Here is a 143,855-nt window from a genome sequence, read left to right on the forward strand (position 1 = left end):
TATGAGCAATAGCGTTAGTCCCATTCTCTTGAAGCAAGTTCTTGGAACTGTGCTAACCATGGACTCAGTACTGCTCAAAATGGAGCGGCTGATGCCATGGCTGTAGTCTGGGCATCATGCTATTAGGTTTTTTCCTCTGGTGGTAGTTTCAGTGTTTGTAAAATAACTCATAAATGTGCATCAAAAACTGTCTGTGACTCTACTGTTCTCATTAACTTTTCGGTTTTGCACTCGAGAGTGGGGGTCGTGGGCAGTGCCCTGCAGGATTCTGCTCAGTTCCATCTGTATTATCAGGACTTAAAGTCTGACATACATGTGTCCCTAAAGTAAGATCATGGCATCTGGTTCCATCACTTCATGGCAAATAGATGGAGAAAAAATGGAAAATAAAAAGTGGCAGTTTTTATTTTCTTGAACTCCAAATTCACTGCTGATGGTGGCTGAAGCCGTGAAATTAACAGATGCTTGCTCCTTGGAAGAAAAGCCATGACAAATCCAGAGTGCATATTAACAAGCAGAGACATCATTTTGCCAACAAAAGTCTGTATAGTCAACCTATGATTTTTCCAGTAGTCATGTATGGATGTGAGAGTTGGGCCGTAAAGAAGGCTGAGCACCAAAGAATTGATGCTTTTGACTTGTGGTGCTGGAGAAGACTTTTGAGAGTCTCTTGGACAGCAAGGATATCAAACTAGTCAATCCTAAAGGAAATTAACCCTGAATATTCATTGAAAGGACAGATGTTGAAGCTGAAGCTCCAATACTTTGACCACTTGATGTGAAGAGCTGACTCATTGGAAAAGACCCTGATGCTGGGAAAGAATGAGGGCAGAAGGAGAAGGGGGGGACAGAAAGAGATGGTTGGATGACATCACTGACTCAGTGGACATGAGTTTGAGCAAGCTCCAGGAAATAAAGGTTAGGGAAGCTTGGCATACTACAGTCCATGGGATTGGAAAGAATTGGACATGACTTAGCAACTGAATGAACAAAAGATTTACCTTATTGATTATATTGTTTGTCTCCATTTTCTTACTTATTTTTTTGTTTACATAACTTACACACAGAATGAGGTCCTCATCAACACCCCATGTGTTTCCAACTAAACATTAGCTGTGTTTTTCTCTCTTTCTGTACCATCTGTATGTTAGGTTTAGTAAAGTAGAATAGCTTTGCCTAGCCCAGGTGGCGCTAGTGGTAAAGAACCCACCTGTCAATGCAGGAGACATAACTGATACCAGTTAGATCCCTGGGCCGGGAAGATCCCCTGGAGGAAGGCATGACACCCACTCCAGTATTCTTGCTTAGAGAATCCCATAAACAGAGGAGTGTGGCAGGCTACAGTCCATGGGGTTGCAAAGAGTGGGACATGACTGAAGCAGCTTAGCATGCAGCCCATTCCTGGTACAAAGATATTTATAACTATTACACCTTTATTGTGCATAGTGGCTTATAAAGTGTCCCTCTTCATCGTGTGTAAGTGATTTGTCCTGAGTCCTGTTTTGTTTGATGTCAAGACACCTCCCCTGTTTAGTGTTCCATCAATTAAATCACTTTTGATCATTAGTGTTTTAAAGTTTATATTTTTAGCAATACATTGACTAATTTTTCATCACAATGACTACTGGTTATATGCTGAAAACAAAGGAATACTGATCAAATACAGAAAAGTAATGAGGATAACAATCATAAAAGTAGTGATATTGAAAATTCATCTTCAGATTTTCAGTGGAAAAGTTATTTGATGAATCAGTTAAAAAATCTTATGCATGCATGTATGCTGAGTTGCTTTAGTCATGTCCGACTCTTTTTGACGCTATGGATTATAGCCCACCAGGCTCCTCTTTCCATGGTATTTCCCAGGCAAGAATACTGGAGTAGGTTGAGATTTCCTTCTCCAAGGGGAATTCCCCACCCAGGGATCAAAACTGTGTCTCATATTTCCTGAATTGGCAGTTAGTTTCTTTACCACTAGCATCACTTTAGAAGCTCCTAAAAAAATCTCTTCTTGAAATCACACACAAAAAAAGTTGCAATAACTTTGTATGATGTAGGATAAACTGAATTGGTCTAAAAATATTTTATTTTCGATGATCCCTTAAAAATGCAATCATTTATATTATGATCCTATTTATTTCTATAAGATTTTTATAGAGAACATCAATGTTTTCCAGGAAATAAAAACAAGTTTAAGAAGAAATAAACAGGACCATAGTATCAGTTCAGTTCAGTCGCTCAGTCATGTCTGACTCTTTGCAACCCCATGGACTGCAGCACGCCAGGACTCCCTGACCATCATAAACTCCCAGAGCTTAACTCATGTCCATTGAGTCGGTGATGCCATCCAACCATTTCAACCTCTGTCGTCCCCTTCTCCTCCTGCCTTCAATCTTTCCCAGCATCAGGGTCTTTTCAAATGAGTCAGTTCTTCGCATCAGGTGGCCAAAGTATTGGAGTTTCAGCTTCAGCATCAGACCTTCCAATGAATATTCAAGACTGATTTCCTTTAGGATGGACTGGTTGGATCTCTTTGCAGTCCAAGGGACTCTTAAGAGCCTTCTCCAACACCACAGTTCAAAACCATCAATTCTTCAGTGCTCAGGTTTCTTTATAGTCCAACTCTCACATCCATACATGACTACTGGAAAAACCATAGCCTTGACTAGACGGAACTTTGTTGGCAAAGTAATGTCTCTGCTTTTTAATATGCTGTCTAGGTTGGTCATAACTTTTCTTCCAAGCAGCAAGCATCTTTTAATTTCATGGCTGCAGTCACCATCTGCAGTGATTTTGGAGCCCAAATATGCTACTGGAGATCAGTGGAGAAATAACTCCAGAAAGAATGAAGAGATGAAGCCAAAGCAAAAGCAACACCCAGTTGTGATTGTGACTGGTGATGGAAGTAAAGTCCGATGTTGCATAGGAACCTGGAATGTTAGGTCCATGAATCAAGGCAAATTGCAAGTGGTCAAACAGGAGATGGCAAGAGTGAACATCGATATTTTAGGAATCAGCAAACTAAAATGGACTGGAACAGGTGAATTTAACACAGATGACCATTATATATACTACTGTGGGCAAGAATCCCTTAGAAGAAATGGAGTAGCCATCAAAGTCAAAAAAAGAGTCCGAAATGCAGTACTTGGATGCAATCTCAAAAACGACAGAAGGATCTCTGTTCGTTTCCAAGGCAAACCATTCAATATCATGGTAATCCAAGTCTATGCCCCGACCAGTAATGCTGAAGAAGCTGAAGTTGAATGGTTCTATGAAGACCTACAAGACCTTCTAGAACTAACACCCAAAAAAGATGTCTTTTTCACCTGGAATGCAAAAGTAGGAAGTCAAAAAACACCTGGAGTAACAGGCAAATTTGGCTTTGGAGTACAGAATGAAGCAGGGCAAAGGTTAATAGAGTTTTGCCAAGAGAATGTGCTGGTCATAGCAAACACCCTCTTCCAACAACACAGGAGAAGACTCTATATACGGACATCACCAGATGGTCAATACCAAAATCAGATTGATTATATTCTTTGCAGCCAAAGATGGAGAAGCTGTATACAGTCAGCAAAAACAAGACTGGGAGCTGACTGTGGCTCAGATCATGGACTTCTTATTGCCAAATTCAGACTTAAATTGAAGAAAGTAGGAAAAACCATTAGACCATTCAGTTATGACCTAAATCAAATCCCTTACGATTATATAGTAGAAGTGACAAATAGATTCAAGGGATTAGACCTGATAGACAGAGAGCCTGAAGAACTATGGATGGAGGTTCATGACATTGTACAGGAGGCAGGGATCAAGACCATCCCCAAGAAAAAGAAATGCAAAAAGGCCAAATGGTTGTCTGAGGAGGCCTTACAAATAGCTGAGAAAAAAAGAGAAGTGAAAGGCAAGGGAGAAAAGGACCATAATATAAATGATTGCATTTTTAAGGAAACATTGAGAAGGAAATATTTTTATATCAGTTCACTTTATCCTGCATCATTCAAAGTTACTACAACTTTTTAAAATTATTTTTGTAATTTCTAGAAAAAGAGTTTGGAGATTTTTCCTTTTCATAGTGAAAATTGCAGAGTGAAAAGGGGTGGGAAGCCTGGACCCATGCCTGCTTCCATAGTCCTTATCACTCTGAGCCTCAGAATCAGCCCACCAGTTATGTATGAGTTTAAGAATCTCTGAATTTTTCTGCTTTATGGCCACACTGTTCTGCAGCATGTATCTTGGCACAATGAGCATATTGAATCAGGGTCCAAATGGTCTTCATTAAGGCAAACAAACCAGCGCAGAGATCCTGCCTGTCTGCTTTGTTTGCTTCACTAGAGTCTATAAACATGGGATGATAAGCAAGGGCCCAGCTGATGGGTTTCCAATCTTTTAACGGCCTGTGGGCACTGGCCGGAGCCTTGCAGTCTGCTGGATGGCTGACTGCCGGCCTCAGAGTGTAGCCCTGGGTTACAGGGCTCCTCACCCATGAGCTCCAGCCAGGTCTCCTCCTTGCTTCTCCTCCCTTACCAGTCCCACTTCCACACTCTCTTACTGGGGGTACTTCCGTCCCCTGCAACTGGGGTGCCAGGGGACTGAGCAGACAGCAGCTTCCAGCTCAGGGTGAAGAGCTGGCAGGACAGGAGGTGCCAAGGACTGGGCAGCTGCTCTGGGCATGAAACCCAGAGTGAGACCCAGCCCGGGAGGCCAAGTCGAGCTGCAATGAGTCATGATGGATGGATGGGGATGTTTACAGAGTCCGCACCTCCAGGGCACCACAATGTAATGGAGCAGTCGCTGAGCACAGGTGACCTGTAATGATGTCAGCACCACCCTGTGGCCCGCACTGGGGTGGTGCTTTGCCTGTTAGGTGGCCCTGACATCACTGCTCCAGCCTCGCACCGTCCTCGGGAGAGATCACAGTTGCCCATCAGGAAACCATGGCTCAAGAGTTTGAGGACACCCACCAAAGCTTCAGTCAAGTCTTCTGTCTTGAGACCCCACAGGACCATCCTCTCTCAGCCTTCCTGCTTGATAAACATGATGTCATGAGGAGTCCAGGTCACCATGCTGTGCTCTGCCCTTGAGCTGCTGCTGCCTGGACCCAAGCGTGGGGACCTTTCTGCCCAGGGCAGTGCAGGGTCTCTCCCACCATGGATGCTCTAGTGTCAGGACTGTCCCATTCTGCCCTGATGCTCTGGAGAGAGGCGTGTTCTAGCTACATCTTCATCTTCCTCTTCCTCACATTTCGGACAACACACCCCACTGCCTCCTACCTGGCAGAGCTTGACTCAGGATCTCTTGTATCTTTTGTATTTCCTCTGTTCAGTTACATTTAGTCATGTCCGACTCTTTGTGACCCCATGGACTGCAGCACGCCAGGCTTCCCTGTCCATCACCAATTCCTGGAGCTTCCTCAAACTTATGTCCATTGAGTCAGTGATGCCATCCAACCATCTCATCCTCTGTGGTCCCCTTCTCCTCCTGCCTTCAATCTTTCCCAACATCAGAGTCTTTTCCAATGAGTCAGTTCCTCTGTTTGGAAGAGTGATGTGTGGACGATAGGGCCTCAACACCTCTGCTTTCCCTCCCACATGGCTGCCTTTGTGTTTTGAATTTGTTTAATTACGTATTTATTTATTTTTGGCTGCGCTGGGTCTTTGCTGCCATGCACGGGCCTGCTCTTCGTGTGGCACACGGGCTTCTGATTGCAGTAGCTTCTCTTGTTGTGGAGCACAGCCTCAAGAGCCCACAGGCTTCAGTCATTGTGGCTCAGGGGTTCTAAAGCGCAGCCTCAATAGTTGCGGTGCTCAGGCTTAGTTGTTCCGCATCATGTAGGATCTTCCCAGACCAGGGATCAAACCCAAGTCCCCTACACTGTCAGGCTGATTCTTATGCCCTGGACCACCAGGGAAGTCCTGAATTTATTTTTGAAGTCAGCATATTCACCCACTCAGTCCTTTCTAACATAAAGAATATGGAAAATAATGCACATATATGTATAACTGAATCACTTTGCTGTATAGTAGAAAATAACACAACCTTGTAGATCAACTATGTACTTCAATAAAATAATTATTTTAAAAAATGAGTTTGGGGAATGATAACAGCTTCCACATACGCAAATCAATGTTGGATTAATTTAATTATTGACAAAAGTCTAGGTGTTATTCACCTTTATTCAGATGCAATTAAAAGGAATGCATTTAATAGAAAACAAAGCACAAAGTTGTCTGTAGACCATCTTCGATTAATTTCAGGAGGAAAAAATTCTAGGGTGAAATTAAACCTCGAGACAATGTTACAGCATTTCAATACACATGACCATGTGAAGAAAGTGAAAGTGTTAGTTGCTCAGTCATGTCTGACTCTTTGCGACCCCACAGACTGTAGCTCACCAGGCTCCTCTGTCCTTGGAATTCTCCAGGCAAGAATGCTGGAATGGGTAGCCATCCCTTCTCCAGGAGGTCTTCCCTACCCAGGGACTGAACCCAGGTCTCCTGCATTGCAGGCAGATTTTTTACCATCTGAGCCACCACAGAAGCCCTGAGTAAAAGTAAAGAAATATGGACTATGGTAAAACAAATAAACTGTTGTATTGTGTGTACTTTTAAAGATATAAGCTATTTGGCGTTGCGTGGAGTTTTTCATGTCCTGTTAACCATTTACTTAATAGCAGACCCCCCACCCCAAATTCTAACAATAAAGTTCCTTCCTAATGCTTGGCTCCACTGGAGGGCAGCAGCTACAGCAGAAGGGACACAGTGGATTCCGCAGGGAGGTGTCTGGGTTGATGTCATTCTGCTCCCTTCACGACCACAGCTTCCTTATCAACTGCGACCGTATCATCTTCCTCCTTTGGAGCCTCCCACAATATATGGGCTAAAGGCTGTGCACACAATGGATGCTTAGTAAATATTGACCGATTATTCTTTGTTCAGTAACATATCAGTGTGTGGGACTTGAACAAATATTAACATTTTGGTAAAACTCCTCAAGACAGTCAAACATAAGCTATCATGTGAGTGCTATGGATTATGAATCATCTATTAACGAACCTTGGTTTTAGCTTCTTTCCATTTAATATGTGAAACAGGTCTATTTTGGGTCTTGAGAACTTGTGAGCCCCTTTATAACTGAGAGCTACATGTAGAGAGGCATTGGCTGTTGAGGTCAGTTCTGACCTGTTGACATTGCCATTCTTGGTGGTCTCACAGAGCTTTAAATTTCCTGGTGGACTGAATTCTTAATGAGGTGAACATATTAGAGCAGGGGGAAAGCGGTTTTTGAAGCTCTGGAATGATGGTGAGTATGGAAGATCAACCTGAGATAAGCTTGCTTCAAACCCAGCAAATGTCCAAATGGCACCTTAGCACAAACCAGTTAGAATCCCTATGAGCAACAGCCCTGGAGAGGTACCAACTGTGAGGACTTCTCCTCCCCACAGAGAAAGCTCCTTTCCCCTGTGTAGACAGCTTCAAGGCAGATTCTAATCTGTGTAATCGATATGTTCTCTTTGAAGTTTTGATAGTCCAGTATGGTCTTGCTTTTGGCAACAGGTATCTTACGGGATGGATTTGCTTTCAATGTTTTCTGAATTTCCTAAAAACTATTCTCTACTTAGTTGAGTTGACAATTGTCGGGGATGTGGTGGAAAGAACCAGGAGTGAGATGTGGCTGCATTTTTGTGAGATGTAAGGTAACTTGGGGCTTCCCTGATAGCTCAGTTGGTAAAGAATCCACCTCCAATGCAGGAGACACCAGTTTGATTCCTGGTCGGGAAGATCCCCTGGAGAAGGGATAGGCTACCCACTACAATTGTCTTGGGCTTCCTTTGTGGCTCAGCTGGTAAAGAATCCCCCTTCAAAGCGGGAGACCTGGGTTTGATCCCTGGGTTGGGAAGATTCCCTTGGAGAAGGGAAAGGCTACCCACTTCAGTATTGTGGCCTAGAGAATTCCATGGACTGTATAGTCCATTGGATCACAAAGAGTCGGACATGACTGAGTGACTTTCGCTTTTACAAAGTACCTTCAATTGGGACCATTTTTATCCTGCATTGTAGTGAAAAATCTAACAGGACATTTGTTCGCCTCTGCTGGCACCACACACTCTTGAACAAATTAGTGGGTCATTCCTATGAAGTAGGAAACATTACCTTTAGCTTATTTTCACTGATGTACTTTGAGATAAAGGATGAGATAGTACATGATGGTGGTGGTGGTGGGGTGTCACACTGAGAGCACTTTTGATCCAAGGATTCATCATACACTACATGGTCACTTACTAGTCACTTCCCCACGGGGAGGCCAAGTCACGTCCGTTCCCACACAGCGACACAGCCAGGTCTTCATACTTCGTGATTTTGGCAAATCTACTAGTAGAGAAAGTTGGGATTCCACTGCAGAAGGCCAAGGACCTAGGAATTCAAGTAAGTAAACTCGAAGTGACTTGAGACTTTTATTTACTCTTAAACTGGATGCTGGATGTGATTTCATTGGTCCCCTTCCTCATCCCTGTACAGATAAACCTCTTTGATCTTGACTGAGCATCTAGAATGAAATGTTCAAATGACTCCACAAGCTTGGTCCCCAGGATTCTGACCTCAAGCCTTGGTGCTGGTTTCTCCCAAGTCTGCTCACTCTTATTCCCTCCTCCCCCTGCTTCCTGGACCACTCTATTTATTTGGATATTTTTATTTTTATTTATTTATTTACTTTTTAATTTGGATATTTTTAATGAAAAACTTAAGCTGCCGTATTTCAAGCCCCTTTGCTTAGATAAACAGTATGTAAGGTTATGGTTATATATATGTGTGTGCCACCCAGATTTATCCACCTTCAACTTTGCTCCTATTTGCCTTGTTACCTTCCTTTTATAAAAAGAAATAAAACAATAAAGGTGCCCTCTCTTTCCATCCTTTCCCCTTTCTCCCCAGAGCAGACTGCGGTTCTAAAGTCAGTGTATTCATTGGAAGGGTTGATGCTGAAGCTGAAGCTCCAATACTTTGGCCACCTGATTTGAAGAACCAACTCATTGGGAAAGACCCTGATGCTGGGAAAGATTGAAGGCAAAAGCAGAAGAAGGTGGCAGAGGATGAGATGGTTAGATAGCATCAGTGACTCAATGGACATGAATTTGAGCAAACTCCAGGAGACAGTGAAGGACAGGGAAGCCTGGCATGCTGTAGTCCACAGAGTTGCAAAGAGTCAGACACAACTTAATGACTAAACAACGGCAACAACATTACTCTCATCATGTCCATAAGTAATATATAGTTTTCGTTGTCTTCAAAACAATCAGAAATGGGACCAAAATAGGCAGTTTTTCATCTTATATTCTGCAGCTAACTTATGAAATGTATTTATATTGAAAATATGTCTGGTTCATTTAACATAGAATGCCTTCCCCTACTGATAGGCAATTAGGTATGTTATTCTCAGTTCCTTCCTGTTGAGACAACACCGAGTCGCTCAGTTTCCTAGGTATTGCCCAAATGCTTGCCAAGGTGAATGTGTCAGTAATGCCTGCACCAACTTTAAGCAAGACTTTTTAATTCTCTACACTCTTATCAACATTTGGTGATATGTTATTCTAATGTTAGTTTATTTTGTCTTGTGAGTCAGGTGGAGCCTTTTTCCACATCCTTATTGACTACTTAGGTTTCCCTTACTGTAAATTTCCTATTTATGTATTCTAAAAACCATGCTGACTTTTTTGCCTTAGTTCATAGGAGTTCTTCTGTATCATTTATAGCCATCCTTCGTCAATTATGTAGATTCCAAATATCTTCTCTGAGTTAAAGGCTTGACTTTTTGCTCATCTATGGCATCTTAATAAACATTTAGTCTTGATTTTGAGTCGGATTTGTCAACAGTTCAGTTCAGTCGCTCAATCGTGTCCAACTCTTTGCGACCCCATGAACCACAGCATGCCAGGCCTCCCTGTCCATCAGCAACTCCCAGAGTCCACACAAACCCATGTCCATCGAGTCGGTGATGGACAAACATCTCATCCTCTGTCGTCCCCTTCTCCTCCCACCTTCAATCTTTCCCAGCATCAGGGTCTTTTCAAATGAGTCAGCTCTTCACATCAGGTGGCCAAAGTACCGGAGTTTCAGCTTCAACATCAGTCCTTCCAATGAACATCCAGGATTGATCTCCTTTAGGATGGACTGGCTGGATCTCCTTGCAGTCCAAGGGACTCTCAAGAGTCTTTTCCAACACTACAGTTCAAAAGCATCAATTCTTCAGTGCTCAGCTTTCTTTATGGTCCAACTCTCACATCCATACATGACCACTGGAAAAACGATAGCCTTGACTAGACAGACCTTTGTTGGCAAAGTAATGTCTCTGCTTTTTAATATGCTATCTAGGTTGGTCATAACTTTCCTTCCAAGGAGTAAGCGTCTTTTAATTTCATGGCTGCAGTCACCATCTGCAGTGATTTGGAGCCCAAAAAAATAAAGTCTGACACTGTTTCCACTGTTTCCCCATCTATTTGCCAAGAAGTGATGGGACCGGATGCCATGATTTAGTTTTCTGAATGCTGAGTTTTAAGCCAACTTGTTCACTCTCCTCTTTCACTTTCATCAACAGGCTCTTTAGTTCTTCTTCACTTTCTGCCATAAGGGTAGTGTCATCTGCATATCTGAGGTTATTGATATTTCTCCCGGCAATCTTGATTCCAGCTTGTGCTTCCTCCAGCCCAGCATTTCTCATGATGTACTCTGCATATAAGATAAATAAGCAGAGTGACAATATACAGCCTCAACATACTCCTTTCCCTATTTGGAACCAGTCTGTTGTTCCATGTCCAGTTCTAACTGCTGCTTCCTGACCTGCATCCAGGTTTCTCAAGAGGCAGGTCAGGTGGTCTGGTATGCCCATCTCTTTTAGAATTTTCCACAGTTTATTGTTATCCACACAGTCAAAGGCTTTGGCGTAGTCAATAAAGCAGAAATAGATGTTTTTCTGGAACTCTCTTGCTTTTTCGATGATCCAGCGGACGTTGGCAATTTGATCTCTGGTTCGTCTGCCCTTTCTAAAACCAGCTTGAACATCTGGAAGTTCACAGTTCACGTATTGCTGAAGGCTGGCTTTCAGAATTTTAAGCATTACTTTACTAGTGTGTGAGATGAGTGCAATTGTGCAGTAGTTTGAGCGTTCTTTGCCATTGCCTTTCTTAGGGATTGGAATGAAAACTGACCTTTTCCAGTCCTGTGGCCACTGCTGAGTTTTCCAAATTTGCTGGCATACTGAGTGCAGCACTTTCACAGCATCATCCTTTAGGATTTGAAATAGCTCAACTGGAATTCCATCACCTCCATTAACTTTGTTTGTAATGATGCTTCCTAAGGCCCACTTGACTTCACATTCTAGGATGTCTAGCTCTAGGTGAGTAATCACATCATTGTGATTATCTGGGTTGTGAAGATAATTTTTGTATAGTTCTTCTGTGTATTCTTGCCACCTCTTCTTAATATCTTCTGCTTCTGTTAGGTCCATACCATTTCTGTCCTTTATTGAGCCCATCTTTGCATGAAATGTTCCCTTGGTATTTCTAATTTTCTTGAAAAGATCTCTAGTCTTTCCCATTCTATTGTTTTCCTCTATTTCTTTGCATTGATCCCTAAGGAAGGATTTCTTATCTCTCCTTGCTATTCTTTGTAACTCTGCATTCAAATGGGTATATCTTTCCTTTTCTCCTTTGCTTTTGGCTTCCCTTCTTTTCACAGCTATTTTAAGGCCTCCTGAGACAGCCATTTTGCTTTTTTGCATTTCTTTTTCTTGGGGATGGTCTTGATTCCTGTCTCCTGTACAATGTCACGAACCTCCATCCATAGTTCACCAGGCACTCTGTCTATCAGATCTAGTCCCTTAAATCTACCTACTTCTCACTTCCACTATATAGTCATAAGTGCCTTCATAATTTGTGCTATTTTAGAAAATCCTGAGAAATCTTGGCAACAACAAAGTTATGAGACAAAGTTAGTATAAAAAATCAATTAAGGTTTTATATATTAGACACAAACATTTGGAAATAAAGATCATCATCTGTGAATAAAGGCAACTCTAATTATTCTTTTGCAATTTCTATGATTTTTTCCCTTGCCTTATTACGTTTTCTAGAACCACCATCATAATATTAAATAGAAGTGGAGAGATTGAGAATTCTTTTCTTGGTCCCAATATTTGGGGGAGAACGTCCAGTATTTCACCATAAGGTATGATATTAGTTAAGGGATTTTTTTTGTAGACACCATTTATCAGCTTGAGAATGTTCCCTTCTATTTCCTCCTGGTTGCTGAGAATTTCTATCATGTTCAGGTGTGAATTTTGTTAAATGCCTTTTATGCATTTATTCAAATGATTGCATGATTTTATTTTCAGTTTTTGATTAAAGTGATAAATTATTTGAAGCTAAATCGACCTTGTTTTCCTTAGATAAATCCATCTGCATTCTGATATATTATTGTTTTTGTATCTTGCTGGATTCAGTTTACTAATATTCTGTTAGGCATTTTTGAATCTATGTTCATAATGATCTTTCATAATTCATAATTTATTTGTCAGGTTTGAGTATTAGGCTCATGGTGGCTCCATAAATGAGTTGAGAAGTATTTCCTCCTTATCATTTTCTTCCCTAAGTTTGCACAAGATTAGAGTTCTTTCTTTGATAGAATGCAGTAGTGAAACCACTGGAGCCTGAAACTTTCTTTGTATTAATAGGAAGATTTTGACAGTAATTCAGAAAGTCTAATAGGAACAGGGATATATTGATTTTCTATTTATTCTTGTGTTCATTTTGGTAAATTGTGTTTTTCACAGAATTTGTCCATTTCATCTGAGTTATCAAATTTGTTAGTTTTAATATTAATTAATATTATTCTGAACATTACCTATTTTTTCCTTTTAATGTCTATAGGACTATAGTAATAGCTCACTTCTTCTCTCTTTTTTTTTTCATCAACCTAGTTACAGGTTTATCTTCATCTTTTCAAAGGTTGTTAATTATTTTATCTTGCTCTTTTCTCTGTTTCATTTCTGTTAGATATTTTGATACTGCCCCACAGGTTCTGAAGCCTTTGGTATTTTTTAAACTTTCTTTCTTCTCTGTTCTTCAAATAGGATAAGTTACCTTGCTCTATCTTTGAGCTGACTGACTCATTCTTCTGTCATCTTCATTTTGCTCTTAAGATCATTCAATAAGTTTTGATTGCACATATTGGAGTTTTCAGTTCTAGAATTTTTGTCTTTTTTTTTTTTTTTTTACTGTATTCTTTCCTTCTTTCCTTCCTTTCTTTCTTCTACTGTTTTTCACTTTTCAAACATTCCTCAAGCATAATAGTGATTGCTATTTTAAAATCTTTATCTGATTGTTGCAACATCTGGGTCATCCCAATTTGACTGGTTTCTTTTCTTCAGAATGCACGACACATTTCTGTTTCTTTGTCTTTCAGTAGTTTTGTTGAAGCTCCAATACTTTGGCTACCTGATGCAAAGAACTAACTCATTGGAAAAGACCCTGATGCTGGGAAAGATTGAAGGCAGGAGTAGAAGGGGACAACAGAGGATGAAATGGTTGGATGGCATCATTGACTCAATGGACATGAGTTTGAGCAAGTTCCAGGAGGTGGTGATGGGCATGGAAGCCTGGCGTGCTGCAGTCCATGGGGTCGAGAAGAGTTGGACATGACTGAGCGATTGAATTGAACTGAATTTTGGATTATATGCAGAATAATATACTATTAAGTTGTGGAGAATCTAGATTCTGTTATATCCCTCTGAAAAGTGTTATGTTTGCTTGTTTGTGTGTTTGTTTCGATAAGCCGTCCGCTTGGCTGGCGTCAAACTTCAAACTCTTCCTCTTGGGTGGCACTCACACCTCAGTTCTTTTTATCTTTAGCTGGAGTGTGTCCTATGTACACACGGATCAATGAAAGTGAAAGTGAGAGTTGGTCAGTCGTGTCTGACTCTTTGTGATACTATGGACTGTAGCCCACCAGGTTCCTCTGTCCATGGAATTCTCCAGGCAAGATACTGGAGTGGGGAACTGTTGCCTTCTCCAGAGGATGTTCCCTTATACAGGGGATCTTCCCTTCTCCAGGGGATTGTGCCAACCCAGGGACTGAACCTAGGTCTCCCACATTGCAGGCATATTCTTTACCATCTGAGCCACAGGGAAACCCACATAGTTCAGAGGTCAGATCAAAATTTGAAAAGAGCTTTTAAACATATTGGAGTTTGGGGTTCTCCCTCTGCGATTCTCTTCTTTCTAGGATTTCTCCTTCCCTTCCCGGAAGCTGAGCTTGTCTTGCTCACTGTATGCTAGTTGTTTAGGCTAGAAAGACTGTAGGCTTTCTGTTGGGGTTTTAGCCACCACTATACAGGAGCAGCAGACTGGTTCCAAACAGGAAAAGGAGGACGTCGAGGCTGTATATTGTCACTCTGCTTATTTAACTTATATGCAGAGTACATCATGAGAAACGCTGGGCTGGAAGATGCACAAGCTGGAATCAAGATTGCCGGGAGAAATATCAATAACCTCAGATATGCAGATGACACCACCCTTATGGCAGAAAGTGAAGAGGAACTAAAAAGCCTCTTGATGAAAGTGAAAGAGGAGAGTGAAAAAGTTGGCTTAAAGCTCAACATTCAGAAAACTAAGATCCTGGCATCTGGTCCCATCACTTCATGGCAAATAGATGGGGAAACAGTGGAAACAGTGTCAGACTTTATTTTTCTGGGCTCCAAAATCACTGCAGATGGTGACTGCAGTCATGAAATTAAAAGACGCTTACTCCTTGGAAGGAAAGTTATGACCAACCTAGACAGCATATTAAAAAGCAGAGACATTACCTTGCCAACAAAGGTCTGTCTAGTCAAGGCTATGGTTTTACCAGTGGTCATGTATGGATGTGAGAGTTGGATTGTGAAGAAAGCTGAGCGCCGAAGAATTGATGCTTTTGAACTGTGGTGTTGGAGAAGACTCTTGAGAGTCCCTTGGACTGCAAGGAGATCCAACCAGTCCGTCTTAAAGGAGGTCAGTCCTGGGTGTTCATTGGAAGGACTGATGGTGAAGCTGAAACTGCAATACTTTGGCCACCTGATGTGAAGAGTTGACTCACTGGAAAAGACCCTGATGCTGGGAGGGATTGGGGGCAGGAGGAGAAGAGGATGACAGAGGATGAGATGGTTGGATGGCATCACTGACTCGATGGACATGAGTTTGAGTAAACTCTGGGAGTTGGTAATGGACAGGGAGGCCTGGCATGCTGCAATTCATGGGGTCACAAAGAGTCAGACACGACTGAGCAACTGAACTGAACTGAACTGAAGAGCCCCCAAAGCAGCCCCTGAGACAATGAGTTTGTTTTAAACATCTGATGGGTGCAAAAAGAGTGGAGGCCCTGAGAAAACTCAGTTCAGGAAGAACTTGCCTTAACCCATCTTTCTCTGCTCTGCCCTGCCCCACCCAGTTTTCCTACCCTTGTAGGAACAAGTCAGAAGAGGAGGGATTAACATTTTCATTCTGGCTAACTTCAAACATGTGTTAAAGTAAAGATGATAGTTTAATGAGGCCCCATGTGCCCGTCAGTTAAATTCAACAATGATCAATTTATAGCTAATGTTGTTTTATCTTTACCCACCCCATCTATTTCTCCCTCTTGGATTATTTTGAAGAAATGTACATACAGATACACACTCACAAACCTTTAATACAATTATCATGCTACCATTATTTCCTTTATAGCACTGAATGAAACTGAGTGCAGAATTATGATGATTGCATGGAGCCGGAAGCTTCACTTCCTGACAACTACATTTCATGACCTTAGGGACCGTGGGATCACCTGAGTTTTCATCTCAAAAGGAAAAGAAACTGTCCCCACTGAATGTGAGGTGAAAACAAGACACTTAATGAAATCCCACGAGCCCTGTTGTTCAGCCCACTGACTACTGACAAGGACCTGCAACGGTCTGAATGTTTGCGGCCCTTCCAGGCTCAAGCATTGGAAACCCGACACTCCAAGTGGTGGCTTTTGGGAGGGGATGAGGTCATGTGGGTGGAGCTCCCATGAATGGGGTCAGTGCCTGATAGACAAAACTCCAGAGGCCCCAGTCCCTCCCACCATGTGAAGCACAGATAACTTGGCAAGAATTCTCATCTATGAACCAGGAAGATGGTCCTCCAGAGAAGACCATGCTGGTGTCATGATCCTGGGCTTCCCGAATCCAGTTGTTGTTCAGTCACTAAGTCATGTCTGATTCTACGACCCCGTGGACTGCAGCACTCCAGGCCTCCCTGTCGTTCACCATCTCCCAGAGTTGGCTCAAACGCATGTCCATCAAGTCAGTGATGCCATCCAACCATTTCATCCTCTGTTGTCCCCTTCTCCTCCTGCCTTCAATCTTTCCCTGCATCAGGGCCTTTTCAAATGAGTCAGTTCTTCACATCAGGTGGCCAAAGTATTGGAGTTTCAGCTTCAGCATCAGTCCTTCCAATGAATATTCAGGGTTGATTTCCTTTAGGATAGACTGGTTGGATCTTCTTGCAGTCCAAGAGACTCTCAAGAGTCTTCTCCAACACCACAGTTCAAAAGCATCAATTCTTTGGCACTCATCTCTTTTTGTGGTCCCACTCTCACATTCGTACATGACAACGGGATAAACCACAGCTTTGACTAGATGGACCTTTGTTGGCAAAGTAATATCTTTGCTTTTTAATATGCTGTCTAGGTTAGTCGTAGCTTTTCTTCCAAGGAACAAGCATGTTTTAATTTCATGGCTGCAGTCACCACCCAGAGTGATTTTGGAGACCAAGAAAATAAAGTCTGTCACTGTTTCCACTGTTTCCCCATCTATTTGCCGTGAAGTGATGGGACTGGATGCCATGATCTTCATTTGTTGAATGTTGAGTTTTAAGCCAGCTTCTTCACTCTCCTCTTTCACTTTCATTAAAAGGCTCGTTAGTTCCTCTTCACTTTCTGCCATGAGGGTGTTGTCATCTGCATATCTGAGGTTATTGATATTTCTCCCAGCAATCTTGATTCCAGCTTGTGTTTCATCAAGCCCAGCATTTCGCATAATGTACTCTACATAGAAGTACATTAAATAAAGGACCTTTGCCAACAAATGTCCATATAGTTAAATAAGCAGAGTGACGATATACAGCCTTGACATACTCGCTCTCCTTTCCCAATTTGGAACCAGTCCATTGCTCCATGTCTACTTCTAACCGTTGCTTCTTTATCTGCAAACAGGTTTCTCAAGAGGCAGGTAAGGTGGTCTCGTATTGATAGCTTACTGTGAACCATGTCGAATTCATGATCTCTGAGGAAGATTTAGCTTCGGGACAAGAGACCAGGCTTAACCACTCAGGGCTCTTGTGTGGCAGAAGTTTTATTACAGTGAAAAGGGACAGAGAAACTTCTGACATAGACATCAGAAGGGGGCAGAGAGTGCCCCACTCAGCTAGTCTTTAGCAGGGGAATTATATATTTTTTAAGTTAATTATTACAACAAATCAAAAGCATGTCTCAAGGTTGTAAAAATTTTACCAGACACACTCCCACAATTTACATTTTAGGACAACAGGATTAGAATTTAACAACAGAAAGATTCTACCAAACCCACTCCCACCATATGCATTTTAAAGTATCAGAATTAGTCAGAAGGTTTTCAGGAAGGAGAAACTGTCCTCAAGCAGGATACATTGTTGTTATATAATCCCTAGTACAGAGTTTAAACTGAGTTGTTTGTTGTGTAATTATCAGTTCTGGTCTTAAAGAAAAACACCATTTTATGTGACTAAGACTAAGGAAAAAAAAAAGTTTGTCCTTTCCTCCTCCTTGAGAATTCCAGACCCCTATCACCTCCTCAAGAATCCTAGACCCTTCTCTCCTCCTCTGGGGCCCTGGACTTCTTATCAACCTGCCTAGGAATTAACTCTCTCATCCATGTCCCCCCATCACCACCTTTTTTTAGGAGAATTATGTTGCCAAGGGAAAAGGGTGTCCTTTTCATTCTATAACTACTTCCGGCTGTTAAAGAGCGTCATCCCTAAATTGTTGAAGCAGCATATTCCCCTAAACCTCATATTGAGGGTCTCTGATCCGGGGCCCCAAATAATAGCTGGAAGAGTCTGTGGCACTCCTAGGAGCCTGGACAACCGTTTGTGACTTAAAAGCTTTCAAATGGTTAGAAACAAATCCAGTTACACAGTTACAGGTGCAAGGAGCAAACAGTAAAAAGAAAACAATAAGAATTGTTATGATTAAGATAGTTTTCCACCATGGGGAGCTAGTTAAGTGTCTCCAGAGTGCGGTGACTGAAGCTTCAGGAGAATCCATAGCCTGAATCATTTTGTTCATGTGTTTAGTAAAGTGAGTAACATTAGTACTCATATCTGGTATATAGGTACAACAGCAGGTATGAATAATAGCACAAGTTCCTCCTTGTGTGGCTGTTAGAATATCTAAGGCCCATCTGTTTTGCAAAACCACCTTTCTAATTTGCATTTGTTCAACATTAAGGGCTGAAATAGCTTTTTGAGGATCTTGTAAAGCCTGTTGAGTAAGTTAGTCAGAGCATCAACTCATAGCATAACATCTGTAGTTCCCAGAGAGGGAAGGAATACTGCAGCCGGGTAATCATACCAGTGAAATACAGACCTTGCCTAGCAAGTTTTAAGGTGTGGCAGATTAGCAGGCTTCTCTGGAAGCTCTGAAAATATGAAGCCATGAGTAAAAGGTAAATGTAGGGCGCATCTCCCTATCCAGCTGGGGGAAGCCATGCCTATAGGTAAGAGCCATGTATCCAGTAGGTCCCATTTGGAGCAAACCAACAGGACTGAGGGATCCAGCCCCAATCAGTGCCTGGCCAGAAAAAGGGAGGACCTGAACTGGGATTGGAAAACACAGGAATGGTTACATTGCATATTTCTTGAGGCAAAAATCCCAATTGTATAATAGCCAGGACATGGAAGCAACCTAGATGCCCCATCAGCAGATGAATGGATAAGGAAGCTGTGGTACATATACACCATGGAATATTACTCAGCCCTTAAAAAGAATTCATTTGAACCAGTTCTAATGAGATGGATGAAACTGGAGCCCATTATACAGAGTGAAGTAAGCCAGAAAGATAAAGAACATTACAGCATACTAACACATATATATGGAATTTAGAAAGATGGTAACGATAACCCTATATGCAAAACAGAAAAAGAGACACAGAAGTACAGAACAGACTTTTGAACTCTGTGGGAGAAGGTGAGGGTGGGATGTTGCGAAAGAACAGCATGTATATTATCTATGGTGAAACAGGTCACCAGCCCAGGTGGGATGCATGAGACAAGTGCTCGGGCCTGGTGCACTGGGAAGACCCAGAGGAATCGGGTGGAGAGGGAGGTGGGAGGGGGGATCGGGATGGGGAATACGTGTAAATCTATTGCTGATTCATGTCAACGTATGACAAAACCCACTGAAAAAATAAATTAAAAAAAAAAATCCCAGTTGTTTCCAATCATTGTAATTAAGTTGTAGTCTAACTTCTGGGGATGGCTCTATTTATTCCCAGCATATGGGAGCATTAGATAGTAGGTGTTCCTCTTCAGGAGTCAGCCATATGTTCTCATCCCATATTTGATAAACATCAGGCAGGAAACCACCAGATCTAGACCCATTTACCTTCTTATGTGCAGCAAAATAGTCATTAAACCAAGATAATGTATAATCAACGTTGAAAGTCACATTATGTCCCTAGTTAAAGTACAAAGTGTTACACTAGTCCATTTTAGGTTTGCTAGATATCATCAGATTAAAGAGAGGCATCACACGCGATTGTTGTTGGTAAAGATATTCACAGAGTTGAAGAAAGCCTTTTCCTTGAAATGGAGAAACCCACCATGGGAAGCCTTCACCTGATGAAGAAAGGAGTGCTCTGCAGACCCAGCAATTAGACTGTGGAATGCAGCGTAAGAATGAGCCCGGGACAGGAAAGCATTGTCTTTAGGGTCAAACAGAAGACTCAGGACTTTTGGAGTCAGCAGAAGCAGGCCCACAGAGATAATCAGGCCCATCTGAAAAGTAAAAGGTGAAAGCATAGAGAATAAAGACATAAGATGACATTGCTGAGTTTTGGTCAGGGTGCCACTTTTTAACTCAAGTGTAGTGCACCAGGAATCAATTCCTGGCACCTTGACAGCTGTGGGAGAAGAAAAAATAACCGGTAAGGGCCTTCCCAGAGGGGCTCGAGAGATTGGCCTTCCAATCCCAAAGTCTTTATCAGGACTTCGTGCTTAGCTCAAACAGTGGTTTGTTAGACTCAGAGGCTGGATCAGGAGTCACCTCCCGGAGTTTCCGTAACATCTCTTGAAAGGCTGAAAGCTGAGTCACATAGTTAATTCTAAGGCTTCAGGGTCTATAACAATGTCTGTCAATGTCTATGCATAAGAAGTGTCTTCCATCAGTTCAGTTCAGTTCAGTTCAGTCGCTCAGATGTGTCCGACTCTTTGTGACCCCATGAATTGCAGCACGCCAGGCCTCCCTGTCCATCACAAACTCCCGGAGTTTACTCAAATTCACGCCCATCGAGTCGGTGATGCCATCCAAACATCTCATCCTCTGTCGTCCCCTTCTTCTCCTGCCCCCAATCCCTCCCAGCATCAGGGTCTTTTCCAATGAGTCAACTCTTCACATCAGGTGGCCAAAGTATTGGAGTTTCAGCTTCAGCGTCAGTCCTTCCAATGAACACCCAGGACTGATCTCCTTCAGGGTGGACTGGCTGGATCTCCTTGCAGTCCAACGGACTCTCAAGAGTCTTTTCCAACACCACAGTTCAAAAGCATCATTTTTTTGGTGCTCAGTTTTCTTCACAGTCCCAGTCTCACATCCATACATGACCACTGGAAAAACCATAGCCTTGACTAGATGGACCTTTGTTGGCAAAGTAATGTCTCTGCTTTTTAATATGCTATCTAGGTTGGTCATAACTTTCCTTCCAAGGAGTAAGTGTCTTTTAATTTCATGGCTGCAATCACCATCTGCAGTGATCTTGGAGCCTCAAAAAGTCAGCGACTGTTTCCACTGCTTCCCCATCTATTTCCCATGAGGTGATGGGACCAGATGCCATGATCTTAGTTTTCTGAATGTTAAGCTTTAAGCCAACTTGTTCACTCTCCTCTTTCACTTTCATCAAGAGGCTTTTTAGTTCCTCTTCACTTTCTGCCATTAGGGTGGTGTCATCTGCATATCTGAGGTTATTAGATACATTCAAATGAGGACAGTCCTTCTTTTTTAAGGGCAGTCTGAGTCCTCATTAAAGCTATGGGTAGAACTTTAAGCCAACTGTCCTGAGTCTCTTGAGTTAATTTATGCAGATGTATCTTAATAATGTCATTAGCCTTTTCTGCCTTTCCTGAAGATTGGGGTCTCCAGGAATAGTGTAAGCAGTATTCTATTCCTAGAGCTTTTGACACCTCTTGAGATCCAGCAGCTTTAAAGGCAAAGCCATTGTTGCTCTGGAGGCTCTGCAGCAGCCCAAACCTGGGAATAATTTCATGGATTAAAATTTTTAAAATTTCCTTAGCCTGGTCAGTATGGCAAGGAAAGGCCTCAATCCATCCAGTTGAAGTGTCTACCCAGGCTTGTAAGTAAGAAAATCTGTTTTTGGCATATGAGTAAAATCAATTTCCCAGTCGTCTCCAGGATACTTTCCACTTCATTGTAACCCAGTTTTTGCTAACTTTTCAGTCTTTGGGCTATTTTTCTGACAAACCTCACATCCATTGATAATGTTCTTTAAAGTTTTCATTACACTTTTACCCTCAAATAGGTGAGAAGCCATTTGGTAAGTGCTTTCAACACCTAAATGAAAACTCTGGTGTAAACCCTTAAGGATTTTCCATTGAGTATTTTCAAGAATTAAGAATCGTCCATCTTCAGACTGTAACCAACCTTTATCAGTAATTTTTGCTTCTCTTTTTTCATATCTTTCTAATTCTTCTTCAGTATATTGTGGTTTTTCCTGTTCAACAGGACCGGTCCAGCTAGGGGCATTTGTAGGAGGAGGAGTTCATAAAGCCAGAAAATGGCTTGAGAATCAGCCACCTGATTTTCCTCTACTTTACTCCCATCCCTGCTGTGCCCTTTGCAATGTATATCAGCTACTTCCTTAGGACAACATACAGCAGTTAAAAGTCTCTCAATCTTTTTGAAACATTTAATAGTTTCTCCTTTTGCTGTTTTAAATTGTCTCTCTTTCCACATTGCAGCATGGGCTTGTAAAGTCAAAAAAGTATACTTAGAATCAGTGTAGATATTTAGATATCGCTGCCCTCTGCTTACTTCTAGGACTTGGGTCAAAGCAATAATCTCTGCCAATTGGGCACTTGTACCAGGGGGAAGAGACTTTGCCTCTAAAACCTGTTCAGACGTAACCACAGCTTAACCTGTTCTCCGATTCCCATTCCAAAGAAAAGAACTGCCATCTGTAAATACATCCATGTCTGAATTGTCTAATGGGTTATCCATTAGATCTTCTCGAGCTGCATAGTTTAAAGTTAGAAATTGGGAACAATCATGATCAGGTGTTTCATCTTCCTTTTTAGGAAGCAAAGTGGCAGGATTTAAGTTTCCACAAATTTTAAGCTTAGTTATTGGTCCTTCTAACAACAATGACTGATATTTAAGAAGCCAACTGTCTGTCATCCAAGTGTTAACCTTAGAGTTTAAGATTCCACTCACAACATGAGAAGTCAGTACAGTAAGATTTCACCCATTAATTATTGTGAGGGCTTCGGGTGTTAATAAAGCCGCTGCCGCAATTACTCTTAGACTGTGGGGCCAGCCGTGTGAGATTACATCTAATTCTCTGCTCAGATAAGCTATAGATTGCTGGTGAGGCCCTCGGGGTTGTGTCAAAACTCCCAAGTTTTCTTTCAGTGACAAACAAATTAAATTCTGACACTTCAGGCAAGCTCAAAGCAGGAGCTTGCAGGAGAGTAGGCTGAAGAGCCTTAAAAGCCTTTTGAGTATCTGGACACCAAACCAGCTTGTCAGTTTGGGTCTGCTGAGTTTCAGTTGTAAGTTTATATAAAGGCCGGGCGAGTTCCCCATAACCTGGAATCCAAATGCAGCAGTAGCCCATGCTTCCCCCCAATTCCTCTCAGTTGTCTAAAAGTCATTGGTAGGGGCTGGTTTAGTATAGGTTTAATTCTAGGCTCTAGTCCCTTCTGATCTGATGAAGCCAAGATATTTAACAGATTGTTGACAAAGCTGAGGCTTTTCCCTTGATGCCTTATAACTGCAGCCTGCCACAACGTTTTAAGAAATCTTCTGAGGCTTGTGAGCAAGCTTCCTCTGTCTCAGCACAGAGCAGAATATCATCTACATATTGTAGTACCACTGCCTCGGAGCAATTAAAATTTTGTAGATCCCATGACAAACTTTGCCCAGATAGATGGGGGCTGTCAAATCCCTGGGGCAAAACGGTCCAGGTTAACTGAGAAGCTGGCTGAGTAGGTTCTTGAAAGGCAAATAGAAATTGACTTTCCTCCATCAACAGTACAGAATAGAAAAGTTTAGTCACTCAGTCGTGTCTGACTCTTTGGACTGTAGCCTACCAGGCTCCTCCATCCACGGGATTTTCCAGGCAAGAGTACTGGAGTGGGTTGCCATTTCCTTCTCCAGGGGATCTTCCCGACCCAGGGATCAAACCTGGGTCTTCCAGGTTGTAGGCAGACACTTTACCGTCTGAGCCATCAGGGAAGTCAAGTCTCCATGGAAGCAGATGGCAAATGCCTTTGTTGTTTAGTCGTTGGCAATGCTCTTGGTAAGTACCAATTTGTAGTCGATGCACACAATTATGAAATGGTCAAAGAGACTAGGGAAAGCTGACGGAGAAAGAAAGGTTCAGCCCACACGCTTTGCCCATTTTGGTTGCTCCCCTTGCAGGGACCTTGAGTGTCTCTTGGCATGGGCAGGTCGATATAACCCCCCAACAAGGCTCCCCTTTTTGGGGGCTGCCTTCAGTCATTACGAGGTACCTCAAAACTGCAGAGCAGGGCTCATCACTTGCTTCACACAGGGCATGACATTCATTCACACAAGCACACCAAAGAGTTAGTAGCAGTCTGTAAAGCAGAAAATGCAGTAAATGCAATAAAGCAGAAAATGTGTATACTGAGAAAGCAGAGAGGCTAGAGCTCCAAGTGTTCTTGCCTTGTCCCGAAGATCCCGGACGAGCCCCCAAGATGATAGCTTACGGTGAATGATGTCGGATTCATGATCTCTGAATAAGATTTAGCTTTGGGACCAGAAACCAGGCTTGACCACTCAGGGCTCTCGTGTGGCAGAAGTTTCCTTACAGTGAAAGGGGTCAGAGAAACTTCTGACATAGACATCAGAAGGGGGTGGAGAGTGTCCCCCTAGCTAGTCTTTAGCAAGGAAATAATACACTTTTTAAGTTAGTTATTACAATAAATCAAAAGAATGTCTCAAGGTTGTAAAAATTCTACCAGACCCACTCCCACAATATACATTTTAAGATATCAGAATTAGTCAGAAGGCTTTCAGGAAGGAAAAACTGTCCTCAAACAGAATACATTGCTGTTATGTAATCCGTAGTACAGAGTTTAAACTGAGTTCTTTGTTGTGTTATCATCAGTTCCGGGCTTAAAGAAAAAACCTTTTATGTGACTATGACTAAGGAATGCAGAGAGAGAGAAAAAAAAACATTTGTCCTTTCCTCCTCCTCGAGAATTCCAGACCCTTATCTCCTCCTTGAGAACCCCAGACCGTTCTCTTCTCCTAGGGGACTCCAGACTTCTTATCAACCTGCCTGGGAATTGACTCTGTCAGTATTCCCATCTCTTGAAGAATCTTCCACAGTTTGTTGTGATCCACATAGTCAAAAGCTTTAGCACAGTCAATGAAGCAGATGTTTCTCTAGAATTCTCTTGCTTTTTCTATGACCCAATGGATATTGGCAATTTGATCTCTGGTTCCTTTGCCTTTTCTAAATCCAGCTTGAACATCTGGAAGTTCTTGGTTCACATACTATTGAAGCCTGGCATGGAGAATTTTGAGTATTACTTTGCTAGCATGTGAAATGAGTGCAATTGTGTGGTAGTTTGAACATTCTTTGGCATTGTCCTTCTTTGGTATTGGAATGAAAACTGACCTTTTCCAGTCCTGTGGCCACTGCTGACTTTTCCAAATTTGCTGGCATATTGAGTGCAGCACTTTCACAGCATCATCTTTTAGGATTTGAAATAGCTCATCTGGAATTCCATCACCTCCATTAGCTTTATTTGTATTGATGATTCCTAAGGCCTGCTTGACTTTGCACTCCAAGATATCTGGCTCTAGGTGAGTGATCATGCCCTCATGGTTTTCTGGGTCATTAAGATCTTTTTTATATAGTTCTTCTGTGTATTCTTGTCACCTCTTCTTATTATCTTCTGCTTCTGTTAGGTCCATACCATTTCTGTCCTTTATTGTGCCCATCTTTATGTGAAATGTTCCCTTGGTATCTCTAATTTTCTCGAAGAGATCTCTCGTCTTTCCCATTCTATTGTTTTCCACTATTTCCTTGCACTGATTACTTAAAAAGACATTCTTATCTCTCCTTGCTATTCTTTGGAACTCTGCATTCTAATGGGTATATCTTTCCTTTTCTCCTTTACCTTTTGCTTCTCTTCTTTTCTCAGTATTTGTAAGGCCTCCTTGGACAACCATTTTGCCTTCTCGCATTTCTTTTTCTTGGAATGGTTTTGATCACCACCTTCTGTACAGTGTTACGAAACTCCATCCATAGTTCTTCAGGCACTCAGCCCATCAGATCTAATCCTTTGAATCTTTTTATCACTTGCACTATGTAATCATAAGGGATTTGGTCTAGGTCATACCTGAACCGCCTAGTGGTTTTCCCTACTTTCTTCAATTTAAGTCTGAATTTGGCAATAAGGAGTTCATGATCTGAGCCACAGTCAGCTCCCGGTCTTGTTTTGCTGGCTGTACTTGGCTTGTGTCTGTTTCCAGAGCTTTAGAAAGCAGCTTGCCTGTGCTCCATCAACATCACACACTGTGCAGTTCATACTCAGAAGTGACTGCCACCAGGGTCAGGGCTTGTGGGATGTCCTCTTGCTAGGTGACCTGGGACCGCAAACCTGCTGTCGTGGCATAATCACTTATAGCATCCCACATGCTCTAAGCGTATCCCCATGTGGATGACTCACCGCACGGTCACTTCCCTTGGGCCTCCCCTGGTGTGGTTGCTCCCTGCCCTGGTCCTCCAGGCCCTGATTGGAAGGTGAGAGGCCTGTTCTTCCCCACTGGCCAGTGTGGTTCAGCCTCCCTAAGCAACGGCGTTTGAATGGAGGGCCTGGTGGGGATTATTTGGGTCTCACGTGGAAGTGTGGAAGGGATTCAGCAGACTCTTGGTGACTGACTGTGGCCCGTGGTTCACAGAGACTACCAATCATTTGTGCACAATGAGGACAAAGGCAGGGGCGCTGGAGGGAATGGGGTCTCAGTCTGCACAGCAGGAAGGCCAGGGTCCTGGGTGAGAGGACATGGGCCCTGGTCAAAGCTTGTCCAGTTGACCAAGGGGCGGGTGGGAGGCGGGGATGGAGAAGCTTTCTTGGAGACATCTATCCAGATCTTTGACTGAATCCTCCCTCCCCTCAGGAGGAGAAGGGGGCGACAGAGGACGAGATGGTTGGATGGCATCATTGACTCAATGGACATGAATCTGAGCAAACTCCGGGAGATGGTGAAGGACAGGGAAGCCTGGCGTGCTGCAGTCTGTGGGGTCACGAAGAGTCAGACACGACTTAGCAACTGACCAACAACAACCACCCCTCCCCTCCCTGGAGAAAGTATAAATTAAATAGACCCTTAGAGCTGGGTGTCCCCTGGGGCTGCCATAACAAAGTACCACAGACTGAGTGGTTTAAACCACAGACATCTCTCCTCCGACAGCCTGGAGGCCGGAAGTCTCTGTGGGCCCGGCTCTCTCTGAGGCTCTGGGGAGCTGCCTCCCCCATCTCCCAGCTCCTGGGGGCTGCCCGCGGTCCTCAGCTCTGAGTGGCATCTCTGGGTCTTGGTCCCTGTAGTCAAGGACATCTCCATGCCTGTCCGTGTTCACGTTGCCTCCTCTTTGTGTCCATCACTGTATTTTCTCCTCTCTTATATGCACACCAGTCAGATTGGACCAGGGACCCACCCTACCCCAGCCTGACTTCCCCTTAACTGAAACACTTATACCCAGACAAACTTGTTCCAGATAAAGCCATGCCCTGGGGGTCCAGGAAGGACAGGACTGCACCCAGCATACCCGCAGGTCACTCGGTGACGTGGCTTGATTCACAGGGAAGAAAAGCAAGGTGGCTTGACCTTAACTGGCTGAGGCTGGAGTTCCCTGGGGGGGTCTCCTGCCACTGTTGAGCCTTCGTCCTGTCCTGCCTGCACTGGGGGCTCTCAGGGACCATCTCTGCCTTCCTGGGCTATCCCCCTAGGATGCAGCGCAGGGCCAGGGGCTGGTGTTGGTCAGGTCCAAGTGGAGGGCACACCCAGGTGCCGCCTCAGTGGTTGCCAAGCCTCAGCTTCCTGCTGGAACCCATCCAGCTGCAGAAAAAGGCTTTCTGGGTCCAAAAGTCAGGGCTGTCCACAAGAGGCCTGGTGCCCCGGGCTCACCTGCTCCAGGCTCTAACTCTGTTTATTTCTGACTTGATCCTGTGGGCTTCCTGGTCCTCAGCCGACTTGTTCCTGGGAACTTTTCTTTGTTGTAACAGTACCTGCTGCTGATGCAAGAACTCCAGCCCCAAAGGCACCCTGGACGTAGAGGTCACTTGTGGCCACACCACCGGAAATGTACCCTGAGCTGGACATCACTTCCCCAGAACCCCCAGGGGATATCACAAGCCCTGTCGTGGTAGGACTGGTGCTGGCCCAGTACTGGGGGCAGGAGACCCAGGGTCCACAGGGGTTGTCCTCAGGCCCCTGGCCTCCATCCCAACTTAGGGCCTGCTGTCCTCTCCCCCTCTCCCCACGTTTGGTGGGTGATTCATTTGTACAGCCTCAAGCCTCCCATTTGTCCTCAGTGTAAACCAGTCCCCCCTGAATGAGTCCATGTCTGTGTCCCCTAAACATGGACACTCAGTCCTACTCCTCGGGGAGGATCTGACTGCAGAGAACTCAGCACAGAGGGTGGGGTTGCAGCCAAGACAGCTGCAGGGCGAAGCGACAGCTGGTCCGCAGGACGCTTCTTGGAGAAGGGCGTGACCCCAGGGCCACCCAGAGGGCGTCAGTTAATGGACTTTGAAACTTCTTTCTCTGTGTGGCTCTCTGTGGGCTTGAGTAACCAAGAGGGAGAGTATCAGAAAGCTGAGCGGTAACGTGGAGTTTATCACCCTGTGCAGGCCACACTGACTGTACTTTCTATGAGGTGGTGAGCTCACGGTGCCTGCCCAGAATGCCCTTCTGACCGAACTCCTACTCATCCCTCAAGACCCAGTGCAGTTTCACCCCCGATGAGAAGCCTGCTGGGTAGCTAGCACTCCGCCAGGTCATGGTACGTCGCACGGCAGTTCACACTTCAAGGCCGACTCTCTGGGTTCTGAGGGCAGGCTTCTGCCTGGTGTCCTGAGGGCCCAGCATCCATCCCACGATCACGTTTGGCCCATGCTTCTTACATACGGGCCAGTGGCCAGGCATCCTGAGGTGGGAGGTTGCAGCACCCAGGGCCAGATGGCCTGCTTCTTGGTCCTTGTGTGCCCTGGGCACCTGCACACACAGCTGAGGTGGGGATTGCAGGGCAGGCTCCCGGGACAGCCCAACCAGCTGCTCAGACTGGGCTCTAGGCACCAGGCAGCCACCTGTTGGGGCGGGGCCAAGACAGGTGACCCAGGGGCCCGCCGCTCCGGCACTGGTTTTACTTCATTCCTGGAACTTGAAGTGCCCCCATTGGAATGCTGACAGCTACGGCTATGGGCCTGTGTGCTCTGGGAGGCAGGGTGGGCTCCCTGTCCTCATCCTCTGCCCCTGGTGGGAACAGAACAAAGAGAACACACACACTGGACTTCTTCCCACAACCTGTACTCAGTTCCCGGGGCTCCAAAGCCAGCCGCGCCCCATTTTCTCCAAGAAGCCTGTGTCCTGCCCCCCATCCCCAACCCCTCCCACAGCTGAGGCTTCTATGGGACCCGGGCTCTGGGGGACTGGACCCTCTGCACCGTAGCTGCTGCACCATGCCCGGCAGGCGATCAGAGTGTGACCCTGGTCACCAGCTCATGCACGCCTGCGGGCCAGGCTCCATGTGACAGGCGAGGACGCCGGGGCCCCAGAGACGGGAAGGGACAAGCCCCAGACTGGGACCAGGTCCCTCAGCTTCATCACTGTAACTACGACCCCATCTCCCTGTGGGGGCTTTTCCAGCTTGGTGACATGTTCCATGTTATTCCTTCCTCGGCCCCAAGCCCCAGGCCCCTGCAGTGGGGCTCAATCCACATTCACGGAGGGATGCTGAGCAAGTTACCAGGCAGCAGCTGGTGCTGGCTGCGGGAGAACTCAGTGGCCTCCCAGTTTCTTGCCTGGGTGGGCGGGCCGGGGGTCCACGCAGGTCCTGCTCTCCAGGCAATTCCAGGGGCAGCCGGGTGATCTCCCTGCCAGGACAGCCTTCAGATAACTGTCACTTCTAAGCCTGTTTCTGGGCATCTGTGCCTTCCTGGAACCTGACCCAATTCCCCTGCCTGGCCTGGCCTGGGGGTACTGTGAGGAGTAGGAAGGTGGGGGTCAGGTCAGCAAATGCTGTGAGGAATTTGATGTGATGTTCTTGTTAATTACATAAAAATCAAGCCATCTGTTAGCTTGGGTTACTCCCCTCTCTGGGAACAGAGCAAATGCCCTGTAAACAATGCAGAAACTGCTCTGTCTGTAAGCCTTGTGGGGAGAGGGGCAATTCAGACATGAATTTACGCAGACATCTCTGCGCATGGATTTACCGAGGGCTCCCTGGGTAGCAGAGCAGGACCTGGGGAGTCATGAGGTGGGACACGGTGCCTGTTTCCAGTGCACGCACAGTCTAGCCCCATCAGTCCCTTGGGGAAGGGCAGTGCTAGAGATGAACCCCTGGGTGGTTTGGGGACCCCTCCAAAACCATACCCCCACCTGGGGGTTAAGTGCGGCCAGCAGGTGTGTCTGCCCTGGGATGGTGGACAACTCCCATCCCACGGTTCCTGGATCAGAGTTAAACAGAAAAAGAAGAATACCCCGTTAGGAAGGAAGCCTGGAGAACACACCACAACTAGACCCCACGCTCCCCTGCTCTCCCCACCAGTCAGGTGCAGGTGGGGCTGGCGTCCTCGATGGAGGGAGGAGACCACAGCGTCCCACAGAGGCTGGTCGAACCACAGCTCTGCCAGGCCTCCTTGGTGACGTTTGGCAGATGTCCAGCGACAGAGACGAGCAAACCCGACTCCACCCTGCAGCTGATCTTTTAGCTCTAACCTTCGTGCTCTGTGGACGGACGGATGGATAGATGGATGAGTGGACAGACGGATGGATGAATGGCATGCATGCTCAGTTGTGTCCGACTCTTTGCAACCCGCTGGACTGTAGCCCTCCAGGCTCCTCTGCCCATGGAACTCTCCAGGCAAGAATACTGGAGTGGGCTGCTGTGCCCTCCTCCAGGGGATCTTCCCGACCCAGGGATCGAACCCGCATCTTATGTCTCCTGCATTGGCAGGTGGGTTCTTTACCACTGGTGCCACCTGGGAAGCCCTCTTGTGCTCTGTGGCTGGAGCTTAATCATGATGCCCCTTCATCTTGATACAAGTAGGTCACGTATAGCCTGAAATATACAATAGCTTCTTCTCAAGGCTCTGCCTCTCAGCCTTAACCTTTAAAGGGAAAACATGTTTCATTCATGTAGAGATAAAAAGGTGCAGAGCAGAGAATGTCTGTCCTGTTGGAAATTTGCAAGAACATGGTGCCTAGACCTGTGTGGACTGCTGCAAGGACAAAGGTCCGAGGTCTGGCAGGTACCAAGAAGTTTGCAGCACAGCCACGCCCCTCCCCTTTTAGTGGAAAGAAACGTGAATTCTAATTCAGCTAAGACGGTTCTTTGGGACACGAGTCCAGCATCTTCTTGGATTCCTGGCTTTCCAAATGAAATCGCTACTCTTGCTCCAACACCTGTCTCTCGATGTATCAGCCTGTTGTACCGCCAGCAGTATGAATTTGATAACATTTTGAGCCTTAGTTTGTTCCTCTGCAAAGTGGGTATAATTATTCTCATTTCATTTAGATATGCTTTTTAATTAATTAATTTTGTTTTTGCTTTTTTGGTTGTGCTGGGTCTTCCTTGATGCACAAGGGCTTTCTCTAGTTGTGGAGAGCCGGGGTTACTTTCTAGCTGTGGTGTGTGCACCTCATTGTGGTAGCTTTTCTCGTTGCAGAACACAAACTCTCGGCTCAAGGGCTCAGTAGTTGTAGCACATGGGCTCCCTAGTTGTGGCTCGAGGATTCTAGAGCTCGAGGCCTTCAGTAGTTATGGCAGATGCGCTTTGTTGTTTCACAGCACGTGGGATCTTCCTGGAGCAGGGATTGAACCCGTGTTCCCTACGTTGGCAGAACAGATTCTTAACCACTGGACCACCAGGAAAGTCCCTAGATATGTTGTTATAAAATAATTTCCAAGCTCTAGCTTTCACGTTAAAAAAAATGAAAAGGAAGGTGGGCAAGGTAAAGTAAGTTCCCTTTTGTGTGAACAAATGTGCTTAAATGTACAGAGAACATTCTGGGAAAATACCTAAGAACATGTGAAACGTGGACAGGGCCACACAGAAGGGGCAGAGTCTTCTGTCCTGTCTGACTTTAACAACCAGCTGCCGGTATTGTATCTTTATTAAGACATATTCAATAGTTAACACATTTGTTAAAATGTAGTTGATAAAAATAATTTTTTGTTGGAGAAAAAGCAAAAAATAAAGAAAAAGCACTTCTGCCTTCCAAGAGCTGTGACACAGAAATGAAGTCAGCATACCCCATGTACCTGACTTGTGGTTGTCGCCTGTCTTTTCAAGTACTCGAGGTAGGCCTGGGATTAAGTGGCCTGGAAACTCATGTCACTGAGCAGGGACCCTCCTGACCTGCTCCTGGGTGGGTTGTTGGGTGGTGCCCAGGCCTGGCAATGCTTCCTTGAACCTCATGCTGAGCCTTTGCTCTTTACCCCTGGCCAGGCTGACAATGGGCATTGACCCTGCTCTGGCTCCCTGCGAGAGAGGTGTTCACCGGCAGCTGCATCAGCCATTGCCCCTCACTTGCTACTGCAAAACAGTGGGGTGGGAAGCACCCCTACCCTTTGGGATGGTCGAGCCTCTGGGGACTTTGTGGGCTCGGGCAGAACAGGAGTGGGCAGGGCTGGAGGGAAGGGCTCCCAGATAAACAGAACCCGGAGTGCCTGTGTAAACACTGGGGTATAAAGGAGTCTTCTCGGCCAACTCGACATGTCCTCTGAGCGGTCAGGTCCCCAGAGCCTGTCTGTGACCATGGAGGCCAGAACATTCTGGCTACTGGTGGTGGTGGTCCTGGCCTTGGGGTCCTCCAGCTCGACCGGGCAGTACGTGGGCCTGTGTGAGTACCCCTCCGACCCCCTCCCAGTGGGTGGCAGGGAGGAGGAGGGGCTGGGTGGCAGAGTGGGAGCACAGGACACGGAAGAGCCAGGCTGGGGGCTTTCTGCGGGCTTGAGGAAACTGACCAAGCTCCTTAATTTAATGATTGCTACTCTGGACACCTGATGCAAGGAGCCGACTCATTGGAAAAGATGATCGTGATGCTGGGAAAGACTGAAGGCAATGGAAAGAGGGGTGGCAGAGGATGAAATGGTTAGATAGCATCGCCAACTCAGTGGGCTAGATAACTCAAAGGACATGAGTTTGTGCAAACTCCAGGAGATAGTGGAGAACAGAGGAGGCTGGTAGGCTACAGTCCATGGGGTCGCAAAGAGTCAGACAGGACTCAGTGACTGAACAACAGCAACAAACTTACCAGACACACACATTTTTCTCTCAGCAGTCCTACAAACTGGGTCTTGCTGTCCCCATTTTGCAGACAAGGAAACTGAGGTTCAGAGAGTTAATAACTGACTCTACCGGTCAGTGCAGAAAGCAGGATGGGAACCCTGGTAGCCACACCAAGCCTACCCTCCCACTGCCTTCCTTGCTGGAGACTTCTGAATTAACAGTATAAGTCTTTCTATATTATTCTGACACATTTGCAAAACACAAAGAAAAGACAAATGAAAACAGCCACTTCCAGAACCTTTTCAATACCTGCAGTTTTCATTTAGCCATTGAATTGTAATCCCAGGTAGGGCATGGCTGTTCCATTAACTGGATTTTGCAGAAATTAAAGTGTGGCTTTTATCAGGTTCTGAGTGGTCTCAAACTTGGCAGCCATCCGAATCACTTGGAAGCTTTTAAATCTCAAAGCCCAGTAGGATGTGCCAACTACGTCAGAATGCCTCTGGGTGGGAGCAGGTATCACTGGTCCTGACCCCAACGTGAGCAAAGTTTGGGAACCAGTGGAGTAAGGAATTACAAATTGTCAGCCATAGAAGAGGATTCTAGGTTCCCTGTGAATTCTATTTTCCTAAGGAAAAATCTGGTTAAGGAATGAGGCACAGTGGACTCTTGCTGAGCTTCTGACATAAAGACTTATCTGAAAAGTGAATCGTAGAGACCCACAGGTATACAGGCATGGTGTGTCAAGGGAAGTAGGGAGTGGCAGAAAACAGCACACATTGCGGTTTTCTCACTTGAATGACTACCTTCTATTATGCTATTCATTTTTAAGGGGGAAGTTCTGTTGATCAAACACTGAAGGGGAACTTTGTTTCTGGGTTCAGGGGACCCTGGATTCCTGTGGGTACCTGCCAACTGGCGAGAACCCAGGCTCTACAGGTGCTAGGAGCACCCGAGTGAGAGAGATGCCGGGCACCCGGCCAGATCTTTCACAAAACATTTCTCCTGAAATATTTATGGGGAAAGAGGGCCCTGGAGCAGCAGGTGTTGGGGAAGGGGAGGGGTTGTATCCCATGAACTGGGTGCTGGGGGGAGGGAGCGGACTTGTAAATGCGGCCGGTGGACCAACCCCAAGCCAGAGAGGGCTCTCTGACCTGGCTTTGTGTGGGCCAGCGGCGAACCAGTGTGCGGTGCCGGCCAAGGACAGGGTGGACTGCGGCTACCCCGAGGTCACCCCCGAGCAGTGCAACAACCGCGGCTGCTGCTTCGACTCCAGCATTCCCGGGGTGCCCTGGTGCTTCAAGCCCCTGCAGGAAGCAGGTGAGCCAGATGGAACGCACGAAGCCTCTCGGGCCCCGGGAAGCTGCACACACCTCGGCCCTGGGTGGGACCCCTATGCCATAGCTGTCTGCTGGGCAAGCGGGGGCTCCCAGGGGGCACCAGTGGTAAAGAACCCGCCTGCTGATGCAGGAGACACAAGACACGTGGGTTCAATCCCTGGGTCGGGAGGATCCCCTGGAGGAGGGCATGGCAACCCACTCCAGTTTTCTTGCCTGGAAAATCCCATGGACAGAGGAGCCTGGTGGGCTGCAGTCCACGGGGTCACAAAGAGTCGGACACTACTGATCACGCATGCACCTAGTTTTTCAAAGTCAAGGCCTTATGTAGAGGGAAATAGTTTAAAAGCTACCCTGGAGAAAAGTGGATAATACATGGGTTTGGAAAACCCGGCTGCCTTTCAAGGCCGTTTTCAGCGAGCATCCCACTCAGAGCCTCGGCCATTTGTGATCTGTGATGTGCTCTCTGTCTGGATGTGGAGTCCTGGCACGTCTCCCCACCCTGCTGCCCCACTCCTGCCCCCACCACGAGGGGCTCCCCCCTCCCTCGCTGGGGCAGAGGGGTGCAGGGTGGCTCCTGGGGGACCCTGCTCATGTCAGGAGCAGATGGCAGGGCACTCGGTGCTTTGCTGTCCTGGCTGCATCCCCCACCCCCCGTCCCCCCATCTCCACCCCCGTGGGGGTTGCCTTAAGCCATCTGGAGCCCAGGTGCCAGCTCACCTTCTAAGAGGCACGTACTAAGTAAGGCCTCTTCTGGAATTGGCACAGTGGGGCGGGGTGGGGGCGGGCACGCGTGCCCTTTGTCCCTGGGGAATGACAAAGGCGCCTGCATTCCAGCCAGCCCATCCGCCTCCCTAATCAGTTCCGGGGGTGGGGGGCTACCCGTTGCCCAGGGCTCCTCCCCTTCCCGCAAACCCGGGCAGAGGTCCAGATCAGGCTCTGGGCCCAGTGGGGAGTCACCCCTGTGCTGGTCATCCCTGCCTCCACCCGCTCCTCAGCCCGAGAGGAAACTTCTTTGAACTCTAGCAGCGACCCTGTCTGGCCCGGCCTGTCTCAGGCTCCATTTGTCCTGACCCCTTGGGTACCCCTGGGGGATGTGGCTGTTCTCCCAGAGTTGGGACTCGACCCTTCCCCAGGGACTTGGCAGGGAGACAGCACACACCACTGACCTCGGAGTCTGTCTGGACCTGGAGAAGCCAGGCAGCGGTGGCCGGGGACCACACAACTCAGGGTGACGCTTGTCTGTGCTTCATTTCCAGAATGCACCTTCTGAAGCCACGTGGCTGCCCAACACCCAGGGAGGGGACCTCCGCACTTGGGTACTCTGCCCGCCCACCCAGTACTCTTCCCTCTGCTTCTCTCACACTGCTCCTGGCCAGACCTGAACCTAACGCCTGGGGCCTGATATCTTAAAGAATAAAGCTCCCGTGCTCAGCATGAGGACAGGTCTTCATTCCTAAGACTTGACGCCGCTGTGTTTTATTTCTGCCAAGTCACTCTCTCCCTCCTCAGCCTTCCACTGATGGGGGCGGGGGGCAGTGTCTTAGCATCACCCAGCAGAGGGTCTGCCCTAGGCCTGGGGAGCAGGGAAGGACCCCAAAGTAGCTCCCTAGAGGTGAGGATGCTGCAAAGCTGAGACCTAGTGTGACAGGACAGAGAGCATCACTTAGACACTTAGAAGGTTTCTCATCTTCTAAGCATCACTTAGAATGGTGTTGAGAAATACCGTTTCTAATGTAAGTTCCCCCCCAAAAGTTATTAATGATTTTCATGGTAAAGAGAGAGCCAATAAATCCATTTCACCAACTGGCACTTTTTATATATGTCTTTGCAAGTCAAGTTTAGCATCTGTGACATGTTGGCCTTCTTTTGCTATTTTTCCTCTGAAAATGGATGCAGTCTTGATACATGAACAACGTGTCACCAAGAGGGCTCTTGAAGTCTTAGCCATCCCCAGATGGAGAGTCGTCTCCCCTACTCTCGGAGACACTCGGCTTTCCCGGGACACCAGGAACGTGTCCACACTGTCAGACCTGAGCTCCTGCTCTCCAGGCCACACTGCCGACTCCCCTGATGCTACTGAGGGCTGTTTCTGCTGCTCAGGGGCCAGGAAGTAGTGCGGCCCCTGAAGGCAGGGCTTCTGGGTCTGAGCCACCCTTCCCGCTGGAAAGGAGACACTGGCTCCTTTTCAAAACAAAAGGCTTCATTTTTAGCCTTGCACTTGGGGCCAGGTCTGTAGAGTGAGAGCTTGTGTGTGTCCTAGAAGGGAGAGGTTAATACCCTTGTTGTAGGATAAGCAACTCATCCCAAAGCCCTTTGAGGGGGCAGCACCCAGAGCCCAGCCAGGGGCGGCCTGCCTGTTACACTGGGATGTGTCGAGTGAGGTCTGGTTGGAGGATGCGATTCCCCACGTGGGAGCCCCCCAGCTGGTCCCCAGCCCTCTCACACCCTCCACCCCAAGAAAAGGACTGTGTCCCATCCATCATCCCCGATGGCCCTGAGTCAGCATCTCTTCCTGGCATGAACCACTCCCCCGCCTCAATTTGTCCACAGATTCCCAAAAGCACCTCCCCCATAGGTCCCTGCTCACCCCTTCCCCCAAGAGGACAGGGCCCTCAGCGTACAGCCCTGCAGGGTAAGGAGGGAGACAAGGCCAGGGTCACAGGGGACAATTCCCTTCCCCACCACAGAGGCAGCCGAGGCCCCTGCACCCGCCCTCCTGGATGGAGCCCATTGGAGCCACCGTCTCCCCACTGACACTTCTGCCACTGCCCATCTGGCGCTTCTGTGGTCAGCTCAGCACCACTGCTTCTGCGTCAAGGCCTCCAACACCATCAAGGGGAGGGGTCCTTGCCCCCCACCTCAGCCCCCAGACGGCAGCTTCTCTTTGCTCGCTGCTTGTTCAGGGTCCTGTCTGGAGAATGTGTTTCCTGGGAAACTTGGGGAGACCCCAGGCCAGAGTTGGATGCTGGAGCAACCTTCATTCCTGCCAGGAGACCTGGCCACAGGTGGGAGGACAGGGAGATGGAGCCTCAACCTTTCGTCCTGGGGCCCACACATCTCTCCCCAAACTTCACTCTGTTGTTCCTGCAAAGGTCAGAGGGGTCATCACGCAAGTCGGGCATCTGGGGTCCCGGTTGGCGTGAACACCAGCCCCTCCCCACAGCCAGCACTTCTCAACTGGCTCAAACAACAGATGTGGATCAGAGTCACCTGAGGAGTGTCCAAGAATCTCAGAGTCTGGTGATGAAATCAGGGTCTCCAGGGCAGCTCACAACCTCAGTGATGTCCAGCCAGGCAGAGAGAAGCTGGGCACGTCCATCCGTGCAGGGCCAGCACCTGATAATGGAAGCCAAGAGTGTTGTCAGGGTCTGCGACACCAGGAAGGACAAGATCCCCAGAGAGGGGCCTGACCAGGCAGACTCAGATCGTCTCTGAGACCGTCACTCTCCAGTCAAAACGAAATACACAGGCAGAGCCAGTGGCTCACTTGTCCTCCAAGCCAAGATAACCACAGACTTGTGGGGACCTGGACAGCCTACTTCTTATATAATTACATATCATTACTGAGTTAGGGCACTCACTTCAATCCCGTGCCTCACCCTAGCCACACAGGGCGGGGGCTGTGGCTGCAGTAGTCTCATAAGTGTGTTCACAGACCACCGACATCAGGCCAGACCGCTCTGACCGCGATGGAGCAGGATGCAGGGAAGCCCAGTTCCCCATCCTTCCAACCTGGTCCAAACCACAGTGACCAATGGCCCCCTCTGCTGGCTGACCTGAGTGACTGCAGCTTCCTGCAATCCCAGCTTCAGCCTGTTTCCAAGTCACTCACTTTCTAAATGGGACTTACCAAGAGGCCTGGTCACCTGACCACCTCGCCTCCAGACAGCATGGGATCTTGAGCAGAGCTGACTCCCAGTTTCCATCGGTTGAGCAAAACTTCATCTTTGCAGGAAACTTGGAGTTTTTTTTCTCATTCTCCTTTTCCTTGAGGTTAAGTCTAACCCCGGCCGTGGTGCTCCATTTCCCGCTTCCTGAGATGTCCTCTAGTCCCAGGGGGTGGGGGAGCAAAGGAGGCAGGGGTCTCATGGAAGCGTCTGGTGCCCCATATCCCTGAAAAAAAAAAAAACACGTTGAAAAGGTGGCTCAGTCTCCTGTAGGGCACACAGCTGCAGCGCTGTGGGGCTTCACACACTTGACTTCATTCAGCCCCCACAGCAGCCTGTGAAATAAAATCGTTATCTCCGTTTTTACAAGTGAACAAGCAGAGGCGCAGAGCAGTTAGGTCAGGAGCCCAAGGTCACACAGCTGTGGAGGGAGATCTCCAGGCACTTCCCCATCCCAGCAGCTCTGAGCTCTCAGAGAGGGCTCCTTCTTGGTTCTCAGGCCAGGCACTGGGTGGGGCAGCTTCTGGGCGGTGGGTAGAAGAGGTGCTTCCCTGTCCAGGTTAGTAAGTAGCAATGGCGGGGTGGCTGCTGCATGTCCTGCCAAACACAGCTGGAAGTAGCCCCTGGAACCTGCAGGTTCGAGAAGGGTCTTGGAGGGTGTCCCTCTGGGACCCTGCCTCCGTGTGTGCCAGGCCAGGGGGAGAGGGGGAGGCTTATAGAAGTCCACATCACCCTTCCCACTGTGGCAGCCCAGACCCCAGCAAGCCCCAGCTTACTTGTCAGGGAACTGGATGGAATTCACCCCAAAATGCCTGAGTGGGAGCTTTAAGTTCAGCCATAGAGAAAACTCAAGTCACTGATGTGCACAGTGCAAATGTATTTTGTGTGCACCACATTTTGTGTGTCTGCCTGAAGTGTGTGGCTGCCCCTCGTTTCATCCTCTGGACAGACACTCAAAGGGTCTGAGCGGAGCCCAGCATCTCACAGTGACACCTGGGGTGGGAGGAGTTTGGAGGGGTGTGGCTCCCAGGCACGCTCTGTGTTGGGGGCAGTGTGGTTCCATCTTTATCCTTCACCTGGGCGTGGACATCTCCCGCTGCAGCCAGCTGGAAGTTGCTGGCTGACACCCAGACGGATCTGTAAAGATAATCAAAGCTAATAAGATGATCAAGCACTTGGCATGCGGCAGACACCCATCAAGTACTGGAGATTTGCTAAGTCCTTGAAAGTCCATGTGGTGTGGGGGGTGGGTACTGCCATCCCTTTTTTATTTTTTCAGAAGAGGAAGCTTTCAGGGAGCCCTTTAGTAATTTGATCAGGCGTTCCCAGCCAGGAGGCAGCCTGTGAGGATACACTGTGGCTGAATCATAGCACCTCCCACTGGTCACTCCGGTCTATTCCATTTTATAAATGACAATAGATTTCTGATAGGTGGCGCTAGTGGTCAACAACCAGGCTTCTGATGCAGGAGAGGTGAGAGATGTGTGTTCGAACCCTGGGTCAAGAAGGTTAAGATCCCCTGGAGGAGAGCATGGCCACCCCTTCCAGTATTCTTGCCTGGATACTTCTGTGGACAGAGGAGCCTGGCAGGCTAGTCCATAGCGTTGCAAAGAGTCAGGACACCCCTGAAGCAACTAAGCACAAGGAAATTAAATTGTTAATATGTTTACAAGCTTGTGTAAAGAAAGGTCTATAACAATTGGCTAGGTTTAAAAAGGAAACACTGATGGGGAATTTCCTGGAGGTCCAGTGGTTAGGGCTCAGAGCTTCCACCGCAGGGGGTACAGTGCAGGCAAAAAAAAAGAAAAAGGAAACACTGAAATGCTGAAAAACGTGAACAATTATCCTAATTACGGACTTGCAAGGACCCAGCAGAACATCCTGCGGAGCCCTGCTCAGTCCTTGAGTTCTTTGTGACCCGGTGGGGGTCTCCCAGAGGTGGGTGGTCTTCCTTGGCTCCGGACACTAGATGTCAATTAAGTACAGAGAGTGCTAACCAATTTTAAAATTCTGGGAGGAGAAGTGCTGCAATGTGGACTGGGCACTTTCCTCTTAGATTTATCCTTACTTTACCAGTGAGGAAACGAGAGAATTTCGCTCAAGGACACAGCCTTGCTAAGACTCAAACTCAAAGTGTGCTGGTGTTTCCTGGGCTGCGTGTCATTTGATCACCACTGGCGGACTTAGCGCCCCCTGGGCCCCCGACTGACACTGACTGCCCGGTGGGTGGCCTAGACACCACCCGCTAAACCTTCCTACCTCCCGGCCAGCCACAGCTAAACTTTGAAGCCACCAGTGGCTCACGGTAGGTTCAAATAATGAATTGGGTCCCTTAGGATCCAGGGATCACTCTGATATCAAATACCTTCCTCACTGATTAATGATGCACATTTGTGGAACCTTCCAGAAACCACAGGATGAGCACTTTGACTTGCCCAGGACAACCAGGACCCGCTGCCTTGCTGCTGGTGGAAAAGGGAAAGCAAACATCAGGCTTACTCCACCTCCAGCATACACAGTGGCCATTAATTTTGCTTATTATTAACACTACTTGTGGTGTTCACAAGCTTTTCTCCTCCTCTTGCGTCAGTGCGGTTGGTCTGTGAGAGCGTTGCTCCAACGTTTCTTATTTGGCAATGACTCCTTCTGTATTGTTCCAAAATATGTCGACTATTCACTGGAATTCATCACTCTGATCTAAGAATTCTTGAACGCTCAGAGGCGCAGAGGAGGGTTTTGCAGGTTCAGGTGATCAATGCGTTCACCAGGGAAGTCTGCAAGGGAGGAGAGTGGGTGATGCCAGAAGCCCCAGATCCCACTGTGGGTCTGACACCAACAAGTGGAGCAGGAAGGACTCGGGGAAGTGGGGGGACAGAGCCTCAGCCAAGTTCAGACAAGGTTTCCAACAGGTGGATCCCTAAACCAAGATGCCCCTTAGAAGAAAACTGCATGGGGTGGAATGGCCAGGTTGGTAAGGCCTGGGGGAGGTGTCCTGGCGTGGGTGCCCTGGGGCTAGAGGCAGGATGTGGGTGCTGGGAGTGGCTGCCTTGGAAGCACCATGAGAGTGGGGGTCACACGTGGGGTCTGCAGTCCCACCTCCAGGGGACCTGTTTCACATTGCACCTTTCCTTCTGCTTGAATTTCCAGAAAAGCTTCTGTGGTTTAGATTGTAGGTTGTAAGGATATAAGTATAAGGTTGTTTTCCTACTTCTCAGATTTATTGAAGCATGGATGCTATGGTAAAAACAACCACAGTGGGGATCAGAAGGGACAGGGCTGCCTGGATTCTGGAACATTCCGAGGATGGCATGAGTGCTGTACCTTCTGGTCCCATTTGGAGTGGGGGTGGGAGGCCGGTGTGAGGAGGGTCTTTCTGAGAATGAGGAGGGGCGGGGTGATCACCAGTCATCTGGTGGGCAGCTCTGGTTTCCTTAAGGGGCTGTGCTTGGGATGGTTTGGGGATGAGATGACTAACTTTCATCTCCTTTGTTCAAAGACGTGTGTAGAATATTGGTGAATGAGATGTCTAATAAAGATCATTTTGGAAGGAGTGGAAAGTGGCGGGGATTCTGGTGCAGAAGTGCGGGTGGCTTGGGAGCAGAGGACGGCGTCTAGAGACAGAGAAACTTGCGCAGAGAGAAGTGGGGACTCCAGGTCCTCAATGTGGCTTCTCTCTGTGTCCTGTCCCCTCACACACACCTGCAAGGGAAACCCAGTCCTCCCCATCACGGCCACACTCAGGTGAGGATCGCAGAGTGACACCTGGCCCCAGGACCAGCCTGAACCCCAGTGCTGACCCATATGGGGCCCTGACAGCGTAAAGACCCTCAACACTGACTCCTGGTTACGTTCACACATCATCTTGTTGTTGTTTAGTTGCTGTGTCCAACTCTTTTTGACTCCATGGACTGTAGCCTGTCAGGCTCCTCTCTCCTTTGGATTTCCCAGGCAAGAATATTGGAGTGGATTGCCATTTCCTTCTCCAGGGGATCTTCCCAACCCAGGGATTGAACCTGCATCTCCTAGCAGAGCCTGGGAGAAGTTTCATGTGAGTGTGGGGCCAGACCCCTCCAGGCCACTTCCTATGACTTGACTGACTCTTTGCTATCAGCCCCTCAGTGTCTTCTTCTGAAGGAGGGAGTGCGATGCAGGGGTCAGGAGTCCTGGATCCCCCGCTAGACTGTCACCATCTGAATTCTGCCTCCACCATTTGCCTTGGGACACTTGTCTCATCTCTCAGCCTCAGTTCCCTGGCCTGTGAAATGGGTTGGCCATAGTTTTCTGGCCCCAAGGATGGCTGAGAAATGAGATCACATATGAAAGCCACCTGACCCCGCATTACCACTTTGCCTATCGAGTGGGGCTGGCATATCTCCTCCCTCACTCTCACTTTCCTTCCCAACTTCATCCATCATAACACCTTCCAGAGGAACTGTTTCATTAAGAGAGAGGGCAGTGCAAGGTACAGAAAATTCCCCACAGCCTCCACCAGCCCCAGGCCCGATTCTCCCCGCAGGTCTGCGAGCTGCTGCTGCTAAAGGAAAGAGAAGCGAGAAACAGGAAAATCTGAAAATAACAATGGTTTATTTTGATTTATGTCACATTTTCATAAATGGCATCTAATTTCAGAAAACAAAGCTCAAGTCTGCAAAAAATGCACGTACAAATCATCTAAGGAGATAATTCTACAGAGATATACAAAGCAGGCCCAGGGTCTATAAGGTTGAGTTAGAAAGCTCACACCCTAGGGTCTGCTCGGGTCCCTGTTCCAACAGAGAGAAACAGCCAAGGAGTCAGGCACCCAAGGGAGCCACTGTCACTTTAAAATATATATTTATATACACGTATCTATAGATGTCGTTCTCATCTACAAGAGTGCACGCCTCTGCCAGGATTTCCTAAAGCTACGTGGCTACGTCAAGGCAAGGTTATCCACACAGCATTATAAAAACCAGAGATTACATAATTACATGTTAGATATACAGATATATGCACATCTTTACACCATGATTAAAAGTGTTATTTGCATTGACTCTTGCTTTGGAAGGAAGAACAAAGGAAAAAATGTAAAGTAGCTACTCCTCGAGTAAAAGGCAGCAGTTCAGATTCAGCTCTGAGCAGGTATTAAACCACTCTGTCCGCAAAGAAAAAAAATCTTGGGGAAGGGGGTCAGCTACATGAGCTAATTTTTTAAACATACACGTTCTACAGAGAAACCCACCTCCGGTCATGCCCCTCCCCAGGGAGCATTTGATGAGAGAGACAGAAAACTTCTAGTGTGGGGTGAGTGGTTCATATCATTAGCAATTTGGATGATAGAACCTTTTGCTATCATTTTTCACTGGCCAAGGACTTGGAATGAGATATTTGTGATGAATCTTGGGCAGCCTGTGTTCCCAAGGTCCTTGAAAAGAGTCCCCTAAGGTACATGATGACAGAATTGTGGGGGGAAAAAGTAGATATAAAAACAAAGTGTCTGCCACAGCCACTGGAATACTCTCAATTAAACCAACTGTGGTGCCTTTCAGACTGGGTTGCACCTGGGATGTCCAGGAACCCATGAATGTAGGGCTCTCAACCTTGACCCAGGTGCCCACGACTCTCAGCCTATCCCTTCAAGACCTGATCCATTCCATCCAGCTCGAGAGGGCATGTTCTGGGATCCCCAAGAGGGCAGGTGAGTTTGGTAACTTCTCCCCTTGGAATGAGTGAGCCTGCTGTTTCCTCCGCCCCAGCAGAGACCTGCTTGGCAAACACTGTTTTCTTGGAAGCTCCACAGTGCTGATTCAGGGCCGTGCTGACTGGACCACTGCCTCATGGCAGGTGAAATGAAAGCAAGACTTCCTGAACACTCCTTCAAGGAGACGCCCTGGGGGGCTTGAGAAGTGGCCCCCAAGCAGGTCAGGGACCGTCACACCTCACCGCCTGGCCGTGCCTCAGCATCTCTGCCCCAGCTCACCTTGGCCCTGCTGCAGGTTAGGGATGATCTCCATCCTGCAGAGGTACCAGCAGGTGGCTTCCAAGTTCCCCAGGACCAGATGTCCTAGCATCAGTGAACACAGGAAGTACCATTTAACTGTACGCAGAATTGGGACCACAGTTAAATGCATGCGCCAGGTACACTCCGAAGGCACCCACGGGTGACCAGCAGCGTTCTCGCTCACGTTTATATAGACACCCCAAGCAGAGGGCATGGGCCGTGGAGAGAGAACTGCGGCTGACCATTGCTGTTTTCTGCTTTGCTCTTTTCCACTTGTGTGGCTTGGGCTCGGGCTGTTTCCAACATTCGGTTAAAACCACGAGCCCCAGGGAGAAATTCACATGTACTTGTGGCCCCATCCTCGGTTTGAGGGTGTCTCCCTGGGAACGGGGAGCGGACTGGGTGGGTCTGGCCCTCCCACTGCATACTCACAGCCCATCTTCCCTCCCAAAGTGGGGCCCAGACCTAGTTGGCAGGCTCTGTCCGGCCTGTGAGCAGACGAGAACACACTTTTGTGCTTCTGTCCTTTCTCTGCAGCTTTATATCGTGGAAAAGCCCTGAGGCTGTGCCCCTCCCATGATGACCACTTAGCTGGCTGGAAGGTGGTAGCCGGTGTACTTGGGGCACTTTCTCCTTTGATGTTAAGGGACTATTTTAAGAACAGGGAGGTGTCAGGGGCTCTAAGTCTGTCTTGCATTCACTTGAGTCATCTGTAGAAACCTGGCTTCCTTGGCTATTGTTACAGGCCATAGAATGCCTGTTTGAGGACTGAGCTTGATGCATTCAGAGATAACAAAAATGAAGTTAATGCTAAACCCTCATTTCCTCAAAGATGGGAAGAAGAAGTGGGGGAGGATATGTGACAGCTGTCAGAAAACCTGGGCTGAGCCTCAGAAGGACATGCCTGAATGCTTCAACTTCATGCCGACTTCCTGCCCAGAAAGCGGGATTTTTCAGCCCAGGCTGAATGGAGTCTGAAGGTGAGAAAAGTGAACTCCCCAGGGAGGGTGTGGGGCTCCCCCATTTCTGGTCCCAGGGGACCCCCAACAGGGACATCAGAAACACCTGTTTTTGCAGAAGGCGATTGTCTCTGGGGCATTTCCCTGAGGCAGGAGGTCAAGTGCAGGGACCGGAAGGACCAGACCTTAACGGAAGCTGCAAAGAAGGGTGGGATTCTCAGGGCAGCGGGGCTGCAGAGAGAAAGCAGAGGGAGGCTCTCAAGCCTGCCCCACTCCAGGGAGCTCTCCAGTGTCCGCACACGCTCTCCGGTCACTTAGCAGGAATGCAGGGGCCACACATCCTGGGACTTGCCTGGCTCCATCCTCTGTGTCCCCGAGGAGAGAGGCAAGCCCATGATGACAACGAGCCCTAAACACGCTTCCCTGGAAAGTGAGGCTCTGGGTGTATTTACCGACCGAAACCAGGGAGCTGAGCAACAGCCTACACCAGCTCCCGTGGTCCCTGTCCCCTGGGACCAGCGCAAGGGAGGCACACGTGGTCCCTGTGAATCTGGGCGGTCGGCACTTTCTAAAGCCCTGGCTCACATTAACAACGGGGGGAGGGATGGGTGAGGAGGCTGGAACACAGAGGAGAGAAACAGAGCTTTAAGACAGTTCACCATGAAACACGAAAGTTACTGAGATAAAGGAGACTATTTACAATCAGGCGTTAGACCAGAACACTGAGGAACGAACCAGAACCTCTGCTGGACGTCAGCAAGGATAATTCCAAATACAGACAAAGACCCCTCCTCTTTACCGAGTCAGATCCAAGCCCGGTATTCTGAGTCTGAAGCATTTAACACTGAACACAAGTAAAAAGTTATAAAATATTTTATTAGCGGTCTTATTTCTTCAGAGCCTCTAACTTGATGGCCATACACACTGCACTTCCCTCCACCCAGCTGGGTCGTTTGAGTTTGCTTTCTGTCACACGCTGATCAAGCCGGCATTTGCTGAAAAACCGGGTGGGTTCTGACTATGCTTCACCATCTGCTCGGCAGGCATGAAGTCGGGGAATTTTCTCTTTCCTTCTTGGAGTAAAGGACGACTAAAGATTGACAGAGACACCACAGATAATACTATAAGATACACACCCGGAGCGAGCTGGCACGTGCCCCTGCGCGTGTGTGCGCACACTCGTAGGCACACACACACTGGACCCTCTCGGACCCCAGCCAGCCCACAGGCAGGCTGCGTTAGGAAGCTAAGGCCAGGCACGGGCAGAGGAAGGCACCTCCCCGCTGAGACAGGGTGGGTGGGTGGGTGGAGTGGGGGTGAGAAGCTGGGTCCCTAGTCCAGCTCGGGACCCCCCTACAAAAGGCAACTGAGGAGACAAGAGCAAACTGCCCCCATCCCAGTGGTCTGCATGGTGACAGCAAGTCCAGAACTATCCTCGTATCGCACTTTACACCTTGAAAAGCACTTTCGAGTACATTCACACACTGGGAACAGGAGGCAAGAGAGCAAAGCAAAAGTAATAGAGCATTTGGGGCCAGACCTGGCTCTCTCCCGGCGCTCGGGCCCAGGGCCTCACTGAGCCTCCCCAGCCTCGGTGCTCCAGCCGCACCAAGCGTGCGGGGCGGTGGAGGGGAGTCCACATACATTGGCCGAGTGAGGACCTGAGCAGAGGAGGTGGTTAGGCACACAGCTGGGCCACCCAGTGAGGAACAAGGGATGCTAGGTGCACGGGGGGGATGTTCAGCCGTGAACCCACCAGAGGCCTTTCTACCTCACGGACTAGCCTGCCCCTGACCTTTCTCAGGTGGGAAAATGACCTTTCTGTGGGTCTCCAGGATGAGTTTTTACCTAAAAGCTTAAATCCTGTTTCTTGGTCCTGAAGGGCCCTCTCCCAAGGTGACATAATCAGATTCCAGCATCTTCTGTGTAAAATGTTTACCTGGTGTCTTCCCTCCCCACGTCACCCATACGAAGCTCTGGAAGCATTTAATTCTCAAGCTGATGCTCAGCAAGAGTAGGTGGAAAGGGAGGTCTGAGGTACTGCAGACAGGTGGAAGGCTCCCAAGATGGGCTGGTCAGCAGAGCCAGGCCCTGACGCTTCTGAGGAGCCACGGGGGTTAGAACACAGTGGAGCCCCTTCCTCTCCTCAACCCCATGGATCAGAGATTCTCTGGACTTACATTCTCACCTAGACTAACAACCAGAAAGGCAGCACATCATTCACCCAGAGCTTCCTCCTTCCTTCTAAATGAAGAAATGAAATCACTGACGAAGGAAGATCCAAGTCATTACATTCAGAAATTACTTAAAAGAATTAGACTTGGCAAGTGGGCCAGGTTTAAATTTCAATGTGTGAAAGATAGCACGTCACCCCTCCCCCCACCTCTTAACTAAACCCATTTAGAAAAATAAAATCAACAAGTTACTTGGATGTTATCTTTTGGTGTTGCTTAGTTGCTCAGTCATGTTGACTCTTTGCGACCTCATGGACTATAGCCTGCCAGGCTCTCTGTTTATGGGATTCTCCAGGTAAGAATACTGGAGTGGGTTGCCATTTCCTTCTCCAGGGTATCTTCCCGACCCTGGGATCGAACCTGCATCTCCTTCTTGGCAGACGGATTATTTACTACTGAGCCACTTTGGGAAGCCCGGATGTTATTTCAGGCCATTGCAGTAAGGGGTTTTATCAAACTTCCCTACAACAAAAAGCAGATTCACTCAGAGACCCTGATTTCAGGTTCACAGCATTCTAGAAGGGGAAAACAGTTCTGTTTCCTTCAGGAAGCTTCTTTGGCCTGAGCCCTCTTCTACCCTGTGGCCACACTAATTCCAACAAGCACCCAGGCTCCTGCCAGGAATTCAAAGGCCATTTACCCTGCAGAAGTGCCCATGACTCTTGTCCTAGAGGGATTTTGCTTCTGTGATGGCGTCATTGGAAAGACGTTTCCAGTCCAGAAAGACTGAGAAGATGATGGCTGAGTTGCCATGGAAACCAGATGTGGGAGACAGCATCTCCCACGGCTCTCAGTGCACACTTTGATGGAGCTCCAGAGTCTTGGCCACACTAAGCTTTTGCCGGTTTCTTACAAAGGCCTTGGGTCCTCAGGAAATCTCAGCATCTCCCCGCCTGTGCACTTAGTACATCTTTCATGGGCTACACCTGCAGATCCTGCACATTCACACCTGGGTTTCTCTAAGCCCAGCGTCCCCAGGTTCAGTGGAGGTAGTTGATGGGATATGTGAGGGAAGAGAAAATGTTTGTAAAAAATCAGCAGGATTGAGCTCCTAGAATTTGGGGGCAAAATTAAGGTGCTCGGAAAGTTAGGGAAAAAAGAAAACCAACATATTTTGCTTAAGTGAAAATAAGAAGCGTGGGGGAAATAAAAGATTTTGAAAGAGATAGCCAAATTCGCCTTACAACTTTCTATACAACTTTAAAAAGTTCCTGCATGGCTTGGCGCACACGGTTGGTTCCAAGGTTTTCCTCCAACCTGCAACCAGCACCTGTGTCTTTCCCTGGTTCTGTCTGCAAATGAGACCAGCTCAGCGATCAAGCCAAATCCCTCACGTCTCTCCACGAAGTACGTTTACCCTGAATAATTTTCCTCACCAAGTACTAAAAAGGTACAGCTTCTGGAAATGAATGAAATTGATCGACTTTTGACTTGGAAAACGACTTCTCGTTGGAAAAAGAGACAGATTGTAGAAAGATGAAACTACGAAAATATCAGTCACAGGATGGAGTCCCTCTTGGCTTCGCCTTTCCACCCCTGGACATCTGACTGCCCAGGGGCCCCAGGAAACCACCCACATTCCTCGTGCAGAATTAGAGCTCCCCGGTCAGAAGGAAGAATTCTGCCCAGGAAGCCTCTTGTCACCCACTTTGTGGCAGTTTTAAATTCTGCCTCAGAGGTTGTATTTTAAAAATTCCTGCATGTGAAAAAGAAAGACCATTCTACATCTTCTTCCTAGTTACAGCTAGAAAGGGTAATGGAGAGAAGACCCAACTCAGTGGGGCGGCGAAGTCCAGCACTGGTTGGCTGCCTGACAACCCGACGTAGTCCCCAGGGTCCACAAGCGGGTATGTGTCCTTGAGCCTGCAAGGGTTCTGGAAGTGGCCCGTGGCCACGGTGTCCAGCGTTTCTCTCTCTGGCTTCCCAGCGCTTTACCTCTCGGCCCGTATTTTGTATCTCAGCACGAGGTAGGCGATGAGACGCAGGGAGATGAAGAAAATCCCCAGGACAATGAAGTCCAAGTAGAGCTTGGCGTTCTCCACATCCAGCTCTCGCAGGATAGCCTCTGACTTCTGGAAGTGGCAAGTCTCGTTGGTGTTACAGTGCAGGTCCTCCCGGTCGAGGCCGTAGATGGAGAGGATGACCCCCTCAAACCCATACCTGAGGGGGGAACGCCAGAGTGAGGAGGGTTTGGGATCCCCCCATCCCTACCTCTATCCATGTCTGTGGAATGTATGCTGACCCCCCCACCACATCCTCAGCCTGGCTCCCTTCCTCCCTGGAGGTCTTTTCTCCTGGAATACTTCTTAACCGCTCTGCAGCTTCCTAGCATAAATCCACTCAACAGATTGACCGAGTGTCTTTCAATTTCCTTGCCTCCAAAGTCTCCGCAAAAAAAAAAAAAAAAAACACCCAAATTTAACCAAGCGTGGGTATTGTTCAGAGGTGACACGAATGGAAAAACACATTGATCACTTCTGATATCACACCTTTTTTTTTTAACAGTTAAATAGAATAAAGGGTCTGAGAGCTTTTCAAGGGCTGTAGAGCATTTGAATAAAACATTTCTGCACCACCTTTCATTCTGTTCCAGTTCTGCATTATCAGAACAAAAATGCTAATTCTGAGAAGAAAGACATGGGTCTCTGATTTCTCGGTCTTGAAAGGTGCACCACTGCTGAAACTCTGCACAAGGCCTTTGTTTTGATTTTGTTCTCGGGAACAATATACCTGGCACTGAATTGACATTCTAGAAAACACAAGCTTGCTCACAGCCTGGGACTCTGGGTGTCACGTGGAATGGCTGTGGCTGGGGGCACAAGCTCTAATGACCAGCCCTGCCTGCTGAGGGCCAAGGAGCCACAGCGCCTGTGAGCCAAGAGCATGAAATCTGATGCTGAAGCGCTAAGGCACCAGAGCAGGCTTGTTCAGGAATATGAGGACGCTTGAGACATGTCTTGTTTTCCACAGGATTTCTTACTCAGAACCTTGTACTATGGTGCTGGAGAAGACTCCTGAGAGTCCCTTAGACTTCAAGGAGATCAAACCAGTCAATCCTAAAGGAAATCAGTCCTGAGTATTCATTAAGGACTGATGCTAAAGCTGAAGCTCCAATACTTTGGCCACCTGATGTGAAGAGCCAACTGATTAGAAAAGACCCTGATGCTGGGAAAGATTGAAGGCAGGAGGAGAAGGGGGCGGCAGAGGATGAGATGGTTGGACGGCATCACTGACTCAGTGGACATGAATTTGAGCTACCTCTGGGAGATGGTGAAGGTCAGGGAAGCCTAGTGTGCTGCAGTTCATGGGGTTGCAGAGTCAGACATGACTTAGCGACTGAACAACAAGAATCTTGTTATAAGCAGTGTTTATTCCAGAGAGGAATGAAGCTCTTCAAGGCAGCTCTCTAAAGCACACAGGATATGGGGCTTCCATGGCTTGTCCAGGGCACCACTGCATGCTTGCTTAGTCACTCAGTCATGTCCAACTCTTTGTGATCCCGTGGGCCATAATGCGCCAGGCTCCTCTGGCCATGGGATTCTCCAGGCAAGAATACTGGAGTGGGTTGCCATTTCCAGGGCACCAGTAGCTAGGGTTTATTTTATCCACGAGTGAGTCCCTTGGACTGCAAGGAGATCCAACCAGTCCATCCTAAAGGAGATCAGTCCTGGGTGTTCATTGGAAGGACTGATGCTGAAGCTGAAACTCCAGTACTTTGGCCACCTCATGAGAAGAGTTGACTCATGGGAAAAGACCCTGATGCTGGGAGGGATTGGGGGCAGGAGGAGAAGGGGGTGACAGAGGATGAGATGGCTGGATGGCATCACCAACTCGATGGGCATGAGTTTGAGTAAGCTCTGGGAGTTTGTGATGGACAGGGAGGCCTGATGTGCTGCGATTCATGGTGTTGCAAAGAGTCGGACACGACTGACTGAACTGAACTGAACTGTGTGTGTCGGGGGCGGGGGGTGGGTGAAGGTGAGGCACACAAAACTAGGAAGAAAAAGGCACTGATACTTTCTGGGTTCACGACCGGAGAATCCAGCTGGCATCTAGCTGACAGCCAAGGAGGGGCTTTCGTGAGCCTCTGCCTGTCCCCAGCCCCCTTCCCTTTGTCATCCCAAAGTCCCTGAGTCCTAAGGGGCCCCACGGGCTACCTGACGTAAGAGACGTAGGACATCCACTGCAAGTAGGTGGGGATCGTGTCAAAGCTGACAAAGAACCCTGAGAAGAGGAGCACGGGGATGGCCGTGACGGGTCCCACGAAGGTCGCCACCTGGGAGGGGACACAGAGGGACCTTACTCCTATCCGCCTCCTCTTCCTCAGGGGGCCCGGAGCCCACAGCCCACGCTTCCAGGAAAGGGCCGGAGACGTCAGGACAGGTCATCCTGGTCATCCGTGGCCAGGATGGCACAGAAGCACCCCTTTGGGGAGGAACAAGCTGGCCTCCTGCACAAGGAGGGGCCAGGTTGGTGCCCAGAGGCCCAGCTGGACCCAGCAGAGGGGACAGAAGCTAAAAAAGCACGGAGGCCTGAAAAGCAGGGACAGAGGGACGCTGGTGTGGCCGTGAGGGTGCTTGCGGGGCGGGAGGCACACGCCTGAGGAGCTGACATCCTGTGTCCCAGCAAGGAAGGGTCAGGAGTGAGACTCCCTGGGTGCCGACAGCAGCTGGCATGGGCCCAGAACTTTCTACGGCGGTCGGCCGTGAGATGGACACCATTGCCATTCCCGCCCATGGATAAGGGTGCTGCCCGGAGGCTGTGAGCATGGAACAGAAGGCCATGCAGCAGGAGAGGGGGTGGCAGAAGGCCGTGGGGTGCTGACTCCCCAGGGCTCTGGCCTTGTTTTCTAAGGGTCAGACTGGCCTGAGCATGTGAAGCCCTGGAAGTACAAAAACTGTGCACACAGTGAGTTTGGCAGGCTGGGAGTAGGTGGCACCAGATGTCCAGAAGGGGCATGTGGAGGGGCTTGGGCAGGTGGGAGTGTGGGGTGTGATGGGATTGTCTGGGGAACAGCTGCATGGATCCCACAGAGGCAACAAAACATAGGCATTGAGAGCTTGGCCTCAGAGCTGGCTGTGTGACTCTGACAAAATCACCTTGCCTCTCTGGGCCTCAGTCTCCCCATCTGTGAAATGGGAGCATTGCACGTAACTTGTGAGGGTGCTTAGACTCAATGAGCCCATGTCCAACCACAGGTCCAGCTGGGCCTCTGGGCACAAACTCAGCCCCTCCTTGTGCAAGAGACCAGCTTGCTACTCCCCAAACAGGTGCTTGGCAAGAATAGCACCTGGCGTGCCCCATGACACATAAGGCCACCTGATGCTGTCAATTTGCCAATCCTGAGCAGCCAGGACACCTCGATCCCTTCCCCAAGGACCGACTGACCAACCTGTTGAAGCCAGGCTAGGAAGTTAGGACAGAATCAGGAGGGGGGTCTCAGGGACAGGGTACTGAGCCCACGGGGGCTGCAGCCCCGGCCACACAGGTGGAGGTGGGGAAGCGAGGTCCGCCCCATGGTGCATCCTGAGCTGGCACCTGCAGTGACGTGGACGCGGCTCCGATCAGCAGGCCCAGGGACTGCGCCACCAGTGAGGTCATGGTGCCCAGAGCCGCGAACAGGACGAAGCGCACAGCGTCAGACGGCTGGGACGTCATCCAGTACACGATGCTGCAGTAGGCCACGGGGAACATGATCTGGAAACACAGGGCCCATCACCCTCACCTGCAAGCCACGCTTCCCGCCCCCCAGGGAGGCTGGAGAGCCCCGCCCCGTCACACCACGCCAGGGCGCTCAGTACCTGAAAGGGCACATCCGCCATGGTCTTGGCCAGGTAGTAGGCCTTCAGGCTGTACCAGTAATTCAGGTGTTCTCGGAGAAACACGCTCATCTCCAGAGGAACTAGGGGGCAGGAAAATGAAAAGGGTCACTAGGACATTAGAGCACTCCAAGAACTCAGACAAGGGGTCTCCTGCAAAGCCCTCTGCAGCCCCAACTTGGGCTGCCTCCCTGTGAACCTGAAGTGCTTCAAGTATTAATATCTGGAGTTTGAATGGAAAGGTATGAAATTATTCACCTACCTAGAGAAACTGCCTGGTACACTGGCATCACTGTAGTGACTGGCCCAAGTATCTCCTGCTGAACCTATTTTCACTGAGTAACTATGACAATGCAATGCCTTCCCTGGGCAAGTCCTCATGAGCTGCTCTTGGAAACTCAGGGCAACTTAAGGAGGAAGCATTGCCGGAGGAGGTGTCTAGGCTGGGAGACCTGGTGAAGCCACAGTTTTCCACACTGTCCCCCTGAAGTGGCCAAGGGAAGCCTGCTCTGCAAGCAGCCTAGAATTGCACAGAAATCCACCTATAACAGCATTGCTGCATGCTAAGTCGCTTAGTCATGTTCAACTCTTTGCCACCCCATGGACTGTAACCTGCCCGGCTCTTCTGTCCATGGAATTCTCCAGGCAAGAATACTGAAGTGGGTTGCCGTGTCCTATTCCAGGGACTCTTTCCAACCCAGACTAGCTTTACCCGCTCACAAATTTGGCTGCACCAGGGCTATCTTAACTGAATGAGGTAATGCTTACACAGTAGCATTTGAGGGGTTCCCAATTAGAAAACCTTTTAGAAATCTCTCAGCCTTCTACCAGGCTTACAAATCTTCCATTAGTGATTCACTCCTTTGGTTTAAACATGGTATGCATTTTCTCATCTAACAGAACATACAATCATACCTACATCTGTCAACAACGAAAACGGTATTTTAAAAAATAAAATAAGACACTCTATTTGTGGCCAAGCAAGCCACGACCTAGTGGCAGACAAGGAAGAGGGGTGGGCGCGGGCTGGACCAGGCACTCACATGTGAGGACGGTGGGCATGAGGGCCGCGAACATGAGGAAGAGCATGGAGAAGAAGAGGAAGCCAGAGTTGCTCAGGACCTTCTTGGCTTCGTTCCCAATCCCCAGGTAGAGCAGGCCAATGAGGAGGCCGATGCCGATGTGGGACGTGATCCGCAGGTGTGTGAGGACCTGGGCAGACGAGGTCCACACTCAGGTGTGCACAAGCTCAGAGGTGGGCGGTCAGAGGACAAGGAGACCAGGGGCCCCAGAGGTGGCGGTCAAGGCTTCTCCTGCCCCTTCCTTCCAGAAAGGTGGCAGTCAACCCACTTCTTCTGAGGCTCGTGCATTGCAGGTAGATTCTTTATGACTGAGTCACCCAGGAAGCCCATTCATTCACTACTGTTAGTTTAAGCTTCCATTATACCATACCCAGGACCCTATACCAGCTCATGTGAGTGTGTGTGTGTGTGCATGCACGCGCACACACACACACACGTGCACTCACAGGGCAGCATTTCACTGCTGTTCAAGCAGAAGGAACTGCTATCCTTCATTAAATCCTCTTCAACATAGCAAACCAGGACTGTGTCCCTTGGGAGCAGGGGACAAGGGACAAGAATGGTGGTTAATGGACAAAGAACAGCCACAGGACAGACCCACCCTTGCAGAGCACAGCCTGGATGGCTACCAGCCCCTCTATCTTTCAAACTGGGTTCCGGAGGCTCCTGGGCACTCAGGGACCCCCTACACAGGCTGTCAGATTGCCCACTCGAAAAGGTGGATCTTGCCCTGATTCCCAATCCCTCACCAACTCCTTCCTCTGCTGGGTAGAGCTTCCCGGAGGGAAGAATCCCCTCCCTGATGCCAGCCTTGGCCAATGGAATGTGAGCACCAGTGTCAGGTTCACCCACCCACCACCCCACCAGGAGCAGGAAGCTATGAGGGCTGCCATTGGGTTTCTCCTACACTTTCCCCTGCCATGTTCTAGAAAGGAGCCAGTCCTCCATTCTGGGTCCCCAGACGAGAAGACACATGGGGCACACAACCACAACCCACAGCTGCCCACAGGTTACACAAACCAGACACGACTACTGTCATAACCACTAGTAGCCGGGGAGTGTTTGTTACTGCGTCATCACAGAAAGCCGACTGACGCTGAAAGAGGAAAGCGCAAGCAGATGAACAGAGCCGAAGGTGACCCCTCGGCTTCCGTTGCCACGGAGACCACTGCACACCGCCTTACCGAGTCCCTCATGATGCTGAGGAAAGTCCTTTTGAAGAGGATGCAGAACTGGGTGAGGCAGCTGGCAGAGAAGCTGTGGCAGCCTTCCATGGAAGTGGAGTCCTGGGGACACACCAAGGGAGGGGAGGAGGGGTGAGCCCCCCAGCCCCCGGACGCCCCCTCCTCTGAGCCGAGGAAAGTGCTTGTGCAGCAGGCGTGCGGGGCGGCGTGCAGCGCTCCCGGGGGCTGGGGGTGTGCATTACCTTTCTCCACCCCTTCCATCGTTTTGTCTGCTTTACCTCTTCAGAGGGCCGGTGCCAAATAAAAGGATTCACCTCGGCATCGCCCCCAGGCTCTCTCCTGCAGTCAGAGTCGCACTTGCCCTCCCAGACCGCTCTCACCAGGCGGCCGTTCTGGTCACCGTACTCGCCGGACGCGACTTCCATGACTGCAAAGAGGAGAGAGACAGAGGGCTCAGCCCAGGCATCGCTCGTGCGGGCCTCCTTCCTTTGTGACAAAGTCAGTAATCCAGTGGGAATATCTTTTAACTGATTATATAGATGCTGCGTGAGGATGCTAATGATGTGATAAAAATCAGTTAGCGGCCAATGTTGTTTCCAGTCTCAACGCCCAGCAAGGCCATTGATCACGTCAGGAGCCTGGAAATGCAAATACACATTGTGATGTTGGACAGCCCGAGAAGTCATGAGCTCATGCATCTATTAACTTATTCATCTGTCTAGAGTTTATTGAGTGCTGGTCATGGGCATGCATACATCAGAGTTGGAGCTGGGAGGAGGGCAGAAGGAAGCAAGATTCCTGTTGGGAAGACAGTTCCCAGGATGAGAGTGAGCGAGGAGCGCTGAGGCAGCTCTTTGGTACCATGAAGAAGTGCCGGGGGTCCTGAGAGGGGTGCTCTGAGCTCCCTGGGGGCACTAGGTTGTGGACTATAAGCTCCACCTCTCAGATCCCCATGGAGCATCACCTCCGCTGACCCTCCTTGACCCTGGTGTCACGCCTCCTCTGCACCCCAAACTGTCCAAGGCCCCACGTTGCTGTTTGTCTCCTGGGTCCACCCTCCCCGGCACCTGCCACTCCTTCCTCTCCTCCCACCTGCACTCTCCCTCCACCCTCCCCCATTCCTCCTGGTGTGGGACCTGACCCTTTATCTCAGTAAGATTCTTGCTAATGCAATGCCCCCAGGGAACCTCTTTGGCAAAACCAGCTGTTTCCAGAGTCCGAGCTAGGATGGCTAACTCTCTCTCCATCCGATCACAAACCGGGAGAGCCTGGCCCCACCAGAATGTCATGATTAATGACACCAACCCAGCCAGAACTGCCTGCTCTGCTGGTCATTCACACCCACCACCCTCCAAACAGCCCCTCTCTCCCCACCTCTCTCCCTCTGCTCAGGCGTGATATTGAGGAGCCCCTCCCTGGGCTCTCCCTGGAGCCCTGTTCCTTCTCCTCCCATCTGTCTTTCCCTGTAGGTCCTCACCTCTCTGCTGGCCATGGCCCTCACTGCCCTTCCCCGTTCAGCAGCACCTGCCCCCCACTGTCCTTGCTCCTGAACGACTCTGCAGCCAACCTGACCATCCCCACCATCAAGGATGCTTGAGACGCCTCCTCCTCCTCTCCCTTGGCCTGCATCTCCTTCCCACTCACCCCACTCTGGCCCCGCTTTGTCAGAGTGGCCTTCTTGTAAGAGAGACGCTTTTCCCAGCAACAGCATCCCATGGAACACAATTCGGGAGAGGATGTGTAGGAAAGGTGGGGTCTGGGGGACTGAGGGGGCTGGATGCTTGAAAATAAAACAGAGTGAGAAAGGCTGATGACCAAGAGACCAAGAAGGAGGAATATAGTGGGTTGAAGCGTGTCCCCCAAAAGACTCATGTCCACCTGGAATCTCGGAATGTGGCCTTCTTTGGAAAAGATTCTTTGCAAATGTAATTGGTTTTGGATCTTGAGATGAAATTATCCTGGATTTAGGATGGGCCCTGAATCCAACTGAAGGCAAAAGGAGAAGGGGGCGGCAGAGGATGAGATGGTTAGATGGCATCACCAACTCAATAGACATGAATCTGAGCAAAGTCCAGGAGATGGTGAAGGACAGGGAAGCCTGGTGGTGCTGCAGTCCATGGGGTCACAGAGAGTCATACATGACTTAGCGACTGAACAATTGAATAAAATGACTGGTACCCTTATTAGAAGAGGAGGTGACATACAGACACACAGAGAGAAACACAGAGAAAAAAGCCATGTGAAGACAGAGGCAGAGACTGGAGGGATGGGTCACAGGCTAAGAACCACTGGAGCCTCCAGAAGCTGGATGAGGCAGGAAGGACCTTCCCCCAGAGCCTCAGGAGGGAGCCCGGCCCTGCAGACACCTTGACTTCTGGCCTTCGGAGTCTGAAACATGACTTCCTCTTGTTTCAGACCACCCAGCTTGTGGGGTCCCAGGGAAGCAGGACACAATGGCCAGCACGGGACCCCACGCACCGTGGCCGAGGGGGAGGATGGGACGGGATCGGGGTGTACAAGCACTTGGTGGTCTAGTGACTACGAAGCTCAAAAGAAAAAGAAGGCAAGCAAGGGGGGTTGCAAGTTCTCGCACTTGGACAGCAGGGAGCAGAAGCGGTGGATCTGATGGGAGGACAAGGGAGATGATTCCAGAGGCGCTGGACACAAAGAGGCTGCCATGTGCAGATAAACATGCAGGCTGCACAATGGGAGGATCTGGTGGGGAAGTGACTTGGGACATTGGTGTCAGTGCCCTGGAGGGCCCCGGCCAAGAGGAAAGGCCAAAGCGGGAGCCCTGGGGGCACCGAGCATGGAGCTCATAAAGCATGAACTGCAAAGCTCAGAAGCTGCAGCCTCTGGGTCAGGAGGAGTGACTCCCACCATTAACCTGGGCTCTGGGCTCCCAGGGTGTTAGTCGCTAAGTCATGTCTGACTCTGTGCAATCCCACTGACTAGCCCACCAGGCTCCTTTGTCCATGGAATTTTCCAGGCAAGGATACTGGAGTGGGTTGCCATTACCTTCTGCAGGAGATCTTCCAGACCCAGAGATTGAACCTAGGTCTCCTGCATTGCAGGTGGATATTTTACTGACTGTCTGAGCTACTAGGGAAGCCCTGGGTTCCCAGTGAAGTGAAAGTTGCTCAGTCATGTCCGACTCTTTGCAACCCCATGGACTATATAGTCCATGGAATTCTCCAGGCCAGAATACTGGAGTGAGCAGCCTTTCCCTTCACCAGAGGATCTTCCCAACCCAGGGATCGAACCCAGGTCTTCCACATTGCAGGCAGATTCTTTACCAGCTGAAGTACAAGGGAAGCCCTGGGATCCCAGGGTCTTGTTCAAAACTGCTTTTGTCAAAATTCGTTGTGTTTGGTCAAAATTTAAGTTGAATTTTAACATCTGCATTAATCAATGCAAAGGGGATTTTGTTAAAGGTTATCTCTTTTCAGAAATAACTTCCTTTAGACCAGAAGCATCACACAGTCAAGTATTGGGAAATATTTGGCCTAACAACAGATCCCTTGTTTGTAGTCCCAGGTATTTCATCTGGAGGAAAGAAAACCTCCTTTGACTTAGTCTTAAAAGTTCTGCCTCAGGACGGCACTTGAGCTATCTGTGGAATAAAGTAACTCTTGATTTGAAGGCTACAGGTAAGAGTGGAAACCCACCAGGAATAAAAAAGACCCCCGTTTGGCTAGTCAAGGCTCAACTCACCGAAATCGGCCGGGTTGTGGTAGGTTGGGCAATTCAGACCTAAGTCCCTCAAATACGGTACAAGGTTTGAGACTTTCCCTCGGTACACACACTGTCCTTGACTGAGGACATAAAGCTGAAAAAAGTAAGAAGGAAAACATCAACTCTCTGCCTTCCTCTGTAAAGGGAGAGAAGTTCAATCCATCCATCCAATGATCCACTCACCCACTCACCCACCCATCCATCCATCCATCCATCCATCCATCCACTCACCTAACCACCCATCCATCCACTCACTCAACCACCCATCCATTCACTCACTCAACCATCCATCTATACACCCACTCATCCATCCATCCATCCATTCACCCCATCCATCCACTCACCCAACCATCCATCTATACACCCACTCATCCATCTAACCACCCACCCATCTATCTATCCATCCATTCATCCATCAATTCATCCATCAATCCATCAATTCTTCTCTCAGGCCAGCTTTATATTACCTCCCAAGGACTCAAAGTTCAAAGGGAAATCCATGATAAGTCAGGAAAGACAAGATATCAAATGACCAGGAGTTATCTACTCTGTTGCCTTTCTACCTCTCATGCTAACCATTTACTTAGGCCAGATTTTGGAGCTATACACACTGCATTCCTTGGGACATTTTTTTGCTCAGGATGATCTAAAAGCCTAAGATTTTTTTTTTTTCTAAAGCCTAAGATTTATACGAGAGATGATACTGTACAAATATCACAACCTGCTATCTAAATCTGTATGGCAAGTGTCCCCCTCCTGTCATCAGGGGGGGACATTAATGAAGCCTCAGTAATGTCAGTGACTCATCCAAGACCCTGTGGCTGGACGCTAACTCTAGAGAGAGGACACTGGCCAGCTCTTCCTATCCCCTCTGGCCCTGCCACCTGAGGTGCTTATGGCACCAAAATCTTAAGAAACATAACACCTAAGGCCACTCAAAAATGAAGACACCCTCAAGAACTAAGCCACAAGTACCCAGATTTGGTTTCACCTGGGCCAATGACAGCGGGCCAACATACCTGGTCAAACAGCTCGAAGAGCTTGGCACTGGGTTGGTGGATGGTGCAGATGATGGACCGGCCGCCCTGGGCCAACCCCTTCATCAGGGAGACAACCTGGAAGCAGGAGGCGCTGTCCAGGCCGCTGTAAGTCAAGGGACACCATGAGATGTCTGTGAGCCCCCAACCAGATCCCTCATTCCGAGCGCCCTGGTTGTGTCTGTGCAGGCTGGCCTGAGCCCCTTGGTGGGTGGGGAAGTGGCTCCTTCTGCCAGCAGGGAGGGCAGGGCCTGATTACCTGGTGGGCTCATCGAAGAACATGACCGGAGGGTTGTTCACCAGCTCCAGCGCAATGGCCAGTCGCTTCCGCTGGCCACCTGAGAGGCTGCCGGTCCGCGTGTTGGCACAAGACAGCAGGCCCAGGGCCGTCAGGATCTCCTTGACCTGGCGGGTAGCAGAAGCAGAGTGACATCAGAGACCACCCACCACTCCTTGTCACCTACAGGGCCCACATGGAACCCTGATCTCCCTCCCCACCCAACTTCCAGACACACCTGGAGAGACTGCAGATCCGGCCCACCCCAGCATTGCCAGGCCTGATGTCCTGATTAGGGAGGCTGAGATCCAGGAGACTGAGAGGCAGGGCTGGGGCCAGGCCAGCCTGGGCTGGAGTCCTGGTCCTGCCTCTGGTTGGCAACCTAGCAAGTCCCTTCATGTGTGAGCCTCACTTGGGGCCAGGGCTGGGAAGGTGTGGGATAAACACTGCAGAAAGGGTGGATCCACAGACACACAGATGGACGAGTGACTGGATTTCTGACCAGCACAGAGCGGGGGGCCACCCTGATAGTTTAATGCTTGAACAGATAAAATGCTTGGCACACAGTAAGCATTCACTCAGCAACAGCTGTTAGTAACACACAGCTCCCGTGGACTCAACCACACAGGCCAGGTCTCCCAGAAAGATGGAGCTCCATCCACACTTGTGAATGGGAAAAGAAGGTCTCTAATTCAGCAGCAAAGCAATGACACTGCTCAAAGCTATCACTGCTTCTCTTAGTGACCCTGCCAACACTGCCCCTGGGAGCTGCCTGGGAACCAAGGTATAAACAGCCCACTGTGTGCTCAGCCCTCCCTGGCTGCCCCCATCACTGATCTGGGATGGACTCGGGGAGCAGGAAGGTCAGAAGAGTTTGGTGTAAACTGTTCACCGGTTTCATCCACAGCAGTCAGTGTTTGGGGTCCATCCTGGTGTCTTCTAGAGGTGGCCACAAGAAGGCAGAGGTCAGCTGCCACCCTTCTGGCCTCCTCGTCAGGTTCACCTCCCAGTGGGGTGCGAGGCAACCTGCCAGAGAGGTCCTGCCAGAATTCACTGGGCCATTGTCCTAGCCCATGGTGGCAGCAGGTGGACCCTAGTCCAGCAACTTCTCTAGGGAGATGAGGTCATCCTCAAGGAGAAGGAACTCAAGGAGGAAAATTTCCACTCTGGCTCTTGAATTACTTCTGCACGGTCAGGACACAATGTGGCCTTGGTGATGGGAAGGACCAGGGCACTGCTGCTCCATGGGCCAGAAGCAGGCAGGTCAGATAGATCTGCATTTGAATCCTGCTTGGCCTTTCCCCTCCTGAGCCCTAAACCCAGCTCCATCACCTCTTCCAGAACATACAGTCATTGAGGCACGCCATCCCCGAACCTCGCAGTGAGGTTGCCCAGAAAAGGCCATCTTTCAGGAACGCCTTCCCTCATGTGGATAGTCCACTGGCCTTCCCAGGATGACATGGCTCCAGCAGTCTCCAGGAATCCAGGCCAAAGGTTCAGAAGGAAGATCACCCACTCCCTACTTGCCCTTAGCCCCACTGGAAGGATGCTGGAGGTGGAGGCCAAGGTCAGCACCTCCTGTTTCCCTTGCATGCAGGCATCTTGTCTAGGATTCTCTCAGGAGTGACGCCCTGCAGACTGGTTTTGTTTTAAAGTGAATCAGAAAGAACAATGTCCCCTCCTGGGAAACCTCACTCCTGAGGAAGGCCCCTCGCTGGGGGGTTCTCGAGGCTGGGGCCACTTTTCTGGGAAATGAGGTGGAGTGGGCAACATTCCACTGCCTGCTGGAACATTCCAGTCTATTATGTTTCCTCAAGAAGTAAACAACCAGGACCCAGGGACACAACGGGGTGGGAGGGAAATGAGTCAGGGCCTGTCCTCTCCTTGGACAATCACGCAGCCCTGCTGATGGTGCTGGGAGGGGCTGGACCCTGCTGAGGATGAGGAAGACCGGTCGGGACTTGACAGACAGAGGAGTGCAGGGCTGAAGGACTGGCTGTGGGTGCTCCTCTGTGGAATCAGCTGAGAGGCACACACGTGTTCCTCGCCCCCGCCCTTCAGCAAATGCTCCCTCCCAGCTCCCTCTCCCACCTGGAAAGGCTGGTCCCCTGGGCCACGCTGCAGGCAAACCATCCCACACCCACTTACTCATGGATCGCATCTGTTCTGGGAGCTCAGACTTTAATGAGCGCATTGAACTCAGCTTCCCACCTCCAGTAGGCAGCTACGGACAAAACCCCCAGGCGCTGGAGGCCCTGGCCAGTGGGTTCCAGGAGGCCAGGCCTGAATGGTCCCCTCATGGGCTTAGTTCTGCTTCACTTCATGGCCCTCTCCAAGCCAGCAAGACCCTCTGAACCCCCGCATCTGCTCACCCATCTTCCCAGGGGGCTAGCCTGTGTCTGAGGCTCGCCCTTCAGTACAGAGTGGTGATCCTGGGTCCCCCTTGCCTTCAACCCACAAAACCAAACCCTATCTGGCTCCTCCACCCTCTTGGAGGGTGGAAACACCCATGCCTCCCATGCTTTTCCCCCACATCTGTGTTTTGGGGTCTGTTCATCCATTTTATTCCTTTCAGCTACAGAACCAGAGTCCACGTGAAGCATCTGTGAGGAGGGGTTTTCACTCCTCACAGAAACTGGGCTCCCCTACCCTGGATGTGCCATTTCCTCACCCCCCAAATCCTTACCCAAATCCTCAGCTTTCTGAAGGGTGGGGTGGGGGGAGGAGGGCACAGAGAGGGACAGAAGGGGCCCTAAAGACCCCTCGCTCCAAGGTCTCTTGTGCTGCATGCATGTTCAGTCATTCAGTCATGTCCAACTCTCTGTGACCCCAAGGACTGTGGCCCGCCAGGCTCCTCTGTTCATGGGGTTCTCCAGGAAAGAATAGTGAAGGTTGCCATGCCCTCCTCCAGGGGATCTTACCAACCCAGGGACTGAACCCACGTTTCTTATGCTTCCTCCATTGGCAGGTGGGTTCTTTACCACTAGTGCCACCTGGGAAACCCAAGGCGGTTTACATCACATCCTATCAACTGTCAAGCTGCTGCTGACATTGTGACTGTTTTCTACAACAGAGGATGAGATGGTTGGATGGCATCACTGACTCAATGGACATGAGTTTGAGTAAGCTCTGGGAATTGGTGATGGACAGGGAAGCCTGGTGTGCTGCAGTCCATGGGGTTGCAAAGAGTCGGATATGACTGAGCAACCGAATTGAACTGATTCCATTTTGCACGGACACAGAAAGAGCCAAGTCGCCTTGTTGGCACCAACCCCACAGATCTTACTCTCTCTGATGCTGGCCTGTGGTCCTACAGGCATGGGAAGACAGGATAATATTATAAAAGTAGAATTTCACCAAATCACATCTTACACTGGAACTCCCAACAGTGCCAGCCGTGGGGTGGAGACGAGGGGAGTTGGGTTTGTCTTAGACAGTGTGTAAATATAAACCAGGCCTCCCCACTAAGTGGGGGTTTCTGGTGCTCCCCGCTGGGTCTGCTTACCCAACACTCTTTGGCTCCCTGGGGTTTCAGGGAGGCAAAAAAGCAATGAAAAGGATCACAAGATCTCCGTCATCTTAGAAACGTGTTTGTGTTATTTTTAAAAGGCTGGTTAATAACAGGTAAGAACCAAATTTCTTCTTGCAAGTGTGTAGGGGTGGAGGCTGGTTATTTTTAAATGGATGACTAACCATCTTCACTGTTAGTGTTTTATCAAAAACAATGGAGTGTAAAGTGTATCAGAAACTAAAAGGGGAAGAGTGCTCGGTCTAAGCCTGAGGTTGGTTCCTCAAGCCCGTGTCCTTGCTACATCTGTGAGCTGTATCTGTCTTGTGGCAACAAGGTCACTCCAGGTGTGTGCCAGTCCAAGGACACACTGCTGTGCCACTGACCCCCCCAACGAAAACAGCCAGGCGCCAAGCCACAAGCCAAGTCAGTCCCCAGAGGCCCCTCCACATGTGACTGCCAAGTGGATTGCATGTGACCCAAGCATACACTTACCATCTCCCTTCTTCCTTCGTCCTTCTCCTGGAGTTTGAGGTGTGCGGATACCTACAGGGGACAACAGCAGCGGTATGGATCAGAACAGATGGCCAGCAGCAAGACAACCTAACTCAGCGATGGCGGCATGACCGAGGAAACCCGCAGAGGTCCGGGCTCCCCACCTCCCTCAGCTTCACTAAGGAAGGTCCCAGAGAGCAGTGAGGCCTGGGCCGCTTCCAGTCACTTCGGTGGATTCTCCGCTGGTCCCTGAGAGAAGTTAGATGTGGGCAACTGAGCAACGAGGACTCCCCAGGCTTTGGAGGCTTCAAGATCACTGTTAGGAATTTCAAAGCCACCTGTGAAACCACTGACAGCTTACCATTCTCCACAGTGGGAGTATTTACACCACAGAAATTGGCGAGTGGTACATAAAAGGAGTTAATTGGGAAAGATCCTGATGCTGGGAAAGACTGAGGACAAAAGGAGAAGGGGGCGGCAGAGGATGAGATGGTTGGATGGAATCACCAACTCGATGGACATGAGTTTGAGCAAACTCCAGGAGATGGTGGAGGACAAGTAAGCCTGGTGTGCTGCAGTCCATGGGGTCACAAAGAATCGGATACAACTTAGTGACTGAACAACATCAACATATAAAGAGTCTAATTTTGTTATTTCTGTTGTTTGGTTTGATATCCTGCCTGCTAGCACACACGGGACCCCTGACCCTGTCTGGTGAAGGCCTGAGTAGCCATCACCATGGCCAGCATCAGCCTTGGCTCTTCTGCTGAATCCTGGGACCTTGGGAAGCAAGGACTTTGGTCTCCTCCTCAGCACAGCACTGAGGTCAGAACCTGCCCACCTGGTGAGCTACTGAGGCTGCCCAGTGGCCCCTCAAGAGACTGTGATGCAGGGGTGAGGGGTCGAGAGGCTGAGCTCCCAGAATCAGGCTGGAGCAGCTGCCAGCCATGTGACTCCGGTGTCATGTCTTAGGCTGCCTGGGGGCGGAGGGTCAGAAGCAGCACACGGAAAGGCACCGAGGGCTCGTGGCCAGCACCGTCCCCAGGCGTGGGACAGGACCCTGCAGAGTACAAGGTATCCTTTCTCATCGTGTGCCAGCGTGCTAAGTTGCCTCAGCTGTGTCTGACTCTTTGCGACCCTATAGACTGTAGCCCGCCAGGCTCCTCTGTCCATGGGATTCTCCAGGCGAGAATACTGGAGTGGGTTGCCATTTCCTCCTTCAGGGAATCTTCCCGACCCAGGGATCGAACCCAAGTGTCTTACGTCTCCTACACTGGCAGGCAGGTTCTTTACCACTAGCGCCACCTGGGGAGCCCATCCTTTCTCATTAACTGAGAATAACTCAATTTATTCAGTTAACCATTTCTCATTAACTTCACAGTATTTGTCAAAGGGATTGTGAAGTTCTCAAAATCAAAATGTAATTGATTTTAATTCTGAAAAATAAATGGATATCCCAGCAGAGCCCGGAGACAGGTTAGGGGGAGGACAGACGTGACAACAGGAGTTGAAGATCTCGTTTTCAAAAGAAAGCGGTGACAGAGCTAGAAATCAAAGTGAAGTTTCTCAAACAAGCAACCAAGGAATGAAGCTCTGGTCACCCCAGATGAAGGTGAAGTGTCGACGTGGGAATCCATAGGGTAAGTAGAGATCATATATTTCCCAGCCTCACCATCCTGTTTGCAAACTCCTTCTGAGCAGCCCATGTCCCCATGAGAACGCCCACTTGGAGGCCAGAGGAGTCACATGGTCACGCTGCTGGATGCTCAGGCCTGCTGGGGCAGCAGGTTAGAAGGGAGACCACCTACCCAACACCTTCTCTGCTTCTCTCTGCTGAGCTAAGGATCCCCTGGAATTGCCCTTCAGCCAAAATGCTGGGCATCCTCCCATCTGTGACACCCCCCAGAGAGGAAGCCTGGCTCCGTATGTGTCAGGAGTGCAAGGCAAGACTTCTCTTGTGGAAATCCATGGTGAATGCTCGTCTGCTGCCCGAGCATGAGGTAGACTAGCTGGGAAGGTCCCCAGTGTGCCAGGAGAGGCCTGGAGACCAGGCACTGCCTTGCACCACAGATGAGGAGATGGCAGAGAAGCAGGCAGCCCCACGGACCCATGCTCCATCATGGACAAGGGCTGCCCACTGACTTCCTGGCTGGGAGGCTCCCTAGCAGCTCCCGCAGCCCACAGCTGTGGGTCAGTGTGGTCCCTGTTGACCTGGCACAAGGCTAGGTCACGGTCTGCCCGAAGAGTACAGACCACGCCAGGCCATCCTAGATCCCACTGTACAAGATGCCCGGGCTAACCGCTAAACTCTCCAAGACACCTTTTCTTATGTGGTTGTGTAGGATTACATGTCTGATGACCTTGCTGGACTACGTGTGTGCGGGCCTGAGACCCCGCGAGTGAGCAGCAAACACGTGTTTTATACCCACCTGGCAGGCAGGTGAGTCAGAGGATGAGACCCTCAGGGCCCTAATCCAGGCACCAGACTGCCTGGAACTTTGGCCAAAGCCATAGAACACCAATGGGAAGAAAAGACCCTCGACCCGTGGGCCTAGGAGTGTGGTCACTCTGGCAGTGGTCGCCCACATCAGCCAGGTTAATCACCTTCTCAGAGACCTGGCCTCGAGTTTGCCATCCGGGGTCTACAGGGCCTTGGGGGGCTGCCTTGGGTGACACTGTCCACACAGCACATGGGGTCTGAACTCTGTGTGAAAGTGGGGTGCCAGTGCCGCTCCGCTTCATGTGGAGGGTGGGGGGTAGATGCAGGTGAGGGCGGGGTACATGTAGGGGATGGGGGTGGCCAGGTGTGAGGCTGCAGGCCCCAGGATGCTCACCATCATGGCCTCCTGCACGGTCAGGTGCGGCAGCAGCAGGTCGTCCTGCATGATGTAACAGGACACCTTCCGGAAGCAGCGCAGGTCCCGGGGGAGCCCGTTGATGAGGACCTCACCCTTCATGCCGGTCTCCCTGCAGGGTCAGCCAGAGGATGTGTCAGCCTGGCCCCTCCCGCACCGCCTCCCCCTCCTCCAAGGCTGAGGGAGGGGGGAGACCACAGCCCTCCCAGCATCATCCAACTGGACCAGTAGGGACACCAAGCTGGGCATGGCCGGGAAGCCCAGATCAACGCTCAGAGGAGGGAACCCTAAGAAGAAAAGGCCCAGGGTGGAAAGGGAGGGGAGAACAAGCGTGGGCCTCCCTGGGATCTCACGTTCGTCACAGGTGCCTACGGACCAAACCAATACATGGATGCTCCTACCTGTGGACATGAGGCCCCATGCATGCCCCTGGCTTTGCAGGGTTTATAAGATGAGCGTATGAACAATCCTGTGTTTAGCCTCAGTTATATCAACTCCCCCAAAGGCCAAGACTCTGCAGCCCAGGGTGGGACCACTAGGTCAAAACCAGTTCCTGAGGGCAGCATGAATCTGATGCTGACTGGGAGGGACCAGTACAGGCTTGCTGGGCCCAGGTGGCTCAGAGAAGAGGAGGGGGTCTGGGCCCTGGACCCACTAGACCAGGCAGATGGGAAGTTGTTCTCTCAGACCACAGTGGAGGTGAGGCATCCCGGGTGTACTGTGGAGACGGAGGGGCATGGCCCCACCATGGCCCCACCAGCCACACTCCCTCCCACTCAGACACACAGGGCACCTCTACTGTCCAGTACGACTCTGGTGCATCATCGCAGCCCAGGGAGGTAGAGGGAGCCACAGGCATCCTACTAAGGTCTACCTTATCCAGTGCTGCCTCGTCGATGCCACGAAAAACAGAAACACAGAGAGTCTATGGAGACCAGTGAGGTTACACCTGCTCTCCAACTTCATCCAGCCCACTACTATGACCATGGGCCCTGGGGTGGGTCCCTTCTTTCCTCCAAGGAATGGGTTGGATCAACTGGCTTCCCAGGGAGCCAGGCTGGGAGACCTGTCTCCAGGTTGCCGCATGTAGCTCCAGGATGGTGCTGGGCAGTCTGGGCAGGAGTGTGGGTGTGGGGTGCGCTGAAAAATGACTGAATTCACCAAACAGAAGCTACTCCCCTGAGGCTTCCCAGAGCCTTAAAAAGTGATGGGGTGGATCATCCATGCTGCTGGCCCCTGGCGAACCACTGGCTGAGGGTTTGCTCACCTGTATCCAGCCAGGATGTTCATGAGTGTGGACTTCCCAGCCCCAGAAGGACCCATGATGGCCACCAGCTCTCCACTGTTGAATTTTCCAGAAATGCCTTTCAAAAGGGTCTTGTATCCTGTGAAAAAAGGATCATGTTCATTTCCAGCCATCCCAGGACACAGTGGTTCTGCCCCCAGTGCTATAGAGGCCAACATACAGAGTATGTAATTTCAGAACCAAGGCCAAAGGCAAGGTTTTTCACTCCACAGTATTTATAAAAATGCTGAGTTCTGGGCAAGAAAATGGACCTCCTGTCTTTTAGATGCCTCTGCCTACTGCCTCAGTTGCATTTCATGGGTTATACTAGTGATAAGCACCAGTGGGTGTATAATGCTATAGCATTTACAAAGCCCTTTCCTTGACATCACCTAGGGCAGCCATCCCTAACCTTTTTGGAACCAGGGACCAGTTTGGTGGAGGACAATTTTTTCCACGAACCAGGGGGTAGGGGACGGTTTTGGGATGATTCAAACACATTGCATTTATTGTGCACCTTATTGCTATTGATATTATTATTACATCAGCTCCGCCTCAGATCATCAGGCGAGATCCCAGAGATTGGGGACCCCTGATCTAGGATTATGAGGAATCCACCATTCTCATTTCAGATCCAAGAAGCACGTGTCCAGTGGGCCTCGGAGACTCGTCTAGGCACCCACTGCTGGAGCAGACAGATCCTAACCCAGGGCTGCACCGCCTACCACTATGGTAAACTGGCACCTTTATCAATCAAGTGATTAATTTATTATTTCACATATGACTTATCTATTTAAGATCCATATTGGTATAAATTATTTATATAGAATTTATCCACATTTGTAATTAAATGTTTCATAAGCTAATAATTCATTGCTAATTGAAAGTTTATCATTTTGCAGTTATACCACATTGCTTTGGACTTTCTGCCAAATCTCCATCAAAGAGCCTTGTGAAAGGACAAAAAAAGAACTATACATGCCAGACAGAGTCACATTACTTCTTTTCAAGCAGATGGTTCAGATGTGCTACAAAGACTTAAAAGATCCCACATGCTGCAGCTATAACCTGACACAATCAAATAAATAAATTTTGTTTTTTAAAAAGGAATCAAATAGAGACAACTGGATTCATCTGAAGATTCCTAATTCAGAGACACTTCTCAGTCCCTGAAAACATTCCCAGGACATGCCCTTAAATGACCAGAATCGGGCAAATGCAGCATTTTGGCTCCCAATGCAGAGCTGAAAGGGCCTGATGAGGACAGGGTCTTTGGGGCACCTGACGAGCCCCTAGTCACTCCCCGGGCCCCAGACCCATGTTTACTGAAACCCCAGCCTAGGTCTAGGTCTCAGCATGTTCTCCCTGCGGCCTCTCTTCTTTCACAGATGGGAACCCCAAACCCCCACCTGTCACCAGGTGCCTGCCTGATTTGAACAGGGAGTCATTCCCTGAGGACTTTTTAATCAGGCCGAGAGAAGCAAAGGGCAGGAAGCTTGCAGCCTTGCAACTTGACTCATTATGGGGAGTGGCAGTCACTAGGGAGGCCTGAGATAGTCATCCTGGGGGGAAGGGACCGAGTGGCAGATGGACAGGTTGGGGGCATCTGGGAGACCACTCAGGTCTGCAGGTGAATCAGATTCTTGCCACTGGGACGTCAGTGATGGCAGGTGGACAGACACACAGCGGGGAAGCCAAAGAAGAAAAGGGTGGGGTCAGGGACCCTGATAGGTTACACCTGCCCAGCGGCAGACACAGGTGGACGAGCTGGGGGACAGCAGGCACCCCCTCTGGTGGGTAGAGCCCCAGAATGGGCTCCGTCCACATGGGAGGGAGCTCTATGGAGGGGGACCCCAGGGGACCAGTGTGACATCACTGAAGGAGCGTTAATGCCAGGTATCTGCTCATTACCGGTCTCCTGGGGGTGCAGGCGGCTTCGGGGTTACTCCAGAGCAAAGCTTCCTTCAGCTCTGTGCTTCCCCGAGTTCAGAACCAGCCAACCCTGAGCTGGTCCCCTGGAAACCGGGGCTTCCCGAGGAGGTATGGGGTGGCTGACTTGACCACCAGCCACTTGGAGGTCATGTACATTCTGGATCATGATACCTGAGTGCAGCCTCGGCATGGGGGTCTGTGAGGCCCCTTGCCTCAGGCAGGGGCCATGGGAGCTGCTCTCTTTGGGACCCTTGATGATGGGGTTCACACGAGGGCAGTGGATAATAGTAACACTTCCAGGGAGCTCACACAGGCTGTGATGCCCATGGCCAGGATGCCAGGAACAGACCAGAGTCTGGGAGATGGGGAAGCATCAGCCTTTCAGGGGAAAAGGCAGAGAGACTGGGGTACAGACTGTGGTCTTGTCATTTACAGCCACCAGCTTGGAACTGGGGGTTTGACTGTGGACCCCGGGCTAAACCAACACACCTGGAGCCGAAGGAGTTATCTGCTTCCCAGCTCATTCCTAGGAGGGGGCGTGGGCTCCCAGGGGGATGTGGAGGGACAGCGAGTGTGTGTGACATGACGCAGAGCTGGCTGGCCAAGAAGTGTCCTTGTGTGTGGTCCACCCTCTCGGGCACCATGTTTATATCAGAAGCCTGCTTTTCTTTTAAAACGACAGAACTGTATTTGGGATTGAAGAGTCTGGAAGGTGACAGTGGACTCAGAAGTCCAGGAGGCGTCCACCTGCACCCACCCTGGACCCGTAGAGGCCAGGATGGGAGGACAGGGCATGCTCTGCACTGGCTGAGGCCTGGGTAGCCAATGGGGGCACTCGTGTTAGAGCCAAGTGTGTGAGCGAGTTGGTGAGCACAAATGCATCCCTCTGCTTAGGCACTGAGTTGTGCCCAACTCTTTGTGACCCAATGGACTGTAGCCCGCCAGGCTCCTCTGTCCATGGGATTCTCCAGGCAAGAATACTGGAGTGGGGTGCCATTTCCTTCTCCAGGTGCATCCCTGTATTTATGTAATGAGCTCGTCCTTCACTGCAGAGTCTGGTGTCTGGTCCCCATATAGAAACATGAAATTGAGATGCTCCACCCCGCCCCACCCCACCCCCCTGCCCTACTTCTCAGAGGAAGCTCTGCTCGGCCCAGCTCTTGGTATAATGGATAAGCCGCCTCCTCTGTGTCTAGAGGTCACTTGTTTACACAGGTGCTGACCCTGGGCTGCTCCTCGGATCGGGCCGGTGAGCACTCAGGGGACTGTAAGCATATAAACCTCCCGAGAGGAAGGGCCACTGAGTGCTCCCCAACCCCACGCAGGGCATGAATGCTCTGTCCTTCAAAGGTCCAGCCCCGAAGACAGGTCAAAACCCAGACCCGGGATGACAGGAGAGATGGAGAGACAGAAACAGAGAAAGACAGACAAGACAGAGAGATGATAGTGCCTTGAGCCCACCCATCACAGGGAAGGAAATTCTGCTTAGACCCTGGGTTCAGTGGGGGAGCTTCCCATCCTCTCAGATGGGAAGGACATGGCCTGAAGCGAGAAGATAGGGACCAACAGTGGGAGTTGGTCCCTTGACTTTCAACTGCAGGAGCACTGGAGCAAATATGCTGATGAGTGGGGTTGCGGGGAGGCACTGTGGAGGCAGCAGATGGAAACCCACAGTTTCCAGCCAGCCTGGGCCAGTCTGTCTCACAGCCCTGGATGCTTTACATCGAGGAGATGTTGAAAGGGTCTTCATGGGGGAAACGATAAAAGTACAATGTGATGTCTGGTTCTGGCTGAAAGCCTAGTCATGCCCCGGCAGTTAGAGGAAATACTATTGTTGGAAGGGTGGCTAGGGCAGGTGCCCAGGGCACGGGAGAATGGAGCATCTGGGGGAGAAGAGAAGCCCAATGCAGAGGAGGAGCAGACCTGATTGAGAATCCCCACAGCCCCACAGGCCCAAGGGTACCCAAGGGTACCCAAGGATCATCTTGTCTGTCTTGTTTTTGGTGTTCAAGAGCAGTCTGTGAGAAGCAAGATTCATTTTCCAAAGTTTTGCTTTACAAATGCCCTTGCTAAGCATGCTGTGTTTTGTAAGGAGAGCTAAAGACATACCATAGCATTTCAAATGGTCTCGTGGCTCCACTAAACTCCGAACTGGTCGACAGAACCTGTGCCTTGCCCAGCGGGTATTAGGAAGGAAAACCATGAGAGTAAACCTGTAAAGGCTTTCTCCACAAATCCCGCTGAGGTCATGAAAATGAAGCCAACTGGAGGTGACTTTTCCACGATCTAATCCTTTCTCCAAAATCACTGTGGACAGTGACTACAGCCATGAAACTAAAAGACACTTGCTCCTTGGAAGAAAAGCTATGACAAACCTAGACAGTGTATTCAAAAGCAGAGACATCACTTAGCTGACAAAGGTCTATGTAGCCAAAGCTATGGTTTTTCCAGTAGTCATGTACAGGTGTGAAATTTGGATCATAAAGAAGGCTGGGCACTGAAGAATTGATGCTTTTGAATTGTGATGGAGAAGACTCTTGAGAGCCCCTTGAACTGCAAGGAGATCAAATCAGTTAATCCTAAAGGAAATCGACCCTGAGTATTCATTGGAAGGAGTGATACTGAAGCTGAAGCTCCAACACTTTGGCCACTTGATGCAGAGTCAAGTGACTGGAAAAGACTCTGATGCTAGGACAGATTGAAGGCAAAAGGGGAAGGGGACAGAGAATGAGATGGTTGGATAGCATCTCCCACTCAGTGGACATGAATCTGAGCAAACTCCAGGAGACAGTGAAGGGCAGGGAAGCCTGGCATGCTGCAGTCTATGGAGTCACAAAGAGTAGGAGCAACTGAACAACAAAAACAAATCCTTTCTGAGGGGGAACTGAGATATGTTCAGAACATCCACGGTCCATTCAGCACCCACCTGGTGGGGCTGTATTTATCTATAAAGAATGAAGATAAAGATGCTTGTTAACAGTTTGCATGAAGTGAAAACTGAAGGCTCTCGGTTATATCTGCAGTGGGTTACTCTTACAATGTTAGCAATTCGGAAAGAGCCTGTCCAGACATTCTGTGTTTAGGGAATGAAGGATATTCTGAGCAGGCTACTTCTTCTAAAGACAAAGCCCACCCACCAGTCAAAACCGAGTGCCCAAGGGGAGCCTGACATCTGATATCTCCCCCCAATGCACCCCTCCTTCTGCCTCCTGACCCCCTCAGCTCCGGGAAGACATAAGCAGAGCCATCTTCTGAAGCACCATGTCCTACATGTGCAGTGGTGCTTGGCGTGTAGTAGTCACTGAGAAAGTGTCTATGACATTAATAATCAGAAGGTGAGCTCTCTGCACAGGTGAGCTCAGAGTGATGGCCACTATCTCAGGCACAGACATTTGATTGTCACTTCTTTCCAAGCCACCCTCCAACATGACCAGACCCCTCTGGCGAGTGCTGGGTGAGCAGGATATGGCCAGCAGCTCATGGAGGACCAGCGGTCTGGATGGTCTCCAAGATCAACCCACCGAGTGGGCGCTGCCTTACAGACGGGCCACTGTTGTCCCTCTGTGTCACAACCCTCTGTGACACATCCCGTGTGACATCCTGGGTCACATCCCTCTGTGTTACACACCCAGTCGTCTGTAAACTCTTACATAACTGCAGTCAAAATGTGCATGTTCCATCACTTCCGAGGAATCCCTTTTGACGCAAATTTTACCGAAGTAAAGAAAGTGTGTGTGTGTGTGTGTTAGTCACTCAGTCATGTTGGACTCTTTGTGACTCCATGGATTACAGCCTACCAGGCTCCTCTGTCCGTGGAATTCTCCAGGCAGGAATACTGGAGTTGGTTGCCATTCCCTTCTCCAGGGGATCTTCCTGACCCAGGGATCAAACTTGGGTTTCCTACATTGAAGGTGGATTCTTTACCATCTGAGCCACCAGGGAAGCCCGACATATAGAATACACAGAGAAAAGTGAACACATCGATAGTGTACGCAGGGCTCCATATACCTTCCCCAGACGGAACCACCCAAGGAACACGCCCTGAGATCAAGAAACAGGATCCACAGAGCATCCGGAAGGTCCTCAGGCCCCCTGCCATCACTTCAGTGCAGGAATTGCTTTTGAATCTTAAGTAGAACCCTTGGGCTGTTGGGTTTTAATCAGGGAAACACATCTTTCCCAAACCAAGGGAAAACCCAGTCATTTCCTCCCTTGGAGGAAATGGAGACAGCTCTCCTCCCTTGGAGGAAATGGAGACAGCTCTCCTCCCTTGGAGGAAATGGAGACAGCTCTCCTCCCTTGGAGGAAATGGAGACAGCTCTCCTCCCTTGGAGGAAATGGAGACAGCTCTCCTTTGCTATGGAAAAATTAAGAAGCACCCCTTAGATGGGAAATTGCTCCTTTGTTCCCCCCCGGCCCCCATGTTAAATGCCTGTTTGAAGGCCTGTGACCCCAGCCTGGAGGTGGGCTACCCCTCCCCCCACTTGGCCAGACAGCAGCCCCTGGGATGAGCTAACTCTTGTCCAGAATGTACCTCAGGAAGTGAAGTGAAAGTCACTCAGTCGTGTCCAACTCTTTGCGACTCCAAGGACTGATGGAATTCTCCAGGCAAGAATACTGGAGTGGGTAGCCTTTCCCTTCTCCAGGGGATCTCCCCAACCCAGGGATCAAACCCAGGTCTCCTGCATTGCGGGCAGATTCTTTACCATCTGAGCCACAAGGGAAGCCCCAGGTCAGGATAGCAGGGAGAAACAGCGACCCACCGCTGTTACATTCTCTATGTCAGCTAACAGTGCTTTAAAGAGAAACAGTCACTCATCATCAGAGAAACGCTAATCAAAACCACAAGGAGGCACCATCTCTTGCCGGTCAGAATGGCTGCTATCCAAAAGTCTACAAACAATAAATGCTGGAGAGGGTGCGGAGAAAAGGGAACCCTCTTACACTGTTGGTGGGAATGCAAACTAGGACAGTCACTATGGAGAAAAGTGTGGCGATTCCTTAAAAAACTGGAGATAACACATATATATGGAATTTAGAAAGATGGTAACGACAACCCTTTATGCAAAACAGAAAAAGAGACACAGAAGTACAGAACAGACTTTTGAACTCTGTGGGAGAAGGTGAGGGTGGGATGTTGCGAAAGAACAGCATGTATATTATCTATGGTGAAACAGGTCACCAGCCCAGGTGGGATGCATGAGACAAGTGCTCGGGCCTGGTGCACTGGGAAGACCCAGAGGAATCGGGTGGAGAGAGAGGTGGGAGAGGGGATCGGGATGGGGAATACATGTAAATCTATTGCTGATACATGTCAATGTATGACAAAACCCACTGAAAAAATAAATTAATTAATTAATTAAAAAAAAAAAAAACTGGAGATAGAACTGCCGTATGACCCAGCAATCCCACTCCTGGGCATACACACCGAGGAAACCAGATCTGAAAGAGATGCGTGTACCCCAGTGTTCATCGCAGCACTGTTTACAATAGCCAGGACATGGAAGCAACCTAGATGTCCATCAGCAGATGAATGGATAAGAAATATACACAATGGAATATTACTCAGCTATTAAAAAGAATGCATTTGAATCAGTTCTAATGAGGTGGATGAAACTGGAGCCTGTTATATAGAGTGAAGTAAACCAGAAAGAAAAACACCAATACAGTATATTAACACATCTATATGGAATTTAGAAAGATGGTAACGATGACCCTATATGCGAGACAGCAAAAGAGACACAGATGTAGAGAACAGACTTTTGGACTCTGTGGGAGAAGGCGAGGGTGGGATGATATGGGAGAATAGCATTGAAACATGTATATTACCATATGTGAAACAGACTGCGAGTCCAGGTTCGATGCATGAGACAGGGTGCTCAGGGCTGGTGCACTGGGACGACCCTGAGGGATGGGATGGGGAGGGAGGTAGGAGGGGGGTTCAGGATGGGGAACACATGTACACACATGGCTGATTCATGTCAATGTATGGCAAAAACCACTCCAATATTGTAAAGTAAATAGCCTCCAATTAAAATTAATTAATTAATTTAAAAAAATAAAGAGAAACAGTGCTTGTCAAAACCTCTGATGTTCTGTAAGGCTGGTTGGCTCCCGGCATGGACTTTTTTCACTCTAGAAACCTGCCTCTGAAAGAGCGGTTGGGAGCAGCCCCCGCCTCGGGAAGCGTCAGCCCTGGGCGCCTCGTTTGGGTCAGTGCGGGCCAGCTCTGCGGTGTCTCCCTCTTCAGGCCCCACAGCAGGCTGAGTCCCGGGTGCCTCTCCATAGAGTGCAGAAGAGGAGAAGCCAGGGATCATAGATGGTTCATGACCTGCCTGAGGCCACACAGTGGCTGAGCAGAGAACCCCACATCCCAACCACTTCTCTGCCCAACCTCAGAGTGGCCAAGCACCTCTGCCAGTCCGGGGAAGTGCAGCTGGGGGGTCTGGGCAGCCAGTTCCCCCCACCCCGCCCTCCCTCCACATGCAGGTTTGGTCCCAATGAATCCCAAGCACGTGTGTGCTAAGTCGCTTCAGTTGTGTCTGACTCTTTGCAACCCCGTGGACTGTAGCCTGTCAGGCTCCTCTGTCCATGGGATTTTCCAGGCAAGAATACTGTAGTGGGTTGCCATTTCCTTCTCTGGGGGATCTTCCCGACCTAGGGATCAAACTCGCATCTCTTGTGTCTCCTGCATTAACAGGCAGTTTCTTTACCACTAGCGCCACCTGGGAAGCCCTAATGAATCCCCAAGGTCAGCTCAATTCAGAAATGCAGTCTGCCGTAACATGAAATATTTAACAGAGGATGGGAATGAACACACACCTTCCCTCCTCAAACATGAGATGCCCTTGGTCAGCAAAGGCCCCGTGTGCCACCCGGGTCCTAGCGGCCTCTCCCAGCGCTGATGCAGGAAGATGCCATGGGAGCCAGGCCCCCAGCCCCTCTGTGCCCCCAAAGAGCTCCCAACTGTCCAATCACCTCTCATCCTTCAAATTCTTTTTCACTTTGTGAAATGTTTTTGAGTTTTGTTTTTTTTTTAAAGAAAGAAAACCAAAAGTTCTTTCCAGGACATGGGAAACCTCTTTGGTCTGGGGGGAACCCCAACCCCACTTCTGAAAGGACCTCTCACTGGGGGGTGGAGTCTGTCCTCTGACCCAAGTGGATGCTCCCAGCACCTCCTTGTCATAAAACCCTCTGCTGGGGAAGAGCAACACATGGACCCATGTAGAGGGTCCGGAGCAGCAGGGTCGCTGGCACATCGGGGTCTGCTGCCCCTTGACCCTGCTACCTGCAGAAAATGACAAGCGGCTTGTCCCTCATCTCCAGCTCCAGGGGCCTGCTCACTCAAGTTTCACTTAACAAGCTTCAGACTTTTTAACAAGGGCCGGCTTTTCCAGGGAGATCCCGAGGTCAGTCAGTCTGTTTCCAAGCTCACCGCACAGAGGTCTGTGGTGTGTGGCAGGGCTGGAGCAGACAGTGGGTGTCCTCCCAGGTGGGCTGGCTGGAAGCCCAAGGCCACAGCAGCAGCTCAGCACTCAGATCCCTCCAGGGGGTCAGCGTGCCATAAAAATACTGGGCTCAAACCACAGGAACCTCAGCTAGTGTGTGTCTCAAGCTTGTGGGAGTGACTGGGCCACACAGAATAGCCTCCTCTGAGTCTCAGCAAACAGGTGAGCCTCGGACCTCCTGGTGGTCCAGTGGTTGGGAATCTAACTTCAATGCAGAAGAAGGTGGGTTCGATCCCTGGTTTGGGAAGTACCACATGTCCTGGGACAACTAAGCCCATGTGCCATAATTACTGAAGCCTGCACGCCCTAGAGCCCATGCTCCGCAACAAGAGAAGCCACTGCAAGGAGAAGGCCACGCATCAAACTAGGGAACAACTGCATTCGATGATGAAGACCCACCACAGCCATAAATAAATAAATATCTTGGGGGGAAAGAAAACAGGTGAGTCTCATCACAGAGAAGGGTCCTCGATGGACAGAGAGACGCTGCCTGCGGGGGAGAGAGGAATAGAACTGCCCATATTCACCTCCACACCCCAACCCAATCCCCTCTCAACCACCCCCAGGGTCCCCACACCCATCAGCCAGGCTCCAGGACAGAGTCTCAGATCCTGCTGGTCCGTATCCTCATTGGGAGACCTCCTCTCACACAGGAATGATAAGGCACAGATCCAACCACCCCCTCTAACCCCACTCCCATCTCCAACATCCAAGAGGTCAGTTTTCCAAATAAGAACCCAGACCACTGTCATCACTGACCATCTGACCACCAGGGACATCCGGAACCTCTACAGATGCCTCCTCGTCCAGTCCACCTGCAGTTACAAAGAGGCCCCTGAGCTAGCGGGGTGGGTAGGGGTGCCTTGCACCATCTGAACACAGCTGTTGGGGATTCCCTGTAGAAAGGGAGTCAGGAGGACACTGGTGAGGAGCCGGCAGCTCCATGGAAATGAGGGCCAGGGGACTTCGAGCAAGTCCCCATTTCTGGGCTGTCTTTCTGTTTGTTCTTTCTGCTAATGGGTATTTTCCTGCCATCAGCTCCTTGGCTCCTTGGCAGAGCGGAGGTGGGGGCACGGGGAGGGTGGGCACAGAACCTGACCACCTGTCCTGCCTCTTGCTGTCACCTCTGACACCACCAGTTGGCGGGAGGAGGTTCGGACCCAGGTCTTTAACTGCTGGGACTCGACATGCGCATCTCCATGTTCCCCCTGCCCCCCTGCAAGCAGCAAGCTCTTGGCTATTTCAGGCAACTCTTCTTAATGCTCACAACTTGAAAAGGACCACAGCAAAATCATTCAGAGGGAACACAAGGAAGGGAGAATAGGGACTTGCAGGCACCTCCTGGTTTCAGCACAGTTCATGTGTCACGGAGTGGCAAGACCCTGGCTTGTCAAGTGCTGACAACTCACACCTCAGGCCCTTTGGGAGGAGCCCGGTCCCAGCTCAGCCACCATCAAGCTATGGGACTTGGGCCAGCTCTCAGAAACACCCACTGCCCAGTCTCTGGATCCCACCCTGGGGTAGAGGTTAAATGTCCACTCTAAACATGAGTGGCCAGGTCACCAGCTTTACCCGAGAGGTGATACAGGGTCCTCACCTTCCTCCATGGGCTCATCTCTTTAAAGGCTGGATCATCAATATTTTACGCTCTGCAGGACACACAGCCTGTCACAACCGCTCAGCTCTGTGGTTTTACCATAAAAGCAGCCAGATGAAACGAACGGATGTGACAACACTTGAATGAAGCTTTACTAACAGAACCAGGAGGTGGGGAGGGGTTTGGTCCCCAGGCCATTGTTGCCAGCCCTGCCCTAGGACCCTGGAGTACCAGCCATGCCACTTCCCTCTGGGAGGTTGGAGGAAGGCCAGGTAAGGAGGGGGCACAGTTCTGAGGGAGAGCAGGAGAGCTGGGGTGTGCCCGGGAGGAAGGCACACACTCTACACCCAGAAGCAAGTAAGAGCACTGCCCTGAACCACAAGTCGCTCTGGACAGCATGGGTCTCCAGAATTCTAGAATGAACGAGGCTAGCTCAGCCAGTACAAGAGGTGACAGCCTGTGGGTATGCCGGGTGCTAGGAAAGCTTTGGGCTGGCTCTTCTCCCATCCCTCCCAGACTTCCTACCATGCCGCCCCTGTCAGGAGTACCACCGGAGCCACGGCTTTCAGGGCCACCTGCAGGCCCCTCATCAGAAGCCCTGAGGGCAGGCACTAGCAGCTGCCCTAATCTCATGACCCTTCTTTGATAGGACGTCCCAGCCCATGTCTCCAAAGCTCACCAGGAACAGCAATGTCACCCACAAGTTGACACGTGCCATCTATCTCTACAAGGGTCAAATCAGGAGCTGCTACAGCTGCTGACCTTCAGCACCCACTGAAGGAGTTCAGGGTGGAGATCAGGAGCGCAGCAACAGTGCTCTGGGAAAAACTGGCAGAACAGGTCTTCACATAGTTAGATATTTTCAGGAGAAGATGTTTTTGAGCCCAATTCTTTTATCTCCTTGTATCTAGAAAAATGCTAAAATCCTTTCTGGTGACGACTGTTCCCCATGACTAGCAGAAACCTTCTGCTAAAAATATATGGTCAATTGCATGCACTCACCCTTCACCAAAATCACATACATACTAACCTCCTCCCCTGACTCTTTGGAGCAATTTCTCAGAGCTATCAGAGATGCTGTCTCCCAGGCTATTGTCCCCATTTTGCCCCCAATAAAACTTAATTCATAATTGTCACGTTGTGCCTTTTTTTTTCTTTTTTTCAGTTGACAGCAGAACCATGTTTAGAGCAATCCCCAACTGCAAGTCCCAGAGTGGTTTTCATGCCCAGATCTTGGAGACTTGGGGTGAGGAGAACTCTGGAGGGAGGGATGGGTGGGTGGGTGGAGGGAGGGGTGGTGGGATTCACGCTCTGCCTCATTGTGGAGGCAGAATCATAATCTCCATGGATGTCCACATCCTAGCCCTTGGCATCTGTATGTTGTCTTTGCAGATGGGATTAAATGAAGAATCTTTAGATCGAGAGATTATTCTGGATTACCCGGGTCAGGGGTTGGGGGCAGCGTGGTGGTCCAAAATCATCACAAGGGTCTTTACAAGGGAAAGAAGGAGGCAGGAGAGCCAGAGGCAGTGGCAGGAGCTATGAAGATACATTCAGAGAAAAAGAAATTTGAAGACGCTACACTGTTAACTTTGAAGGTGGAGGAAGAGGCCATGAGACCAGAAACCAAGGTGTCTCCAGAGCGAAAAAAGGAAGGAAAGGATTCTTCCCTGAAACCTCCAGAAGGAAAGAAGGAACAGAGCCCTGTTAACACTTTAATTTTAGATTCTGACCTTTGGAATTTTCAAGTAGCAAATTTGTGAGGTTTATTAAAAAAAGTTTTAAAAAATGTTTTTGACTGCACTGCAGGGCCTGCGGGATCTTAGTTCCTCAGCCAGGGACTGGATCCTTACCCCCTGCAGTGGAAGTGTAGAATCCTAACCTCTGAACCTCCAGGGAAGACCCACAGATTTGTGTGTTTTTAAGTCACCGAGTTTGTAGCAATTTCCATCAGCCATGGGAAATGAACACGCCCACCCTCACACTGCCCACACCAGCAGCATCCCTGCCAGACCCAGGGGACCACTTCCCTCTGAAGATAACTCCTACATGAACATTACGTAGAAGCTACACTTCTCAGCCAGCAAACATTCACAAGAGACAGTGTCCTGAGAAGGAATGTTCTGGAAGTGATGAGAGCTGCTGTCTTGCAGCTTTCCCAGGGGTCCTTCTGCAGTCCAAGGTCCTTCTCAGACTCTCCTGTGCAGCCCATGTGGGCACGAAGCCTGGTTACATCATCTCCAGTACAGGTGTTTTCACGATGAGGTTAAAGGAGCTGCTTACGCGCCATGCGATTAAATACGGAAAGAAAGATAATCGGCCTTGGAGCTTCCAGTGGGGACCTCTGGAAAGGAGGGAGCACAGTGGTAGGAGGAAACCTGGGCCTCACGTCTGGCTGTGCTCATGGCTAGAGAGTGGCCATGTACAAGCTTTCCACCATCTTGGCCTCAGTTTCCCATGAGGAAAGAGAAACTTAGACTTCTCCAACTATGAGTCACGTGGAGCTCTCTTGCTGAACCAAATGTCAGCTGAGGTTCAGTGGCGGGCTCCTACCAAAACAACCAAGGGTCCTGACATAAGGGCCAGAGACACGGAATTCCATCTGCAGACACAATGCTCAAAGCAAACACTGATGTTGAGGTCACCGGCCTGCAGAGCCTGGCCCAGAATCTTGTCTCAATCTGAAGCAGGTCTTTCATTTCAAAGAGATGTTTTTCAGTTGGTTCTGAACACTGACAACTAAAAAGAAACAAGGGAGCCCAAGCAGATTGTAAAGGCAATAAACCTAGATCATTATTTTCAAGTGGATGTGTGCCTTTGATTATTTTTTAATGGTAAAATTTTGCAAAGCAGACTCACAGAATCGTCGAGTGAAACATTCTCTAGGTCTGCTAAGCAAAACTTGCCTAACCCCAGGGCATTGCCTCATGCCACACACATCAGTGATCCTCCACTGCCCAGAACTGAGCTCATTGACTGTGTATTTTCTCTGCTGAGAGGCAGAGACACAGGCAGACATTCCTACTCAATGGATGAAAATTAACATCAGTATCATGGGATGCAAAAATTATAGCAATCAAAGGATTGTCTGATCTGGTGAGCACGGAATCCTTCTGGATCCTTCTCCATGCTTGGGAACCAGGAAGGGGAAATGGGATGAATGATGGGAGAGGGAAGTAGGGTGGGGGGAGACACAGAGAAGGCATGTGTAGGCTAGAGGGGCTGCCTCAGTGGCTCAGGAGAGGACGAGTCGTGTTCTGATTGGTCAGTCACCTCTGGAAGAGAGTATAAATGTTCCCTGTGCTTGCCAGTGTTATCCAGTGTGCCTGACTGCAGGGAGCAATTCACCGCATAGCATAAGCTCCATCATCTTCGAAACCTTTGCTGGTGTGATGACTTCATTCACTCCTGTCATGCAGGGAGGCACCTGTGGACTGCAGGCATTTCAGTGGCCAGTTCAAACACACCCTTATGTGTGTGAAATCCCTCTTGACCACAGAGTGAAACACATTCCAGCTTCTGGAGTGTTGGATCCAACGTGGGAGGCAGTGAGCACAGTGGGCAGGCGGACCGAGTGAGAGGTCTGTCAGAGTCTGGATGTCCCAGCATTGTCTTTCTCAGGGTCACAATCTTGTTCTCACGCAGCCTTGCCACAAGTTTTGGGATGAGGCTGCCTGGAGGAGCAGGATGGATGGAGGGTCCCAGCTCATCCATCCCCAGCACCCAGCAAATACTAGCACATGTCCTGCTAACTCTGCATCTCTCTTCACCAGCCCTGTGTCTCTTTAATGATAACTCCATAAACAATAAGGAATAATTCAGACCAGATGCTAACTGGAAAATACTTCTGCAGAGCCGCCAGCCCCATGGTCCTCAATATCACTGGCATGTGATATTCCTGGAGCTTTGAAAGCTATTCTGACGGAGTCGGTCTGGCCCCAGTGGCCCCTCCACCACCCTGGAGCTCAGCCCCTAGTTTGCTGTGTGACCAGGACAAGTTGCTTCAGCTTCCTAGACTCATTTCCTCACCTTGACCTTCAAGGTGTTTGCGAAGACAGAATAAGATCACTTGTTTGAAGCGCATCCAGAGGAGGTAGGGGTACCCTTCCAGCAGGTAGGGGCTGGAAGAAGTGGTGGAGCTGCAGCTGCAATAGGCACAACACGCACCCGGTGAACCGCAAGCCACCTGACAGTGATCTTGTCACCTGAGGAGGGACAGCTGGGCCACCATCCTCATTCATGTGGACTGAGGACCCTGTGTGCATCCTGGTGCATCTGCAGGGAAGGGACACCCAAGAGAGCATCCACCCCAGGTTAACATTCTGGATCTGGCTGCTCAAGCCTGTGATCATTTTCAGTGAGCCAGAGCCCATTCCTGGAATGCTCCAGAAAGCCTCTAAAGGCTGCTAGGTCAGCCCCTGTGAAGAGGAACCTTGACCCCAGCCTCCCTGGGAGCACGCCTGCCTCTGTTCACACTGCGAGAACTGCTGATTCTCGGTGGGTCAGGGTCCCAGACAACACTGGAGGCACACTGCTGTGATATCATTTCCTGTCACCGGATTCTGTGGGTCTTCTGGAATCACAGCCCCCTGGAGCCAGGACTCCTGGGCTGGGTGCTCAGAGCAGCTGTGAGGTCAAGAGAACAATGTGCTATGCACCTCCAACATGCACACACACGCACACACCATGTGCATACACACATGTACTCACATGTGTACACACACCATGTGCACACACATACCATGTACACAGGGCATGGACACTGTGTACACACACATGTGAACACACCATGTACACACATGCCATGCATATGTGTGTACACACATCATGTGCACACACCATGTAAAACACACATGCACACATACCATGTACACATATATACACATCCCATGTATATACATGTGTACACACATACCATGTACACACACACCATGTATATACACATAACACATGTATATACACTATACCATGTACTATACACTATACCATGTATATATACACACCATATACACACACACCATTCACACACACAGCATGTACACACACCCCATGTACATACACTGTAAACACACATACATACCATGTATACACACACACCATTACACACACACCCCATGTACATACAGCTGTGTACACACACACACCATGTACACACAAACCATGTATTCACACACATACCATGTACACACACCATGTACTCACACACATACCATGTACACACACACAGCATGTACACCCACACCAAGTACAAACAAACCATGTAATCACATACTATGTCCACACCCACCATGTACACACACATACCATGTGTACACACACACCATGTACACACTCTATATACACACACACACCATATACACACACAGTGTGTGCACACACACTATGTACACACATATACCATATACACACACATGCCTGTGTTCCACAGTTGGGAAGTACATAAGCCCACTGGCAGAGGAGCTCCTGTCCCAGGGCAGGGACTAAAAACTAGACGGGTGGCCTTCACATCTGCCTGTCAGGCATGAAGCAGTTCTCCATCACTGCAGTATTTTTATCCTTCTAAAAGCAGAACTGATCTTTTTCACAAGCTTCTAAACCTGCTAGAACACTGAAGAAAAAAATCCTTCTGATGACTTAAATTATGCCAAAAGCACTGATAAGGGTGCCAAATAAGCTCCAAGTATCACATCAACCTCAAACTGAAATCAACATGCAGGACCATTTCTACACCCAAGGTCGTGACTTTCCTCTAGATGCCAACATTGACAAGAGGAGCCCAGTTACACTCCTCCCCCTTTCCTTCCCCTTCAGTCTGGTCTTGGGGTTCAAAGGGACTCATGGTGAAAACAGACTGCCTTGTTCTCCAGACCCTCTTCCTCCCTCTTTGAGAGTATGCTCAAGGCAAAAAGTACAAGGTCCGTGTTCCCAGACACCAATGACATTTCCTCCTTAACCCTGCCTGCTTCTTACCCTAATGCCCAAGGGCCAGCTCATCAGTGCCTCACTTTTCCTTCAGCTCAGTTCAGTTGCTCAGTCATGTCTGACTCCTTGTGACCCCATGGGTTGCAGCATGCCAGGCTTCCCTGCCCATCACCAACTCCCGGAGCTTGCTCAAACTCATGTCCATTGAGTCGGTGATGCCATTCAACCATTCCATCCTCTGTCGCCCCCTTCTCCTCCTGCCTTCAATCTTTCTCAGCATCAGGGTCTTTTCCAATGAGTCAGTTCTTCACATCAGGTGGCCAAAGTGTTGGAGCTTTAGCTTCAGCATCAGTCCTTCCAATGAATATTCAGGACTGATTTCCTTATTAAGTACTTCTCCTTATTAAGGGGCAAAGCTACACCCACCACTCAGACCTCTTTCTTGTTTTTCCATCTGAAGTAAAAGGGGACTTCTTTTGCCCACAACAATAACAGGAACCCCGCCTGGGAAACGACCTAAAAACGTCCACATGGACCTAACCACATGTGAGAGTTTCTGAGTCTGGGGGAAGGGACTACTTGTAAAATGAGGACATTACCGCTCATCCCTGAACTGTGCAAACAGCAAATCTTCATCTGCCACCCCCAGTGGGTGTCATGGCAGGAAGTCCATTCTGCCTTCGGAACAGCTGCTCAAACTGTCAGGCTGTGAACACTGACCCCTGGGCTTTAAGCAGGTGCTCCACTCTGGAAGTCAACTGGGCAACAGACAAAGCGGCAAGTTTTCTGGACGGTTTCCCCAGGGCATGAATTTAATAGGCTTAAAATGGTCCCCTGACCACAGCTCAGCAATGCTTTTCATCCTTGTTTCCTCAGAACCTCTTCCTGCATCACCAACCTAATCTCTTTCCTGTTTTGGGGTCCCTATCATTCTGCCTGCTCCAGCCCCCCAGCATCCCAATGCCCCAAAACTCAGCAGAAGCGGCCCCTCACCCTCCTGTCCGCATGGGTTCTGAATTTCAGTGGGCGATTATCACTTCAGTAAATATCATGCAAAATGCTGCTCTGTGTCCACAAGCATCCCAAAGAGCCGCCCATAGCTTCCTCTCACTCCGACTCCACAACAAGGTTGGGAAATGCGCCAACTTAAAAGGCAACCCCACAACACAGGGCTCTTTGCCCATCCTTCAAAGCCAAGCCACTCGGCGGACAGTGGTGACAAGTCAGGGGCCACTTGGCAGAGTCACTGAAATGCAGTTTCCTGTTCGTGTTCCCGAGAAAAGCCTCAGCACCAAGGGCAGTGCCCAGCTCCTGCCACGCGGGCTCCTGGCCTGGGGACGGGGGGTGTCCACTACACCTGCCCCGTGGGTCCCATCAGATGGAAATCTCTCCCCCTACTGTGGATCAGGGAGGCGGGGCTCTGCAACAAAACACTAGTGAACTGTGTCCCAGGCCTTGCTGAGCTGAGTCCAGTAAGGTTCTGGCTTACTCTCCACCCTCCACGGGGGGCCAGGGTGCTCTCCCCACATGGGCACCTGCACATCCCTGCTCTGGTCTTATGACCTGCTCTGAGCACCTGCCCTGGCAGACACTGGGGTCTTGGCTCCTCGCCCATGTTCCCAGCTGACAGGCCCTGGCCAATCCTTGAATCTCCCGCTGAAGCAGCCCTTGATTCAGGGCAGAGGAGGCGCACTCCCCGGGGACGAGCTGCCCCCAGGCTGGGATCTAGGTTTAGGGGCGTCTTCTGCTGCTTCTCACAGGTCTGGTTACATTGGTCTCCAAGAGCCACTGTCACAGGTAGGCACGTGGGGACTTTGGAAAAGGCAGAGCACACAGGTGGCAGCCCCAGCAAGAAAGTCCCTTCCCCTGCCGCCCTCAAGCAGTGGCCCCCGAACCTCGCTCACTGCCACCACCACCTGGCATGGGATGACATCAAGAGGTGAACTTCCCTCCACTGACTTCCCAAACCCTGGCCCTGGAGTGAGTTAAAATCCAAGCGTGTGTGTGAGTCGCTCTGTCACGTCCAACTCTTTGTGGCTCCATGGACTGTAGCCCTCCAGGCTCTTCTGTCCATGGGATTCTCCAGGCAAGAGTACTGGAGTGGGTTGCCATGCCCTCCTCCAGGGGAGCTTCTCAACTCAGGGATTGAACCCACTTCCCTTCATGTCTCCTGCATTGGCAGGCGAGTTCTTTACCACTAACGCCACCTAGAAAGCCCCATGAACAGCATCGAAACATGTATATTATCAAGGGTGAAACAGATCACCAGCCCAGGTGGGATGCATGAGACAAGTGCTCCGGCCTGGTGCACTGGGAAGACCCAGAGGGATCGGGTGGAGAGGGAGGTGGGAGGGGGGATCGGGATGGGGAATACAAGTAAATCCATGGCTGATTCATGTCAATGTATGACAAAAACCACTACAATACTGTAAAGTAATTAGCCTCCAACTAATAAAAATAAATGAAAAAAAAAAAAAAGCAAGCCCCATGAGTATGAATTAGTTTGATTATCACCACAGCCCTCTGTGGTACAGACTTTAATACCCCCATTTTATAGAAAAGAAAATTGAGGCACAGAGAACTAAAATCACTTTCCTAAGGTACCAAGGCTAACAGGTGGGAGGCCAGAATGTAAACCAAGCAGTGGGCTGCCAGCCTAATTCTCTGCCGGAGATGGCAAGTTGATAAGTTTAAAAAAGCAAAATAAATGAAGACACACGTAATGCCCCTCCTGATCGCAACCATCTGGAATTGTACTATCCCCTGATTTTTGTCTCTATTGTATGACATTTGTATTTATCCTTAAATAAGTTTGGTAAGTTTTACATGGTTTTGGAATTTATATAAATGTGTGTATTCCAGGAATTGCCCCTTCTCCAGCTCCACTTTATTTTTTTAATTATTTATTTATTTTTGGCTATGCCGGGTCTTGGTTGCTGCATGGGCTCTCTTCTCTAGTTTCGGCAAACAGGGGCTACTCTCTAGTTATGGTGTGCAGGCTTCTCACTGGGGTGACTTCTCTGGCTCTGGGTGTGCGGCCTGAAGTAGTTGCAGCTGCTGGGCCCCAGAGCACAGGCTCAATAGTTGTGGTGGACGGGCTGAGCTGGTCCATCTGATTGTCTGATTTTTTTTAACTTATTCTAATCTGGTTACATGAGCTTTAATATTGACAGTAGAATCATCAGTATCTCAGTCAGAACAAAATAAATACACGCACATAAGATACAAATTTAGAGATGGCAGTAATAGGCCTGGTTCTCAAAAGCTGGTTTATCTCAAACCAAAGGTCTTTCAACCTGGGCTTTCTCAACTATAAAATGAGAAGACTGGACCATTGCAATCTTTAATAGCTTTTCCTAACTTGGAAAAAATGCTCATGTATAAATATGATCACATAAGGATGCATTTATAAATACAAGCACTGATATATGCACCTGCTATTATATATTGAAATGTCATTTCTTCTCTCTGCAAAGCAAATTGATGAAAAAGAAACTCAAAAGCTCAAGGAACAGCATTCACCCCTTTATGTCAGTGAGGAAAAGCTGTGACTGATGATTCCTCTCGTAGCCAAAGCAGTTCTGTTTACTGTCTTTGCACGGCACTGAGCTTCATCTATGAAAATATTCAGTCGCAGGTAAATCATTAGGACAGTTTTATTGTTTTGCCAATATCTTAGGTGAAAACTGTCTCAATAGCAGTAATTCCTTTCAAAGCTATTTTATGTCCATTGATGACTATGTTTTCCCTCAATAACAGTCCCTGTAAAAGTCCCCACCTTTATGTCTCTGAAGTGCCTGGATGGCAAATTCAGTGCCGCCCCCTTGAAAGTCTGGGAGCTGACAGGAGAGCCCGTGAGGTGCCCAGAGGTGGGTGGGGCAGTGACGTCTGCCTCCCGGCCATCAGTCCCTGTCCCCATCACCCACAGCTGCTGCCTCCCCCGGTGACAGGTGTTGGAGCGCTCCAGCCCGGGGCCATTCCTGGATCTTATGCTGGGCCATTCCATGGAGAAGAGATGCAGGCAAGGTGTCTTGTCTGTCTCCCAGCACTTTCCCCGCCTTGAACTCCATCTGCTGGTCGTCAGATCTCCACCAAGATGCAGAGATACATTTGAGAAAGGGAGGCACTCAGGAGCAGGGAAAACGCCAAATTGCCTGGATTCCTCCAGAGGTCATCCAGTGAGCTCAGTACACACCTGCCAAGCCTCCTACGCTCTGAGCTGCTCTCGTCCTTGCCTCGACAGGACTCCGCCTGCCTGTCCAGCTCTCCCCTGCCTCCCGGGCCTCTCCACGCCTCCCTCCCATGAGGGGAGGCTCGTCTTTGCTTCTGCTTTGCCATCCTCCTGTCCCCTGGCTGGCCATGTCATTGCACCAGACTGCACAATATGTGGCCCAGCTCACAAATAAGAGGGCCCCAGTGTCCACGAGAGCAGCCCGTCCAAGCAGTCCTCTTGTGAAGCAACTCAGAGTAAAGACATCCTGCTGCCCTCACCAGCTTTTCCCTTTATCTGGCTCGAACACCTAAAGTCAACTGGAGAAGAATGCAATTTCCAGTGGCTTTATAATTTTTATGACTACAAAACCCCCAAACCAACATCTTCCTTATGAATCAGGCTGCTATACAAGCTAACGGAAAGCGTCAAGCTTTTACCTAAATCCTGTTTCCTTTGGTTCTTCCATCTACGGACTTTTTGATCCTGAAGTTGGCTTCATCCTACACCTTCTAGTACAAAGCACAGGATGTCTGCAATTCAATGGGAGAGGCCCAGAGACAATCCCAGGGGACACACTCCTGACACTCAGCTCCTGGGATGAGGCTGAACTGCAGGAGGCATCTGGGGTTAGAGCTGGGCCAGTGAAGGGGGATCTGGGACCTGCCAGGCATGGGGTAGTCTTACTCAGGGTTCACCTTCCGCTAGCGAGTCATGAAATGATGAAGCCCACGCTGCTGGCTTCCCCTCCCCCTCACAGGATGACTTTCTCCAAGTCTCAAGTTCCTCCAGTAAGCCTGGGGTTTTCTCTGCCTCTGGCCAACCACCGTGTGAAACTGTTGCACCGGGGTAAAGGTCACAGCGCTCAGCAGGTGTTTTCCAAGTTCTTTGCAGAGTCCGTTGTTTTGTCAGGGGAATGGGCCTCTGTTCAGCACAGAGGCAAGAAAGCTTCCCACCACCCAGCTCACACTCCAACCACTAGGACACCTGCGCGCTCCAAGCAGAATTTTTAAAATTCAAAAACTATGATCCTTGCAATTCAGAATCTGCCATCTGGGAGACCAGGAAGGCTCCAGTTCTTTGCCAAAAAGAGAATGGGACTGCAAAGTAAGACAATGCCGCCTGTTAGACCATGGAGACACGGTGCAGGAGAGGCAATCAGGCCTTTCAGATGCGCTGACTGACGGGCAAGTCAGTGACTGCATCGGCCGCCCGTGTTCCCTGCCTGGTCTCTGGAGCTGCTGCAGAGGATGGTGAGCATGTTGACCTTATTCTGCGGTGACCGGCATCACTAAGAACAAAATACCCAGAGAAGGGCTCGGGCAGGCCCACGTAGACACCCAGCACCAGGAGGGTTTCTTAGAAATGTATCTGGCTCCTTCGTACTCTCCACAGAAGGCAAGTTTGTGGATAAGGGACCAAAGCACTGTGGAACATCCTCCATACAACGGAATCATTTACCAAACAGTATAAAATTACCAAAGCCTATGGACTTTCAAGTTCCACCCAGAAACACAGTTCTAATGGGTCCCCTTTTCATTCCCTGGTGAGCTCATTGATGTTACGTGTAACAAGAAGGCCCACTTTGCACGGGGTTTCATGAAGCCGGTGGCCCAGGCCAGTGGTCCAGTTCATATTCCAAGAGGCAGGCACTTCTGAATGTGGGCAGGGCTCTCAGAACAAGTCCTCAAGCATCAGAGTCACGAAACTCCCGGAGATCCACATGCTCCTTCCTGGCTGGTCCAGACCTCTGGGCCCCCGAGTCCCTCTGGAAAGGCTGCCCATGTGGCCACCCCAATGCTCCCCCGACCCCTGCAATGCTGACAAAGTCCCAGAGCAGCAGATTTATCCCGCACTACCCTGCCCAAGTGAGTGTGGGGTCCACTTGTCACAACAGTCTGCTGTCTGCAAAGATGTGCAGCAGGTTTAATCTGGGCCAGGCCTGAACCCTGCTGCAGGCTCTGCTCCCTCAGCCTCCAAGCTCAGCAGATTTCTCTCTGATGACACTGGCTCATTCTCTGTGTAAACAATGCTCCCGGGCACAAGCAGGCAGGAAGTAAACAATTTAACCTTTAGAGTGTATAGATAACCAATGGGAATTTGCTGTGTGGTTCAGGAAACTCAAACAGGGGCTCTGTGACAATCTAGAAGGGTGGGATGGGGAGGGACATGGGAGGGAGGTTGTGGAGGGAGGGGACATGGGTGCATCTATGGCTGATTCTTGTTGATGTACGACAGAAAACCACAAAATTCTATAAAACAATTATTCTTCAATTAAAAAAATAATAAAGTGGCCAAAAAAAAAAAAATGCCCCTGGGCCAGGGAGGTCAAGGGATCTTTTGACTGGACACAGAACAAACAGAAGGAGTCTGGGGTCCAGACAGGATCCTGGGGTCCTGGCAGAAACTCTGAACTTGTCACTCACACTTCTCCAACCAGGATTTCTCTGTTGATGACCTGGAGACCAGGTCTGACAAAGTGATGGGGACCCACTTGGCGAGGCAGGTCACACCACTGCCATCCTCCTCTGGGAGGCAACTAGGGGGCCCTCACAGCCCAAGACGGGGACACAGGGCTGGACTCTCTCTCTCACTCGAGACTTACAGCCTCGTGACCTCAGGAAGGTCCTGAACGCTTCCCTGTTCTTCCCTCACACCCAAGAAACGCTCAGTTAAGTTGACATCCACCAACTGTACAGTGTCTTCACTCTTTTCATTTCTGAAGTCTCAAATTTTACCCCCAACTTACTTTTAGGATGATAAACAAAGGCTCTGATCCATCCTATGACCCTTAGGCTACTATTATTTAATTATTTCCTATATAATACCATCGGAGAAGACAATGGCAACCCACTCCAGTACTCTTGCCCAGAAAATCCCATGGACGGAGGAGCCTGGTGGGCTGCAGCCCATGGAGTCGCTGAGAGTTGGACAGGACTGAGAGACTTCACTTTCACTTTTCACTTTCATGCATTGGAGGAGGAAATGGCAACCCACTCCAGTGTTCTTGCCTAGAGAATCCCAGGGACGGGGGAGCCTGGTGGGCTGCCATCTATGGGGTCGCACAGAGTCGGACACGAGTGAAGCGACTTAGCAGCAGCATACAATACCATTCATAACTACTATGAAAAAAGTGAAAGTCACTCAGTCGTATCTGACTCTTTGCGACCCCATGGACTGTAGCCTGCCAGGCGCCTCTGTCCATGAATTCTCCAGGCAAGAATCCTGGAGTGGGTTACCATGCCCTCCTCCAGGCATAAGGACATGCAGCATTCACAAAGACTGTAGCTACTGTTTATTAAATACTACACACAGGGCACAGAGCTTCATGTCTATCAAGCTATTTGGTTCAATAAGATGGGTATTATTACCAATAATCCCTTTTCACAAGGAGGTTAAGTAACTCATCCAGATGCCCAGCTAGAGTAGGGTAGGTTTTGAACTCAGACTCTAACTCTTGAGGCCACATTCCCACCCTCAACCCCCTCTCTGCTGAGCACAAGCTACTAAAAGGCACTAGACTGGGAATCATTTATTAAAACAAACAGAGAGAAAGAAGGAAAATTTTAACTAAGCCCCATGTAATACAGAAAACTAACCAAACTGATCCACGGACCACAGCCTTGTCTAACTCAATGAAAGCATGAGCCATGCCACATAGGGCCGGGCACAATAAAGGACAGAAACAGTGTGGACCTAACAGAAACAGAAGATATTAAGAAGAGGTGTAAAGAATTCATAGGAGAACTATACAAAAAAGATCTTAATGACCCAGATAACCACGATGGTGTTATCTCACCTAGAGCCAGACATCCAGGAGTGTAAAGTCAAGTGGGCCTTAGGAAGCATTACTATGAACAAAGCTAGTGGAGGTGATGGAATTCCAGCTGAGCTATTTCAAATCCTAAAAGATGATGCTGTGAAAGTGCTGCACTCAATATGCCAGCAAATTTGGAAAACTCAGCAGTGGCCACAGGACTGGAAAAGGTCAGTTTTCATATCAATCCCAAAGAAAGGCAATGCCAAAGTGCTCAAATTACTGCACAATCGCACTCATCTCACACACTAGTAAACTAATGCTCAAAATTCTCCAAGTGAGGCTTCAACAGTACATAAACTGAGAACTTCCAGATGTTCAAACTGGATTTTAAAAAGGCAGAGGAACCAGAGATCAAATTGCCAACATCCGTTGGATCACAGAAAAAGCAAGAGAGTTCCAGAAAAACACCCACTTCTGCTTTACTATGCCAAAGCCTTTGACTGTGTGGATCACAACAAACTGTGGAAACTTCTAAAAGAGATGGAAATACCAGACCACCTGACCTGCCTCCTGAGAAATCTGTATGCAGGTCAAGAAGCAACAGTTAGAACCGGACATGGAGCAACTGACTAGTTTCAAATTGAGAAAGGAGTACATCAAGGCTGTATATTGTCACCCTGTTTATTTAACTTGTATGCAGAGAACATCATGCGAAATGCCAGGCTGGATGAAGCACAAGCTGGAATCAACATTGCCAGGAAAAACATCAATAACCTCGGTATGCAGATGACACCACCCTCATGGCAGAAAGCGAAGGGGAACTAAACAGCTTCTTGATGAAAGTGAAAGAGTAAAAACAATGGCTTAAAACTCAACATTCAAAAAACTAAAATCATGGCATCCGGTCCCATCGCTTCATGGCAAACAGATGGGGAAACAATGGAAACAGTGACAGACTTTATTTTCTTGGGCTCCAAAATCACTGCAGATGGTGACTGCAGCCATGAAATTAAAAGACACTTGCTCCTTGGAAGAAAAGCTATGACCAACCTAGACAGCATATTAAAAAGCAGAGACATTACTTGGCCGACAAAGGTCCATATTGTCAAAGCTATGGTTTTTCCAGTAGTCATGTATGAATGATGAATGTGAGAGTTGGACCATAAAAAGAGATGAGTGCCAAAGAATTGATGCTTTTGAACTGTGGTGTTGGAGAAGACTCTTGGGAGTCTCTTGGACTACAAGGAGATCAAACCAATCAATCCTAAAGGAAATTAGTCTTGAATATTCATTGGAAAGACTGATGCTGAAGCTGAAGCTCCAATATATTGGCCACTTGACTCAAAGAACTGACTCATTGGAAAAGATCTTGATGCTGTGAAAGACTGAAGGCAGGAGGAGAAGGGGATGACAGAGGATGAGATGGTTGGAATGCATCACCGACTCGATGTACATGAGTTTGAGCAAGCTCTGGGTGTTGGTGATAGCCTAGCGTGTTTCAGTCCATGGGGTTGCAAAGAGTTGGACATGACTGAACAACTGAACTGAACTGAAGCCCTATGTAATAAATAATAATTCAGTTCACCTTAACTTCCTTCTTATTACACATTAACTCAAAATTACTCTAAAGGAAGAAAAATGCCTTTTCCACAAAATTACAGCCAATGGGATTTCACGTTAAATATCTGCAAACCCAAGAGCAGCATTTATGCGCTGGTCATGTGTGGCCACACAGAGACTGGGCTCCCCACCAATGCCCCTGTGGCTGCCAGTCAGAGCAGAAGCCCATGACTAGACAGCCTGCCCTCTCATATCATTTAGGATAGAACCATTTTCTGGACAGGCAGATATGCAGGTCTTTAGAAATAGGAAACCCACAAGCTTCTTTGCAGGTCTTAATGGGAAATGTGAAACTAAATATAAGGGCTCTCCACTTTTCAACCAGCTTTTGGACATAATCTGTTCTTGTGTCGGCAATAAGCCCTATTATTGTTTATAATGAGGGAACAACTCAGCTATCATAGATGTGCACGTCTTTCTTTTTCCAAAGGTTTTCCACACACCTCACCAGCAGCACCTCAGGAAACCATAAGAGAGAATTTAGTGCATAACAACTACCCACCACCATTTCTGATTCCTGTATCCTACCTTCAGGTCAGCAAGTCTTGGTGCTTGAGAACTACACTCTCTAGGTAGGTTTACAAAAATGTCAACTCTACAATCACAAAATCAAACAACCAACCAAGTAAAACCCAAAGCTATGAGAAGAGTTTTTAACTCCCCATCTCCTTGTGTTTGGTCAAGAACCATATAAATGATGGTGCTGAATGTTTCGTGTGTGTGTGTGTGTGTGTGTGTGTGTGTGTGTGTGTGTGTGTGTGTGTGTGTGTGCAGTCTCTGTGCAGCCCCGTGGACTGCAGCCCGCCAGGCTCCTCTGCCCATGGAATTTTCCAGCCAAGAACACTGGAGCAGGTTGCCAAGCCCTTCTCTAGGAGATCTTCCCAACCTGGAAATCAAACCCACATCTCTTTAGTCTCCTGCATTCGCAGTCAGATTCTTTACCATTATCACCACCTGGGAAGCCCTGAATGTTTCATAACTCACCTAAGCTCAGCACAGAGGAGCCAAACTGGCCAGGTGTCCAGGGAAGACCCTGGTCCTCAAGGAGGGGCAAAGCATGGCCCCTCTGCTTCTACCAAGGCATCTCTGGCCTTCGAGGTGCTGGAATGGAGCCCGACTTGTAAATCATGTTTATATTTACGATCACATGAATGGATTCACACACAGTGTACACGTGTATGCTCCAGGAAGCACACGTAAAGTTCAGCTGCTGTTTCTCCGAGCCTCACAAACCCACCCAGGGTGGAAGTGAGTCACTAGGGAGTGGGGAGCAGCAGCCTGGCAGCTGACACTCTGGATTCCAGCCCCCTTACTCCATCTGCCCCTCGGATTCCTAAGGGGAACCCCGGGATTCCAAGAACCACCCTGCTCATTTTTAAACGCTGACTGCTCAGTCTGCCCAGCCCAAAGCAGGAGGCCCTGCTTCTCACTGTCTCACCTACAGGGTGAATCTAAAACAAAGCAAAACAAGAATGATTCACAAGGATTCAGATGTGGCTGTCTCACAGGAAACACGTGCACCTGGCCTCGTGGCCCTACCTTCCACTTTCAACAGAAATCCGGAAAATTCATGAAGCTTCCCCATTCTGAGGAAAGCTTTGAGGAGGAAGACACTACACAAGGAAGCCAGCCATTTTCCCTCAAATGGTCTTTGTAAATATCTATGTGCTATTTCTATCCCAGTGAAGTCTCCCAACTATGCTTAAATAGTCATCAAAGTAATAATCATGGGTAAAAAGGAGCTCCATTCATCAGAAGCATGTTAGTGACGTCTCCAGGGTAAAATTAGGCGACTGGAAAGGTTCTCTAATTTTCTGGGCCCAAGTGTTGGTCGGATTTGGTCTGGAGCCGTGTGGTACTCAGGCCCGGCATCCGATGTGCACAGGGCAGGGTGTGGGGAGGACGGCCGGTCCGCTCAGAGAGGCCGCAGCATCCGGACCTAGCAGCTTGGCATCCTCTGTTCCCGCTTAGCAACAGCTACCGCTTAGCTACAGCGCCGGGCGGGCAGCCAGGCGCAGCGCCGCCGCCGAGGTTACCCGCGAGCGTTGACCGGTAGTAACCCCGGCGCGGGCGGCGGCGGCGGCGGCGGCGGCGGCGCCAGGTGGCCTTTGCGCATGCGCAGCGGAGCGCCCCTGCTCAGCCCGCACCTAAGCAAGTGCGCGCGTGAGGGACCGGCCAGTGCCCTTCTCTTCCAACCATTCAGAATATAGGGTTCCCGACGTGCACGAAAACCACCAGGCAACCTCCGCCGGACCCTCAACCATATCTACGTTTGCAAGCAGGTGTGTCCCCGCCGCTTGGCAGGGACAGTGCAAACGTCACCCAGGGCCCCAGGCCTGCAGAGTCAGCATCCGCCCCTGCGGAGAAGACAAGGGGTTTTACTCCATTTTTAAAGGCCGGGCAAGAGTCCTGTTGGCGGGCCGGCCAGGCCCTCGCTTTCCCCAGAGCTGGCCCTGGGCGGGGACGCCGGGGAAGGGGTGTGGAATAGGGAGAGGGGGTTGCAGGATTTGGGATTGGCCCCAATGAATTCGCTTCTTGGAGACAAGCCAGTCTGGTCGCCCTTGGAAGAAAGGTCAAGGTGAAGGACGGGTGGCCCGAGAACCCCATCCTGGAGGAAACAGGATCAACGGGGTCCTTAATCAGGGTGGTGACCACAACCGCCCCCGGCCCAGCCCAGCCCATGAAGGAAATCTGGGGGTCTCTTCCCCAGGAGGTGGGGAGGCCTTCGGTGGCACCTTTGCTGCCACCGGGTCTGGGGCTGTGTTTGTCATGGGCAGAGAAAGGTGAGAAAAACAGCTCATCTTATGTGGACCTGTGAAATGACAGAGGAGGAGGGTTCTCAGTGGAGCTCGGAGCTCGTGGAGAGGCTGGTGGTTAGTAAGATTCGCGGTCTAGGCCTGAATCTGACATCTGCCTCCTTCTAAGCCTTCTTTCCTCCCGGGTTAAGTCCACACTGACAGTGATGCTCTGTGGCTTTCCCGTGAGCACCTAACAGAGACAATATGCTAAAGCAAACAGCATTTGTTTAGAAAAGTTATTTTTAATTAAAAAAAAAAAAACACTTCTCCCCAAAAAGTGGGAGGGAAGAAATAACAGAAATCCCATTAAACTCCTGCTAAATAAGGTTCACTTTCAAGATAGGCAGAGGAGATATCAAGGCGAGGGACTTTTTGTCTGAGTGCATCAGCTTGTCTGATGACAGTAAAAGAAACAGACAGAGTGACTCAGGTTCTGTTTTTCCGTTTATCCCCACCCTTATCAGTTCACCACCGAGCATTCCAGCAGGGGCTCCTGCTCGATGCCCTGCCCCCAAGAGTGCCACTGTGCTAACTTCTCCCAGAGCAGGGCTCCAGCTTCATCTCCTCTACCAGCCACATGCTTTTCATTCCCTCCTTTCCAGATAGCCCTGGAGCCTAAGGCATCTGGCTTGTACATAGGCTTTTTCCCTCCCAGTTTGTGAGCACATTTCTGCAGTTTCAAAAAGCAGAACTTGGATCAACAAATGAACATTGCTCGAGTTGAGATTTCAGCTCCACAGACAGAATTCTAAGAATGAGAGTTGTGCAAACATGGGTGCCAGGCCCTGGTTGCTGTCAGGATGGAGCAAGAAAGATTGCTCCATGGGTGAGAGGTCAGAGGAGGGAGCTTCCAGGCTCCTGTGGGCTCCAAGATTCAGGCTGTAAATATAGGTCTCCATTGGACATAATTGCAGTCTTGAAGTCAAGCACAAAGAAGACTAACAACAGACACAGCTGACCAAGTGAGAAGTAAAACTAAGGGCTGTGGGTCAGGTCAAGTCCCGGCAGGCACACCAGCCTCCATCCTAGATTCTGAAAACTCCTCCTGATGCCTTTTTGCAAATTATGGGCAAAACCACCTAGTATTAGAGATATTTTATTTGAAGGTAAGTTTTCTATAGAGGTTTTGGAACTCCATCAGGGAGGGTTTTATAAAAGATGTACCTCCATCCTAAAAACTCCTTGTTTTGTTCAGGTCAGTCTTTCCAAATGTTTTTAATCTGACCATGTAGTTGCCTTTGTTCCTTAAATAAGCAAATCTGTTGGTTCTAGAACTGAACTCAAAACAAGTAGGTGTGTGGTTACTAAACATTTTCTTCTACCAGTTTATAGACAAAAGAAAGGGTTTTATGTTCAGCAGAATGTCACCTTGGGTTATATCTTGGCCTTGATGGATTCAGTTCTGGTTTATACGAGATGTTAGTTCCAGCATATGAAGTTTTAAAGACATGAGCATACTTGAGGGTGTTAAAGGAAGGCAGGAGGGTACCTACCCAGCAGGTGAAGATGAGTATCACAAGAATGTACTCAAAAAGTGACACAGTGACACCAACCCCCCACTGAGCAGAGCACAGTCCTGCGAGGTCACACTGAAGAGGCCAGATGGCTCCAGACCAGGCACACTCTTTAGAAAAATGGCAGCGTGTTAGTAGGTCCTGCCTACTAGGTGGCCTGGGGTGGCCTGATATGGGCATGAAAGAGAAGAGGAGACCTCAAAGCCAATGTCAGCAGGGTCACCTGTGCTATGTCTGTGGGGGCTGTCAAGCCTGATCAGACTACACATGAATCATGCACCCCTGATTCCAGGTCCCCGTTAGTGATGGTTTGACCTCCATGCAGCATGTCCCAAGAGAGTTACAGAAAGGGTGCCTAGACCCTTTGAATGTTCAAGTTCTTCCTGTAAGCTAGCAAACTCTTTTGGTTTTATACATGGTCACACTACATCCATCTGTCAGGAGAGTCGGCCCATCCTCTATAGTTTTTCAAAGCCTCTTTTGGAACCTATAAGGCAGAGATTCAGAACTGTTCCAGAAGACCTCGTCATCAAAGGGGCCTGAGCCAGTGGCCTGTCCCAGGGAGCCACAGAGAACCCGGCAACTGGCCCCGGAGGGGGCACAGGAGTGCTCCAGCTGTCTCCATTCACCAAGGTGACCTGGGGTCACTGGGCTCCCCATGTCAACACCCCAGCATCAAGCAGGGAGCCCTCGTAAGCAAGGTCTAGGTTTGCTACACTGCACCATAAGACCAGCCACAGCCTCAAAAACAAAGGCAGAGTATCAGAAGCCTTTACTTTGCACCCCAAAGAAAGCTTGCCTTTGCATGACAGTTCCATAGAAGATGAAAGTAATTTATGTATGGCCGATTCACTTTGCTGTACAGTGGAAATTAATACAGCATAGTAAAGCAACTATATTCCAATAAAGATTAATTTTTTAAAAAGTAATTCATTCATGCTAGAGGAGCATAAGCCTGCCTTCACACCTGAACAGCCCACCCCCTAGAGCCCCCTCTCTGCTCTGGAATTTCTACAGTCCTCCTTTCACTGGCCTTCCTCCCCATCCATGTCCCCACCAGTTGGAGCAAGTCACCCAGTGCTGGGATGGAATCCAGTCTTCCCCTTAATGGAATTGCTGAAAGGGATTTTAATGGCACCTTCTACTCATTTTAGCCAGCCTGTCATTGCAGGCCTTGTGAAACAGCCGTGGAAATTAAGAGAAAGCAAACTTGAATTTGAGAAGGGCATTCAGATGCATTTTTATGGCTCAGAAGCAAACCAATATGGATAATCTGATGTGGGGCTGCCCAGAATGTTTAACTCTATCCTGGCATTTGGCAAGGATGAGGCTGGAGGGTCTGATTTCCGAGTAGGAGGTGCTGTCCCATTCCATTGGAGTGTTAGCGTGTTGAGACCCCAGCCGGGCTGAGGAAGAGGAAAGAAGACTCTCTAAGGCCCCAGCTAGGATTACTTTTGTTCTCAACCCACAGGTAATCTGGGGAGGTGTATTTCATTTCTAAAAATCAAGTCACCTGTTTGTGCAAAGCACGTCAGGCACACCAGCCTCACCTCCCTGGGGAGAGGACAGGACAGCCAAGCCTCTCCAAGAGATTAGGAAGCCTCTTTATGGATCCCTGTGGAAGGTAGAGGTGACTGACATCCAGGCAGGCCTATTAAAGGCAAAATAAATCAGAAGTAACAGTCAAGGCAACCCTTAGTGGTTTTGTAAACAGGGGTGAAACACACCCATGTCATGGTGGTTCTGTTGTCAGCCCAGCACTCCATATAGATATGGAGTCCTAAATGTTACCAACACCAACGCAGTGCCTAGCTTCCACAAAGCAAAAGCTACTTTCAAATTTAAGTCACACTGGGGTAAGTGAGGGCAATTAAACTAGACGTTTCCCTACGTCCCTCAACACAATAGTTCACGTGACTAGTTAATGTTATGATACCAAAGTCCAAATTGTTCCCAGTCATCTGTCCCATCAACTCTGGCTCCAAGAGGGATTCCTTGAGGGAAAGTCATTACTATATCAGAAGTCAGTGAGATCCTCCCCGGGGGGCACTCTTTTCTCTTGGGAACAGTTCCTTTCACAATTATGTTCTCTACTAGGAATCTATTACACGATCCACATTTTCCTCTAAAGACATCATTAATCATATAGTGAAAATGTACCTACAATTGAAAATACAAGATGTTTCTTAAAGGCCACAGCCAGTGCCTGGCAATCATGAAACTCAAGAATTGTAAAGAACCAGTGCTGGCATCGCCTTCTTAAACATGGAGTCACTCACATCCTTTCCACTAAGGGTTATGAAGCTTCCTTTTTCCATCTTCTTTAAAATAATTGTGTAGGAGCTTGTGATATTATTCTAACACCAGTGACAGACTTTGCCACAGCATTCTGTGTTGAGTTAGTGCATAGCACCTTGTTCTGGGATGGGGGTCGGGGGAGGCTTTCCTGGAGTTTACTTGAGTGGACCAGTGTCTGTGTGAGGGGAAGAAGCCTGGACAGGAATCCAAGGCCGAGTGGGTGCTGGCTCTGACTTTGAGCGATCACCCCAGCCTTCAGGCTCCTGTGTCCTTCACTCACTATACAACCAGGCAGTCCTGAAACACATCACCCTCTCAACCCACAACTCTCATTTTCCTTTCAGAAACACCTCTCCCCTCCTCGGTGCGCTGCGTTCAGCCCCGCTGTGATCCTTATAGTGAGCTCGGCACATAACGTTGAATTTTAATAAACAAACAACTCAGTACAGACAGAAAAACAGAGAACATGGTGAGAGAAGAAAGCACAAAAGCTCTTGCCGCAACAGTCAGTTGCACCCGGCATGACACCTGGCGTCACACATCACACAGAGGTGACGCCAAATATAAAGCTGCCACCAAGAGAAAGGGGAGACGCTGGCCAGCTGGATGGGCAGCAGCAGAGCGGGCCTCATGGGCACTGAGTCTGGAGAAGAGCACCGCTGCCCTGTGGCCGCAGGGACCCCGGCACTCCGAGGCCCTGCGCCAGGCGTGGCCTGGGCACCAAGCCGGACCACTGAGTCTGAAACCACCGTCCAGCCTCAGGCCTGTCCCCGAAGCTGAGGCTCAGAGCAAGTCCTGAACATGCTGCTTCCTCTGTATTTGGTGAGAAGGTGGACAGGTACCCCCCAGCCTCCGGGTGTGCGGGAGTGATAAACCACCGGGGCAGCAAGAACGAAGGAAATGATGGAGCGCAGGGAAGGATGGCAGGGCCGGGGGGAGCAGACATAGGTGCTGCAGAGGCCAAGGAGGAAGCCAGATGGAGAAGTCAGCCCTCGCTGCTTGAGAAACCAGCAACCCGGACACATCAGCCTGCCTTCCACTCCGGCCCTAACCATCTCTGACTCACAGGCAGGTCCCTGGGGCCCACACCCTACTCCTCCACCCAGCCCCCCATCCCGAGCCCACACAGAGGTTACTTCAGGGCAAGTGTCTACCCGGAAGCCACCTGGGCAAGGCTTCCTAGTAGGCCACTGGCCATGCACCTTGGTGGCCTCTCCCTCGCTAATTAAGAGGCCATTTCCGTTGACAATCGGCATGACCAGTTCTAACAAGTAGAGACTATAGTGTGGGCAAGCCACACATCTGGCCAGGAAATGATATTCTTCACCTGCCAGAGCCCCAAGCGAACACCTGCCAGGTTGGATTTCAAACCAAAATTCTGCCTCTGTTTTCAAATGTCGGCATTTCTGCATTGCAAGTTGTCTCCATTTGAAAAATACCCATCTAAGCACTTCTAACATCATGATCACATTTCTAAGGCCACACATAACATGTGGAGAGAAACCTGTTCATGTCTCCCACAGGTTTGCCACCATTTATCTATAGAGACACATCAGGTCAAAACCTCACGATGCCCTCCTAGTCACTTGGTGCATTTTTTCAATAAAATTCTTTTTTCAAGTGGACAAGGAAAAAGCTGGAAACTTATGTTGAAATTTCAAGAGGCTCAACAAATAGGCTCCTGAGCCTCTCACAGAATGTCTTTGTTAATGAAACAGGCTGGCACACCCTGAAAATATAAGTCTCAGATCACTCAGATACTATCAGCTGCTGATAGTATCTGTTTGGGATCTGTTCCTGGTTGTGGTAACAGACACACAGTCATCCCACAGTCAACTTGGCTCCAAGGTCCCAAGGATCTGTCAATCAAGGCTCTAAAACCATGGTTCCAAGGAATTCTCGGGTGCCACACCAACCGTCTCAACAGATTCGCTTCAAGGCAGTAGGAAACAAAATGAAGGCAAGAGAGGGAAGTTAAAAAAAAAAAAAAGTGAGTCTTGGTGGGTCTTCTTCATAAAGGAAGAAGGATAGAGTCTAGATTAAGTTAAAAAGTTTAAACAATATGAACATTTAGAAGGCACCAGAATCACTTTGTTCCAAACTCCTCATGATTTTCCAGTTGTTTTAAATGGTTCGTTAGAAACTAAAGACCATCATTTCTGGGTGACATCTAACATGTCCTCTCCCAGTCACCTCCCTCCCCTGCCTCCAAAGATGGACACAGGGTGGGTACACAGAGCTGAGGTGGATGAGGAGTGAATTCCATGGGAAGAAGTCGGTCAGGCTTGAAGAAAAAGAAATACCAGCCCAGGGAGGTATCAACTTTATACTCTGAAAATCAAGAGCTAGCAAAGGAGCATCTCCGTTTCTAAGAAAACTCAAAATACCAGCAGTTGTCAATTCCCAACAAGAATCAAAAGGGCAGCAGCAAACTCCTGTGTGTGCACGTCTCCCAAGATCTCTGAAGTCTCACCTGCTCCATCGACTCTTCTATGTTTATGGCTAGCCCACCAACACCCCCCTGGTCCTTTCAAGATCTGTAAACATATACAACTGGTTTCCAGAGAGGTTATCCTGGGTCACTGGTTACTTTTCAACACTTCAAGCATGGGAGGAAACACGTGGTTTCCATTTTTCTCAGAAACCAAAAAAAGTCCCATCTTGAAAGACTACCATTAACAGCACCCAGTAAAGAGAACCCTCCGTATTCAGACTGGAAGCCAGCACACAGGAGCATTGGTCAAACTTTGTGATCATATCAGAGGTTAAGAACTATTGTGTGACTCACAGACACAGAAAGCAATCTTGTGGTTACCAGAGGGAGAAGGGGAGGGATAAATTAGGAGTTCGGGGTTAACAGATACACACCACGATGTATAAAATGGATAAACAACAAGGACCTATTGTGTAGCACAATATTCAATATTCAATATCTTGCAATAATCTTTAATGGAAAAGAAGCTATAAAAGTGTGTGTGTGTGTGTGTGTGTGTGTAAATTGACTCACTTTCTGTACACCGGAAACTAACACAACATTGTAAATCAACTACACTTCAATTAAAAAGACAAGAACAAAAACACTGTGTCTCTCGAGTCATCTAATCTGATCTGTTCATATCATAGATAAGTAAAAACTCAGACATAAAGCAATTAGGCAGGTTGGCCACAGCAGAGCCGGAGTGGAAAGAGACAGTCCCCCACCTCCCAGACCCAGATTTTCCCAAACCACCTGATTCCTTCAAGGCTCCGCCCACCGCGAAGGCTCCGCCCACCATCCAAAGGCTCCCAGCAGCTCCGCTCCCTACCTTTCTTCCTCCACCAGGGGCCTTCTGGGACAGAGTAGGAGAGGTCCTTGAACTCAATGTTCACTGCCGCTCTCCGAGGCAGGGAGGAGAGCCGCTGGGCTTCTGTGAGATTGTTGTCCTCTTTCTTCAGATGTCCGTTCAGCAGCTCCTTCTCCATGGCGTCCCTGTTGCCGAAGACTACCTCGTCCACGGAGACGCACACTGACTTGGGCTCGGTCATCCCTGAAGAGCCGTTCTAGAGAGGCAGGAAAGAAGCGCCGAGAGCGGGTGTCAGCTACATCACGGCGAGGCCCACAAGGACAGAGCCGTCCATCGGTCGGCACCATCTGTCAACACTCCTCACCCTCCACCGTGCCCTCAGCAGCACAGGACCGGTGCTCCCCTAGAGGAATTCCCTCTCTCCAGCCCTCACTTCTTCTACCACTGTAAATATGCTAAAGATAAACTATGAAACTGATCTACCGTCTTATTTAGCAACCATAACATCTAATCACAAAACCAAAATAAATACACCAGTTTTCTCAAAGAATGAAACATCAGCCACCCTAAAAAACTACCTACTTACAGTCCACTTGTTAAAAAACCCAACAAAAATGAGTGAGACTGCTAAGAAATGCACAGTTGAGAAAGCTTTATGATGATCTCGCTCAGTACCTCCCTGGTATAACCTCATACACATTCTCAAGAGCAATGGTATCGCTTGGACCACTAGGAGTTGGTCTTTGTGTTTTCCTTATAAATTTTCCAAACCCCCTACAACTCTCCTCTCTCACTGTCTCTTCATAATAGCTCTGAAGTGTTGGAAAGCTTGGTTTTTTTTTCTCTGTGATACAGACAAGGAAACTGAAGCACAGACTATTTTAAGGAACTTGCTCTGAGCTCTACAATCAAGTGAGGGGCAGAAGGGATCCCAGAATATGAGTCATCCATAAAAACGGGTGCCTCTTCCACTGCATCATCAGGATACCTAATACGTAGCTCCACTGGCCTTTCAGGCTTCCACTGGGAGTCCACTGAACAGATGACCCAAGAACCAAAAGTATTTATGCAGAGAAAGGAATATCCTTTCTAATGGCTTGGCAATGCTGAACAAATCAATATGCTTCAGGCACCTCCAAAACACAGAAGAACCCTGGGGTGGACAAATAATGTGCTGTGCTTTTTCTAGCTGTCTCTTGAATTGAGAGAGAACATTCCCCCGTGCCAAAAGCGTGGGCCTCCAGTGACACACCTCCATACTGTTGAGGCAGTCTGCCTGATCTAGGCTGATCTGGATGACCATCTTTGATAATTCGGGCCCTTCTGATGGCTTTATGGCTAGGTAGCCCCTGACATGCTACTATTTGTTCCCAGATATATAGGAGTATATCACACTGTTATTTTTCCATAGGTTTGTGGAGTATTTCTTTCAAGTTGATGGCTTTCTGATCATTATTGTTTCTAATAAAAAATCTAAAACAAAACCAGAAAGTGGATCATCAATAAACATTCTTACAAACCCCAGCAACTCTAGTGACCAAAACAAGCCCTCTCCCCATTAGAATGACCTCCTGTGTGTACAGTGACTGCATCCTTAATCATCTGACATTATTTCCATCATTGATTTTAAGGGCCCCCTGCAATATCAGAGGATTTGGAGGTTTCAGATTTTTAAAGCAGGAGTAAGGGGATGGGGAGATGTGACCACAGGGGTTTCTGGCTCTTATGATGCTTAAAAATGTTGTTTTGCTGTTTAAGAAAAAGACACACAACACACACACACACACACACACACGCACACACACACACCTCCCAGGCATCTCCCACCTCTGGAAAGCTTTACTGCATCAGAACTTAGTTCATTGACTGTAACATTCTGTGGATAAAAATTAAAGTGTAGAGTAAAACTCTTGACAAAATTAATCTTGCTTTGCCGCTGGCACCAAGCACGTGAAGTGCTTCAAACGCAAACATGAGTGGGTTCGTGCATCCCCCACACAATCGGGTTTGTGTCAGCCTGACAACGGGCCTCCTCAGAGCCTGGGCTGTGGAGGAGCCCCTCCTGCGCCCAGGAGGGCGCTGCTGGGCTTCCGCATCCGCGCAGGCCCAGCGCCTTCAGTGATGGGGCCCCTTGAAGGAACAACAGAGACCCTGCCCCAGTTCTGCACGAGCTTGCCTTTGACCCAGCAGTGCGACGCTCACCTTCAACTCCAGCATGCCATCCCTGTGCCACCTGTCCTGCCCTTCCGGGAACAGGAGCTTCTTTCCCCGAGTTATAACCCAGTTTGACTCCACAGGAGTCCTGGAAGCACCAATCCTGGCTTTGGCCGGGGGTGGGGTAGTGGAAGGGCTTGGGGGCTGGGGCGGGACTTAGCGGTAAAGAATCCTCCTGCAGTGCAGGAGACAGACGCAGGAAAAGGGTTCGATCCCTGGGTCAGGAAGATCCCCTGGAGGAGGGCTTGGCAACCCACTCCTGTATTCTTGCCTGGAGAATCCCATGGACAGAGGAGCCTAGCGGGCTACAGTCCATGGTCACAAAAGGTCCCATGCGACTGAGCACGCACGCCCGCATGCATGGGGTAGTGGAGAGACCAATGGGCAGGGCAGTTAGCTCCAGGCCTGGTCCCCAAAGTCCGTCATCACCCCCCACCTTGAAAGGTGAGATGTCTGCATCGCGTCCTGAGGCTCTAAAGCCTGGGTGGCCAATCGTTTTGTGTTCAGTTAGGGACCAGGAGTTTCCAGCAGCCCCTCCCCAGGGCGTGGCCTCCTTCCCCCTCCCGCCAAGGTGGGCCATCCTGAGGAAGCTCAGAGACAGGTCAGGTCTCGCAGAGCTGATGAAGCACACACAACACGGGGATGAGCAGCCATTACGCCACCCTCCTCCCAACTGGAGCAGATGCCAACGTGGAGCATGACGGGGGTCTGATTTCCCCCTCTAGACTCCAGGCTTATCTACGCCCTCCCTCTGTCACTCTTAGCTCAGATAAAGCCCTGGGGATCAGCAGTCAGCCGGCCAGACACGGCCTGTGGCCTCAGCAAGCTCAGGGTCAAGACTGGGCCCCAAAGAATTTCAATACAAGGGTCCAGGGCTAGGAGGAGATGCTACTGGGACCCGCAGGGGTCACCCAGTGCAGCGTGGGCCTTGGGGTGTGGGACACACGGTGCTTCTGAGGAAATAAACTGTGAGCTGGGCTTAGCAAGGGGAGGTGGAGGAGAGGTGTTGCTTCATGACCTTCCCTGCGAGGGAACAGCAGATGCAAAGGCTGGGCAGCATGAGAGGGCAAAGCACCTGGAGACCGGAAATTCAGGGGCAGGAGCGCTGATGTGGGGTGGGGGAAAGGGCTTCTGGAACAAGATGGGACTAGAGAGGCTCACCGGGTCCGCTCGGTGGAGGGCTTGCCAAGCTTGTTAAGGGATTTGCGCTGTATCTGGAGGTCTCTGTGGGCCGCAGAGGGATGTCAAGGAGGAAGTAGCAAGTAGCCAAGTAAGTCCACAGGGAGCCGGAGCCCGGGCAGTAGCGGGGTGGTGGGAGTGAGTGACCTCCACCAGCTGGGGCAGTGGGGAGGGAGACAGATGGACGGGCCGGTGGGACAAAGCTGGGTGAGTAAACTGATTTGGAACTGAAAAAGAGAAGCCAGAGGCCCAAACTTCCTATATAAAGTTTTGAATTATTATGCCTCCCGCGTGGTAGATAAACGATTATGAACAATAGCGACTATTCATTCAGTAATGCACGACAATGTGCCCATTACACTCCAGGCTGCATAGATTACTCCCCTTCTGTCTCCACAGCTCGACAGGGGGCATACCCTTTTCCACTCCATTTCACAGAGCCTGAGGCCCCACAGCTAAGGAGAGGCCACTGGGGGCCAGTTCCTGCAGGGTGCTCCCACAGGCAGCGTCCCTAACCATGATGGACTATCACTTGGCTTTCTATAGGCAAATTGCAGTGGTCCCTAGGCCATCCCAGCCCCTGTCCATCACAGGCAAAGCCACAAGAGACTGGGGAAACCGTACAAGCCCACCTTCCAAAGCAACCAAAGCAGTGCATACCATCACCCGTCTTTCCAACGGGTGTCCAATTAATAAAATCCTGCATTCCTGTCTGATGGGAGGTAGTGGCTGTCACTCCGAAATAGACCAGCTCTCTTCAAACACATCCTCAGATGAGAGCCGCCAAGGATGTAGGTTACAGCTAGCTTGTCCTTAGCCTCTGGAGCTCATTAAAAATGAAACAAATATATCTTCCCTCCCCATTGGTTCCCTTTCATTGTATGCTTCTCTATCTTACCGAAGCATTGTCTTTGCCCTCTCCCTCCACACAATTTGTGTCGCATAGTAAACGGTAAATAATAGCGAGTCCATTCACAGGTGTTGAGTGCCAAGGAGACCCATTTGAACTGTTTCTGCTTGCTGTTGGTAAGAATTTTTTCTTGGCCGCTGATTTCCTTGCACATCGAGATACCTATTTAGCTGGGGAGGGTCTCTAACAGTCAGCAAGCCCCGCCCCCACCCCAGACCACAGTGACGCTGGTTCACTCTCTTTACTCAGGGAAGCCCAGTTGGAGACAGAAACTTTTCAGCATCTTTTTACAGCATCTTGGGAAGAAAGGAAAGAGGAACTCACAGGCTCCAGGTACTGGCATGCACTCTCCCCCACTTCTCTCCCTGCTGCCAGCTACAGTGTGCACCTAGACGAGTGAACCCTGCATTTGGAGGGCAGACCCCACCCCCACACTGGAACCTTGAGCACAAAAAAAGGAAAACTAGGTCCAGCACCCTCAAGAGCACTGCCTAGGGAAAAGAACCCAAGCGTCAAGCCCTTGATTAAGCAAAGGGTAGGTGTCACTGATACGGTCACTCAGAGTGCCAACCTCATCGTCTCCAAAACCTGGCTTCCAACAGCCCCAAATGCCAATTCCATTGGGAGTCTTGCTTGCCCCACCCAGCCCAGCTCAGGGACTCGTGAACATGGGTGGGTGGTTTTCCCATCCTCCAAGGCACCTTCTCTAGACTCACACCTGGCAGTCAGCCCTGGGCTGGACCCTAGAGGAAAGTTTAGGGCCCTGGGAATGTCTCTAGGGCTCTGTTTATGACTTGGGTTGAAATTTTAAATTAAAAAAAGCACAAGGTTTTCAGGGAGAATGATTTTCACACAAAACATCATTCTCTGAAAAAAGTGAGCTCAGCCTCACATGAAAGAAACACCTAAGTTCTGGTGCAGCATCAAACCGTAAGGTAACATTCAGGAAATCTTGACAAAAACATCTCTACCTTAAAACATTCTGATTCACTATTGTCTCACATGTATAAGGCACTTTTGCAGCTTTGAACGGGCTTCAAGAGTTAGTTACCAGGCACCTCCAAGACCTGAAACTTCCTTTATCCACAACTAACAACAACAATCTCCTTCATTTCCCATTCCCACCATCATTCTGGAATCCCAAAGAAATGAACAAGTGCAAATGAAAAATGGTCAAGTGTTACCCAAACATTCAAGCAGATAAAAGCAAATGTCATGAGGGGGCTGCCTTTTTCATTTGGGGATCCCTGTCATATATAAGAAGCTAGGTCATAAAGGCAGAGACCTTCCAGAGATGGGACCTGGCTTGTGGATCCCCCTGCCCCTGGCTCTTTCCTGCTCTGCCAACCTCCTCAATGTGTCCGCGGCCCCATTCTCTCGGTTTACACAAAATCATTATATAATGAGCTGGCGAGGCTGGGTATGTTCTACAGTAACCTGTTTGGAATCATAGGATGCAGTTGTCAGAGCAGAGCATGCGCAGAAACCCGGCTACTTTTTTTTTTTTCTTTCGCTCAAGGCAAGAGGTAACTGTCGGTCAAATCCTGCAGAGCCCTGCTGACTTCAAATACAGGATGCTAAAAATGAAATAAAGGCAAAGGGTGGGGAAAAAACCGGTGCGTGCTGTGCACGGTGGGGTTACAGCTCATGGGAAGTGACTAGCAGGATAGTAAACACACAGACAAAGGACAGAAGAAGGATGCTTGGGGGGTTGGTAGGGGGAGGGCGAGATGGCTTGGAATACGGAATACTTTATTCTATCTGTACTTTAGATGACCTGAAATCAGTCCAGAAGTACCTCACTGCACTGCCGGTGTGCTGGGCATAGAAATGAAAGGCCCTGGGATGGGTGAGACAACAGTTAGTTTGTTTTCCTTTTTTTCTAACGTGAGTTTATGGAGCTGTTTTAAAGGGGCAAGAAGACCTTTATAGAAACAGCACTGACCACCTATAGAAACAGCACTTACTGTAAGTGTCTAGCAAAGAATTCTCCTGCACCTGGTGGTACCCCTACGAAGCTGGCACCCTTGGGAAGAGTGAGATGAGCGCCTTTGTCCCCACCCCAGTCTCTCTCCAGGGTAGAGAAATGTAACCGGAGGTACCCAGGCTAGCCCCTCACCTGCCTCCCCGTAACTCCGCCCGCCGCCCCCTCCTGAGCAGGTCCGGGAGAGGCTATCCCCAGGAGCGAAAGGGCAGCCCAGGCTCTCGACCACCTCTCTCCTTTGTTCCCCTAGACAGTGCCGGCGCTCCGGAGAGCAGCCTGCTCCTCAGGCTCCCGCCACGCGCGCGGGCAGAGGGATGGGACCCCCTTTTCCTCTGGCCCAGGCTGCCGCCCCGCCCCAGTATGCTATGGGTCCCCAGGCCGGGCACCCAGAGGCGGACGAGGTCAAGGCCATCTGTCCAGTTGTGGGACCTCCTCCTTTCCTCCCTCCGTCCCCTGGCCCTCCGCCTTCCCCGCGTCCTCGGTTGCAAGCAGCATCCTGAGGCGTCAGGCGGCCAGGGCGGGGGGCGATGTGAGTCGAGCGCCTCCCCCGGGGCTCACGGGCAGGTGTCAGGGTGCAGGTCTTTGTGCGTTTCTTATTCTCCGGGAGAACAGAACCCAGCCCCGGGGACAACGGATGCGCTCACTCACCATGGCGGTGCCGACCGAGAAAGTGGCCATCAGACAGGCCATGCCCCGGGGGCGGCGGCGGCGGCGGCGGGGACAAGGCTGCTGGCGGCGGGGACGGGCGGCGGGCACGAGGCTGCGCTCGCACCGGCTCGGCTCCTGCGCGCCGCGCGGGCTCGGGCTCCGGCTCTACTGCTCTGGGGCCCCGGCCCCGCCCACGACTCGCCCACTCAGGCCCCGCCCGTGACCCGCCCACACGGCCCCGCCCTCTACCAGCGATTGGCCGGCGCGCGGGGGTGGGGCGGAGCCGACAGGTGCGCGTGCTCTTGTTTTGCTTCTGCGGGGGCGCGGCTGGCCCAGTTCTCTGCTTACAGGCTCCTCTGGCTGCCCGAGCCCCTGGCCCGGCAGGTGCAGAGGATCCTCCGCAGACCCCACGTCTTCGAGTTCCGAAACTCACGGGGGCTGGGCCAGAGACCCTGGGCCCCCGACTGTCAGCGGGGGGTCCCCGTCAGGACTACCACCTCAGTTTGCAGGGTGTGCGGGGGGCGGGGCGGGGAGGGGGAGGTTCGTCTTGGGAGGGAGAGTGGAAGGGTAAAGGAACTTCTCTCTCTCTTTCTCTCTTTTTTCCCGTTGTTGGGCACCTCTCTGCCAGGTAGGAGCGTGAGAACTAAAGAGGAGCTGGCCGCTCCAATACCCGCCCCCCCCCATTACCGCTCTGTATCTGGGGCACCCGCTCCTGCCTACTGAGGCAGCACAGTCACCCAACATTGCTGGGTGCCAGACGCAGAGTTAAGCCTTGGATAACAAAAGGGTGCTAGGTGAAGATGCCCAGGCCTCTGTCCTTCAGGAGTTGGCCAGGTCCCCAACTCCCACCTCAACAAAAAACCAAAAACATTTTTTTTTTTAATTTTAGATGCAGTGTTGCCAGTGCCTGGCCCACAGCTGTGTTTATGCATAAGGAGAGACACATCAAGCACCCTCTCCTGTGGCCCCAGACGGGAGTATCAGATGGCCTGGCTTCTGCTAAGACCCTTATTATATGTAAGTGGAACCATTTCCTGGTAACCATGGTGATAAGACATTCCTTACTCCCAATCTCAGAGGCTAATGCTTTTATTCAGTGGTTTGCATGTGGGGACCACAGGTAGGAATGCATCCCTTCTCACCTCCAGCACACTGGGTCACCCCTCCCCACTCTTCCTCGGGTTGGTGAAGCCCCTGCTTTTCTCATGGGGAGAGGGAGCACAGCTTTTTACACCAGGCAGGGGGGCTTCACACCTGAGATCTTATGACCATAGGCAAAATCTCCCCTCGAATCAAAGGATGGAGGGAAAGGCAGTGTAATGCATGAGCTCAAGGGCGAGAGGGCCCTGCCTTTGTCTGCATAGTTCACTTGAATAGTTCACGCATCACCTCTATTCTGTTGTTAAGAAATCTGACTGCTGTATCTCTAGGTGCCACTCGCTCTCTACATGCCAGGCCCACCAGTCTGTGTGGTGCCTTGAACATGCTGAGCAGGGAGGCCAATGAACTCTGAATGTTCTGGAAAGAGGTTTCAGATTCACAAGGCTGTCTATGAGAACTGAGACCCAAAGGCAGGGATGGAGTTGCCTCATCTCTGAGACCTGGGATTTGTGGGCAGCCTTGAAGCCCACCACTTGCCCCAGGGCCAAATGGAACACAAAACAGGGGCAAGAGACACAATAGAATGTGACCATGGAGGAACTCTCCATGAGAATCGACCAGACCCTGCTGTAGAGCCAGGACAAGTGACAGTGTGGTCCTGCTGCCGTGGCATGTATTCTCTGCCCAAGACCCACTCTCCTCACTGCTGGGCATATGCTCAGAACATCCTTCTGGAGCTGCCCCTGCCCCCAGCTCTACACCACCTGATTCCGTCAGTGATTGGTCAGGTACTGGAAGTGTAAGGCTCTGCTCGCCGAGCCCCTGGAAATGGCCAGGAGGACAGTATGTGGAGCCTGAGGATGAAGCCAGAGAGGGAAGACAGTGACAAAATGGGTCCTTGCTGGCTTTTCTGTTACAGGCCGTGGAGAGCTCCACTTACACATCTGTACATTGGGATAACAATCGTCTCAGCCACATGGGAGATAATGTGTGCTCCACTGCGCGTGGACACATAGCCAGCAATTCTAATCCTTGCTAATGATATCCTTCTTGTGCCAAATCTGGGAATAAACAAATGGTGAATAAAGTCGGTCAGATCTGTTCAGATCTGTGACGTGGCTATCGGGACTTCTTTGATTGTAAGTGACAGAATGCCCTCTCCAACTGGCTCAAAGTATTTCACTGTCTTAGGTAACAGGAAGACTCGGGATGCACTGGTTTCAGGCTTCAGCCCTTGATCCCAAGCTCTGTCGATGGCTCTGCTTTCTGTCTGCTGGCTTTCCACTATGGAAGGCTGTCACCACATGGGCCTTCCAGTAACAAGCCTGCATCCCATCACTGTGACCAAAACCAAATCAGGTCCACTCTTCCATCATGCAGCAAAGTCAAGCTACAGACACTGGAATGTGAGGCAGGAAAGTGTAGCCTTAAATGCAGGGCACCAAGCCAGGAATGGGGAGACAAGCCTCAGATCCACTTCCACCAGCTCTTTGATTCTGGGATCTTTTTAAGGGGAAGAATAAAGAAGCTTGGGTTAATTATCATCTGTGTCAGCTCGGAGTCGTGGTTTCAGGAGGCAGGAGGTCTCAGGTGGTCCATGGCTCGGGGCATGGACCTGAGAATATCTTGCCCTGGAGAAACAACCTGGGAACATATATTAATGATGAGTCTATGTGCTGTGCTTAGTCACTCAGCCTTTGCAACCCTGTGGACTGTAGCCCATCAGGCTCCTCTGTCCATGTGATTTTCCAGGCAAGAATACTGGAGTGGGTTGCCATGCCCTCCTCATAATGGAGTGGGTCTCCATGCCCTCCTCCAGGGGATCTTCCTAACCCAAGGATCTAAATTTGGTATGTTTTATGCTTGCTCTGTGAGATTAACATATTTCATAAATATTAATTAATAATTCCTTGCCTAAGTTAGAGGAACTCTTATTGTGTAGTTTAAAGGACACCCTGCCAGAAGCACACTGGTGCCACTCAGGCCTCAGGTCTCTCATGGCCCCGCCCTTTTGGAAGTAGTCCTGCAGGTGTCCCACTCTGGAGACTATATATATATATCTGCAGTTGCACCCCCTCCCAAACCATCTCATCCCTGATGCTATGCCCCCTTATAATCCGTGCATCACCGAATTAATTCACTATTGATTGTGTTTCCTGTCCGCCACACTGCTCAAGAATGTAAACCCCATGCAGGCAGGAATATCCACCCACTTATGGATCATCAGCCCCAGGCTGCTGCTGCTGCTAAGTTGCTTCAGTCGTGTCCGACTCTGTGCGACCCCATAGATGGCAGCCCACCAGGCTCTCCCGTCCCTGGGATTCTCCAGGCAAGAACACTGGAGTGGGTTGCCATTTCCTTCTCCAATGTATGAAAATGAAAAGTGAAAGTGAAGTCGCTCAGTCGTGTCCGACTCTTGGCGACCCCATGGACTGCAGCCTACCAGGCTCCTCCCTCCATGGGATTTTCTAGGCAAGAGTATTGGAGTAGATTGCCATTGCCTTCTCCAATCAGCCCCAGGAGCAGTGTCCAAGCTCATGAGCTATTCAATCAATACCTCCCACCCCCAGTCCCTCTGGATCCTCCACACTGGTTGTTCCCAGTGTGCATGAAGTGCCCAGAGTGGAAATGTGCATGCCCGGCAGTGTTCCAGCAGGGGGGCTTCTCCCCCATCGGTGCCCATCTTTGCCCAGATGGGCTTTCCTGGTGGCTCAGTGGTAATGAATCTGCCTGAAATGCAGGAGATGTGGGTTTGATCCCTGGGTCAGGAAGATCTACTGGAGAAGGAAATGACACCCCACTCCAGTATTCCTGCCTGGGAAATCCCATGGACAGTGGAACCTGGAGGGCTACAGTCCATGAGGTCACAAGGTTGAACACAACTGAGCAACTAAATCACCACTGCCACCACCACTGCCTGGAGTAAAACAAAAAAAATCTATGACAGAAGGCTGACTCCCCACCTCCTTAGCTCCTCTCATCATGTTGACCCCTGCTCTGCAGCAATGTGAGAGCTTATGGGATTTCTTTCTCCAAAGCCTCAACCGAGCTTGACTTTGGAGGTATGGTGTAGGAAAGCGTTTTTTTGCTTGCTTACTCTTTACAACCCAAGCTCTGACTGTGAAGGTATCAGACAAATGAAAGCAGAATCTGATGCCTCAACAACCAATAGGAAAGACGGGCTTGCCCTTTCCCCAGACTGGCGGGGATGGGAAACATGGTGGGGTCTTTGGGAGGCAGGGATGGTCTGGGGAACCCTGCCCTATAGTACCCCAGGCCCACAATATAGCAGGTATTGGTCACTAGAGTCATCTCGAGGGGAGACTTGCCCTTTGCTGGGCTGGAGACCTGCTTTCAGGTCATGGCCCCTGACCTCTTGGCCTCTCTGGTTCTTCCACTCATGTTGGCAGAGTCATCAGACCCCTTCTACTTTTGTTCACATCACCTCCATTGCTTCCACTTCTAAAAAGGAGGAAAAAGAGAGAAAGAGACAGCGAGAAGAGGTGAGAGGGAGGAAGGAAGACAGAAAGAAGGAAGTGGAAAGGGGGAGAGAGACAGAGCCTTAAATAGGAAGAATAGGAGTCTTAGCCTTTGATGGGAAAGGGTGGAAAGGGGAGTAGCTGAGCAGACAGATGCACAGACAAAGGCTGCCTGGGAGGATGACAGGCGACGCCACACACCAAACAGGGACTCTGTAATTGGTGTCATTTTAAGAAACATTGTTTCCCTATCTATGGTTGGTTTGATTCCTATTTTGCTGGCCCTGTTGACTCCCCCGGGGTTCCCAGTGGCTCAGTGGTAAAGAATCCACCCGCCAATGCAGGAGATATGGGTTCCATTCCTGGGCCAGAAAGGTCCCCTGGAGAAGGAAGCGGCAACCCACTCCAGTATTCTTGCCTAGAGAATCCCACAGACAGAGGAGCCTGGCAGGCTACAGTCCATGGGGTCACAAAGAGTTGGACATGACTAAACAACAACAGTCTGGCTTCCTCAGCATCTGTCTCAGTCCAGATGCCCCCCCATCACATGTGAGCATGAGCCCAGCTCCAGAGAGGGGCCCTGCCATCCCCAGCCTGTCAGAGGCGAGAGCAGGGGAGGGGTCACCACTGAGAGTATGGTGCAGGTGGAGGGAGAGAGGAAAAGAACCCGGATGGTAAGAGGGAAGGCGGAGGTGAGTGAATGAGAGAAAGAACAAGGCAGGTAAGTATTTTATAAGCTAAGTGAGCAAGAGGCAAGTTAACCATTGCAAGCAGATTATTTCTGTTTTCTCTCATTAACATGGAACACAGAATGGTGGGAAAGATACAGGAGACCAACCATTTCTACAAATGAAGAAAGAGAAAATAGCACCTGGCAATAGAGATGACCTTCAAAGCCGAAAATTAGGAGAGAAGTCTCAGAGGCACACATCAGAAAATGACTGGAGGCCTCCTTCCCCCACAGACATAGAAGCATGTCCCCCCATAAAAGAAGCCAGCTGGGGAGTAGCTGGAACCACCCCCCGCCCAGGCCATGGGGCACCCACTTTTCCTCTGGGGAACTGCCCTCCCCAACTCCAGGTACTCAATCCTACAAGACAAGCCCTACCCAGAGCCATCAGATCATTCCATCTAGTGGTTTGAAAAGTGCTGTAATGTGCATTACCCGCTGAGATGCTTAGAACAGCCCTGCAGGGTCAGAGCGCAGATGCCATCACAGGAACACGTGTGCATTTGATTTCCAAGCCCCAGGAGCAGGACAAGTCAGGCCCGCTGGAACACAGAGTGACTTTCCACAGCTCCGAAGACCACAGCTCCAGTCCACTGTGCTCAGCACCCAAGCCACCCAGCAGAAGTCCTCATGCCTCCTGGAGACGCCTGAGCTCTCCTGGGATCTGCCCACCCACTTCTCCCCTTCCCAGGCCTGCAAAATGTTTCCTCCACCTCCTGCCTCTCCCCTCTGGAGATTCAGCTCTATCCCTTCCCCTCCGGGAAGACCTGACTGTCATTTTGCTGAAATGAAAGCAGAAGTCTGGTTAGGGAGATTATCTTCTGGACACTTGGAAACTTTTAGGGCAGAGCCTTGCAACTCAAAAGTCCCCAAGGCAAGAGAGAATCAATCTAATTTTTAAAAAAATCTTGGCTACTGTTTAACAAAAAAGAAGGGGGAAAAGCTCCAGTAAGGAAATAGTGTCAGAGATTATCTCAGCAAATTATTTCCTGCTGCAGAAAATAAGGGGATGGAGTCTGCCCGAGGTTTGAAAACCGCCTGGGGTCAAGATGCCCAGGCAAGGGCCTGGCTCTCCTGACTCCTGCTGAGCACCTTTTCCACTTTATTATAGCTGCCAAGCATTTGTTACAAAGAGCCGACTCATTGGAAAAGTCTCTGATGCTGGGAAATATTGAAGGCAAGAGGAGAAGGGGATGGCAGAGAATGAGATGGTTAGATAGCATCACTGGCTCAATGGACATAAATTTGAGCAAACTCCAGGAGACAGTGAAGGACAGGGAAGCCTGGCATGCTGCAGTCCATGGGTTCGCAGAGTCAGACACGACTGAGCAACTAAACAACTATTATAGAACATTTGTTGAGAATATGTCAAACCTATTTCTAAATGGGAGAGAACTAGCTACCAGTCCAAGTGCAGTCTTTTAAAAGTCACAGGCAGACTAGAGGGGAGATGGATTAGACATGCTTTTCTCTATCCCTCCCCCAGCACAACTAAAAACTCTGGACATAAAACAAAACAGACATGAGGAGACTCTGGAAGGTGGAGTGGACAAGACAGGGTGGCCAGGACCTGGGGACCCAAGGCAGCACATGGTGGTCAGGTCTCCGGCTTTCTTTTCACTGCATGGATCCCAGATGCTCTGCTGAAGAAACCAACAAACCGGAAATGGCAATTGGCACAAACAAAAAAGGTCCCACAAAGGACTACTCACTCTAGCCACAGGAATGGAAAGAGAGCTGCCTAGCAGGATGGAAAATTTGTAGACAATTACCTCTCTATTCCTGCCAAATACCATACAGTAAACTCCGCACACTACCCACACCAGCAAAGATGAAAGGGGAGCCTAGATTTTCACTCTCCCCAGGCTGTCATGAAGCACCAAAACCTGCCTCATCCCCCATCAAAACTATATCAGAGAAGGTCAGACAGGGAGTCTGGGACCCGCTGTCTTCCCTCCCTTCCTCACTGGAGTGGTGGCAAAGGAGACACAGTGGAATGAGCCCTCGCACCCCCAATCAGTGGTAAGGAGAACACGATCCAAACCATGATGCCAGTGGGAAGCGTGTGGGGAGCAGTAATGAGGTTCACCTGTCCCAGCCAGGGAGGCATGGGTAGTGGCCAGTGGAGAGTCAGGATTCCAGTCCTTCCCAGCAGTAACGAGAAGTCCCTCCCTTGGATATCTACAAAGAGTGAGCAGAGAACCTAGAATTCTACCCTCACAGGTGGTAATGAGGCAGTGCTCCTCTACCCTTCCCTGCCTAGTGATGTCAAAAGAAGTCAGCTAAAACAGAAGGCTTAAATAAGATCTAGCATCACGTAACATTACACTGAAAATATCTAGGTTTCCATAAAAAATCATTCATCATCCAAGAATCAAGAGAAGCAAAATTTAAATGGGAAAAAAGGCCAATCAATAGATGCCAAAACCAAGATGAAAAAAAAAGTTACAATTACCCAACAAAGATACAAAAGCAGCCATCATAAAAATGCTTTAGTGAGCATTTGGGAACACACTTCAAGCAAATTGAAAAATAGAAACTCTCAGCAGAGAAATAGAAGATGTAAAGAAGAATAAAATGGAAATTGTAAAACAAAGCAAAAAAATGCAATAACCAAAATGAAATAGTCAATGGATGGGCTCAACAGCAGAATAAAGGGGAAAAGGAAAGAATTAATGAACTAAAATGAAATAGAACTATAAAAATCACCCAATTTGAGCAACACAGACAAAATGTATATGTCTGATAAGTTGCTTCAGTCATGTTCGACCCTTTGCGACCCTATGGACTGTAGCCCCCAGGTTCCTCTATCCATGGGATTCTCTAGGCAAGAATTCTAGAATGCGTTGTCATGCCCTACTCCAGGGGATCTTCCCAACACAGGGATCAAACCTGCATCTCCTGCAACGCAGGCAGATTCTTTACTGCTGAGCCATGAGGGAAGCGCAACACAGAGAAAATAAGCTGTACAAAAATTAAGAGCCGCTATGGACTTCACTGCTGGCTCAGATGGTAAAGAATCTGCCTGTAATGCGGGAGACCTGAGTTTGATCCCTGGTTCTGGAAGATCTCCTGGAGAAGGGAATGGCTACTCACTCCAGTATGCTTGCCTAGAGAATTCCCTGGACAGAAGTGCCTGTCGGGCTACAGTCCACGGGGTCGCAAAGAGTCAGACACAACTGAGCGACTCACACTTTCAGTGGCTAAGAATCCCCTGCCAGTGCAGAGGACACTGGTTCAGTCCCTGCTCCAAGAAGACTCCATATGCCACAGAGCAACTAAGAACATGCATCACAACTACTGATGCCCTCGACCTAGAGCCCGTGGTCCAAAACAAGAGAAGCCACTGCAACAAGAACCCCATGCACAGCAAGGAGGAGTAGCCCCAGCTCACCACGACTAGAGAGAGCCTGCCAGCAACAAGGACTCAAAGTAATCAAAAATAAATTAATTAATTTAATTATTTTTAAAAGGCAAGGGAACATTGTATTGCTATGATGATAAATGGGCCAATCCAGAATGAAAGCATAGCAATTCTAAGTATGTATGAACCAAAGAGAAGAGCTATAAAGTTTGTGAAGCAAGAACTGATAGAGCTGAAAAGAGAATAGATAAACCCACCATTACAGTTGGATACTTCCTCATCTCTCTCTGTCTCTCCTTAATTGCTAGAACAATTAGATGGAAAATCAGCAAGTATATCTTTGTACTCAGCAACACCACTGGCCTACGAAATCCAATCAATATTTATAGAACACCTCACCGGACAGCAGGAAACTACACATTCTTTCGAAATGTTCATAGAACATAGACCAAGACAGATTCTATCCTGGGCCATCAGACAAACCTCAACAAATTTAAAAGAACTGAAATTATACAGAGTGTGTTCTCTGACCCAAATGAAACTTTTCAAATCAGTAATCTAACCTCCCACCTCAGAAATGTAGAGAAAGAGCTAAATAAGTCAAAAGAAAACAGTAAACATAAGAGCAGAAATCAATCAAATTAAAAATAGAAGAACATTGAAGAAAATCAATGGAACACAAAGCTGGTTCTTAAAAGTGGTCAATGAAATCGACAAAACTAGCAAGATTGGTAAAGGGGGAAAAAAAAGAGAGAGAGAGAGAACACAGATTACCAATATTAAAGATGGAGCAGGGATACCATTACAGATCCTGCAACCATCCAAAGGACAATAAGGGAACAGTACAAATAACTCTAAACACATAGTTTTCACAACTTAAATGAAACAGGCCAACTCCTCAAAAAACTACAATTCACTGAACGTAAAATAGGTCATTAGAATAGCCCTAAAACTATTAAGAGAGCTTCCCTGGAGGCTCAGTGGTAAAGAATCTGCCTGTCAATTCAGGAGAGATGGGTTGGATCTCTGGATCAAGAGGATCCCCTTGAAGGAAATGGCAATCCATCGTAGTATTCTTACCTGAAAAATCCCATGGATAGAGGAACCTGGCGGGTTAGAAAAATCCCATGGATAGAGGAACCTACAGTCGACAGGGTGGCAAAGAGTCGGACACAACCAAATGGCTGGGCACTCAGAACAGCCCTTCACCCATGGGGTTGCAAAAGAGACAAGACTTAGCAACTAACGACAGCTATTAAAGAAATTAAATTCATATTTAAAACACCAAATAAAGAGTTCTTTGGGTCCAGATGGTTTATAAAGGAATACTTCCCAATTCATTTGATTTGCTAGTGTTATCCTGGCACCACATAATGATAGTACTGAAAAAAAAAGGAAACTGCAGACCAATATCCCTCATGAAGACAGACATAAAAATCCTTAACAAAATGTTAACAAATAGAATTCAGCAATACATTTTAAACCTTACAGACTATGTTCAAGTGGAGGTTATTCTAGGCAGGCCAGGCTGGTTCAATATTTGAAAGTTATTTAATGGAGTGAATCATATTAACAGACTAAAGAAGAAAAATCACACAATCATGCCATTTAATGCAGAGAAAAAATTTCTTGGCAAAATTTGACACTAATTCGTGATTTTTTAAAAAAGAACTTTCAGTAAAATAGGAATAGAGGACAACTTCCTCCACTTGAAAAGCCCATCTACCAGAAAACTACAGCTAACAGGGGAAGACTGAATGCTTTCCTTTTATGATCAAGAATAAAGTAAAGATATTTCCTTTCACCACTCTTACTCAACACAGCACTGGAAATTCTAACCACTATGGTAAAGTAAAAGGATATGAGGCACACAGATTGGGAAGGAAGAAATAAAACAGTCCCTTTGGCCAAATAATACCAAAGAATCAACGAAAATGCTCCTAGAACATTAAGTGAGATAAGCAAGGTTGAGGAGATAAGATAAATGCACAAAAATAAAATTTATTTCTATATCCTAGCAATCAACATATGGACACTGAAATTAAAAATAGCAAGTAATTTACAATTGTTCAAACAAAAGCAAATACTTAGGTACAGACCTAACATACACATGTATAGGACTTATCTACTAAAAACTACAAAATGATGATGGAAGATAATTTTTTAAAAATCCGTTTTTTATTTTCTTTTTTTTAATTAAAATTATTTTTCATTGGAGGGTAATTGCTTTACAGTATTGTGTTGATTTCTGCCATACATTAGCATGAATCAGCCCTATGTATGTCTATACATATGTCTCCTCCCTCTTGAAACTCCCTCCCACTTCCCACCCAATAACACCCCTTTAGGTTGTCACAGAGCACTGGATTTGAGCTCCCTGCATACAGCAAATTCCCACTGGCTACATATTTAACACATGGAAATGTGTATTTTTCCATGCTACTCTCTCAACTCGTCCCACCCTCTCCTTCCTGCCCTGTGTCCCCAGGTCTCTTCTCTATGTCTGCGTCTCCACTGCAACCTGGAGAGACAGCCCATGTTCATGGATTGGAAGACTTAGCAAAGTAAAGATGTCAGTTATTCCTGGATCACATACAGGTCTGATGCAATTCCTATCAACGTCTCAGCAACACTTGTTTATAGATTAAAATGAGTATAGTCTAAATTTTTGGAAAGGCAAAGGGATTGGAATGCTTAAACCATTGTTATGAAGGAAGAATAAAGGAGGGGAAATTGTTCTACCTGATTTCAAGACTAATGATGGCGACAGGAATTAAGACTGTTTCTGGTAAAGGGAGAGACTCAATGATCAATGGAAGCCAAAAGGGAAACCTGGAGTTGGATGCACCCAACAATGCCCAAGTGATTTTAACACAGGTTCAAAGCACTTCACTGCAGGAAAGATATCTTTTTTCAACAAATGGTGCTGAAGCAACTGGACATCCATAGTCAGAAAGAAAAAGAAACCAGGTCCAAATCTCATGCCTTATGTAAAAATTAACTCAAAAGTGTTGTTGTTGTTCAGTGGTTAAATTATGTTTTCAGTGGTTAAGATTTTTTTATAGACAATTACAGCCCCATCAGGCAGGTGCTGGATAGACTATGGATTTTCTGAACACATCTCAGCTGCCCTGTTGGTCAGTCACTAAGTCATGTCTAACTCTTTGTGACCCTATGGACTGCAGAACATCAGGCTTCCCTGTCCTTCACCAGCTCCCAGAGCTTGCTCAAACTCATGTCCATTGAGTCGGTGATGCCATCCAACCATCTCATCCTGTGTTACCCACTTCTCCCCTACCCTCAATCTTTCTCTGCATCAGGATCTTTTCCAATGAGTTGGCTCTTCTCATCAGGTGGCCAAAGTGCTGGAGCTTCAGCTTCAGCATCAGTCTTTCCAATGAATATTCAGGGTTGATTTCCTTTAGGATTAACCGATTTGATCTCCTTGCAGTCCAAGCGACTCTCAAGCGTCTTCTCCAGCATCACAGTCCAAAAGCATCAATTCTTCAGCACTCAGCCTTGTTTATGGTCCAACTCTTACCCTCTCCCAACAATGCAAGAAACGACTCTATGCAAGAACATCACCAAATGATCGATAGTGAAATCTGATTGATTACATTCCTTGCAGCCAAAGATGGAGAAACTCTATACAGTCAGCATAAACAAGATCTGGAGCTGACTGTGGCTCAGGTCATTAGCTCCTTAGTGCAAAGTCAAAAGGGACCATAGAGATTTAAATGTAAAACAATAAATCTTTTAGGAAAAAAGTGGGAGAAAATCTTGGCCAGGCAAGGAGGTTTCAAAAATGAAAAGCATGATGCATGAAATGAAATGTGAATGCATGGAACTATTAATACATCAATATGAAAAATCTTGACTCTGACAAAGACCCTGTTAGAAAGATGAAAAAGCAAGCTATGGATGGGAGAAAATAGGTGTAAAACTCACATCCAACAAAGAACTAGTATCTAGAATATATAAAGCACTCTCAAAACTCAGCAGTGACAAAGCCCAAACAATCCAGCTTAAAATGGGCAAAAGACACAAACAGGCGTTTTACCCCAAGAGATAGCAAATAAGTGCATTAACAGAAGTTGTGCATCACTAACCATTAAAGAAATGCAAGTTAAAATCACAATTAGATAACACTACAGATATATAAGGATGGCTAAGTTAAAAATTAGTGGGACATCATCAGGTTTGAGGATGCAAATAGACTGAGTCACTAGTACCTTGTTGGTGGGAATGTAAAAGGTACAGACACTCTGGAAAGCAGTCTGATAGTTTCTTTAGAAACTGGACATGCAACTACCCTTCAACCCAGCCATTGCACTGCTGGACATTAACCTCAGAGACACGAAAACTCACATTCACACAAAAATCTGCCCACAGAGGTTTACAGCAGCTCTATGTGTGATAGTCAAAACCTCCAGACCATCCAGATGTCTTTCAACAGGTGAATAGTTAAACCAAATGTGGCCCATCCACACCGTGGAACACTGCTCAGCCATTAAAAAAATGAACTTCTGATACAGGCAACAACATAGATAGATCTCCAGAGAATTCTCATGGAAAAGCCAATCGCAAGAGGTTATATATTATACAATTCCATTGATGCAACATTTTTGAAATGACAAAATTATACAGATAGGGAAGAGGGTTGTGATTGTCACAGGTTAAGAAGCAGGTTAGGAATGAAAGGGGATGTGATTATAAAGGGGTCGCTGGAGGCATCCTTGTGAGCATGAAATGTTCTGTCTCTAGACTGTATCAAGGTCGGCTTTCCAGTTGTATGCTGTGCTACAGTTTTGCAAGTATTGCCACTGGGACAAAGGAGGTAAAGGCTTACATGAGATCTCTCTCTGTTCTTTCCCACAACTATAGTCCTTTAAAAATAAAAACATTATTTTTTTAAGTCATAGGACAGTCTTGAGTGAGGCCACTATGGCAGTGAGGGAAGTGACATGGAGTATGGGGGTGAGGAAGTGGGTGGAGGCGCTCTGGAGATGAACAGTGAGCAGAGCTAGAATGAGAGGGTGTCAGGTCACCAGAATCAGACCACTGGGCTGCAGGACAAGGGACTGTGACCATCCTTTGTCAACCTCAGAAGGTGAGGACCAGGAATGATGCTCTTCCTCCTTACTAGAACTCAGAGAGACAGAGAGAGAGAGAGAGAGAGAGAGAGAGTGTGTGTGTGTGTGTGTGTGTGCATGTGCACACGCATGCACACGCTCAGGTCCAGGCATCTGCAGGCAGACAATAGTGGGCAAGATGGCAGCCCCATTGCTGGCCATCACTGTGCCAAGTTGGTTTCTAACCTCTTAAAGCCTTCATCTTCTTCAGTAAAATGGGAATAAAAAGAGTACCATTGTGATGCTTGAATAATATTGGGTAGTTCAGGTGCCTGGGAGCTGAGAAGAGAGGATGTTTCATGTGCATCTAACATTTTTTTCACATCCTGAGACCCTGACCTGCCCACTTCCCTCCTCCATTGTTTTCATTGCTCATCTCATCCAGTGAATTTATTCTTCTTTGCCTTCTATGATGAACTGCCGTGTGGGATATTCTATAAAGAAAAAAATGGATGGATAAATGTACAGAGGAACATTGTCACCAACCTCACAATGACATATTTTGACAATAAATATTAAAGCATCAATATGGTGGGCAAAGGTAAAAGCTTCCAGTTAAAAGATAATTCCTGCAGATGTAATGTACAGGCTTTCCAGGTTATGCAGTGGTAAAGAATCCACCTGCCAATACAGGAGACGGGTTCAATCCCTGGGCCCAGAAGATCTCCTGGAGGACGAAATGGTAACCCACTCCAGTATCCTTGCCTGGGAAATCCCAAGGACAGAGGAACCTGGCAGGCTACAGTCCATGGGGTTGCAAAGAGTTGGACACGATGAGTGACTGAGCATACAAGCACATAATGTGCTATGGTGAATAGAGTTAATACTATACTGTATATTTGAAAATTGCTAAGAAAATAAATCATAAATGTTCTCATCACAAGAAAAAAAGTCTGTAACTATAGGTGATTGATGTTAATTAAATTTATTATGGTGATCATTTTGCAATCCATATATCAGGCCATTATCTTACTTACCTTAAACTAATATAATATTGTATATCAATTATTTCTCAATACAACTGGAGAAAACATTGAGGCATCTTACTTTTTGCTGACACTCACTTCATCTGAATTTACAGATTTGTTCTGCTTCCCCCACTAGTCTCTGGACCCAGAGGATGGAGACACTGACTGCTTCTCACTGGTCCCCACCATTTAGCAGGTATCTGCCAGTAAGGAGATTCTTCAGTATCTGTGGACTGGTTGATTTGTCACAGACACTTTATATCAGAGTTTAAATTACAAATTGTTGTTGGCTGCCTATACTAGGAGACATGACTTGTTTTTTCCCTGATACACATCTCCTTACATTTACTCCTTCATTTCAGTTCAGTTCAGTCGCTCAGTTGTGTCCGACTCTTTGCGACCCCATGAACTGCAGCACGCCAGGCCTCCTGGTCCATCACCAACTCCCAGAGTCCACCCAAACCCATGTCCATTGAGTCGGTGATGCCATCCAGCCATCTCATCCTCTGTCGTCCTCTTCTCCTCCTGCCCTCAATCTTTCCCAGCATCAGGGTCTTTTCCAATGAGTCAGCTCTTCGCATCAGGTGGCCAAAGTATTGGAGTTTCAGCTTCAGCGTCAGTCTTTCAAATGAACACCCAGGACTGATCTCTTTTAGGATGGACTGGCTAGATCTCCTTGCAGTCCAAGGGACTCTCAAGAGTCTTCTCCAACACTACAGTTCAAAAGCATCAATTCTTCGGCGCTCAGCTTTCTTTATGGTCCAACTCTCACATCATACATGACCACTGGAAAAACCATAGCCTTGACTAGACGGACCTTTGTTGGCACAGTAGTGTCTCTGCTTTTTAATATGCTGTCTAGGTTGGTCATAACTTTCCTTCCAAGGAGTAAGCGTCTTTTTATTTCATGGCTGCAGTCACCATCTGCAGTGATTTTGGAGCCCCCAAAAATAAAGTCAGCCACTGTTTCCACTGTTTTCCCATCTATTTGCCATGAAGTGATAGGACCAGATGCCATGATTTAGTTTTCTGAATGCTGAGTTTTAAGCCAACTTTTTCACTCTCCTCTTTCACTTTCATCAAGAGGCTCTTTAGTTCCTCTTCACTTTCTGCCATAAGGGTGGTGTCATCTGCATCTCTGAGGTTACTGATATTTCTCCCGGCAATCTTGATTCCAGCTTGTGCTTCCTCCAGCCCAGCATTTCTCATGATGTACTCTGCATATAAGTTAAATAAGCAGGGTGACAATATACAGCCTTGACTTACATTCATATTAAAGACTTTTTTTTACTAAAATACATTTTGTCAGTGACTTACTCACAGCTTAGGTATAAACACTTCCCAAGGAACCTTTTTGCTGCAAAACTGACCCCCCTGAGTGAAGCATATTTATTTTGCAATTAACAAAGGGAAGAAGCCCCTGCCTGATGTAGGGCAGGTTCCAGCTCTCACCCCTGCAGACACGTGAAAAACCCCAGACCACAAACCATGATTCCGTTTCTGTCTTATGCCACAAGGAGAATTATTTTAAAATAGGCATGATGTAATCATCTGTGTAATAATATTGCCCAATGTAATTGCTACTGTAGAAAACAGGAAGGGAGTGAGGTTACTAACGGTCAGTTTTGCTCGTTCCCAGGTCACTGGCATAGAAAAGCATCCACTACCTGTCTGTCCAAGGACTGACCAAGTGTGAAATCTAGGTATTTTCCGCAGGTAGTCAGATGATATATTCTGCATTTGTGAACTTGGAATTTTTTTCAATAGCATGCATTGAACACAATTACAGCAAAAATTGAAATCCATCAAGGTTTACAGGGTAATAACAAAGGTAAATGGAGTACTTCTTAGTAGAAGTTCTAGAATAACTTGTAAACATCACATCATGATAGCTCCAGCTAAAGATTATTGCTGCAAAGTGGAAAAAAGTGAGCTGGGGAAGCTTCTGAGACTTCAGAGCTTGAAGGGAGCTTAACCATCATCTGATAACAAGAACTAAGCCTGGGAGATTGTACTAGGTGCCCAGCACCTTGAACATTAGAGCCATTGATTCACTTAATCCTTACCACAGCTCCATGAGCCAGTGCTGTGTGCTTAGTCTCTCAGTTGTGTCCAACTCTCTGCAACCCCGTGGACTGTAGCCCTCCAGGCTCCTCCATACATGGGATTCTCCAGGCAAGAATACTGGAATGGATTGCCATTCTCCTCCAGGGGATCTTCCCAACCCTGGAATCAAACCCAGGTCTCCTGCACTGCAGGCAGATTTTTTACCAACTGAGCCACCAGGGACATTCAAGAATACTGAAGTGGGTAGCCTATCCCTTCTCCAGGGGATCCTCCAAACCCAGGAATAGAACTGGGATCTCCTGCATTGAAGGTGGATTCTTTACCAGCTGAGCTACCAGGGAAGCCCATGAACCAGACTCTATAATTATTCTTCACTCTATTATATTTCACAACGGGGAAATAAGGCACAGAGAGGTTATGTAACTTACCTGGGGTCACACAGCAAAAAAGTACCAATCTCAGATCCAAAATAGTCAGGGTTGGCTCCAGAAGTTGCAGATTCTTTTTTTCCTGTAAGAAGGATATTTTTTCTTTTCTTTTTTAAAGTAAAGCACAAATATTTTAATGTTAAAACTTGATGAATTGTGCATGTCTATTCACTTACTTAGGACGTCCCAGGTAGCTCAGTGGTAAAGAATCTGCTTGCAATGCTAAAGATGCAGATTCGATCCCTGAGTTGGGAAGATCGCTTGGAGGAGTGCATGGCAACCTACTCCAGTACTCTTGCCTGGGAAATCCCATGGACAGAGGAGCCTGGTGGGCCATAGACCATAGAGTTGCAAAGAGTTAGATACTACCGAGTGACTAAACAGCAAATACACCTAAATATCAACTACAAAATAGAACATATTCATCTGTGAAAATGTTTCTTGGGCACTTGCTCCATCAATTCCAGTCTCTAGAAGTAAACACCATAGATTAGTGTTTATTCTTGATCTCTGTTTAATTGGAATACCATATATACTATTTTGTGTATTCCTTCTTTCACTCCATATTATGTATTTGAGATTCACCCTTGTTGTTGTACATACTCATGGTTCATTCCTTTACACACAGTTTTTTCATTCTCTTATTGATGACACTTGTGTTGTTTCCAGTTTGAGACTATTATAAATAAAGATGCTATCAACATTCTTGTAAATGTATCTTGGTGGACATAAATATTAATTTCTCTTGAGAATATATCTAGCAGTGAAATTGATGGGTAATGGGACAAGAATGTGGTTAACTTGAGTAGATACTACCAACCAGTTTTCCAAATTTATACCAACATATTCCCACCAGCCATGTAAGAGTTCCAGCTGGCCCACATCTTTGCATTTCCAGTTTTGTTTTTTTTTTTCTTTTTTACTGTAGCTGTTCTCTTGGGTGCTTGCTGATTACAGCACCAAGGTTTTAATTTGCCTTTCTCTACTGACTAGTGATGTGTCTGTTCAATTCCCCCCCCCATTTTAAAATTGGATTGTTTTTAAAAAATTGGATTGTTTTGTGTTTAACGACTTGTAGAATTTGCCTACCTGTTCTGCATATATGTTCCCTGTTGCCCAAATATTTTGTGAATATGTTCTCCCAGTCTGCAGCTTGCCATTTAGCTTCTTAATTTTTTTTTTTTATGATTAGCGTTCCTAGTTTTAACAAAATCCAATTTGTCAATATTTTCCTCTGTGGTTATAGGTTCTTTGTATGTATGTCTTTAAGAAATCTCTACCTACCACAAGAATATGAAAATATTTTTAATATTTTCTTCTAAAAGTGCCATTGTTTTGGTTTTCAGTTCTCAGTTTATGATCCACCTTGAATTAATTTCTGTGTGTGCCGAAAGGCAGAGGCCAAAGTTTATTTTTCTGTATATTTAATAGCTCCAAGCATCAGTTTGCTGAAAACACCATCCTTTTTCCCCTGAATTGCACCAGCACTTTGATTTCATCACATCACCATACATGAGAGGAAGGTGCCTTTCTGGAGTATCTATTCTTCCCAACAGCTGTCCATTGGTCTTACACCAATATTGCACCATCTTTGTTACATTGTTTAAAAAGTAAGTCCTGGAATAGGATAACATCCTGGGTCCTTCGGATTTCCACATAGATTTTAAAATCGATTTATCAGTTGTCATCCCAAAAGGAGGGGGAGAGGAAAGGCAAACCTAGTGGAATTTTGACTGGGATTGAATCCATCAATAGATTACTTCATGTGAAGCCCTCATCTTGGTGGTTTAGTCACTAAGTCATGTCTGACTCTTGTGCCCCCATAGACCATAGCCTACCAGGTTCCTCTGTCCATGGGATTCTCCAGGCAAGAATGCTGGGAAGACCACAGGTGCTCCCCAGAGAAGAGCACATCTTGACAGCATTAAGTACCCGACGCTGTGCTGTTCTTAGTTGCTCGGCGACTATGTTCTATTTCATAGATCGTATTTAGGTGTGTTTGCTGTTGTTTAGTCACTAAGTCCTGTCCAACTCTTTGTGACACCAAGGACTGTAGCCCACCAGGCTCCTCTGTCTGTGGAGATTCTCCAGGCAAGAATACTGGAGTGGGTTGCTATGACCTCTTCCAGGGGATCTTCCCAACTCAGGGATCGAAGCCAGCTTTCCCACATTATAGGAGGGTCCTTTACCTTCTGAGCCATAAAGGAAGCCCAAGAATACTGGAGTGGATAGCCTATCCGTTCTCCTGGGGACCTTCCCAACCCGGGAATCGAACCAGGGTCTCCTGCATTGCAGGCAGATTCTTTACCAACCGAGCTACCAGGGAAGCCCCTTAAAGATCCTAACCCACTAGTATAGAATATCTCACCATGTATGCATCATCTACAGTGTCTCTCTTCAGTATTACCAAGTTTTAAGTTCATCTTTAGCTAGAGTTATTCTTTTTTTATTATTGTAAAGGATATGTTTTAAACTCATTGTCCAATTATTTGCAGTATGTAGAAATAAAATTGATTTTTCTAGACTGACTTTGTATCTTGTAATCTTCCTAAAAGATTATTTAGGAATCTTTTCCTAAATAACTAAGCACTTATTCTTGCTTCACTATTTATTATTTCTTTCCTTCTGCTTGGTTTGGGTTTTGTTTGTGCTTCTTCCAGGTTCTTAAAGTGGAAGATTTAGGTTCTTAAAGTGGAAGTTTATTGATTTGAGATCTTTTTTAACTCTTACATCTATAAATTTCCCTCTAGATACTGCTTTCACTGTATCCTATAAGTTTTGGTATATTGTGCCTTTATTTTCATTCATTGTGAAGTATATTCTACGTTCCCTTGTGGCTTCTTCTTTGAATATCTGATTACTTAGAATAGTGTTGTTTGATGTGCACATAGTGAATTTTCTAAAATCATTTATTAATGACAATAATGTACACATTTGTTTATAGATAGTTGAACTATGATGTTTGATTTTTTTTTCTTAATTATTCATCCTGATTGGAATTAGCTTTTTGAATCTGTGGGTTGTTACCTTTCATAACATTTAGAAAATATTTGGCTATTATTTTTTTAAGTATCACTTTTCTCTCTACCCTCCTCCTTTGTTCTCCTCCCTTCTCCCTGTTTTTCTCCATCTTTCCCTCCTTCTCTTCCCTAGGACTCCGGTTACATCCATGTTGATATTAATCACACCCTCCCTACCTGTCTCACACTTTGTTCTATTTTCACAATTTTTTCTCTCTCTGTGATTCATTTTGGATATTTTCTCTTGATCTATCTTTAAACATAATAATCTTGTGTCCTGTTATATCCAGTCTTCTATCAAAGCCATCTGAAACACCCTCATTTCAGATATTCGTTTGCCCTTCCAGAAAGCCCATTTGACAATTTTTGTAGATTCCAGTCCTTCATTGAAATGCTCCCACTTTGCACCCAGCTTTGTCTTTCTTTTACCCTATTATAACATATTTGTCACAGTAATTTTGAAGTCCTTATTCTCTGGGTCATTCTCAGAAGGCTGGCCTCTAAACATACCAGTTGTTTCCACAGACAAGGAATGAACTGTGTCTCCTGATGTCTGTGCTCTGGTTATTGTATTTGTTCATCAACTTTCACCTGCCAGTTGGGACGTCTGGGTTGGTTTGCCTTAGAGTCTGTGACCGCACCCCCAGGAACCAGGCCAGGAAGTACATGTTGCGGCAGTAACTCCAATGCAATAACCCAAACAGTGTTGAGTCACCGGAGATCAGGAGGCACTTTTCCCTTAACAGTTTGGGAAGTAGTTGTCTCGAAACCATTTTCACCATTTTCCCTGAATGGCCCATTGACACTTAGGATTGCCAATACACCCATCACAACCCACAGTTTGAGTAAATTGTTCTTTATTTCTCAAAAAGTCCTAAAACTGATGTTAATGACAATTTAACTAAAGTAGCCTGTGGTGCATGGTACAAACCCTATTGAACAAAGGTAACTCATGGTTACCATAACTGGTTCACTGGGGTTTTGTCTGCCTCTGTCAATGGAGGATTTTGAGGGATTTTGTAAAGGTTTGTGACTGGAAATGAGCCCCTATATGGGCACTGTGATTTGTGATAAATATCTCACCTGGAAGAACTGAGAGTGCTCCGATTCTCTTATGTCTCAATTGCTACACAATAGCATTTGACACAATGCAGATACCTTGTTATTTCAACTGCACCAAGTTTTCAACTCTTAACCACAGGAGAGATCAGAAGCGCTATTTGGGCTGTCAGCTGGCAATGCCTGGAAGGGTTTCAAAGAAACCACACCAGGCAAGGATTCAGACCTAGAACTGAGGCCATGAGCACTATGCACAGGGCCCTGTGGACGGGGGAACAGCCTGGGGTCTGCTCCCTGATGTCCAGTGTCCCTGGAGCCTTTCTGGCCCCACCTTTCCCAGCCAACCTCATCCCCACCGTGCTGGTCTGTCTCCTGCCGGTTGAGCACCGGTGTCCCAGCACCCTCACACTGCCCTTCATGTCTCCAGTCTGGACATCCTGCACCTGTCCATCACCTGATATGGGCTCTGGATGTGCGTGGGTCCCAAGGCCTCTCATAAGAAGCGGTGCCCACTCTGTGCTCCCTCCCCGGAGGGCCTGAGTTCCCAGAGGAGATCAGGACACACATCTGAGGCCAATACTGTTCCTGCCACGTGACACCAACACAGCTTCAGTGGAACCTGGCTTTGCCCAGTCATCCTGGCCAAGCTCGTTGTCCAGTGGTTCCTCCCGCTTCCCCCACCCCTGCATTTCCTAGGATCCTGGCCCTCCCCCAGCTCATGACCTCTCCCTCCTGAGTAGCTGCAGGGCCCTGATGACTCTAGCAGCACCTTAAACAGGCAGGGAACAAGTGTGCCCCTAGGTGGGGGGCCCCTGGTGCTGACAGCTATGTGAACGCATCTGGGACACTCGATTCCCTCCTGAGAGCAGCCGAGATCCACAGCTCTCAGGGCTCCTCCTGAGGGCAGCTGAGTGTGGCCACCTGTGAGCCCTGAATCACTGGATCCTGGGGGCTCCGCAGGGCTGTGGGGGGGAATCCATTCCACCAGATGTCACCCTCCTCCCCCTTTGCTTCATCATCTCAAGAATGTGATGTCTTTCCAGCTCCACATGCTTGACGGCCACTCTTCTCCTGTCCCCGCCATGGTGACCGACCCGGGATGGTATCCAGTTCCCCCTTTTCTGATGGACTCACTCCATGCCTGTCCTGTGTCCTGTAGCAATGCCTGCAACCTGGAATCCCCCCAGCAGGGACCCCCCGAGACCCTGATGGCAAAGGTCTTGGTGTCCAGAGTCTGAACAGCTTCCAGGTGATGCAAATATGAATTCAAATATTAGAACGAGAGACCTGGACCTAAAGGTGAATGTGCATGAGAAATTCCTGGGAATTTTCCTTGTCAGACACACCATGCCACACACAGTCAGTGGGTGAGCCCTGGCGCTTTTACCCAGCTCCTCCGAATGCCCGAAGCACCTGTCTCCCTGTGAATACGGGCGTCGTCCTCATGAAGTCCTCCCTGGAGGTGAGCTTGAGGACTCCTCTCCCTGATGTGTCATTGATGTGCAGCCCTCCCCCCAGCCCCGGCACTTACACTCCTGTCATCAGTGACCTCACTCAGTCATGTCCAACTCTTTGCAACCCCATGGACCGTAGCCCACCAGGCTCCTCTGTCCTTGGGATTCTCCTGGGAAGAATACTGGAGTGGGTTGCCATTTCCTTCTCCAGGGGATCCTCCCAGCCCAGGGATGGAACCCACATCTCCTGTGTCTCCTGATTTGCAGGCAGATTCTTTACACACTGAGACATCAAGGAAGCCCCACAATACGATGAGTCCTGCCATAACCAGGCTGCCCAGTAGAATCTCCTGGGGGAGGGGCTATGATCACCACAGACTCATGAATTGGAACCTCTGGGTAGGATTCAGGAAAGAGTATCCTGATGGCCACACCTCAGAACCCATCCTGAGTGACAGGACGGCCCAGGTGGACAGAGGGCTGGATGCCCCAATACCCGATTCCTCTCACATCCCTTCGCCAATGCCCCCAACCCCTGGCAGCTTTATCTCCATGCTAGAGGTGGCTGTCCTCCTTCCGTCACCCAGCCTGTTGCACTGAGTCTGTCCAGCTGCCTGTTCCATGTGGCCATGTGTCTGAGGTCACTACAGGGCAGGCGCAGGCCCCTGAGGGCATGAGGATGGGGGGTGGTTTTCTCCTGATGAACCACAGGATAAGAAATGAAAAGTGAAGCATAAGCCCCAGTCAACTGCCTTATTTGCAGTCTCAGAAAAATGTCCTAGAGCCTCTTCTCCAGATGCCAAAGCTGAAACAGCTTAAGAACACCTAGCAGCAGAACCAGATGACAAGGGCAGAGACTTTTGCCCCTCAACACAGGAAAAGAGGTCCTAGGACATCCCCAGGCATCAGCTGCAAGTTCTTATAGCCACCTCTACCCGTGGAACAATTTCGGAATGTGGAAACTGGAAAACCACGTAAGAATCTCTCACACAGTTGAGATTGAAAAATAGATAGATCGAGCTGTGGGCTGATAGAAATCACAAGTGTGTTGGCCAAATCTCAAATCTCACCAGGACAGCCTGGGTCCTGCCCACGTGGCTGGGACAGTCCCAGTGGCCCTGAGAGAAGGCTGTTTGTGTTCCTACAAGCAAGAGGAGAGACGAAAGCAAAGCTAGCAAGTACCTCTCTCAGGGCCAGGGGACCTTGAGGGCAGGGGTGTCAGGTAGCTGGGGGTCTGCATGGGTTACTTTTGTTCAGTCACTAAGTCACGTCCCACTCTTTGTGACCCCATGGACTGCAGCATGCCAAGCTTCCCTGTCCTTCACTATCTCCTGCAGTTTGCTCATACTCATGTCCATTGAGTCAGTGATGCCAACTAACTATCTCATCCTCCGTCATGCCCTTCTCCTCCTGCCTTCAATCTTTCCCAACATCAGGGTCTTTTCCAATGAGTTAGTTCTTCACATCAGGTGGCCAAAGTATTGGAGCTTCAACATCAGTCCTTCCAATGAATATCCAGGGTTGATTTCCTTTAGGATTGACTGGGTTGATCTTCTTGTTCAAAAGCATCAATCCTTCAGTGCTCAGCCTTCTTTATGGTCCAACTCTCACATCCATACATGACTATTGGCAAAACCATAGCTTTGACTAGACAGACCTTTGCTGGCAAAGTGATGTCTCTGCTTTTTAATATGCTGTCTAGGTTTGTCATAGCTTTTCTTCCAAGGAGCAGGTGTCTTTTAATTTCTTGGCTGCAGTCACCATCTGGAGTGATTTTGGAGCCCAAGAAAATAAAGTCTCTCACTGCTTCCAATGTGCTGAAAATTCCCACAAGGTCACCATCAAATGTGGATGAGTCAAAAACATATCACAGTCAGGTCTCTGGGTGATGACATTGGGGTCCGGGCATGGAAAGCTGGCCATCCGGCACAGCAGGCTGTGCAAGGTGGCCGAGGACATGGGGCCACATCACCCAGCGTCTACAACCTATGAGAACCAGCCTTGACCACTGAGTGCCTAAGAAAATTCCATCAGGCAGTGAACAGTCCTCTTCCAACAGAGCTGAAGAGCAGCCGAGGGGTAACTGTGATTCAATGTCAGCCTGTCCCCCAGCCGTGCTCTTTAAGTCACCCCAGACCCAGAACAAAATTGTGAGCTGGTTAACAGGACATGGACTTCCAAAGGCTTTTTGCCTTTTGGAATCATAGAAATCCCTGCTTAAAGATTTTGGATCTTAGACTCTCTTTATAAAATCCTGCTGGAGCCCTGGAGAAAGAATTTCTAAGCTCAGCTCCCTCCCGGCTCATGCACTGTCAGCTGCCCTCGGCACCGACCTCCGATCCCACGAGGACACACCACATCCGGAGAGTTGGCAGTCCCACGCAGGGCGTGCCATGGCTTTCTCTGGCTTATTGTTGAGCATTGAGAATGCATTTTCCCATAGATGCTGGGGTTAGGTTCCCAGGCCCATCTATAAAAGACTGTTTTTGTTTCATTTGTAGATAAACTGCATTACTGCCATTCTTCATGACACTACAATATGGAGCTCTCAGTATAGAGATCTCTCCAACACTGAGCTTGTCAGAAAATGCCTCCAGTTCAGGCCTCCAGGAGGTGTGATTCAGTGACCCAGGTCCTGGGGTGCCCATCTGTCCAGGTGGGAGTCCAGGAGGGTGGTTCAAGGCTGTGGTGTCAATCCCGAGCAGGGCTGCAAGTCAGGGAGGAAAAAGATGGGAAGAACTGATCCCCAGCCTGAGGCAAGCTCTCATACATCAAGAATATCAGCTGGTCCCCCAATGTCTGCAGGGGAAGCCTTGAACGTCCTGCTAAAGTTTCTGATCCCACGCAAGCAAGAGTGGATGGAGTGACTCCAGCCAGAGGTCCCCATCTGGAAAAAGGTTTTAATCTGGAGAAAAAAAGTTAAGGTTCATCCCTCAAGCTGAGTTGGATCCCTCAGGAAGGCTGTCATTGCTTTCATCTCTATTATACCAAGTCCAGACTCAGCAGCACTCGATGTCCTGATTGATTGGGGATGTCTGCCAAGGGAAAAGACAGGGATAGTCTACCTGGTGGGATGCACCCTCCCTGGGAAAGTCAGTTGTTGTTTAAGTCGTTCAGTCATGTCCGACTCTTTGCAGCCCCGTGGGCTCCTCTGTCCGTGGGATTTCAGCACCTCCCTGATTTTTAGAATTCTCCCAGGAAAGATGTGCTCTTATATACAAACAGACATTTGGATCATTTTCAGAAGTCAATAATAGAAGCATTACTTGTCAGAGATTATACAGTTGGGCATATATGTAAATCTAAAAATATCTTACACCAAATGATATCTATACAATGTACAGAAAAAGAAAGTGGCCATGTTCTGCGGGAAAGGTGTTGTCTTTGGGTACATGAACTAAGAGTACCCTGGAAAGTGGATATCAGTACTATTGAAAATTGTAAGTATCCAGGAAAACGTAGTTATGCGGTCACTGTGTGTATATAGTTGCTAAGTTGTGTCTGACTCTTTGTGACCCCAAGGACTGTAGCCTGCCAGGCTCCCCAGTCCATGGGATTCTCCAGGCAGGAATACTGGAGTGGGTTGCTGTGCCCTCCTCCAGGCCACTATGCATTACACCTGAATTTTTATTGTATTGTATCTCACCAGACTTTGTGTGCATTTCCCCTGTTGGGGAAAGTAAACTACTATTTCATTGATTGTTTTGCAACATAATTTAAATGATGCTTTATCTCTAGAATGCAGGCTTAATAGCTCAGTTGGTAAAGAATCCTCCTGCAATGCAGGAGACCCCAATTCAATTGCTGGTTCTGAAAGATCCACTGGAGAAGGGATAGACTACCCACTTCAGTATTCTTGGGCTTCCCTGGTGGCTCAGCTGGTAAAAAATCCACCTGCAATGTGGGAGGCCTGGGTTCAATCCCTGAGTTGGGAAGATTCCCTGGAGGAGGGCGTAGCAACCCACTCCAGTATTCTTGCCTGGAGAATCTCCATGGATAGAAGAGCCTGGCAGGCTACAGTCCGTGGGATCACAGAGTTGGACATGACTGAGCTACTTTCACTTTCACATCTCTAGAATACTAAAATTTGATTATTGTGGCTTTAAAATGTTTTTCTTCTGCAATTACCCCTCAAACTGTAGGTTTCCGTGTAGGTTTAGGAATCACCCCTCATGTAGTGTTTATGCGGGGTACGTGTTCCAGACCTCGAGGGGAACATGGCATCAATCCCGGAACAGGACGCTCCTTGGGAGATTTCAATATTCATGATGCTCCACTGAGAGAGTTAGCTTCAGCACAAACAGCCCAAGGCCTGTTGACCTACAAGCATTTATGTGGTCCCCAACCGTGCCCTCCAGTAGAGCTGTGCGTGCTGGTCCAGAGCTTCAGGTAGGAAGCGCTGGTTAGCTCCCTGACCCCTGCAGAGGTCAGGTCTCCACTGAAATCCACTGCAAAACTTTCATGTTTTTTTTTAATAAAAAAGTTTTATTTATTAATGTAAGTGAGTGCAACTCACACAAAGCAACCACATTTAGGACACCTTCCTAAATGAATGAATGAATGAAAGGTAGATAGATGATAGATATAGATGTGGATGGATGATAGAGATAGAAATGGACAGAAAATAGATGAATGATATATATTGGGTGGATAATGTATAGAGAGATGGATGAACAGATAGATGATAGAAAATAGATCGATTATAGTATTAATAGATGGATAGCTAGCTAGCTAGCTAGATGGGTGGATAAATAGATACACAGATGGATGGATGAATAAATAATGAATTAGATAGATGGAGATATGACAGCTGAAAGGTAAAACAAACTTTTAGATGAGTAAATGCCTGACTTTGTCCCGTTTGCTGGTCTTTATTTGACTTCTGCTCTGAGGTCTAAATTCTGGGCTGAGGACGCAGCTCTTCCTTGTTGAAGGTTTGCTCTGCATTCCGGAGCCCACTTCTTAAGGACTGGCCTTCTTGCTCCTTAAGGATTGGCCGCGTAGGCTCCAGGTTGTCAAGGCCTCAGTCATAACGTCTGATCACAGTAAATAGCCTGGTTTCTCCTTCTAAGCTTGTTGCTAAGGCTCCTGCAGCCCCTCTCTGCCTGAGGGGAGAAGGATGCAGGAAGCCAGGCTCCCAAGCCCTCCGGCAGCCTAGCGGTGTCAGACTGCAGCCAGCTGGGCAGAGTGCCCTCCTGGAGTGTGGTCACCGCTGCACTCATCCTCGCCACAGCTGCTGCGTGTAAAATAGACCTAGCAGTGTTCACCCCGGAGGTGGGGGAGGTGTGTGTCCAGGCTGCCAGCACCTGGCCATCCCTCCCGCTCATCACTGGCCTGCAGAGTTAAGTAAAATAGAAACATATAAACATGGGCTTCTGATCAGCTGGCTTGTTTATAAGCCTTAGCTAGTCTGTTTGATACACTAGATTTTAATATTTCACACTTTCTCCCAAGTAGAAAATGTTTGCAAACTGTTTCCATTATTTATGGAAATAATAATTTCCTTTTTCCAAGCGTCTTACATATGCCTGGCACCTCCTTGAGCTGTTATCATGTTTCCCACACTCACTCCTTAGGACAGCCTGTGGTGTCATGTTAGTCTCTCAGTCATGTTGACTTTTTGTGACCCCATGGACCATGGCCCACTAGGCTCCTCTGTCCATGGAATTCTCCAGGCAAGAATACTTCAATAGGTTGCCATGCCCTTCTCTAGGGGATCCTCCCAACCCAGGGATTGAACCTGCATCTCCAGCATCGCAGGCAAATTCTTTACTGTCTTAGCCACCAGGGAAGCCCAGGATAGCCTAGAGGTGGGGTATTATGTGGGGTGACCAGCTATCAGGTTTTTTTCAGGACTGAGAGACGAAGGGTGAGGAGTTCCTGGAATGTGGGACTTTCAGTGATAAACCAGCATGAATTGATCACCCTGTATTAGCCCTATTTTATGGATGAGGCAACTGAGGCTCAGAGGAGTCCACAGCTTGTCCAGGGCAAACAGGGAGTGGGCAGCTGGATCCTTATCTCGTTGAGTCCAATGCCAAGGCCTGTGCTCCCGGCCGCCCACCGGAGGTTGCTCCTGCACATTCTCATTTATACAGAACCATCAAAACATCTTTCCTAATGATCTAGACTCAGAATGTGCTGAGAATGTCGGTTTCCCAGCCTTAAAATAATCCTGAGGACATTGGAGCAGAACATGGGATGGACTTGCGTGGACCTAAGCTTCACATGCAGCTCCCAACCCTGAGGACACCCCACACCTGCCTCTGGCTCCCCGCCCCACATCACATCTCCCATCCGGGTGGATGGCCCTTGTCCTGCTCAAGCCCCAGCCCATCCTTCTGAACCCTGGCATTGTCCCCCCACCAGGGGCTCTGCCCTGCCCCACCCACCTGAGGACTTAAGGACCAAACTTTTCAGAAAGGGTGAGGAAGAGGAAGGTCTCTATTTACAATAAGATGAAATATACGTGCTTATTGTAACAAAATAAAGATACATGAACAAATGCTTATGACCTTCTTTACCTCTACCACACACACTCAATGCCAGTGTAAAAGGCTGGTGTATACCTGCCATGGACTGAATTGTGTCCCCCCAGATTCATAGGTGAAGCCCTAACATACCTGTGAAAGTGTTTGGAGGTGAGGGCTTTGGAGGTAATAAGGTTGGGGGGGTGGCGGTGTTCATAATGAAATTAGCAACCTTGTAAGGAGAGAAGACAGAGAGCTTTCTCCTTTCTCTCTATCTCTCACTGTCTCTCTGTCTCTCTGTGTTTGTCTCTCTCTGCCATGTGAGGACACAGTGAGAAGATGTCCATTTGCAAACCAGAAGAGGACTCTCATCAGAACCCAACCCTGCCCAGAGACCCAACCCTGGTCTTGGTCTTTCAGCCTCTAGAATCATGAGAAGCAAATTTCTGTTCTTGACAAGTCACTCAGTCTGTGGTATTTTGTTATAATAGCCTGAGCAGAACAAGAAATTATCCCTCCATAATTTTCTCTTTAGTCATAAAATAAACAATTGTGTGCACTTGTGTGTGTGATTTATGTAAAATGTTTTCTTTTAAGTAGATATGGAACTATATTTGACATATTGCTTTTTTATCACATGAAAGGATCTCACAGCAAAATAAAGATATCTTGCCAATTGTTTTATTGACCACATCATTGAATTGTAAATGCCATAAATTATTCAGCCACTTCTTTATGTATGAACATGGAATGTCTGACTTTTTTTTTTTTTTCGGTTAATAAAGACAACCCTAGTTACTTTTTTTTTCTTTGTTCTTTCTCAGCTGATCTAAATGTCACTTACATCTTAGCTTGATTCAGAGAATGGACAAAAATATTGCATTCTCTGTGAGCCATGGTTTTTCCTTACCTTAGTTTGTTTCTAAGAAATTGACAGTTTTTCTTTGACATGTATTTTTCCAATTTTGCCTCTTATATTTGAAACAGGGTTTTCTTTGATTTGGCAGGACTATCTTTTCCACTTGCTCAACTAAGACTGTGAAACACTCACTTTCCAATAAGATAACGGTTACCTACATTGCTAATCTCCTATTTTAACCACATGACACAGATGTGAGGGGTGAGTGAGGTTCATCAACTGCAAAACTAAAAAGCTACAGCTTTAAGAAGCAGTGTGTTGAGAATGGCTATCAGCTAGCTGTTGGGGGGTAGGGTTGGGGGTGGGGAGGGAATATCTCTGACTTATAGAGTTTCCCAGTTTCCAAGTGCAAATGCTCCCACCATTGATCAGTTTCAAGTTCCAACGCAACTTCACTGACCACAGCGTTAGGAAGAGACCATCACAGAGTATTCCCATCATACTGGTACCACGGACGTCAATAACTTCAAGAACACAAGTAAGAGTAAAATGTGTTAAAAAATGATCAGGAAGTGGTGTGGTTTAAGTGTTTATTACCTTTGGTTTTAAAATCCCTTATTTTGAAGAATGACTGGATTTGCCATTGGCTCTCGTGGGCTGGAGGAAGCCCACACTGGCGCAGCCTGCGCGGGGTCCCCAGCCGTGTGATCGGCCGCCTCCGTATTCCTTTCCTCCTGTACCAGCCCGAGGCACATCACTCATGCAGGGGAGGCTCGCCTAAACAATGTGGTTGGCTGCGCAAGGAATTCTTCACTTCGGCACACAGAAAGTGCTTATGGTTTTAGAAAACTATCTTCCCACCTTCTAACCACTAAGGTTTAAAAAAACAAAAATCTCAGGCCCAGTTTTCCAGGAGGACCCTGATAGGTGAACTCAGGAAGCTCCCGGCTGCTTTTCCACACACATACGTTTACCTTTTCCATCAACAAAAATGACTGGCCTTGGTTAGTTTGTTTACTAAACAGTTTCATAATAGTTTAAGTAAGTTTTGGCAGTTGTCCATTTTCTCTGACTATTTTAAAGGCTGTTGTTAGTGCCTCAGAGTCACGTGGTCCAGTGAAGCGATCTCTGAGAGATGGAAGAGCCAGCCTCTGCTCCTGAACCTCAGCTCACCCACATGTGGTCCTGGGCAAGCCCATCTTTTTTCCTACCTCTTCCCCTTAAAGGGAGAAGGCATATCCAGCCAAGAAGGTGCAGGAAACTCATGCTGCCCAAGTGTAAGATCTGAACAGAGAAACTGTGGCCAAAGGCAGGTTCGAAATTCTTGAGGCCCCGGTAGGACATGGAAGCGCAGAGCCACAGCCTCACCGGGATCTGGTATTGGAAGCAGGTGTCAAGGTCAAGAGTGAGCCAGCCTCCACTTAAAGCCAAGGAGGGGCAGCCCGGCCTTGCTGTTGACAAGCAGCTGAGAAACAGCTGCTGCAGACAGCTCTGGGGGTGATGTCCTCTAGGATGAGGACAGCAGGGAAGTTATGGGCATCACCAATGCCATACAGGGACCCCCAACCACAGAGAAGGACAGAAGGCTGGCCTGGGTGGGGAGGGTGTGAGGGTGCAAGTCAGCCACAGAACCAGTGGTGAGTGAGACGGAAG

At 48.7% G+C, this 143,855-nt stretch overlaps 2 protein-coding genes across 3 annotated transcripts; one reads left to right on the forward strand and one right to left on the reverse strand.

Moving 5' to 3' along the window:
- Window positions 1–32,469: 32,469 nt before the first annotated feature.
- TFF3 (trefoil factor 3) lies at window positions 32,470–35,813 on the forward strand. Its single transcript, XM_043875335.1, has 3 exons — window positions 32,470–32,627; window positions 34,190–34,336; window positions 35,613–35,813. The coding sequence occupies exons 1-3, from the start codon at window positions 32,501–32,503 to the stop codon at window positions 35,624–35,626; spliced, it is 288 nt and encodes a 95-aa protein (XP_043731270.1). The 5' UTR covers window positions 32,470–32,500; the 3' UTR covers window positions 35,627–35,813.
- A 10,226-nt stretch (window positions 35,814–46,039) lies between these two features.
- ABCG1 (ATP binding cassette subfamily G member 1) lies at window positions 46,040–112,227 on the reverse strand. Of its 2 annotated transcripts, none has more exons than XM_043874518.1 (15): window positions 112,072–112,227; window positions 105,158–105,392; window positions 68,676–68,793; window positions 67,388–67,520; window positions 64,554–64,604; window positions 60,533–60,678; window positions 60,256–60,379; window positions 59,216–59,330; window positions 55,780–55,928; window positions 55,502–55,603; window positions 54,279–54,447; window positions 53,218–53,318; window positions 52,955–53,113; window positions 51,574–51,692; window positions 46,040–49,576 (listed from the first exon to the last, which is right to left on the reverse strand). In XM_043874518.1, the coding sequence occupies exons 1-15, from the start codon at window positions 112,111–112,113 to the stop codon at window positions 49,348–49,350; spliced, it is 1,992 nt and encodes a 663-aa protein (XP_043730453.1). In that variant the 5' UTR covers window positions 112,114–112,227; the 3' UTR covers window positions 46,040–49,347. The 2 variants fall into 2 exon arrangements, with proteins under 2 accessions (XP_043730453.1, XP_043730452.1); XM_043874517.1 differs by having other exon boundaries at window positions 55,744–55,928.
- Between the last annotated feature and the right edge of the window lie 31,628 nt (window positions 112,228–143,855).

Source organism: Cervus elaphus, chromosome 19 (assembly GCF_910594005.1).
Source record: "Cervus elaphus chromosome 19, mCerEla1.1, whole genome shotgun sequence".
In the NCBI taxonomy this organism is placed as follows: domain Eukaryota; kingdom Metazoa; phylum Chordata; class Mammalia; order Artiodactyla; family Cervidae; genus Cervus; species Cervus elaphus.

Coding starts and splice junctions, on each gene's coding strand:
- ABCG1 (XM_043874517.1), bottom strand. CDS start 112,113: ATGGCCTGTCTGATGGCCACTTTCTCGGTCGGCACCGCCATG. Junction 67,521..68,675: donor AACATCCTGGCTGGATACAG/GTGAGCAAACCC, acceptor CTGACCCTGCAG/GGAGACCGGCATGAAGGGTG. Junction 53,114..53,217: donor TGGCGGATGTGCCCTTTCAG/GTACTGAGCGCC, acceptor CTGTGTTTCCAG/ATCATGTTCCCCGTGGCCTA.
- TFF3 (XM_043875335.1), top strand. CDS start 32,501: ATGTCCTCTGAGCGGTCAGGTCCCCAGAGCCTGTCTGTGACCATGGAG. Junction 32,628..34,189: donor CGGGCAGTACGTGGGCCTGT/GTGAGTACCCCT, acceptor TGTGTGGGCCAG/CGGCGAACCAGTGTGCGGTG.